Genomic DNA, 138687 nt, shown 5'->3' on the forward strand with positions numbered 1-138687 from the left:
TTCCCAAAATATTCACTGTGAGATTTGAGAGGCAACATAATATTTCTTAAAGCTTGGAAGCATTAGGCCTCTATCCAAGGGTTTTTTGGATTAAAGAAACTGTGGTGTGAGTTTCTGAAGAGTCTGAATGGTGTTGTTCAGTTTTATTGGTAGCTATTGAAATAAGACTAAAAGACATAGGGGTATTCAATTAGGTTTCCGGTCCGTGGTAACCCGCCGGAGCGGGCCGCAAAGGCAATCCACAGTACCGTAGTAACGTGGATTTTTGTGCGCACCCCATAGGGTTGCGAAGGAAAATCCACGTTATTGCTGTACCGTATTACCGTCAATACTGCGCACTTTTCACGGTAACGCACATTACCGCAGATCGGAAACCTAATTGAATTTCCCCCATAGTAAGACGTTAATTTTAACTGTGGAAATGCACAACATCAAGTAGATGATCAGTCTGTTCCATTTCTTAAGTTTTGATTGCTTCTATCAATGCTTATATAATGGAATACCTCTATAATTATAATGGAAAGTCTTATATAATGGAATATATTTAACAAGACAAAATATACAAATGTATTTGATTGTATGTTTTTGCCACTTGAAATCGAAATATCTTTCCAATTGGTTGACAGGGAAATACTAAGTTGTAGTATTTCTGATTTATACGTGTTGAATTTAAAGCACAATAAGTTCAATATGCTTGGATTTCATTGAATAAGTTAGGCAAATAGGTAAGAGGATTCATCAAGATCATTAAACCACCAACTGGCTCTATGACAAGAGTAAATATTTGCAGGAAAATTGCACACCCCTAAAGCCCATCTAGTCCAGAGTATACATCATGAAGAGCCACTGAACCCTAACAAATGCCCTTTTGGCATCTTGTGCTAAAACTAGCGCAGGTGCTTTGCCTTTATTAGTTACATGGATTAAGTTGATTGTGTAACACATATTCTCTGGTATTTGGTACCTGGGAATAAAGACCACTTGGAGTGGATGGATCAGGGCTGACAGGACTGCACTCAGTCTGACCACTAACATATTTGCAAATAAGTTTAGGTCAGAATTAAGAAGGGAATTGGGCATGTTGCTAGAGCAGAGCTTAGATCCTTATCTGGTTTAGGAATCAGTATTATTCTTGATCCAGATATGGCTGGGTGAAAAGTAACTGCTTTGAGTACCAGGTAATGCTAATTTCAGGACAAAAACTCCATTTATTTTTTATAGTACTCTATTGGGAGCACATTATGGCCTGGGGCTGCTGAGGACTGCATTGATTTGACTGCTTAAATTATCTCTTAAACAAGCAAATTTCTATGTAAGAGTGCCTCCCTGTAAGCTGAGATCCTAGGAAGTCTACTGGAGTCAAGTTAGGACTCAACGGTCTGACAAAACCCCTCTAGACCGGGCTGGACTTGGAAGATTATACGATGTGTAAAATGTGGCCACTGTTTTGTTAGGATCATACACATGCGTCCCCAAGGGTCCCTAACAGTGTTTATCCCCAATCCTGAGCTTTTGAATCTAAGCTTATTGGAAAGCAGAGTGTCCTTCCTTTTCATAAATCCTCTGTTGCTGCCATTTAAGAGTTTTGGCTGCTCTTTCCGATCGGGCTGTATTAGGCTGGCTTTGGATGATTAGAACCTGCCTGTGTAACATAGGTGATAGGTTAGTTTTATGTCTAAAGGAGAGCAAATATAATAATATAATATGATTGTTGATGAGCTCTCTTGATTTCTTTATTTTGGTTGTATCCTTATGAGCCTCATATACAGTGGAAATAGAAACTTCTCCTGGTGTATTCAATTCAAATAATTCAGAGATTTTTATACCCATGGCCTGAGGAACATTAAACAGACTCATCAAATTGTCAGTTCTAGTGTGAGGTGAGGGTAGGTTAAAAATTAATTTAACTATCATGGCTGCATGTTCAGTCAATGGGAGGGGGGAATCTCAGGATGGGGTGCATATAGATCCTTAGAACTCTATAGATTCAAAGAGAAAAGGAAATACAATAGTGAACTCTGAGTGATAAATATTGTTTATATCACCATTACTTGTAAGCAATATTGCACCAATGTCCACCAGTGATTGCGAAATGAAACAAAATCTGGATACAGTATACAGTTCGTCAGAAATCTATTTACCTTGGTTTCTCCTTTCAATCAGGTTTTCTTGTGACTTCAGACAAGTCAGCTGTTTGTTTTTTTTGTAACATATTTTATTCAGTTTTTCAATGATATTTAAAGGGGTTGTGGGTACAGAAGAGAATAGGGCTTTTGCGTGGCGGATGAAGGACTGTCCTCATAGTGCATGGTCCAGGGGAGCCAAGTATTGGAGAACTAGATGGGACGATTATTATACTGGAGATCATAGGTTAATAAAAATACTTACCAGGACAGACGCCTTAAATCTATCTTTCAACAAAAGGTCTCAATAAAAGGGGGGCAATTCTGTATTTATATAGATGTATTGTATACTTTTGGTAACATGCATTTTTTTTTAATTAACAATATGGATCAAATACAAATTGTTTTTTATCCTATCAAACAGACAGATAGGAATAGACAGTCCGAGCTAATAGGGGATTGAGGTTACACCTGGATCATCTCAGTTAGGATTGGTTAAATGTTGTTTAAATACAGTCATGGCAAAAAGTTTTGAGAATGACACACATATTATTTTTCCACAAAGTCTGCTGCCTCAGTTTTTATGATGGCAATTTGCATATACTCCAGAATGTCATGAAAAGTGATCAGATGTATTGCAATTAATTTCAAAGTCCCTCTTTGCCATGACAATAAACTTTATCCCAAAAACAACATTTCCACTGTATTTCAGCACTGCCACAAAAGGACCAGCTGGCATTAAGTCAGTGATTCTCTCGTTACCACGGGTGAGAGTTTTGACAAGGACAAAGCTGGAGATCACTCTGTCATGCTGATTGAGTTAGAATAGACTGGAAGCTTTAAAAGCAGGGTGGTGCTTCAAATCATTGTTCTTCCTCTGTTAACCATGGTTATCTGCAAGGAAACATGTGCAGTCATCATTGCTTTGCACATCCTTGCTTCACAGGCAAGGATATTGCTGCTAGTAAGATTGCACCTAAATCAACCATTTATCGGATCATCAAGAACTTCAAGGAGATTAAATAGTTGTTAAGGAGGCTTCAGGGCACACAAGAACATCCAGCAAGCGCCAGGACCGTCTCCTAAAGTTAATTCAGCTGCAGGATCTGGACACCACCAGTGCAAAGCTTGCTCAGGAATGGCAGCAGGCAGGTGTGAGTGCATCTGCACCACACATTGAGGTGAAGACTTTTGGAGGATGGCCTGGTGTCAAGAAGACCAGCAAAGAAGCCACTTCTCTCCAGGAAAAACATCAGGAACAAACTGATATTCTGCAAAAGGTACAGGGATTGGACTGCTGAGGACTGGGGTAAAGTCATTTTCTCTGATGAATCCCCTTTAAGATTGTTTGGGGCTTCTGGAAAAACGCGTGTCTGGAGAAGGAAAGGTGAGCGCTACCATCAGTCCTGTGTCATGCCATCTGTAAAGCATCTTGAGACCATTCATGTGTGGGGTTGTTTCTCAGCCAAGCGGGCTCACTCACAATGTTGCCTAAGAACACAGCCATGAATAAAGAATGGTACCAAAGCATCCTCCAAGAGCAATTTTTCCCAACCATCCAAGAACAGTTTGGTGACGAACATTGCCTTTTCCAGCATGATGGAGCACCTTACCATAAGGCAAAAGTGATAACTAATGACTCAGGGATCAAAACATCAACATTTTGGGTCCATGGCCAAGAAACTCCCCAGACCTTAATCCCATTGAGAACTTGTGGTTAATCCTCAAGAGGCAGGTGGACAAACAAAACCCCACAAATTCTGACAAACTCCAAGCATTGATTAGGCAAGAATGGGCGGCCCTCAGTCAGTATGTGGCCCAGAAGTTGATTGACAGCATGCCAGGGCGAATTGCAAAGGTCTTCAAAAAGAAGGATCAACACTGCAAATATTGACTCTTTGCATAAACTTAATGTAATGTTAATAAAAGCCTTTGACATTTATGAAATGCTTGTAATTTTACTTCAGTATACCATAGCAACATCTGACAAAAGGTCTAAAAACAACTTTGTGAAAACCAATACTTGTGTCATTCTCAAAACTTTTGGCCATGACTGTACAGGTGAACCCACATGCCTTGATAAAGATTGTTTTAATCAAAATGCATCGAATGCTGGGGTGCAGACGCAATGAAAGTGTGATCCCTACATAATCTTGCAGTGAGGATAAGTGATGGCTAACCCGATTGACATCGAAAGGGTCCATCTTCACTTGTGTCGCAGAGTTTTTATGTTGTTTTATGGGGATGATTCCCCTAATATTTCATTTGGATTTTTTTAAAATAAATGTTAACAGTTAATGAACCATGAGCATGTTTTTTGTCTATTCATACAATTGACATGTGGAAATGAGAGGATTTTCTATGGAAGTCTGATTTACAAGGAACACTCCATAAGTGCATTCACATAGAGGTGTGGAGTACTTCACGTGGTGCAGATATTCAATAACACATAATTGTCAATACCCGTTCTTAATAGGAAGAGAACATTTATATTACCTCTAGAAGTGTGTTTTTTCATATACAGAGTTGCACTATGGATTGTTTATTTTTTGTTTTTTACATATACATGATTTCTGGGAGGCGCTATTAAGGAAGTTTCATGTTTTGGATTCTAGGATTCTTTCAAGAAGTTTAATTTTTAAGTGAAGAACAATAAGAACATTTTTTTTACAAGTACTTTATGATATTTAATTCCCCCACAGAATTTCTATCGGATGTGTTGGATTTTTGAAACATTAGAATTGTATATCAATTTTATGTCTATAGCGCCATCTCTGTCCCCATATTTTATTCTTATTAGTGATTGCTGGGCTTATATACAGATGGGGCTGCTTTAGCTTGTTTTTGTAGATCTATTTGTAATCTTTTTTTTTATTATTACACTGGTGATATGCTCCAGTTTGTGGATTTGCCAGATTTCGTGGGGTTTCTCTTTTTTCCAGTTAAGAGCTATGAGACATCTAGCTGTCGTGAGGATGTGCCCTATCAGCATTTGTATGTAATGGTTATGATTAGGTCACAAAATTCTTTACAGAAGTTTTTAAGTTTGTGGTAGGTCCATCAAATATTGGACAGGGTGCCCTCCACTCCACAGCTGCAGCAACAGGAATTGGGAACCAAGGGGTTAATGGTGCTGAGTTTTTTTGGCACTAGAAACCAGCGGACTAGCAATTTGTAAGAGTTTTCCTTTATCTGCGTACAAATTGTGGTCCTAGCAATCAGGACCAGTCCTCCGGGCTCAGGGACTCACTCATGTCCAGGGGTAGGCTGGGCTGGGGGGCATTCACCCCCCTGGCTGATCCCATAATGGGCTACCTTAAGCTGGGTCACTGGGCCACCTGCATTTTTTTCCTTTAAAATAGGCTGCTGAGTGGAGTATTTTTTCCCCGGGCTGAAATTCGCCAGCCCTCCCCTGGTCATGTCTTTCTCCCAACGAAGCTTTTGGAGTTCTTTGGTCCCTCAGATGTCTGTAAAGGACTTTGAGATTGATTTTAGGCCTTCTGGAGGCCCAAACAAAATGGGTGACAATACTTTGAAGGTCTTTGAGGAAATTGAAGGGGACCCAGACTGGAAAGGGAGGTATAATTTGTCATAACACTTGGTTAGGTGAATTTCTAAGTATTTTAAAGTTTGCTGTTGCCATTTAAATTTGAAATTAGTTTTAAGTAGTTGTAACATTTGTTTGGGAACATTAAGGGGGAGGGCTTCAGTCTTATCAGTATTAATTTTAAAATTCAATATCAGCTCATATTCCTTTATTTCATCCAATATGATAGCAAAGAAATATAAGGAATGGATAGTGTAAGGAGTAAAGGGCTGGCTTATGATTCCGAGAGCCAACTTTAATTCCCGTTATATTGGGGTTATTCTGGAGAGTAGCTGCCAGGGGTTCCATGGTCAGGGCATAAAGGAGGGGAAACAAAGGGCACTGTTGTCTGGTTCTGTTTTTAATTGGGAGGGGGGCGAGGTGCAGCTACACAAGGACCAATGCTGTGGGTTGAAGTATAGCGCAGAGACGCTTCTAAGAAAGGGACTGGTGAAATCCTACCTGGTCAGGGTGTAGTAAAGATGGTATGGCCATGGACAGCCTGTTAGCTAGAAGTTTTGTGAACATCTTGAGGTCTACTTTGGGTAATGAGATGGGTCTGTAACTAAAGTAAAGGCTGAGATCACAGCCATTTTTAGGGATGACTACTATGTCTGCTTTGATGGTGGGCCTGTTAAACTTCTCACCCTGGAGAATGGAGATGAACAAGAAGGAGGGGTTTGAGGACTGGGGATTTTTTTTTTATATAGAACCTGCTCCCCGCCGATGTCCTCTTTGGCACTGAGTGCCTTGGGTCACCGCTCCCAACTGCCATCCCCAGTGGTTACTGTCTATCCGCATACTATCGCATTCCTCTATCTTGCCTAGTTAGCTATTCTCCTGGTCTGTTCTCTTGGACATTTGGGTTCTCCCTATTGGTCTCACCAAGCATTCTCTCAAAGGACAGTGACCTTTGGTGCAAAGGCCGAAAAGTCCATATCTCCTTGCAGGGGTCCCTGACAAATACCATCTGTCTCGTTAGACTCTGCATCTCTGGGAAGAGTATTACCAAGCCAGGCAGATCTGAAGGACACCTATACTAGTTACCAGGTTATTGGCTATTGTTTGGCATCATAGAGTAAATTTCCCTTAATATCTTTGTTGGTGATTATTCTGTTTCGTACTCTCTTTGATTTAAGCTTTTGAGCCAGGGTGAAACTTGCCTTGTTACCCCATACAGAGTCAAGTGGCTGAAAGAGTCCAGTGGCTGGAGGAGCTATTGAAGGATTTTGGTTGCTTTGGTTGATAAGATTTGATTGAGTTTACTACGGAGAGCTAGTAACTTAAGGATTTTCTTATGGGAGATCGATGAAGTTTTGTTGTGAGCAAAGCAATCACACCCTTAATTTTCCAAAATGGGCAACTTCAGTTGTTTCTTTCCACTACTGGCCAAGCTCATAACGGTTCCCTAATGGTGGCTTTGTGGGCTTCCCAGACTATTGGGGGGAACCTTCTGTGGACGAGTTGTGTTCACTGAACTCCACAATCGCCGGGGTGATCTGATCTTTATTTTTTTTTCTTATAAAGAAGGTATTCTTGTAATCTCCATTGAAACTACGTTTGGGTAGGAACTTGGAAGTGCACCTCCAGCAACACAGCTGAGTGATCTTACCAAGAAATTGGGATGCTATCTGCAAAACAATCTACAAGCTGCATGTCAATTCGCAAGTAAACTTGATGAGGAGCCGAAAAAATTAGTATTCTGTTTTGCACATAAGTTAAATACTGACCTTTTTTTCATGTAGCACACAAATACTTGATAGCTTATTTGTACACTGAAACTTAAAGTTGATATTTGTGTGCTACATGAAAAAACAGTCAGTATTTAACTTATGTGCAAAACAGAATACTAATTTGCACCCCTTGCATTGTAACATGGTTTTGTCCAGGAGACTGAAATAAGAAGTTTCTCAAGTTAAGATCCTTAATGAATCAGGCCCTTAATCTTTAGTAAATTTAGACACATTGGGCCTTATTAATCTTTGAACGCAATGTGAACTGAACTTGCATTAAAAAAAGATCTGCACGCACCTACGTATAAGTCCGCTCTGGCTATACCTTATTTCCATATGCAAACAGAAAGAACAAACTGCAGTATATACACTTGCATATGAGCAATTTCAAGTCCCATCAGAACACTTACAAAATTAAAATAAACAAGTCTTAATACTATAATCATTAATAAAAATATATGTTAAATTTTTTTAAAATTTTTCTTTTTTCCATGAAAAACATGAATCAAGATATCCTTAATGCATGCTGTACATAAAATGCATTTCTCTTCCTTGCAAATATACATGTCAGTCATCGCTATCAGTCAGCATTTACACCTGCCCTGTAGCTGATGCAAATCATACGGCTAAAACACATATATCTCGGAGATGTCCAGAGCTTTAATTGGGTAAATGTGTGTGTTCTCTGCTGTCTGAAGCGTCCTTTGCACTTGGACTTGGATGTAATCACATTCACTGGCGTAAGGCCCAAGTCTGAGCATGCAAAGAGCAATTTCATACAAGATAGGGCATGCAAGGGGATTACGTCCAAGGATGAATCAGGCCCTTAGTGACAGATTTAAATCAAAGAAGTTTTTCATTGACTTGTTGTTGAATACAAATGTAAACATTGTTGGGAAGTTTTAGGAAGCCAGATCTTATTAGCCTGGTGAGAAAGGTGAGGGGGTGCTATACAGGGGCGGATCTAGAAAATTATTTTACCGGGGGGAGATTTAGGGGGGTGCAATTTAGTCCCCGTCCCCTTTTTGACAGCTAAGGCTGCCTATGGCTGCACACTATGTGCAGGTCCGTTCGGCAGAGACAGGCAGGGGAGAGTGTGCTGCTGGCCGCTCTGATTGTTTTCAAAACACAATCAGAGCAGCCGGGCGATTTCCCCAATCACCCCAACCCCCCCCCCCCCCCCTTCCCCCCAGATCTATGAGCGTATTAGCTTAGGGCAGCCTGAACACTTAATCAGGCCCTGCTTATAGACCCATTTAAAATAAATCCCAAAGTCACTGATCCTACTTTTGTTCTCTTCTGAGTGTTAAACATGGTTTCCCAGCTTTTAAAAGTAAATATCTACAATAGCAAATCTAATGGAGATAAATTTACCAAGGGTTATCTCTAACCTCTGATACATAGAAAAAGTAATTTATTTAATTATTTCTTTCTCATTATTTTCCATATTGATTTCATGTACATTCATCTTTTTCCTCACTATATTTCATTTATTCATAGTGCTTCACATCGTATACAACATATTTTTTGCATTCAGTTTACTAATAATATTGATTTTACAACTGCAATATTTCAATACACGAAAGTTGCTCTCAGCTTCACTCTACACATCCAGTCCCATGTGCTGTCATGTTGCCTCCTCCTTCGAAACATTGCCAGAATACACCCCTCTCACATGCTATGCATTACAAAAACCTTTATCCATTCTCTCATTATTACCCTTCTACAACTTCTTACTATTCCCCTTGCTAGAATTAGTCATAAATACTGCACAGAGACTGATCTTCTCTCGCCACTGCACTTCCACTGCACCATTCTGCAAAACCCTACACTGGTTCTTTACTTCCAGAATCCAAAGCAAGTTACATTCAAGTTACATAGCGTCCAGGTTGCGCCCTCACTAGGCGCAACCTGGACGCTATCGACCCTACCTCTTTCTCCTCCTCCATTGAAACTCTCCTATCACCCCTTCCCTCTCTCGCCTGTCCCGACCAGGCGTCCTCTCTCTATAATCTCTCCCTCACTACTGCCCTTGACGCGGTCGCCCCGGCCTCCTCTATCCGCCGACGCCGCCTTATCCCCCAACCATGGCACTCCAAACTCACCCGCTTCCTCCAAAAGTGCTCTCGCACTGCCGAACGCCTCTGGAAAAAATCTCGTTCCCTGGCTGACTTCCTTCACTTCAAATTCATCCTCTCCTCTTTCTGCTGTGCCCTCTCCCTCGCTAAACAAACCTTCTTTAAGTCCCTCATTTCTTCTCAGTCCTCCCATCCCCGCCGCCTCTTTGCAACCTTTAACTCCCTTCTCTCTCCCCCCCCCTCTGTCCCGCCCTCCCTCTCCGCTTCTGACTTCGCCACCTTTTTCTCGTCCAAAATTGAGGCCATCAGACTGTACACCTCCTCCTCCCCTTCCCCCGCCACCCTTATTGCTTCACCTCCCCCCAACAACCAACTCTGGTGCTCCTTTTGCCCCACTACAGGTGAAGAAGTCCGCTCCCTTATTCTCTCCTCCCCACCCTCTACCTGTCCTCTCGACCCCATCCCCTCTCACCTCCTTCGCTCTCTCTCTCCCACTGCCTGTTCTTACCTCGCTCACCTCTTCAACTTATCACTCTCCTCTGGCTTTGTCCCCTCCTCTTTTAAACACGCTCTTATCTCCCCTATCTTGAAAAAACCCAATCTCGACCCCACCTCTCTTGCTAACTATCGCCCTGTCTCACTACTCCCCTTCGCCTCCAAACTTCTCGAGCGGATTGTCTGCAGCCGCCTCGCCAAACATCTCTCTGACTATTCCCTCCTTGACCCTCTACAATCCGGCTACCGTCCCCTCCACTCCACCGAAACTGCCCTGGCCAAGGTTACTAATGATCTCCTAACGGCCAAGTCCAAGGGTCACTTCTCTATACTTATTCTCCTCGACCTCTCCGCAGCCTTTGACACAGTGGACCACCCCCTCCTGCTGCAAACCCTTCTCTCTCTTGGCCTCTCTGGATCTGTCCTTGCCTGGTTCACCTCATACCTTGCTAACCGCTCCTTCTCTGTATCAACATCTGGCTCCTCCTCCTCCCCCCACCCTCTCCCTGTTGGAGTCCCGCAGGGCTCTGTTCTCGGTCCTTTACTCTTCTCGCTCTATACTTCCTCACTTGGTGCTTTCATCTCCTCCTTTGGTCTTCAGTATCACCTCTATGCTGACGACATCCAACTCTACATCTCTTCACCTGATCTTTCCCCCACCCTCCTCGCTCAGGTATCTGACTGCCTCTCCGCCATCTCCTCCTGGATGTCGGAGCGCTTTCTCAAAATCAACATTTCCAAAACTGAACTCATTGTCTTTCCTCCTCCCAACCACCCATCCCACCATGACCTCTCCATTGTCGTTAACAACACTACCATCTCCCCCGTCACACAACTCCGCTGCTTGGGTGTCACCCTTGACTCCTCTCTCTCTTTTGCCCCCCACATTCATTCCCTTGCCCAAGCCTGTCGCTTCTAACTTCGCAACATCGCCCGCATCCGTCCCTTTCTCTCTCAGGAGGCCACCAAAACCATCATACACGCACTCATCATCTCCCGCCTGGATTACTGCAACCTCCTCCTCACCGGCCTCCCCCACTCTCGTCTCTCCCCCCTCCGCTCTATTCTCAACGCGGCCGCAAGACTCATCTACCTCTCACGCCGCTCCTCCTCTGCCTCCCCTCTCTGCCTTGCCCTTCACTGGCTCCCCTTCCCCTACAGAATTCTTTTCAAACTCCTCACCACCACTTACAAGGCGCTCTCCCACTCTACTGCCCCTTATATCTCCAACCTCCTCTCCATTCACACTCCCGCCCGCTCCCTGCGCTCGGCCAATGACCGTCGCCTCTCCTCCACTCTGATCACCTCTTCCCATTCCAGAATCCAGGACTTTTCCCGTGCAGCCCCCCTTCACTGGAATGACCTCCCTCGCTCCATCCGCCTCTCTCCCACTCTGTGCTCCTTCAAACGTGCACTCAAAACTCACCTCTTTCTCAAAGCCTACCAACCATCCACTTAACCCCTATCTCCTCCGCTCATTCTCCCCTCTCTCCCATTGCCTCAACCGGCTCCTCTTGTGCCTGGTCTGTCAACCCTCCCTTAGGATGTAAGCTCGAATGAGCAGGGCCCTCTTCCCTCCTGTCTCCTCACCTGTTCTTCTGCTCCATGCTTATTGCAGCAGCCTGCCTGGAGTTTCTGAAGTATTAGTATTCTTGTTTATTGTTCTGTACTGTTTCACCCTGTATAGTCTACTGTTTGTACTGTGTACGGCGCTGCGGAAATCTTGTGGCGCCTAACAAATAAAGGATAATAATAATAATTCAAAGCCCTCATCAAGTCTGATCTCATCAAAAGATACTATCACCCTCTTATATCTGCCTATAATATGTGCATCATCTCCTCTCTGATAACCACCTCTCACTCCCAATACCAATACTTCTCCCATGCTGGGAGTGCAGACGCAATGAAAGTGTGATCCCTACATAATATTGCAGTGAGGATAAGTGATGGCTAACCCGATTGACATCGAAAGGGTCCATCTTCACTTGTGTCGCAGAGTTTTTATGTTGTTTTATGGGGATGATTCCCCTAATATTTCATTTGGATTTTTTTAAAATAAATGTTAACAGTTAATGAACCATGAGCATGTTTTTTGTCTATTCATACAATTGACATGTGGAAATGAGAGGATTTTCTATGGAAGTCTGATTTACAAGGAACACTCCATAAGTGCATTCACATAGAGGTGTGGAGTACTTCACGTGGTGCAGATATTCAATAACACATAATTGTCAATACCCGTTCTTAATAGGAAGAGAACATTTATATTACCTCTAGAAGTGTGTTTTTTCATATACAGAGTTGCACTATGGATTGTTTATTTTTTGTTTTTTACATATACATGATTTCTGGGAGGCGCTATTAAGGAAGTTTCATGTTTTGGATTCTAGGATTCTTTCAAGAAGTTTAATTTTTAAGTGAAGAACAATAAGAACATTTTTTTTACAAGTACTTTATGATATTTAATTCCCCCACAGAATTTCTATCGGATGTGTTGGATTTTTGAAACATTAGAATTGTATATCAATTTTATGTCTATAGCGCCATCTCTGTCCCCATATTTTATTCTTATTAGTGATTGCTGGGCTTATATACAGATGGGGCTGCTTTAGCTTGTTTTTGTAGATCTATTTGTAATCTTTTTTTTTATTATTACACTGGTGATATGCTCCAGTTTGTGGATTTGCCAGATTTCGTGGGGTTTCTCTTTTTTCCAGTTAAGAGCTATGAGACATCTAGCTGTCGTGAGGATGTGCCCTATCAGCATTTGTATGTAATGGTTATGATTAGGTCACAAAATTCTTTACAGAAGTTTTTAAGTTTGTGGTAGGTCCATCAAATATTGGACAGGGTGCCCTCCACTCCACAGCTGCAGCAACAGGAATTGGGAACCAAGGGGTTAATGGTGCTGAGTTTTTTTGGCACTAGAAACCAGCGGACTAGCAATTTGTAAGAGTTTTCCTTTATCTGCGTACAAATTGTGGTCCTAGCAATCAGGACCAGTCCTCCGGGCTCAGGGACTCACTCATGTCCAGGGGTAGGCTGGGCTGGGGGGCATTCACCCCCCTGGCTGATCCCATAATGGGCTACCTTAAGCTGGGTCACTGGGCCACCTGCATTTTTTTCCTTTAAAATAGGCTGCTGAGTGGAGTATTTTTTCCCCGGGCTGAAATTCGCCAGCCCTCCCCTGGTCATGTCTTTCTCCCAACGAAGCTTTTGGAGTTCTTTGGTCCCTCAGATGTCTGTAAAGGACTTTGAGATTGATTTTAGGCCTTCTGGAGGCCCAAACAAAATGGGTGACAATACTTTGAAGGTCTTTGAGGAAATTGAAGGGGACCCAGACTGGAAAGGGAGGTATAATTTGTCATAACACTTGGTTAGGTGAATTTCTAAGTATTTTAAAGTTTGCTGTTGCCATTTAAATTTGAAATTAGTTTTAAGTAGTTGTAACATTTGTTTGGGAACATTAAGGGGGAGGGCTTCAGTCTTATCAGTATTAATTTTAAAATTCAATATCAGCTCATATTCCTTTATTTCATCCAATATGATAGCAAAGAAATATAAGGAATGGATAGTGTAAGGAGTAAAGGGCTGGCTTATGATTCCGAGAGCCAACTTTAATTCCCGTTATATTGGGGTTATTCTGGAGAGTAGCTGCCAGGGGTTCCATGGTCAGGGCATAAAGGAGGGGAAACAAAGGGCACTGTTGTCTGGTTCTGTTTTTAATTGGGAGGGGGGCGAGGTGCAGCTACACAAGGACCAATGCTGTGGGTTGAAGTATAGCGCAGAGACGCTTCTAAGAAAGGGACTGGTGAAATCCTACCTGGTCAGGGTGTAGTAAAGATGGTATGGCCATGGACAGCCTGTTAGCTAGAAGTTTTGTGAACATCTTGAGGTCTACTTTGGGTAATGAGATGGGTCTGTAACTAAAGTAAAGGCTGAGATCACAGCCATTTTTAGGGATGACTACTATGTCTGCTTTGATGGTGGGCCTGTTAAACTTCTCACCCTGGAGAATGGAGATGAACAAGAAGGAGGGGTTTGAGGACTGGGGATTTTTTTTTTATATAGAACCTGCTCCCCGCCGATGTCCTCTTTGGCACTGAGTGCCTTGGGTCACCGCTCCCAACTGCCATCCCCAGTGGTTACTGTCTATCCGCATACTATCGCATTCCTCTATCTTGCCTAGTTAGCTATTCTCCTGGTCTGTTCTCTTGGACATTTGGGTTCTCCCTATTGGTCTCACCAAGCATTCTCTCAAAGGACAGTGACCTTTGGTGCAAAGGCCGAAAAGTCCATATCTCCTTGCAGGGGTCCCTGACAAATACCATCTGTCTCGTTAGACTCTGCATCTCTGGGAAGAGTATTACCAAGCCAGGCAGATCTGAAGGACACCTATACTAGTTACCAGGTTATTGGCTATTGTTTGGCATCATAGAGTAAATTTCCCTTAATATCTTTGTTGGTGATTATTCTGTTTCGTACTCTCTTTGATTTAAGCTTTTGAGCCAGGGTGAAACTTGCCTTGTTACCCCATACAGAGTCAAGTGGCTGAAGGAGTCCAGTGGCTGGAGGAGCCATTGAAGGATTTTGGTTGCTTTGGTTGATAAGATTTGATTGAGTTTACTACGGAGAGCTAGTAACTTAAGGATTTTCTTATGGGAGATCGATGAAGTTTTGTTGTGAGCAAAGCAATCACACCCTTAATTTTCCAAAATGGGCAACTTCAGTTGTTTCTTTCCACTACTGGCCAAGCTCATAACGGTTCCCTAATGGTGGCTTTGTGGGCTTCCCAGACTATTGGGGGGAACCTTCTGTGGACGAGTTGTGTTCACTGAACTCCACAATCGCCGGGGTGATCCGATCTTTATTTTTTTTTCTTATAAAGAAGGTATTCTTGTAATCTCCATTGAAACTACGTTTGGGTAGGAACTTGGAAGTGCACCTCCAGCAACACAGCTGAGTGATCTTACCAAGAAATTGGGATGCTATCTGCAAAACAATCTACAAGCTGCATGTCAATTCGCAAGTAAACTTGATGAGAAGCCGAAAAAATTAGTATTCTGTTTTGCACATAAGTTAAATACTGACCTTTTTTTCATGTAGCACACAAATACTTGATAGCTTATTTGTACACTGAAACTTAAAGTTGATATTTGTGTGCTACATGAAAAAACAGTCAGTATTTAACTTATGTGCAAAACAGAATACTAATTTGCACCCCTTGCATTGTAACATGGTTTTGTCCAGGAGACTGAAATAAGAAGTTTCTCAAGTTAAGATCCTTAATGAATCAGGCCCTTAATCTTTAGTAAATTTAGACACATTGGGCCTTATTAATCTTTGAACGCAATGTGAACTGAACTTGCATTAAAAAAAGATCTGCACGCACCTACGTATAAGTCCGCTCTGGCTATACCTTATTTCCATATGCAAACAGAAAGAACAAACTGCAGTATATACACTTGCATATGAGCAATTTCAAGTCCCATCAGAACACTTACAAAATAAAAATAAACAAGTCTTAATACTATAATCATTAATAAAAATATATGTTACATTTTTTTAAAATTTTTCTTTTTTCCATGAAAAACATGAATCAAGATATCCTTAATGCATGCTGTACATAAAATGCATTTCTCTTCCTTGCAAATATACATGTCAGTCATCGCTATCAGTCAGCATTTACACCTGCCCTGTAGCTGATGCAAATCATACGGCTAAAACACATATATCTCGGAGATGTCCAGAGCTTTAATTGGGTAAATGTGTGTGTTCTCTGCTGTCTGAAGCGTCCTTTGCACTTGGACTTGGATGTAATCACATTCACTGGCGTAAGGCCCAAGTCTGAGCATGCAAAGAGCAATTTCATACAAGATAGGGCATGCAAGGGGATTACGTCCAAGGATGAATCAGGCCCTTAGTGACAGATTTAAATCAAAGAAGTTTTTCATTGACTTGTTGTTGAATACAAATGTAAACATTGTTGGGAAGTTTTAGGAAGCCAGATCTTATTAGCCTGGTGAGAAAGGTGAGGGGGTGCTATACAGGGGCGGATCTAGAAAATTATTTTACCGGGGGGAGATTTAGGGGGGTGCAATTTAGTCCCCGTCCCCTTTTTGACAGCTAAGGCTGCCTATGGCTGCACACTATGTGCAGGTCCGTTCGGCAGAGACAGGCAGGGGAGAGTGTGCTGCCGGCCGCTCTGATTGTTTTCAAAACACAATCAGAGCAGCCGGGCGATTTCCCCAATCACCCCAACCCCCCCCCCCCCCTTCCCCCCAGATCTATGAGCGTATTAGCTTAGGGCAGCCTGAACACTTAATCAGGCCCTGCTTATAGACCCATTTAAAATAAATCCCAAAGTCACTGATCCTACTTTTGTTCTCTTCTGAGTGTTAAACATGGTTTCCCAGCTTTTAAAAGTAAATATCTACAATAGCAAATCTAATGGAGATAAATTTACCAAGGGTTATCTCTAACCTCTGATACATAGAAAAAGTAATTTATTTAATTATTTCTTTCTCATTATTTTCCATATTGATTTCATGTACATTAATCTTTTTCCTCACTATATTTCATTTATTCATAGTGCTTCACATCGTATACAACATATTTTTTGCATTCAGTTTACTAATAATATTGATTTTACAACTGCAATATTTCAATACACGAAAGTTGCTCTCAGCTTCACTCTACACATCCAGTCCCATGTGCTGTCATGTTGCCTCCTCCTTCGAAACATTGCCAGAATACACCCCTCTCACATGCTATGCATTACAAAAACCTTTATCCATTCTCTCATTATTACCCTTCTACAACTTCTTACTATTCCCCTTGCTAGAATTAGTCATAAATACTGCACAGAGACTGATCTTCTCTCGCCACTGCACTTCCACTGCACCATTCTGCAAATCCCTACACTGGTTCTTTACTTCCAGAATCCAAAGCAAGTTACATTCAAGTTACATAGCGTCCAGGTTGCGCCCTCACTAGGCGCAACCTGGACGCTATCGACCCTACCTCTTTCTCCTCCTCCATTGAAACTCTCCTATCACCCCTTCCCTCTCTCGCCTGTCCCGACCAGGCGTCCTCTCTCTATAACCTCTCCCTCACTACTGCCCTTGACGCGGTCGCCCCGGCCTCCTCTATCCGCCGACGCCGCCTTATCCCCCAACCATGGCACTCCAAACTCACCCGCTTCCTCCAAAAGTGCTCTCGCACTGCCGAACGCCTCTGGAAAAAATCTCGTTCCCTGGCTGACTTCCTTCACTTCAAATTCATCCTCTCCTCTTTCTGCTGTGCCCTCTCCCTCGCTAAACAAACCTTCTTTAAGTCCCTCATTTCTTCTCAGTCCTCCCATCCCCGCCGCCTCTTTGCAACCTTTAACTCCCTTCTCTCTCCCCCCCCCTCTGTCCCGCCCTCCCTCTCCGCTTCTGACTTCGCCACCATTTTCTCGTCCAAAATTGAGGCCATCAGACTGAACACCTCCTCCTCCCCTTCCCCCGCCACCCTTATTGCTTCACCTCCCCCCAACAACCAACTCTGGTGCTCCTTTTGCCCCACTACAGGTGAAGAAGTCCGCTCCCTTATTCTCTCCTCCCTACCCTCTACCTGTCCTCTCGACCCCATCCCCTCTCACCTCCTTCGCTCTCTCTCTCCCACTGCCTGTTCTTACCTCGCTCACCTCTTCAACTTATCACTCTCCTCTGGCTTTGTCCCCTCCTCTTTTAAACACGCTCTTATCTCCCCTATCTTGAAAAAACCCAATCTCGACCCCACCTCTCTTGCTAACTATCGCCCTGTCTCACTACTCCCCTTCGCCTCCAAACTTCTCGAGCGGATTGTCTGCAGCCGCCTCGCCAAACATCTCTCTGACTATTCCCTCCTTGACCCTCTACAATCCGGCTACCGTCCCCTCCACTCCACCGAAACTGCCCTGGCCAAGGTTACTAATGATCTCCTAACGGCCAAGTCCAAGGGTCACTTCTCTATACTTATTCTCCTCGACCTCTCCGCAGCCTTTGACACAGTGGACCACCCCCTCCTGCTGCAAACCCTTCTCTCTCTTGGCCTCTCTGGATCTGTCCTTGCCTGGTTCACCTCATACCTTGCTAACCGCTCCTTCTCTGTATCAACATCTGGCTCCTCCTCCTCCCCCCACCCTCTCCCTGTTGGAGTCCCGCAGGGCTCTGTTCTCGGTCCTTTACTCTTCTCGCTCTATACTTCCTCACTTGGTGCTCTCATCTCCTCCTTTGGTCTTCAGTATCACCTCTATGCTGACGACATCCAACTCTACATCTCTTCACCTGATCTTTCCCCCACCCTCCTCGCTCAGGTATCTGACTGCCTCTCCGCCATCTCCTCCTGGATGTCGGAGCGCTTTCTCAAAATCAACATTTCCAAAACTGAACTCATTGTCTTTCCTCCTCCCAACCACCCATCCCACCATGACCTCTCCATTGTCGTTAACAACACTACCATCTCCTCCGTCACCCAACTCCGCTGCTTGGGTGTCACCCTTGACTCCTCTCTCTCTTTTGCCCCCCACATTCATTCCCTTGCCCAAGCCTGTCGCTTCCAACTTCGCAACATCGCCCGCATCCGTCCCTTTCTCTCTCAGGAGGCCACCAAAACCATCATACACGCACTCATCATCTCCCGCCTGGATTACTGCAACCTCCTCCTCACCGGCCTCCCCCACTCTCGTCTCTCCCCCCTCCGCTCTATTCTCAACGCGGCCGCAAGACTCATCTACCTCTCACGCCGCTCCTCCTCTGCCTCCCCTCTCTGCCTTGCCCTTCACTGGCTCCCCTTCCCCTACAGAATTCTTTTCAAACTCCTCACCACCACTTACAAGGCGCTCTCCCACTCTACTGCCCCTTATATCTCCAACCTCCTCTCCATTCACACTCCCGCCCGCTCCCTGCGCTCGGCCAATGACCGTCGCCTCTCCTCCACTCTGATCACCTCTTCCCATTCCAGAATCCAGGACTTTTCCCGTGCAGCCCCCCTTCACTGGAATGACCTCCCTCACTCCATCCGCCTCTCTCCCACTCTGTGCTCCTTCAAACGTGCACTCAAAACTCACCTCTTTCTCAAAGCCTACCAACCATCCACTTAACCCCTATCTCCTCCGCTCATTCTCCCCTCTCTCCCATTGCCTCAACCGGCTCCTCTTGTGCCTGGTCTGTCAACCCTCCCTTAGGATGTAAGCTCGAATGAGCAGGGCCCTCTTCCCTCCTGTCTCCTCACCTGTTCTTCTGCTCCATGCTTATTGCAGCAGCCTGCCTGGAGTTTCTGAAGTATTAGTATTTTTGTTTATTGTTCTGTACTGTTTCACCCTGTATAGTCTACTGTTTGTACTGTGTACGGCGCTGCGGAAATCTTGTGGCGCCTAACAAATAAAGGATAATAATAATAATTCAAAGCCCTCATCAAGTCTGATCTCATCAAAAGATACTATCACCCTCTTATATCTGCCTATAATATGTGCATCATCTCCTCTCTGATAACCACCTCTCACTCCCAATACCAATACTTCTCCCATGCTGCTCCCATCTGAGTAAAGGAACTACCCCGTATGACTAGACTCTCCCCCAACATTCAATCTTTCAAGTGCTGTCTCAAAACCCACCTCTTCTCTATAGTCCAGCCTACATCCATCATATACTGTGTATTCTCTGTGTGTTCTACCAGCTACAGTCCCATCTCCATCCTCAGTCCAATTAGCTCCTATTGTCCCAGCACTGCCTTCTCCCTCTGGACTGCAAGCTCTCATGAGCAGGGTCCTGTCTCTGCTCTGTCTTATGTCTGCACCTTCCTTGTCAACTATGTATATATTGTTCTGTTTTTATGTATGAGTTGTATTTTGTATAATTTTTATTATGTCTTTCCAGTGCTGTCAGGGGAGGGCTGGCAAACTTTATTTCGGGGGCAAGACTCGACTCAGCAGTCTATTTTAATGGGAAAAAATGCAGACGGCCCAGTGACCCAGCCCAAGGTAGTCCACTATCGGACCAGCCCAGGGGGCAAATGTCCCACTGCCCCCCAGCCCAAGAGTGTGGTGTAGTTTTGTAGCATCTTACAAATAAACAATAATGAAGATTCACTAAATTTATTTTTCACCACCTGTTCCCATGTAATATTTAGGAATTTTAAAAGACAAGTAGCTTGTTATCACCATAAGCATATAGAACATCATACTTATTTAAATGTATTATGTTCATTGTCTTCATCCAGGGGCCGAACACTACATTACCAGGCCCCACAGTAAAATTTGGACAGGAATGGGGCTTGCGATTCAGTCTGTCCTCCCCCCGCTCTACACTACAGAACTTGAGTGGGGGCTGCTGTTGCACATTGAAGCACTGTTTCATCTTTACTACACTTGCCCTGTGATCTGAATGGATTAACAGCAGTTGTGGAATTATTGCAGGTTCCCCATTATCTCTGCACCGGCTGCAATAGCGGCATCTCCACCAATGTCTTCATCAGTCTTTCACACTATTATCTATTATATCTCCTATACTTTTGCAATATTTCTTTACATCATTTTTATTTCTCTCCTTCTTTCTCTCTATTTATAAACAAGTAATTTATATAGTTGTTGAACATATATATATATATATATATATATAAAAAAATGAAGAAGTTTGTTTGTTTGTTGGCGAATATCTTCCACAGCTCTCAAGTGCTCTCAAATGCTGAATTTTACATATTATACATATATATATACCGATCAGCCACAACATTAGGACCACTGACAGGTGAAGTGAATAACATTGATTATCATCATCATCATTTATTTATATAGCGCCACTGATTCCGCAGCGCTGTACAGAGAACTCACTCACATCAGTCCCTGCCCCATTGGAGCTTACAGTCTAAATTCCCTAACATACACACACAGACAGACAAACAGACAGAGAGAGACTAGGGTCAATTTTAATAGCAGCCAATTAACCTGCTAGTATGTTTTTAGAGTGTGGGAGGAAACCAAAGCACCCGGAGGAAACCTACGCAAACACGGGGAGAACATACAAACTCCACACAGATAAGGCCATGGTCGGGAATTGAGCTCATGACCCCAGCGCTGTGAAGCATCTCATTACAATGGCACCTGTCAAGGGGTGTAATGTATTAGGTAGCAACTAAACAGTCGGTCCTCAAGTTGATGTGTTAGAAACAGGAAAAATGAGCAAACGTAAGGATCTGGGTGACTTAGACAAGGGTCAAAATGTGATGGTTAGAGGACTGGGTCAGAGCATCTCCAAAATGGCAGGTCTTGTTGTGTGTTCCCATTATGTAGTGGCTAGTACCTACCAAAAGTGGTCCAATGAAAGACAACCAGTGAAGTGGAGACAGAGCCATGGGCGTTCAAGCTCACTGATGTGCGTGGGAAGCGAAGGATAGCCGCATGGTCCAATCCCACAAAACAGCTACTGTAGTACAAATTACTTAAAAAGTTAATGATAGCTATAATAGAAAGGTGTCAGAACAGACAATACATTGCAGTTTGCTGTGTACAGGACATGCACAGCCGCAGACTGGTCTATCACCAAAAGCACCTCCAATGGGCATGTGAGTGCTAGAACTGGACCATGGAGCAATGGAAAAAGGAGGCCTCGTCTGATGAATCACATTTTTTTTCACATCATGTGGACGGCCAGGTACATGTGCGTCGTTTACCTGGGGAAGAGATGGCACCATGATACACTATGGGAAGATGGAAAGCCGGTGGAGGCTCTGGTCAATGCTCTGCTGGGAAACTTGGGTCCTGGCATTCACGTGGATGTTATTTTGACATGTACCAACTACCTAAATATTGTTGTAGACCAAGTACAGCCCTTAATGACAACAGTATTCCCTGCGACAGTGGCCTCTTTCAGCAGGTCAATACATCCTGCACCCAACAAAAAATGTTCAGGAATGGTTTGAGGAACAAGACAAAGGGTTCAAAGTGTTGACTTGGCCTCTAAATTCCCCAGATCTCAATGTGATCGAGCATCTGTGGGATGTGCTGGAAAAACAAGTCAGAGCCCTGGAGGCCCCACCTCGCAACTTACAGGACTTAAAGGATCTGTTGCTTAAGTGTTGGTGCCAGATACCACAGGGCACCTTCAGAGGTCTTGCGTAGTCCATGCCATGGAAGCATGTGAGGGACCTACACAATATTAGGCAGGTGGTTTTAATGGTGTGGCTGATCGGTGTCTATATATATATATATATATATATATATATTTATATTTATATATATACAGCTACCCTGGACATTCAGATCAAGGGAGGCCGCGTAAGTCCAACCAGCACTCCATGGTGACAAACAGCTAAGCGGATTTAGCTTTCCAACTACCGTGATGCACACTGTGGGCCTGAGTCATTAAGTAGAATAAGGCAAAAAAAAAAAAAAGTTAATTTTCTCATGCGCAAGCAATGTTACAATTCGAGGGATGTAAATAGGTTTATTATTTTGCTTGTAGGGAAAAATTATGCCTGTTTTTTCATGTAGCACACAAATACTTGATGGGCAAACTACGGCCCGCGGGCCAGATCCGGCCCACTTAGAGGTTCCATCCGGCCCGCCAATATTTTAAAAAATTTCATTAAAATATGCACAAAATTATTAGGGCTGACCCTGTGTGTCAGAACCTTCATTTTTATGCCTTCCCAGGTATTTCCTCCATTACACTTCATCCTCCTTCCTAAAAGGACAGTTCGTATGTCAATCACTCAAACACCTGCCCGCCCCCTAATGGCTGAAAGTCATGTGAGAAGAGATGGGCTGGGCCATATACTAAGGCGGATTTCGATTGGCTGCTGTGTTGTCAGTTAGTGGCTCACCAGAAAGACGGATCTACAACAACCTGCTGAAATAAGTGCTGTGTCTGTACGATCGCTGCACTTATAGAGGTAACACTGCTATAGAACACCCTCCCGTCCCATTCAAAACATTTGTATTATATATTTAAATATTTGAGTTTTTTAATAAATTATATTGGCCCGCCTAAAGTTTTTCTTTTTTTATTTGGCCCGCTCCTGAAAAAGTTTGCCCATCACTGATCTAGGACATGTCCTTCCCCAACTATAAATCTGTTCCAACATTTAAATTTACCTCCCCCTCCAATGCAACATGGTTTTGCCAAGGTGTAAAGTTACTCCTTTTTTTGCTTTGTTTTCCTTATTGACTCAGGCCCTATGTGCTCAAAATCTCCTTGGACAATAATCTAATTAGATGGAGCAGACAAACCTTCAAAACTAACCCAGAGGTGAATCCTTTAGTATTAAGATCTACAAGTTTATGTATATCTTAATCAGATGTTTATGTATGTTTATTTGTGTAAGGAATAAGAGGGGTGCGGGGAGTATGACTTGACCCACCTATGAGCCCACCTCTCAGCTGGCCTAGGCAACTGGCTTGGATTTACATTTGTCCCACCCTAGGCCACTTTTCAATCCAACACACTCCCACCAATCAACCGTTGTTGCTGTCCATGTCCTTAATACCAACTACCTCCTGTCAACATAAAATAAATAAATAGGTATAAATCTTCTCCACTTCAGTCAATTTTTAAATGTTTATAATATGTAAATAATTAAAATGATCCAAATTGAAAATAATGATGAGAAAAGAGATTAGAGTGCTTTCCCTAAAATCCTTCTGTCCTCAGTGTGAGCTTATGTGGTCTTTCCACAAACCAGGGTCTGTTGTAAGTTTCAGATTTTGCTTCAGTATTGCTTATTTAGATGATCCAACTAAGTAGATAGACAAAAGTCTCAGGAATTCTGGGAGACATTTGGAAACTCAGCACCTGTTCTAAGACCAATTGGGGAAACAAATATCAAAAGTATTCAAGTATTTAGCTAGGGATGACAAGGGATAAGTAATTGTTCTTTATTTAGTACGTTCAGAAGTCTCAGGGACATTGTGTGCTGGTTACAGTTGTATATTGTTTAACATAGTCTGGCTTTATTTATGGTAAAGGTCTAAATGTTGAACATTTCACAAGTATATTTGGGTTTTAATTGCTACCATTTACTACTTGTAGTCTACAGTAAAATTAACTTGTACATAGCCATGGAAAATAAAAGCCAGAGCTGCTTCATCTGCTGGCCTAATTAAAATCTGCACGTTTGATGTCTGGTACAAAGTGAAACTTTACAGGCAAACAAATGGGAGCAGTGACCAATAAAACCACACTTCACTCTAACATCCTACCTGATGGAGCAGAGATGGAATAGTGGGAACAGAAAGATATGATGCAAGTCACTTTTGCCCTTCAGGCATCAGTTAAGGGCTTCACAATTATTGGGGTTAGTTTGGTGTTTGTAGGAGTTAAGGTTTTTCCCCAATTGCCCCATCCAAATCTATGTTTTTTATGTAGTGAGTCAAGGAACTTTGTAGCAATATGTAGGTTTATTAATTTCAGCTTATTTCTACTGCGGCCAGAAACGAGAGATGCTTCGGTCTCTATGTAGAACCAGTCTGAAGCCAGGGATAGGCCACAGGTGAGAATTCATTTAGTTTAGTTACTTTGCAGGTGTTCCTGGGAGCGCAGATGAAGACTCTGTGGGCCGTCAGTTGTCCATCACCAACCTATAGGATTTCTGCAGCTTTAGACTGCTCCCGAACATAATCCACATTGTGTCATTTCTGGACTGCGGTAGACAGAAGTTGAAAAGCTGAAAAAGGCCAATAACTAAGCTGTAGATGATTTCGGGGTATTCACATTGGATGATGTGGGATTTGTCGCAGATCAAGTTTGAGCCTTTGCATAAATCAAAGAATGCCCCTAAAAAATGAATCCTGTCCATCCCTTTATCTCATTCTAATAATCTCGCTCTTTATAAAAAAAATAACTAATTTTTGCACTGTGCTGCACATCTAAGGGCACCATTGCAAGGAACATCCTCAGTCTGCCCTACTCCTTCCATTAGCTGGTCCAAACCTCTGCTCCCCCGAAACACACATAGGTTAAACTAATTGAAAACTATATTTAGCCTTCAGGATGGCCCATTTGGGTTGTCTGATGCTCCAGGAATTTGTCAGTTTGATTATTTTGACCTGACTTGCAGTAGATATTTCTGTTTAGAAGATATTCTGGTGTTTTCACATTCTCTAGCATTCCACTATGAGCAAGTTAATTCACTTGTGATTTATCTGTGAGAAGTTATCTCTTCAAAGTTCCCACAGTGAATCTCATGGTTTTCTTATTTCTTCCACGGCACTGAAATGGACCCAACTAAGCCCCTTATTTTGAACTGGCCTCATCCAAACTCTCTTTATGGTGTTCAACACTTTCTTGGTTTGACAATGATTACAGGTAAAAGAACAGACAGGAGAATATATCAAATAAGGTTTAAGGTTACCATAAGTTAACTAGATGGGTCGAGCGATTCTTATCTGTTGTCACTTTCTATGTTAACACATTTTTTACCTCAAGTTCTTCTCTACAAGAACCTGTACTAGGGGGTGGCTTTCCTGAATTTGAAATTTAAAGTATAATTTACTACAACATGTCTAAAAGCTTTGCTCATTGAAAACCATACATGTGTGACCAAATCGTCAACTGATCTGGTCGTTTTGCAGCCATGTAACTTGTGTTGGAAAAAATCATAAGAAGTACAGAATATATTCAAACTCACAAACCACTCGGATTGTTTTCATGTACAACACACTTTAGTTTGGAGTTGAATAAGCCTCAGACTGCTTACTAGACATAAAATTATATTATGTGTATGGGCACCTACTGCGTCAGCACTAAACATGCAACAAGAATTAATTGAATCTGTATAAAATTCAGGCATGTTATCCATAAAGAAAAAGGGTCAAAAGCTATCAGCTACTAAATGCTACTAGTATCTTCTAATTTCACTACACAATGTTTGAGGTTGTGTTTGTTGTCAACTGTAACTTGGCAAAAGCTTTTAATTAGCTGTTTCACTTGAACATATCTTACATAATAAGAGCCTATTTGTATTTAGAATAGAATTCAACCCTTTGGGAAAACTGGACTCCAACAGTCTTCAATTATTTTTTTCTCCAAATGGTCACATTTTAATTGTTTTACAAATAAGAGTAAATGTGTTTCTGAGAATTGTCAACATATTATGGAAATTAGTAAATTAAAATAGTCAATGCAAGCAGTGATACCTAAACATTATAGTATACATTTCCCAAATGGTAAAGCAATGTCACCCTAAATGGCACCGCCATGCCAGCCGCTAACGGAGAAATTACACTGTATGGGGCTCACATAGAGGTGGACGCAAACTGCGTTTTTAGCATATGATGCACTTTTTCTGTGCATGCCCACAAAACACTAGTTACGTTTACAGTCTTATGTAGACTGAGACGCATCTTGCACTTATAGCCCCTTACGATTGAAGAGGCGGAACGAGGGAAGAAGGGTGCATGTAAGGGCGTGTGAAGCAAATGCGACATGTAGACTGAGATTCAGATGCATTTGTGCCTGCCAGGAGACAGGAAACTTGGGGGTGCCCGATCACTGGTGCTATCAGGAACTAATATTGAGGACGGCCAGCTTAGATGTCTGTAACTCAACATACCCGTGTAAAATGTGTCTTTTTGCCAATTTCTATCTGTGTTTTAGATGGAAATTGCTTCCAACTTTACATGAGGCCCAATGTAATATCCTGTGCCTAAACAGTAAATATTATAATCATCATTACCATTTATTTATATTGCACCACTAATTCCACAACGCTGTATAGAGAACGCACTCACATCAGTCCCTGCCCCATTGGAAATTACAGTCTAAATTCCCTAACACACACACGGGTCAATTTTTATAGTAGCCAATTAACCTACCAGTATGTTTTTGGAGTGTGGGAGGAAGTCGGAGCAACCGGAGGAAACCCACGCAAACACTGGGAGAACATACAAACTCCACACAGATAAGGCCATGGTCGGGAATCAAACTCGTGACTATTCATAGGTAGCATTTTGAAAATTGGAAGCTGTCTTGCACCACTGACTTGGGGAGGCTCTGTTGTCAGAACTAAGGCCTATTTTCTGAGGGGCTTGTTGCTGCAGTGCCCGCTGGTCTGAGGATCAGGAGGACTCACGGACAGTGACAGTGTTGTGCAGATAACATGGATAATGCTGCTGCTTCAGTCTATTTTGTCAGATAGATAGATATAGGTTGGGGGTTTAACCAGTGAAGAACATAGCTAACCTAAAGGCAGCTATTAGATGGACTGGTTTAGCAGAGTTAGGACATACTGCATATGATAGAATGACAAGAGAGTGCATCTAGAATATAAGTTGTTGCTTAATAACACTGTAGTATATATAATTAATTTGTATCAAGCCTGTTCTATGTGCAAGTCTATTAATGAGGCGACTACACAGAGTACACCACCAGTGCTATCCACACTCCTCCATGTCAGATATAAGCATCTGGGCAGTGCTAATGTGTCTTCTTGGGTCAGACCACCACATAAAGAGCCAGAAGCATAAAATAATTTATTCCAAAAGTAGATAAATGTATTTATGAGGGAGCAGTTGATCAATAAAAAAAATATAATTGGCCTTATAATATGGAAATGCTATGTAGATGTATAGGTATTTGTGTAGGAGAGGGTCCTCATTGTTTTTAAATTATTTAAATGAGGGATATTGGAAAATAATAGTTAGAATAAACCAGAAATTAACTTTGTAAACCTAACTAATGATACCAAATGTTTAACAAAACATCTTCCAAAGGAACTGCCAGGAAGTTATATCGTCCATCAGCCACGTAGAATAAATATTGTAAAGAAAGGTCAATGTAGGATTTTAGAAATAATTGTTTAAATAACCGTAAATGTTTTACAAAAGGTTGAGATTATATTGATCATAATTTTTCTCACTGAAGTGATCTTTAATTAAGTGTTAAAAGATACATAAGAAACAAATCTATCCAAGAGACTGATACACTGGCCCTCAATAGTAAAAAGAATTTCACAATCCTTCAATTGCCTTTTTCCTCATTATTATTTGTTAAAGTGGTGAATGTGTGACCTGGCATCAGGGGACGTTGTCAAATGACAAATCAGTCCCTCTAATAGCACCTACCAGGTGACCTGCACCAGTCAATAACACTTACACGCTGTGTACTGTCACTGCATACCTGTTAACTGGCCCAAATTTGCCATTACAGATATAGGATCTTGACGAACTGTTTTTAATTATTTTTATTTAACTTTTCTTCTTTTTAAAATCCATCAGAATGATTTCCAGGTATAAACAAGTAGTTGGTAGCAATTCATATCAGGTATCCCTTGATGTTCAGCCTTTTAATTTGCCACTGAGGTGACGGCTGACTGAGCAGTAGGAGAAGGAGAACACAGCGTCATGCGGGTAAGTACAAAATAGTTAATAGAAATAGGAATTAGTAGCATCTATAGTATCTGAGCTTGCAAGCGGGGCCCCTTTTATCTCTTTGTCTGTTTCTTCATACCCATACTTCCTTATGCTGAAACTATATATGTTAATAAATAATATGCAGTACTTTATAATTAGTAATAATTACTTGTACTGATATGCTTCCTGGTGGGCATTACTCCAACTAAATGACATCTTAATGGGCATTATCACAACAAATAATCATTACTGCAACTAATAGGCACCCGTTATGGGCATTGCTTCAGCAAAGGGGTGTACATTGGACATTACTACAACTAACGAGCATACTGATGGGCAATACAGCAAGTAATAGGAATCCTGGTTGTTTTTACTGCAACTAATGGAAGTGATAGGCATCATATCTACTAAGATTACCACTACTAATGGGCATTGCTACTACTGAGCAGCTTACTAAATATTATCATGGGCAATAATCACTGACATATTTGACCTCATTGGGCATTATGACTGGCATATCTTGTGGCATGATCACCCAGACATTATACCTATTAGATATAGCTGGACTGTAAGATTTGCATTAGTTATTACTGGGAATTGTTAATGACATATTAGATCTTGTTGAGGAAGCATTATTTATGGTAAATTTGTTTTTGCTTGAAATGATCAGAGGGATATTATATCTTGTTGGGCATTATTACTGGTTTATTTGATCTTTCTGACACTGGCATTGTCTCACTGACAATCCTTCCTGGGCACAGACCTGAGACCAGAGAATAGCTGGCACTGTGTCCTATATAAAATATGTAGAATTGTGGTATTCTTTGTTTTAAGCAAATTCAAACTTTTTATAAGAGGAAATGTGTAATCAAGCAAGTGCATTCTATTTTGTAAAGACACTTTACTACTGTTTTATTAGTCAGGGAAGTGCTTCATTTTCTGAGGAGCTAAAATAGGCGCAATGTGTGCGTAGAGTTAACAGAGAAGCAGCACATTTGTATTGATAAGTAAGGGGCAGGGGAGTTAGTCTATAGCCTAAGACAGCATTATCTTCAAAGCTTGGTTGTCAGAGACCTACTATTCTACCCATTGCAGCTAATAGTGAGAGCGGGACTTAGAGGACAAGAATCATGGAGGAAATTTGCATCACTTATGATTTTCCTAACTGGTCACGGTGTGCTCCAGGAAGACCAGGTATGTCTGGCCGTTGTATCTGTGTTCAATATGTATGTATATAATATGCAGTATGTATGTGTGTCGGTATTTACAATATATTTATGTGTGTACATGGTATTGGAGAGATATTCATTTATTCTAAAGAAGAAGCACATGTAAAATATTGTATTACTCTCTTCATTTGAATTAGGATGTCAATATATAGTTCAAAGACTTTTAGCAGATGTAAACTATACAAAGTGCAAGGTGCTATAAAGCCATATTTTTAATTGTAACAAAGGAAAAATGAACTATTGGTTTGGATTTGATCATCTATGTAAACCCCTGACCCAGGTCTAGGAGTGTAGAGATCCCAGCATGCCCAAGTAGCAGAAAGACCATAAGTGACATTACAGCCCACCACTTGTGAAGTTTGGCACCAGAGAAACAGGAGAAGCACAGTAATGGGGCCAGGAAAGAAGTAGGAGCAGCCATTGCCAGGACCGCTGCCTGAGAGGCACCGATGGAGAAAGAGAAAAGGTGCAGATGAAGTCAGTAAGTCTAACAGTGAGTATAGAGCCCTCTCTGTGGTTAGAGAAGTTGCAGAGAGCAGCATAGAGAGGGCAACACCAGTATAAAGAGACTGAATAAGCTGCCAGTTTACTAGACAGAGCTACAAGAATCACAGCGGGAACTTCCAGTATCAGGGTTAGAGCTGCTATTTTCAGAGTGAAGTCTGCCAGTGTCAGAAAGCGAGCTGTAAGAGGGAGTCCAGATCTGATCCAGAGGAAGTCCGAAACTGGTCAAGAGCAAGGTCACATCCAGTCCAGGTGTCCAGAGGGAATCATGAATCATTCCAGTTATCTGTAGCATAGCACAACTCATTCCAAGTGCCTGCATTTGCTACTAGTACTTTTTTGACCTAGTGTGGATAGCCACTGAGGAACCACCCAAGTCATTGATCCCTACTTCAAGAGCCCACCCCGTCTCCAGAACTGGTCAGTGTCCACGAGTGTGAGTAACCTGCTAATAGTGCACCACACCATGCAAGGGGCTGAACAGCAAGTACATTGGCCCACCTGAGCTAGAGGTCCTGGCTTGAATGGCTTAAAACTTAATCCCCACATCATCTATATATATATATTGTGGCTATTGCTGGGAATACTACTCCTATTTTCTTCTTCATATTCATAGTTGTTATTTTTATTGGGGCTACTTCTCCCATTATCTTCTTCCAGAGAGAGACATTATCTTCATTACTCCTATTATGGTATAACTCAATATCACTACAAAATTTGTGCTAACTCTTCTTTTTTGGACAGAGTACAGGTTTATACCCAAGGTTTAATCCCTATGATCACAGTGTTTTTCCATTCAATGGTGTCTTATTACATAATATTTGCTAGTTTAGGGTGCGTGCATTTAGATCTAAATGTGAATACATTAGGTCTGTCAAAAGTTTGAGTGGTTACCTGCTAACCTTTAACATGGAACAGCTACCAGTCACATGGCAAAATGCTGAATTTATATCTTCATTGCTGCATTGAATTGATACCACATATGTTCATGCTAATTCTTGCACTGTGAATGCCATAAATTTGTGCTAAGGTTGATGCTAATCTTCTGCATGGAATTTGTACTATTGTCTTTTAAAGCCAACTTGTATTTTACGATTCCAATTACTTTTCATGGGACTTTTCCTCCCCCAATGTGGGACAACTATGTTTGTATTATCAAACAGAATGCAGCTCACTAGGGACCTCCTCTCCATCCAGTATCCATCCATCCATAACTGACTCCAATGAGGACCAGACCTGAAAATGTAAAGACTTCTTCCTACTTTATAAGACTGGTTTGTTCCCATCATTGCAAATTACTATTGCTGATTCTCTGTCTACATGTCAACTTAGCTTTGCTCTGTGTAAAAGGGGGATTATATAATTGCACTATAAACATACCTCTCAAGAGACTGGATATTTGGTGGGACTATACAGATTCTCAGATTCCCAAAAAGAAACATGTCTGCCCTCATTTTATTTTTATTTTTAAATGTTGGAAGGTATGCATACATTTCCATGTATTTGTCCTCTGTCTCCAATGTCTGATTGATACTTTTATGTAACATAAGTGAATGTACATAAGCCATTGACTCCATGTTGTGTGTGTATGCGCTGGAAAACAGAAGCAGAGAAAAAAGCATGGGTTTGATACCACTTTATTTAACCTAAACATTAACTACATTTGTTAAAAATAAATGTTCTTAGCTTAAAGAGCAAGAAATAAAACGAGTATTTGACATGAATATATAGGAAACGCTGTGTATTATAACGTTGAATATTGTACATGAAAAAACTGGAGTGTCCCTTTTCTGTAACAGGTTACTATACTAGCGGGGAGGAGTTTCTCAAACTAAAGAGGCAGAGTGTGACTGACAGCTAGACAGAGTTGCTTTGTAGAAATGCACAGTGTGGATGGATGTTTCATGCACAGGGGCAGGGCCAGTGTAGTTTCTGGTGTTTCTATAAATGTGGCTGAACTGATGTTGGCATGGAAGGCTGCCGTATTTATTACAGAGTTCCCTTTATTATGGTGAAGTCCTCAAGTGTTGCTGCTGGAGAAGTTTGACGTTCTGAAGTACACAAGGGTCAGTCTCACAGAAAGCAGCGTTTGGGGGTGAAGAGAGTGATATCGGACAAAAAAAGAACCTAAACCCTCAAACTCGAACAATTAACAGACTTCAGGATAGTAACAAATACATAGCACACATTTGTTCTGAGAAGTGCACAATAATGATATCACAAGACAATTATTGGGAAAAAGGGAAAAAGGTTTGTAAGACCATGTTTTATTAAGAGTTTACACAAACGTTATTAATCTTGGTTTACAATAACTAGATATCTGTTATTGTGGCAGGACCTTGTGAAAGAAGAAAACATATACATATTATTCTATTTGTTTGTTGAAAGACTATTATTTCACAATAGCCTCCAGAAGAAAATGCCTTTGTTTTATCACTGAAACACACTTCATCTAAATACAGCATGATGCATTGACAATTATAGAAAAACAGATTGTTTTGTGATCCAAAGTCAAAGACCTTAAACCCTGAACTTGCTGAGTTACTGGTGACTAGAACCATTAGGCAGGCTTTGGAACTTTACCACACAGCAATTTAAATAATTGCCTATCCACTTTTACCATTCAAATACTATTCCAGAAATAGATAGCTGTGTTCTCCAGGAAATATAATCACTTCTGCAAAGATTTTCTGACCTATGTCCTTTCATTTTGCCGTCTACCTTTACATTTAAACAGGCATTTTTCAAAATCAGAGTTTGAAAACAATACTTTTAATGACTACGCTTACAAACTTTCTTCCTCACGTAAAAATTGGAAGACAGACGAGAAGTCTTTCTGGGCATAGCCCTTGGCACACATTAGTCTGTATATCTGATGTGAGAGTGATCCAAGCGGGGTTGGACTTTTAGTGTCCGTGGCAGAGTCCTGGGCTAAACCCAGATCCTACAAATTAAAAAGAAGAAAAAGTTAACACAAAAACACAAAGCCTGCATTGAAACATAGCAACATACACTATATGGACAAAAGTATTTGGCCACACATGTTAATTATTGAATTGAGGTGTTTCAATAAGACCCGTTGCCAGAGGTGTATAATATCAAGCACCTAGCCATGCAGACTCCAGCTGCAAACATGTCAGATACAAAATGGGTCGTTCTGAAGAGCTCAGTGACTTGAAGCGTGGTACTGTGATAGGATGCCACCTTTGCAACAAGACTGTTTGGGAAATTTCATCCTGCTGGATATTCCACGGTCAACTGTAAGTCATATTATTAGAAAGTGGTAGCGTTTAGGAACAGCAGCAATTCAGCCACGAAGCGGAAGACCACGTAAAATCAAAGAGCGGGGTCAACAACTGCTAAGACTCATGGTGCGTAGAAGTCCCCAACGCTCTGCTGATTCTATAGTTGAAGAGTTACGAACTTTCACTGGCATTAATGTAATCACAAAAAAAAAATGTGCGGCGGGAGGTTAATGAAATGGTTTTTTCATGGCTGAAGAGCTGCAAGCCCCCTATCACCAAGACCATTGGCAAGCGTCGGATGGAGTGGTGTAGAGCACAAAGACACTGCACTGTGGAGCAGTGGAAATCAGTTCTGTGGAGTGACGAATCACGCTTCTCTATTTGGCAGTCAGATGGACGAGTCTGGGTTTGGTGGATGCCGGGAGAACGTTACCTGCCTGACTGCATTATGCCAACTGTGAAGTTTGGTAGAGGAGAAAAAATGGTATGGGGCTGTTTTTCAAGGTTTGGGTTAGGCCCCTTATCTCCAGTGAAGGGCAATCTTAATGCTTAGCATACAAAGTCATTTTGGACAATGCTATGCTTCCAACTTTGTGGCAACAGTTTGGGGAAGACCCTTTTCTATTCCAACATGACTGTGCCCCAGCGCACAAAGCAAGGACTACAAAGACATGGTTTGAGGAGTTCGGTGTGGAAGAACCTGACTGGCCCGCACAGAGCCCTGACCTCAGCCCCATTGTACACCTTTGGGATGAACTGGAACGGAGATTGCGAGCCAGGGCTTCTCGTCCAACATCAGTGCCTGACCTCATAAATGCTCTACAGATGAATTGGCAAAATTCCCACAGAAACACTCCCAACATCTTGTGGAAGCCTTCCAAGAAGAGTGGAAGCTGTTATTGTTGCAGTAGGGGGGACCAACTCCATATTAAAGTATATGTATTTGAATACAATGTCATTACACTCCCTGTTGGTGTAATGGTCAAGCGTCCGAATACTTTTGTCCATATAGTGTACCATCCTGTTTATCTGTTAAAGTAGGTGGCTCTTAGGAATGCAATAAGTGCAGAATTTGGAAAATTTGGTAAAAATTATTAGCAAGATTCGGCTTTAGCTAACCAAATGCATGTCATTTTAGTGCATGATCTTTAAAGTTGTGTTGTACTATTTTTATATATTTTCTTAATTTCCCAGGTATGTCTTCGTGTACAATAAACACACAGATTGATCTCTGTTGAACATATTGACTACACCCAATTCTATTCCAGCAGTTTGGGAAGTGTACTGCTGTTGGCAACAATCAAAATACTTAATAATTGTTTTATGAAGGTTTATATATGATAAAAAGCATCCATGAACATTAAAATAAGTTAAATTGAAAACATTTAAGTGAAACATGGCTATGAAACACCACAGCCCACCGTCCCCCATTTTTTTTTTGAACTACACAACACCACTTCAATAGTATTACATCTTGAGATAAACATTTTTTGCTGTGCATCAATGGACAGCACCAGTTGTATCAATTATACAAAATATACACTAAGGGCCTGATGTAGAGTTCATTGCAATTTACACTGTAAATTGCATCCTGTAACTTACACAGGATTCCAAGTCAGAAGAATCTTTAAATCCGTTGGATTCTATGCAATATGCCTGGACACACCTCTTTATCTGCTTTATGGGTCGGTGTGCATGATACACTTAAGTGCATCAGTCACAGTGGCCCTGTAAAGCAGATAGGTAAATTAATGTAAACAAAATTGTGCTTCTGCTCCAAACAATACAAGGGTTGGTTAAGCTGTTTGGGAGGGGGTGCACACCTTTTTTTAAACACAACAAAGTCTGTTGCACCAGGAGAAAGTACCAGCAAAACATACATCTCCTAGAGACCTATTTGCGGCTGTTTTCAACTCAGCATAGCATGTAAAGAGCATTAACATGCCTTTACATTGCTAGGCTTGATCAGTACCTTCCCCGTTGCACCTCTAAGTGCAGAGAGGTGCAACGTGGAGATCCATCTCAGTCCAAGTGTAAACTGAGATGGATCCTTGGCTCCTTGCGCTGATCAGCTGGACTTGGGTCCAACTCTACATAAGACGCTAAGTACTTAACCCATTTATAGAACACTTTAGTTCTCTCAATAAAGGGGTGCCATAATAGAAAACAGTTGTATTTATTTGCTTTCCAACATTTGCATTAACACAAAAAATTATTCCCAACAAAAGTAATAATGGGAAGTATTTTTTTTCTTCAAATAAGTTATTAACTACAATTTGTTTCCCTTTAATTATACTAGCAATCTGAATTTTAACAGCAGCACAATACCTTGAGATAAGATTTTTGAAGAAGCAGTTTCATACCAATTTGCTCAGAACAATAATTTCTGTAGACCGTACATAAACAAAATCCCCTTTGGATTGTTTGATGAGGGTGACTACTGAATAATTATAATGCACTGTCCCATCACTGTAAGGATATATAGTAATAGGTGAATTTACACCCACTTGTGATGCTGCACTATGTTCACCAGAAGGTGAAGGCAGCATAAACAGTGATCAATAGAGCACTCAGTACAAATGGTCCCGATTTCAGGATTAATACAGTTTTTGATTGTGATCTATTAATTACTATTCAGAACTTTGGAATGCTGTGCTTACCTTCGATGAGTGCAGTGTAAAACTCTAGAGGATGCTGTGGAATCACCCATAAGGATATCCCCCAAACCACTCATCTTCCATATTACTAGAAAAACATTTTTTCCTAGTTTTCTTATTCCAAGGGCTGCTGACCCTTTAAATACAGGTTTTCTGCAGTATGAAATCCGAATGATAATAGAAGAATGCAAAAGCTAAATAAATTAAACTTTTGATTGATTGTACAATGCATACAATAGAAAGTGACCTTTATCTCGAGGGAGACCCTAGCTACATAGAACGATAACCCGAAAACACTGAAATTGATTAAGCACTTTAATATTTTCTTAACATAATAAAACAGATAGATTCAATGTAACGAATTTGTATTCACAGTGAAATGAATTGCAGCAATTTGCATAATAATCTACCTTTGCCATAAGAGTTGTTCCAAATCCACCCTGGTAATTATTGGCCGAGGGCACGCCTTCCATCACCCCTGGAACAGGGTTATAGGTATCACTTGACCAGCACCGTCCAGAGCTCATGTTCAGGATTTTGGCCAACAGCTTTGGGTCAAGCCCTAATCTATAAAGGGTCAAGGAAAGCGTATTAATGTCCGAATGCATCCAGACACGGATGACTTATTTTACACACAAGAAACACAATGTCATTTTTCACTCTTTATGATGTGTCCAAAAATGGTAGAGTATTGATATGGAAGATCGAGTAACCAATATAAATTAAAAGACATAAATCTATCATTGTGGTATTATGCAGCCTTGTTTACTACTCCCATTTATGGGTTTAGCTCATATATTACACAATTACCTGAACAGTTTTGGTGGGAAATATTTAGCACACTATTATTATTACATTTTATACATAGATATCTTGTTAAGCACAAGATGATCAAAAAAATCTGTAGACACATGTAGTGTGCTTTCAAAAATAACTTGGGTAAAAAAACATATATAGATAAAATAATAATAAGTTTAGTAATACGAATAACAATAACTAATAACACTAATAGAAGGTACATTGGTCAATGACATGACATGCTGGTTGGCATTAAATTATTTGGCTTTCAGCAAAGTAAATACTTTATAGAACACTGTTGTGATAGTGTGTCAGATTCTCAGACTCAGTACGTGATGCACTGCATAAAACATAATAAATAAGCCACAAGAGTATGCAAATACAGTGCAAATAAAAAGTTGTGTATAAAGTGATTCTGACATTTAGAGGTGTGTTTGCATCATTAACAGCCATGTATTGCATTATGGAGTTATGTGACAAGTGAACAAGAGCAAAATAGTGCTTCTATGTCAAGACACACGTATTAAGTATTGCACAACCAAGAATAATATGTGGATTATAAACAGCAATTTTAAAGAGTGAACTCTAAAACATAAGTATGGTCACATAATCACTACTCAACACTGCAGCTCTCCAGCACTTTCATTAAAACAGAATTACATTCTATACATGCAGAAACAGATGTGCATTAATACATGTATAGATCGCACAGGAAACAAAATCCCCTTTTGTATTGGTTTTGATGTCAGCTGCCGAGCAGGTACGCTGATATGGGTGAATCCTGACAGTGTAAAACCAAGATTCTACCCAGATAAAGCTCTCGGTTGTATAGCTCCTGCATACGCTCATTATTAAATCTTGATCAAACAATGCTGCCCAGGAAGTGGTCTACACGGAGATGTGACATATGGTCTCCTTCTATTCGCAGACATGCACTATAATTCTGGGTCAACTGCTGATAAGGTTACTGATCCTAATAAAACAAAGGTTGGCCAAGCAGAAACATCATTTGTTCTATCACTGAGTTATGGCAAAACATCATGTTCATTCTGGCCAAGAAATTATCTTGCAGAGTTTAGCCCTCTTGAAAATAAATACTAGTAACATGTACATTTTGTCTATTTCTGCACAAAACACTTAAGGGGAGATTCAATTCAGCGCAATGTGTTTCCGGAGCCACATGGAGCCAATGTTGAGGATGGGATCTCCACTCATTTATCCTCGCTCCCCATAAAATAAGCGGAGATTCCTTATGGTAAAAGCCGGCAAGGTGTGCTGCCGAACATTGCAGTGATGTTCAGCGGCACATTGCGGATAATTGAATCTCACCCTTAGTGAAGGCACTTATATTACAGCCAAAAATAATTTTGGATAGATATTTTAATCTAGGATTAAGCAACCTGTGGCTCTCCCGTTGTTTTGGGCCCACAAGATCCAGGATACCTTGGGCCAGAAACAAAATTTTATAGTTCCCATTTCTGGCCTGAACTCACCAAACTGGCTCTAGATAAATATTTAAAAAAATGTCTGACAGCAGACTTGGACTTACAGAATCCTCTATGAGAGGGTGGCTCTGAACACATTAACCTGCCATCAGGTATACCGAATATTTTGCTTGCAAGTTTGGTAGCATCTTGTCCGGATGTGTCTGTCCCTTGTGCTGATGTGATGCTCTGGCAGCCCACGTGCAGAGGCCCTCTAGTAATCCCATGCATTCCGCAGGTATTCGATTTGAGCTGAAAATCTGGTCATCTATTGGTCACTGAAGCTGTATACTGTACTGTCATAGGGGCTAGATAATATATTGTATTTTTATGCTGGGCAATGTGTCCTTCAACTGTATATTTGTGTACGATAGATACACTCTTACAATAGCGACTTTGCATAAATATAAAAAACTTTTTAAATAATTTTAAACTACATAATTTGGAGTTTTATATCTAAATCGAGGGAAAGCAAATATAGGATAATGCTTCAGAAAACTAACTAATAGTTAGATAAGTTAAAATTTAGAATAATAGTAGGACTAGCAATTTACACATCAGTCTAGATGGCTATTGCTGGTATATCTGTCCTTGCATTATAAAGCAGCATATATTATATATGTACCATTTCTCACGAAATAGCTGGGTCAACAATAACTGGCTGCGAGTGTTAGAGTGTTTATTCCAAAAATAATGTTTTGTTATGTATAAATCTAAAGTAGTTTTATTTTATTTCCACTGGAGCCTATGACTGATGTATCATTTTACGTTGGCCAAGCAAACAGGATGGCAATGATTATTCATGTTAATAAACGCAACTACAAAATGCAGGTAAAGACGTTCTATGTGCAGAATGACTAAGGATACGCACAAATAGAGTTTTCAGATCAATGCCTCTAAAATACTGCTGCAGCTATCCAAGAATACATCATAAAATGTCCCTACTAACAGAGTTTCATGACCCATAATATATCCTCAAAACCCCACCATCATTAAACACCATTAGCATGCAGTAATAAGCTGCCTTGGTTCATTTTATCTATGGAAAATCTTCCAAATGTTTAAATATACAGAACTTTCACTATTACCTGCTATCTTTATATTATATGCAGAAAATCAGTTTCTTCTTCTGTGATGTAATTGTCCTATTTTTACACTTTTGAACCATTGTTATAGCAAAACAAGATGGCATTGATTGAGGAGAGCAAAACCTTGGTGATCCCGATAGGAAGAGAAGGCTAGACGTAGACCAGGGCGCGCCATAATAAATGCCGGCTAACCAAAATTAATATGCCTGACGCTACACCAAGTGCTGCATATTACATTTCTATTTGTGGACCAAGCGAGTCTAATGACAAGGGATGGAGAGCGCACATATAGGGATGTGTCTATGGTTTAGCAAATCATGACAGAGCCATTATCCTGCAAAACAACCTGACTTCTACACTTCCTCTGTGGTGGTGGTAACGTCGGCCATTGCTTTCAATAGGTTGCCGTTTACAGCGCATGTAAACAAACATAAATAAAACACTGAAATGTACAATTGTAACAGATAAAATTAATTATACCCCTAATGTTTTTATACTCTCATGACTAATGAAGACATGAATGGGACAAAAAAAAAAACAACAAAAAAACATTTACAGAGGAAAAGAAATCTTAACACAGGCCACAATATACATGTATATACATGGCCGTGAATGTAAACCATCTGCGGAATGTGAGTGCACACTAATACATGCTCTGATAAGCGCATTGGTGCAAAATAATAATTTCTAAGCCTCTATATTTCTTTTCCAGTTCATAAAATACCTTCGCATCAGTTTTACCTTCCATCAATGGTAATAACAGTAAAGCAGAACAAATTGGTTTGTTCAATTGAAATTCACCAACATTTTATACATTTGGCTTGATTCCAGATTTACATTTGCGGACATGTTACTGAGCTAATCTAAAAAACTAACCTAAGTTTTTTGATGTTAAATTTGCACATTATGCCATTTTCCCTATTGAAACATGCTCAAAATGGCGTGCAGAGGGAAGAGCCTATCTATACTGCATCACTATGGGATGGTGAAGGAGAGGGCAGGGTACGCCCATTATGTCTAACAATCCATAGAATGTTGTGAGCAGGGCTGTTGTGGGGAAAATCTGCATCAACACTGGATAATGGAACCACAAATATCACCAAAGCACAAATACAAATTATCTGCAACGACTACAAAGCATACAAATAGTTACATGCTACTAAACATGATTCAAGTACATTTCTCCTTTTATTGTTTACAGCATGAGACATCAGGTATAACATAATGACAAACCCATTTCTGTCTTCTCTAAATTTCCTCATGCACTGACATTTCGTGAACTTTTAACTCAACGAGCATCAGGATCCGTTTATTTTAATTTTGCTATCCGTCAGCCATAGAATATGTTAGATTTGAAAGCACCGAGATACCGGTACAGCTTAATAAACATCAAATAAATATCACAAGGAAAATAAATTGTTAGCGTAGAGTGAAGAAAAAAGAAAAGAAAAAAAAAACAATCACACAAAAAAAAAAGAAAAAAAGAAAAGAAACACAAACAAATCTTGACACTATCGTTTTGCCAATTAATTATCCCACTAAAAATGTACTGGCTGTCATTGGGAAGATTGCAATAAAGCTTGTCAATTTCAAACCTCCAGTTTTCAACGTGACACATCCACACCTAAATTTTTATTTTCTTCAGAAAACCTGTAGTGTTAAGCCCTTTTTTAAAGCAAGTGTACCATTAAAAGAGCAAGCAAGAAGCATTTTGCATTTCATCTTTTTTTTGTATTCTTTCTACTGATTTCCACATAACTGACAGTGAAAATTAGACATGGTATTAAAATCAGTTACTGCACTCCTCTGTCTTCCACTAAGACCAAAGCATGTAATGGTCTAAAGCCGGCTGGAATATAATTGTCATTCAGTACGAGTCTTTCCTAGAAAGTCATGCTTCATTGGAGAAGACTGAGTTTCCATTTGAAATCAACAAATTAATCCGAGACAGGTATCTGAAAGGGCAAATTTAATAGGAAGCAGCTACTGGGCTCTCAACCATGATAAAATGTTATTGCTGTTTCCCTGTAAATTGGCTGGGAACATATGATACTTTCTGCATAAGAGCTCCATTGCTGTGCAAAAGATATACTGCTGAAGCTATCAAAATGATGACAGTCTGTCAGTCCCCATAATAGGCTGCCAATGGCTGTGCTGTGTGAGCGCTACTGTTTACAATTGGGAACACTGTCCCAGAAGTAATAAAAATAACATAAAAGAAAGCCATTATTGTTACAAAATTTGAAATAAAAAACAATGAATCAGTTGTCAAAATTTCAATGGGAAAAATGTAATAGTGAAAGTAGATTAAAGGATGAAAGCTGTTTGTATTGTTTTAAGAATATGCATGCTTATACGTTTCCTGTATCGTCATCAGAACACAATAATTACAGGACACCCCGGTTCCTAGAGTGCAGGTTTAGTCTTATCCAATATCCCATTCACAAAGCCACAAAACCTGGGTTTTTGCCGGGGCGAGCTCCGACGACCCAGGTCATGGTTCAGTGCTAAATCCCGGGTCTGATGACCTGGGATCTAGACCCGGGACTCTTGGAGTATTATTCCCGCGTCAGTCCTGGGTTGCCTGCAGTGTGAATGCTGCCCAGGTTTTTCAACCTGGGTCTCACAGAAAGAGCTGATTGGGTGTCTGGGACGCCGGAGGATAACGTCATTTCAATGCTGCAGAGAAGACAGACAGGAGAAAGCATGGCACACTGGCTAGATGAGGTGGTGAGAGAGCTGTTGGCCTTTAGAGGAGAGGAGGAGATCAAGAAACAGATGACAGGCACTGTAAAGGATGCAACAGTGTACAATAATATCGCCAAAATACTCACTCAGCGTGGGATAAAGCGCAGCTAGCAGCAGGTGGTCAATAAATTGAAATCGCTGCTTAAACAATACACCAATGTGCATGACCACAACCGGAGAGTGGAAGCCGCCCGTATGGAATGGCAATTCTATGAGCAATGTAATGTAGTGTCTGACCTGGCAAATCCGATCGCATTGTCATCATCAAGCTGCCGTCATGCTCAAAGTCCTACACCAGACAGCAGTTACTCAAATGTGCCCTCACTACTCATTAGCGACAAATCTGTTGAAGAACATGCCGAATTGCAGTGTTCAAACACAACAGAAGACATCATCTTATCAGCCGAGGAAATGCCAGCTGCACAGGCTTCAGTACATACGCAAGAGACAGAACCTTCAACATCAACGCAGAACCCAACAGTAAGTTTATTAATGTTCAAATTTGTAAAGTAATAATGCAATATATGAAAGTTTAACATTACTAAACTAAAAACTAAACAAAAATTCCATAACTATAAAATTAAACGTAAAAACATATTAAAAAATGAACACGTATATGTTTGTACCGTGAAGCTAGTGCGCAGGAGGGAGGAGGCCTCAAGCACATATCAGCTTACATTAGGGTCACTGAGGATTAGTGAATATTGCTGCAAAATGAAATCGTGTTGTATTTCCTTTTTTCCCCATTTTTAGTTTACAATGTTCAGAAAAGGAAGAAGTTGAATAAGATGGAGCAAGCAACAAAAGTCATGACCATAGTATGCATAACCGCAGTATTCAAACATCCACTCCTTGAAAAAGTCCATAGGATGAAACGCGTCGGAGACATCTATTTCATTATTCCGTCCATTGATTACTTCGTGCCTGTTACCAAGTGTTTTGATGTAAGTGCAACCATTTACATTAGAATAAATTGTGTGGCAGTACTTCACTATGTAGCCTGTTTTTCCTCACCCGAGCACCCAGCTCCGCGCAAGCGCGGTAATTAGTTGCACGCAGACACCCGGAAGTCACAGAAGCGGCCACGTCCATCTACCGGCGTTTTGAGCGTGTGTTGCCGACTACACACAGCCGTCTTTGTACACCCTTTAACGCCCACACTACGACCTGCTCCAAGCAGCCACAGTCATACAGAAGGAGACTGCAGAGAGAGACCACGGCGATCAGACTTCTGCCGACTGCACACCATCCGAGCGCACACACCTTTCTGATAAGGTAATTACATCCACACATCATATCAGAGGATAATAGCAGCATAGCTGCTACACAGCCATCCCAGGCATACACCAGCTCTTGACCGAGCATTGGCATTATATCAAAGTCTTCTGGGACAGCTTTATATTTTTATCCAATATATCACTTTGTATCATTACTTTGCATCGATCATTAACCTTCATGACTGTTTATATGTACTTTGTTATATGTACTTTGTTATTCTGTTTTAATCCATAATCTGGCACCTTATACTTGTTGGTTCAATTCAAGTCACCACATATATCCCACCGAGAGCTTACACTAATCACTGTACTCAACAGCCATCACCCATTTCATCTCACTTAATTCTATTTGAACGCCCTGTGGACCATTCCGTCAAACAACCATCCCTGATCTGTATACTGTGTTACAACCACCCTTGTTATACTGACAGCAATCATAGACTTTTTCCATCTCCGCTGCTATCACGCACTACCATGTACTGTTTTGAATTGTCTCGCTGTAGCCAGCAGCACACCACGTCTATATACCTCTATTCGTATGTGCTTTTGGGTTTTGATTATAGCTCTATCCTGCATAAGCACCCACATTTCTTTTGATACCTTGACCCAGAGTTCACCTCATCACAGCAACTCTTCTGCATTACCATCCATAACCATGACCCACCTTTTTGGCTGTCACATACCCCATTAAACACAGCAGTATTTGAGTGCATCTGGACTATCCTTTCTGCATTATTTCAGGGGATTGGTTACCCCCGTCCTCATTGCGGCTCGTACTACATTATCATTTTCTAGTGCATCCTTCCCCCCTTTTTCCCGAATGACCATAGTATTGATCAATCACCTGAAGGAAATAGATATAACTATGGCAGCCCAAGAAGACGCACGTCTCCAACGGTTCATGGACAATAAGCGTGAGTTGTAGGACTCATTCATAACTGAAATAATGGGTATGCAGGAGCAGATTCTGAAGGAAAATCGTGAATTCACAATGTCTTTCCTAGATGGCCTCATGTCAAGACTTAAAATACCTGCATAACCTCACCCACAACCTCCATACCATGTAGAGGGGCCTTACCCGGGTTACAGAGATCAACAAATGTATCCTCCAAATTCTGTTATGGTACAAAATATCCCACATCATCCTCCACAAATGGCTCCCCATAACCCTGAGTACCCGGCTACTCCCCATAATCCAGAGTACCCGTCTACTGCCCCTAGGGTATGGGTGAAGTGAATTTTTTCCCACAGAAAGTCGATGTTGCTGTGTGAAGCCCTTCATGAACCATGACGGCAAAGGGGTAAGCTGCATTCCCGATGATGTGTCCTGGGTTCTCTACCCCATTCACAGTCTTGGATTTCTGCCTCACCATTTTTCAGCCAATCAAAGCTCCTCTTGTGATGACTGAGACTTTATTTCCAGGACAGACCCGTATTCATGAACGGGGATCAACCAGGGAAATTTCCGGGTCCAAGGTGCAGTGTAAACGGGCTATCTGAGCTGGGATGCTCTGTGACTTGGCAAAAACCTGGCTTGAAAAACCTGGGTTTTTGCAGGGGCGACAATTTATGTGAGAGAAAAATATATATACACACATATTTCTCACTAAAAAGGGTGTGTGATTTATTACAAAGTACTACCAGCTCTCTTAACAATTGGCTCTAAAACTGGATAATGGATGCTCTTGAGTTTATTTTGTGAACTGGAGACAATCCTGTCAATCCTGCATTACCCACAGAAAATCAACCTCTTGAATAAATTTAGTGCTGTGCAATAAATCACAAGCCTTAACATCACTTCTTTGCCAGTTCAACTGTTGCCTATATAAGAATGGCAATGGTGGTGTTGACATAACTGATGAGCAGTTTGGAATTATGATGGTGGTTACTTGCAGACATGGCATTATTGTTGCCCAAATTCTTGTACCCAGGGGAATAAGCAGCAGTGGAGATATACGCTATGAGGTCAGGATTGTATACAAACTACCAGACTGTGTTCTGTATTACACACTAGCCACCAGACAATGGTCTCTGCATCGTATATTAATTACCAACCTGGGGTATTATACTGTGCATTAGCCATCAGAGAAAACGGCTCTGTATTGTACACTACCCACCATGGTAAGGGGCCCTGTATTGTAGACTAGTTACCAGATTGGGGTAAAGTATTGTATGCAAAGCGGCACTGCAGATCTGCATGACTGTAGAAGCAAATACGATGAACTAGGACTGCATAATGGTAAACTGGTAAAATAGAGTATTGCTGAATGACTATACTGGACAGGGGTGGATTGGGAGCTTAAAGTGGCCCTGGGAATAATTCTTGAAGTAACCAAATCAACTGTATAAAATAGTATATATTAGCTAAAGTATATATTAAAAAAAAAACTGGTTGAAAATTCCAAAACACAAGTATCAATTAATATTAAAAAATCCTACCACTGTGAAATTCAATGATCAGAGATATGTTTTCATAGGATAAATTGAAAAATGGCTACTACTCGCATGTATCCTGCCGATTCCAGGTGGACACAGTTTAACTTCCCACATGACTTATATACTGATCTTGATCCCAAAAAATATTTATAAACCTTTAGGCCTAAGGACATCCATAAAATTAACATACAACTACATCGTACATTATCATAAATATTTACTTTATGTTTGTGGGACTATGCTATGTTGGTACCACCTTAGCCCCCAGTTATGGCACCTTATAAATGTTTTGGAGGAAGTACAAGCACATACATTGCAACAATGCTTATGGTGCAAAACTGGTCTCCTTTGGACATTTCATAGAGCAGTGTTTCTTAACCCTGGTCTTCAGGACCCCTAACAGTGCATGTTTTCCATATCGCCTTGCTTTAGCACAGGTGTATTCATTACTGACTGACACATTGTAACAGATCCACAGGTGATACAATTATTTCCCTTGTCACCTAGAAAACCTGCACTGTTAGGGGTTCTGAGGCCTGAGTTTGAGAAACACTGTCATAGAGGACACATCCTGATGGTCTGAAAAGGAGTCAAACTAAGTTACAGGATTTTTCTTATTGCATTATTCTCAATCGTTTAAATCTACAATTCACCTCACAGTTAAAGCTAGAAACTGTAATCATTGGTCCATAAGACTATTATTGGAAAATGCATCACAAATGAGTGTTATTTCATACAGGATATGCTTAATATTAATAGCAATGACAAAATCATCAACAATTTGGAATGGGGCATATTCAATTAGTTTTTGGATTCTTGGTAACGCACCGGAACAGCCGCGAAATGTAATACACGGTACCGCAAATCCGCGTTAATGCGGTACCGTAATGCCCGCAAGAACGCGCACTTTTTGCGGAAACGCGCGTTACCGCGAATCCAAAAGCTAATTGAATATGCCCCAAAAGATTCTGATAAATTATCTGCAGTATTTCTTACAAAATAAATATTTTTGTTAACGAAATATAAAACACAGCATCCATAAAAATTGGTCTATTATAAAAAGTGACCCTTTACTAACAAAATATCAGATAAAACACCAGCGATATTCAAATAGGACTTGCAATTGTGTACTCTAGGGCCACACAATGTGGAAATATATTTGGCACAGTACAGTTCCTTGTGCGTTTGTATGAGCTAATGCTGCTGGGAAGTGTTCCCAGGATCTGGCTCCCAAACTCCCGTAGCCAAATTCGGTTCATAGGTAGAGCTAGGCCTAGTGACAAGGCCCTGGAAGTAAATGTGGGTATAGGATCTAGAGATCATACCCCCAACCCAAACTAGGCAATGCCAGTGTCAAGAAAGGGCTGCGCATCCTGGCTTTTGGCTACACATGGACAGGGGGACAGACACATGCCACTATATATATATTGTAAAATGTCCAAGCTAAAACTCATGGACAGATAAAGGGTTCAGCCAGGATTGGTTAAGGGGCGCTGCTCTACCCATTCTCAAGATCTGTGTAAAAAAACAGTATAAAAGGAAGGCTAGTAGCCCGTGTAAACTGTACATTCTTGTGGCATCTGTTAGTGCATTGGGAACAGCAGGTATAAAAGGCAATTGAGCCAATAAATGCAACTACAATTATATCCCGCTGGGTTCCTGTCATAAGGTCTGTCCCTGCACTCCTGTGTTCTTGTGACCAACACCGTTAAGCACACACTTTAATCCATCCCACGGCTGTCCTTCGTTGACTCCAGTGCTCCTGCGTCAGAGCTACACAAGTTACCCGTTGTACTATTCCACAGTAAGTGGTCAGGAAGGAATCAGTCAGAGCGACCAGTAAAGAGGAGCTGCAGCAGCTGCACATTGTGCAAGCAGCTCCAGGGGCCAATGGAAATGTATAGTCTCACTTGTTACAATGGTTTTTTCTTTCACATTCATTCCACTTGCATTAAAACCACATGTTAAACTACACAATTTTAACGCCATTATGTATACCCTAAGGGATTCTTTCCAATTTTTTCGGGAATGTCAGACTGTTATAGATGTAGCTCCAAATGTTGCTTAACTTGGCATTTGGTAATCAAAACAATAATCCTTCACTTTTACATAAGAATCATTACGCATTTAGTCAAATAAATTGCAATACTAGCTATTTGGTATAATAAGTTACTTGTAATTGTGTACTACAATCATTGCTGGATTATAATAGAGGTTTCGACTACCTGGGACACATCTCACATTGTGTTTTTGGGGGGAGGAGGGCAGGGTATATCTTGGGAACAGATTACTTGGGGTACTACATGTAAAGATTGAGGTACTGATAGAAGACACTAAATAACCCCCCAGGTCACAAAACTTCCACAGACCTTGTCAACACGCCGAAAGATATAAATAATCTACCTGCTGCCTCAAGTCAAGGTTATCCCCTAGTGTTGGTTATTTGGGGGTTGATGTTGTGGGACCCCATGGGGTGATTTTATGTTACCGCTTTGTGGGGTGCTGTGGTCTGTTGTAGTACTCATGTGACTTCTCTGAGGTGAGTGGGGGGTAGATTGCCTCGTCTACCATTGCTTTGGGGACCATCTACAATGTGGGCCACCTTTTAGAGTATTTTACATGGACACTTTACATTCCCAATTTGCCCTTACCTATGTAATTAATTTATTTTTGCCCCGAGTAGCCGGGCAAGGTGTCTGCACATCGGTCTCCCCTCCTCCACTGTACCCTACAGAACAACTCCTTATGGTGCCCAGTGGAGGAGGGTTCAGGTACTGCTCTTCACTGCACAACAGCTACTCAATGATTGGTCTGCGCAGTGTCTGTGTTTTAATCAGTGGGAGTCAACGGGTCTCTGCCTCTTTCCCACAAAGAGCAGCAGCAGCGGGAGGTGTCTTGAAGAAGGCCAGAGAGGGGGTGGGGGGGTGGATTGTGGGATATTTGGCAAGGGGAAAATAGTAGTGGGGAGGTTACATATCACATATACAACCCAACATTCTCCACTTGTTACATGCCCTTCCCATTCTCCCCATCCCCACTTTGCCTCGCAGTAACACACATTTTAAATGTGTTTGTAGTTGACGTGTGTATGGTCTGACACAAATACCACGCCAGATATAAAGCACTGTGTATTGTTATGACCACTACCATTGTCTCACACAAGTAATAAAGCCTTCTCCTTTTCTCATTAAAAAGGACACACTTGGGAACCCTTTGAGGTCGTGTGGGTTATCGGATATTCCAAGACCTGTGGACCAGGAGGGATGGTAACAAATTAGAAGTCGCATCACTAAATCTTCCATCAACACCTCAGTTAAGAAGGTTTTAAAGGTCTACACTTGGTGGTATATGGTGCCCACAAATATACACAGGCTACACCCTGGGACTTCCGATCTATGTTGGAGGGTGTGTGATCTTTCTTTCATATATGGTGGCAATGTCCTTTTTGTCGCCACCTTATGGATCCAGGTAGCTTATCTCCTGACCTAGATTCTGGATGTTAGCATGACTCCTGACCTCTTGGTCATGCTACTTTGCTCCCCTAAGAAGTCAACTTCTAAGCATAATGACAAGCTGGTACAACATGTGCTGCAGCCTGTATACAGATAGCCAAGGATTGTAAGAACCCCCCCCCCCCTCCATGCCTCCAAGCAATTGTCTTGTGTGTCTGTTATATAGTGACAATGGAGTATATCACATGTCTACTGCGCAACAAGGTCTCCAATTTCCATAAGGTTTGGGATCCTTGGTATAACTTCTACTGCTCTCCATTACCAGGGGCCCAGTAATTAACTACCCTCCTCCCACTCACATGCTAATTTCATTTTACCGTCTGGTAACCGAGTCGTTGGTATCCCTCCCCTTAGTTTTTCCCCCTCTGAATCCCCTTGTTCTTTACGTCTCTCTTCTCCTGCTAGGGGGTGGTCGGGCTGGCCAAGCAACATCCTGGCCTATTTTTCTCAGATGTCTTTTAATCCAGACCCCTCCCCCCCTGTATTTTGTTCTTTTCTCCTCTTCCTGACTCTCTGCTCTGATTTTACCTTTCCCTCCCAATTATACATAAAAACTGTAATACAAAACCCCATTTATATTGGGCTTTCTAACCATACATTTCTCAATTTTGTATGCTAGGCGTACCAATGTCTAGATCAGATCATTTCACCCCGATAATGTTATCTTTTTCTTTTGCTTCACTGTTCTTCTTTTGTATCACCCGTTGACAAAAAAGATTTAATAAAAATAATTACATACCTATCTCTTTGTAGAAAACATCCCTTGGACAAGGGCATGATTTCTCAAATATATAGCATTCTTCTCACTTCTGCCCTTCCCTCTCCAAACCCTCATGAAGACGAGTGGGAAAAGGACCTTGGTCCTCCCCCGGATGAAGAGGCTTGGGAGGACATGAGACTGGGGATAGCTAAATGCTCCATATCAACTAAACTCAAGGAAACCTCTTACAAAATTTATTACCGTTGGTATTACACTCCCACAAGACTCCATAGAATGTTTCCCTCTTCCTCGCCCTGCTGTTGGCGGGACTGTGGCCAAAGGGGTACGATGTTTCATATTTGGTGGTCTTGCCCGATTATCACCACCTTCTGGGACTCAGTCCATAGTTTCCTAAATACCCTTTTTGAAGCTCCTATCCCGAAAGATCCCTGGATATTTCTTTTATGTTACACTCCCCAAGACCTGGACAAATTCTCCAAGAAATTAACTGCCCACATCCTGACAGCAGCCAAATCACTCATAGCCCTTAATTGGAAAAAGACCTCACCTCCATCCCTTTTGGCTCTCAAGAAGCAGATTTGGCACGTGGCCGCTATGGAGGAGATTACGTACTACCTCCACGATAGAGGCCACGTCTTCAGTCAAGTCTGGGCTCCATGGCTAGCCGTGGAACACACCTTCCCCCCTCAACGCTCCACGTCCTCCGACCTGACCCATGTGCGATGACCCTAACTCTTCCCGACACATATCTCCCCCTCTGCTATAGGCTCAACACACGCTAGCTATCCTCTAAATACTTACAGTGCTTATCTTTGTGGTTCTACCCCCCTCACCCCTCCCCCACAATCCATTTTGTTCCTACACCCATTTTATATTACTCTTTAAAAATGTAAAAACCGGTCATTTTTGTCTAAAGGTTTCCTAATATGCGATACACCACAATAACTGTTGTGATTTTACTGTGCATGCTACACAGTGTTATCGTTTTGCTGTCTGTATTTTCTTGATTGACCACTGAAAATAGAAAATTATAAAAAAAAAAAAAAAAAAAATAATTACATACCTGATACTTGTTATATTCATAGATACAATTAAGAAAGAAACAAGTCTTATTTAACATTGTAACACTGCTTTATATGTTATTGTTGCAGCCAATTCCTCTGCATAGCCATTTTCTCTGTTTATTTTCAAATTCATCCCCAATTACATGTATTACTTGTAGAATACCTTAAATATTGTACCATGTGAAACTGTACTGACTGCCGAGAGCTGGTGAGCTAAGCATCTGCCTATCCCTGTGAAGAAAGCATGCTTTGTGGAGTAACCTGGAAACGCTTTACCTTTCCCCCTCGTCACACAGCTTTCTGAAGGAAAACATTTTGAACTCAATCCTATTATTATAGAGCACGATAATGTGGGAACTCTATTTCCTCCAGAGAAGTCTACAGCAGCCGTGCTCCATGGTGATATTACTGGAACATCTGAGGTCTCTCCTGGGCTGGATTATCATGACCCAACAGCAGACAACACTACAGTAATTCATGAGAAGTTGAACAATGGGTCGTTCGCTTACTAGCTTAATAGTTTACCATCAGAAGATGGAGAATAAAAATGGTACAATCCTAAAATGTAAACTAATAATACAACTCACAAACATGAACAACAAATAACAATATAAAGAAGACTTTTTGTGCAGAGTGACATAGCCTTTTGTTTTATAATACATTTCTAGAATTAGTAATTGGACAATAACAGCACTTCGTCAATGAATTAGACTACGAAGTCGTATTGAAATATCCTAGTATCTAGCAGCGACCAGGGATCCTAACTATTCCTAAATTTACTGATAGGAAGGAATGCCTTTTCACCCGTCAGTAAGAAAAACAGGTCAGTAAATATATGACCACTCCTGACCCACTACTAGAATACAAACACAACACACCAATAATGTTAAGATTGTGGAGGCTTGTGAATTGCTTACTTCCAATCCCTCAGGCCAAGTAGACCCGAACGTTGAAAAACAATGCCTGTTAAAAGAGAGACAAGAACATGTAATGTGTGTTTGCCTTTAACGTTTTAGCGTTCAAAGCATGTTCGCAAGCTTTCTTAACAGCATAGCGGACTAAGTGACAAGCGTTAAGGTTTGTGATCACTGCAGACAACGCAAGGGAAGCTCTTGCCAGAAATGTGTGTATAGCTACATTTGCTTGTGTGTATACAAGTCCGAAGTTTAATTTTTTATAGATGCTGCTCCTACCTAGTTCTGGACAAATATTGGAATACCATAATAATGCGTCTGGGAAAATACTAAGCACCAGAACATTTATTCAATAAATAATAAACAATAAATAAATCTGTTTTGGGGTTGCAACCGTGGCAGGGAGAACAGACTGGATTAAAACAGCTGCAGTCGGAAGGACATTTATTTTGTTTTCTTTTGAGTCCGTGGTTTGCAGATATTTTTCTACAACTTGGCCTCATTTAATTTTACAATGTAAAAGGATATTGATAAACCAATCATCGCTGATGCAAAACAAATTTCTATTTTATCTCAATTACTTTTTGACAACAGCATAGGTCAGGATAGTTTAATAACTACACACTTCAACAAAGACAAATATTTCAATAACCTAATTAACAGACAACATAAGCACTGCATTGTTTTCAAAGTAGAGAGCAAAAAAGGTGTCTACATTCAAAATAAAGAGTACTCAGAACATTTTAAATATCCGATAGAAATATATATCTCTATATCTATCTCAGATAACTGTTTAAATATGTAAAAGTCACCAAGAAATGGCCCCAATAATAAAATTCCATTGTATACACAATTGTACACAAGCTGCAGTATTCTCCACAATATGTCCTAGGTAATAAAATATGAACAACAGCCCCAAAAATTATTTTGTATCCTCTTCTAGACCAAGGATTCTTAATCTTTGGGTCTCGTCCCAACACATAGATAGCCAAGCCAATTGCACTGTTTGTCCACAGGTTATAAACCTTTTTTTATACTATAAACAAATGCACTAATTATTAAAGGTTATCCATCATACAGTTTAGAAACTTCTATCAATAATATAAACCAAGCCGAATTGTAAAGTTATTAACACACATACCATTAGTGAGAAATCCAGATATAAAACTGTGCCCCTGCCACTCTGTCTAGCACCTCTTGCTTTAATTGTTTAGGCCAGGGTTTCCCAAACCCAGTCCTCAGGGCTCCCCAACTGTGCAGGTTTTCTGGATCACATGTGACATAATTAGGACCACCTGTGGATCTGTTACAATGTGTCAGTCAGTAATGAATACACCTGTGCTCCAGCAAGGAGATATGGGAAACCTGCACTGTTGGGGAGCCCTGAGAACTGGGTTTGGGAAACCCTGGTTTAGGCATTAAATAAATTAGCTAAAAGCTGTGAGATGAAGCTAATGTGACACTCATGTGATCATTCAGAGCCAATCAGGAAGCTATAGAACTTCTACAGTTTGTTTATGCAACAGAAAGTTTCTCTGGTGTGGGGATACTCAAATATACCTGCCCAGAAGATGGCTTGCTGCCTGAGGGCATGTACCTGCCCAGAAGATGGCTTGCTGCCTGAGGGCATGTACCTGCCCAGAAGATGGCTTGCTGCCTGAGGGCATGTACCTGCCCAGAAGATGGCTTGCTGCCTGAGGGCATGTACCTGCCCAGAGGATGGCTTGCTGCCTGGGGGCATGTACCTGCCCAGAAGATGGCTTGCTGCCTGAGGGCATGTAAATGGTAGGCATGCAATATGGAATAAATTCATTGGCTTTACCATGCAATGTAATGTGTATTTGGTTATATGTATCAGATTAAATATGTAGTAGCCGTATATAGGCGACAGTAAAGAAATTTTATTATTTTGTGAATTATGTTCTACATATTTTAATTTAGCAATAATATATTTAATTTGCATGCAACAGTACAGTATTGCTACAATATTTAACTCTAGCTGATTCTTGAAGCTGATCACATACATAATAAGGCTAATGGGAGAAAGATTAGGAACCTCCATCTTTTGCCTTTATCCCAGATAAACCGGAGCAATGCTAGGTCTTTGGCTGGGTGAGAGACCTACTATTTTCTTCTTTAAATACAATATTTTCCCTGCATGATTTGCAACACTAAATTATATCTTACATTTCAGAAGAGACATGGAACAGAAAGTGGGAAGGGGGAAGAAAGATTATTGATCTAATTTATTCATAAAGAGCTAAAACATTTCACAGCACTGTACAATAATGGAAACGTTTCACGAACAATAAACATGAAAAAGACTCTTGCACATAGGAGCTTACACAGTACTTCCCAATTATCCTTCCACGTGCCCCTTGTCTAACCAACTGCAGTACACAAGGTCTTTCAAGTAGATGTTGTAGTACCAAGAAAGAGTACTTATGTTCAAGCGAGAACACTCAAGGCAAAGTCAGTATGGTGCTCGTAGACATGTTAACAAAGAAATACTACTGGGAAAACTTTACAGAGATGTAAGTATAACTCCAAAAACATCTCTCTACTTTGTACAAATCAAACATTTCCAGCAACACTACAGAACAAAAGAAAAACTAAGCCCATACATAAAGGCCCCGTGACATTTTCTGGAAAAATTAGGACTTAATGCACAGACAGAAACTTGCAGGGGGTTTATCTCTCTCCCACCGACCAGGGTAACTGCAGTAGTTACAGGACAGGAAAGAGGGGAGTAGAGTCAGCTGGGCTGAGTAGGAATAAGACCAAAACCTGGACTGGAGGAAAACAAATTAGTGGCCCTCTCCTCCTTGCAATTATTCCTAAATTCCAGGCACAGAAAGGAGGGTTTTACCAAAAGTCAAAATGTTAAGATACGCCCTCTTTTATAACCTATTTTGGGTCGAAATGTGGAAAATTGACCCAAATGGCCCATTTTGAAAATTTAACCCCTTTCATATCTTTAAGTAGAGTGCACTTTTTAGTAGAGTGCATTCAAGCCCTTACTTCTACTGCAGCCTTTTGGATCTTTGGTTGAGCCTAGGCATGGTCTGTCCCCAAAGCTGCATTATCTTGTCTTCAGCAGTGGTTTAAACAGGGTATAAAGCCCAAAGTTATTGAGATATGATATCCGTTCAAACTCAATGGTGTTGAGTTTGTATGATGTAGTAGATGCTATTATGATTATTTAGCCATACCCAATCATATAAAATAGTTATTTTAAATTATTATGTTTTATTTGCTGCAGGGGGTGAAGGAATAATCTGCTGCCATGGACAGGAACAGCATTTATACTAAAACTAGGAGTGTGCATAAACATATTTGAAAATTTTCTTCTAAAGAAGCCAAGCAGGATCGCCGTGGGGAAACGTGATTTTTTTTATCTGCTGGGCAAGGGTAAGATAAGGGTGATATAGGTAGACGTTCACTAATCTTTTTACAATTTACTGTATTCTTATCACCAGTATATAGTCAGTCCTTACAGACAGGTAAAACTGCGCACCTGTCCTAATCATATCTATCTAGGGGAGGTGGGTGGTGTCAGACTCAGGAAGGGAAGACACTGTTGTGACATTGGTCTATCAGGATATAGTTGAGGAGAAGCTTAAAGTAATAAAGGTTAGTATCTCCTGTGGGCGGGATGATCTATGCTGGAGAAGCTGGCCGATCTCATAGACAAATGGTCTGTGATACAATAGTGCTAGGGATTGCCAAGGGGATATTGGGTGTTTATGTAACTCTTGTTTGCTGCCCTGACAATATAACAAAATGCTGTTACACCCGAAAACACTTTGTGAGCGTCATCTTGGAGAAGCCGGTCACAATATATAAACATTTTTCATCAACATTGACTATGTTTAATTTAAACCCAAGTAATTATGTCTCTTAGCTTACTATTTCATTAATCCTTTTAGTCCCTAAATGGAATATGATAGCTCCTTATTGAGATGTCTGTCTCAGTTGCCCTTTCTTGCATTAGAATTATAGTGAAAGCCCCTGTTAAACGTTCCACTCTTACAGAATATATAAATCTCATAATCAAAGTGAGTCTATATTCAATAAACATCAATTGTTTTAATAAGAGTGTCTTTTGGAGTCTCAATTATTGAAAATCCTATAATTGTGCAATATGTTTGGTGATAAAATAGCCCTGTATGTTCACCTGACCAGAAACCATTCCCTGCGTTTCTCTACCTACTCTTACATCCGAACCTTCTCAGTCACAGGCCCTTCCGTTGCCTTAGCTCCCCCTACTATCCTTTCCTCCCTCACTCTTCTCTTACAATCCTACATGGTAATCAGCTGTCCCTCAATGCAGTTTTAATTTGGTGTTCTCGGTGGCTCCGGCCACAACCTTCCATCTCTTCATGCTCCTCACACAGTAGAATCAGATGACAAGTATTGCAGATGCCGATTGGTCAAGGTGGAGGAGCACCGGGAGGCGTGAGCCCAACATGATCAGGTTCTGTTCCAATACAGACACAGGCCGCCAACCGTTTTTACGCCAGTTATTTACGTTTAGTTGATATCAAGTTAAAAACTGTGATTACGTTGTTTAAGTACATAAACACATGTAGAGTTCTTTTTTTTTAACAAGGTCTTATTACACACATACTATATGTCCACTTATCCCTAACTGATAATGACATCTAGCAGATGTATCCTGCAGGGTGCTACATCTTCCCAAGTAATAAACCAATCAATGTATTTAATAATCTCATTTATGATAAACTTTTTGTACCCTTGGTGTGAATCGCTACAGACTACAAAATAACTACCGCTACACAATAACACATTAAATTTTTTTTTTTTTTTTTATAAAATACACACCTGATTCCAAGATTCATCGTCTCTGCGGTACCAATCATGCTAATAGCTAAAAGCATGTTGTTACAAATTTTTGCTGCCTAAAAATAAAATTATAACAGCTGTTAACATGGGAAACAGAAACATACTTCAACAACTAAAAGCAGGGCTTTCCTCTCCTGCTGCTCAGCTTCAATCACAGCTGCCTGGTTTGAAATAAGACAATGGCTTGGCTGGAGGAATGCAAACACTGAAGTGCAGTAAGCATGGCCACATGCTGATTGACTTCAAGCCAGAGATGTCTTTGAGGTGTCTATATTAGGATGAGTCAACCAAAAATCAACTTCTGCATGTCATATATTTACTAGAAAACTTTAATAAAATCCAATTAATTTCGAGGAAAAATACAAAAGCTAAATGGACAGAGCAAAGAGCATTTTGGATAAACAAATATACACTTGGGAACTTTATATAAAGAGTAGTTGATGCTTATTTCCAATTGAAGTGAATATCTACAGTATCTCATGTCTGGTGTAGAATGACATGTAACAAAGTGTTTCTCTAGCGATTATCAATTGTTGATTTACTGGGTAATTCCACACAAAACTGAAAATTCAGTATTGGGTTGAATTCTAGAAGTATATTATCAAGGAGTCTTACTAATTGGGGTCTAGCATTCTACGCGATTCTCCAGGTCCTGAGGTACAGCAATGCTCTCTTTGCGAGGAAGACTTATCATACAGTCAGTGTATTGTCAATCAACAACAATCTGCCTGCAGGAGTGAGGAGAGTGTCACCGGTCCGCTGCAGACCCGTCGGATCTGGTGGAACGCCAGAACCAAAGTAATATTGTGTAGCGCCACCCACAACTGACTGAACTCTTTACCATAATTTCAATCTATAAAACATACCTGTCCTGTTCCAACTTCTCCACAGTAGACCACATTGGCTCCCATACATGTCAAAAGCTCTTTAGCAGCATCAAATTCTTGCTCAACTCCACCAACCATAAACGTGAGGTTTCCAGATCTGGCAGCACCAACACCTGACAGAAGACAGAAGACAGAAAGTTTCTCAGGTTTGTTTTTATATTAAAGCCTAGACTGTTTCAATTGTTTGATTCATTTTGTTATAATGACCCTACATTGGATACCTACTTATCTGAACTATGATATGATTAAGGAAACTAGGCTGGAGATTAAAATGTCCCTCTCAGTATACTGTAAATGCTGCTTCTGATTAGCCAGGAAGTTGGGTCTACCAGCTCTCACAGTCTGTTCTTCTCCGTCTGTCAGATGCTGGTGGTCTAAGACTGCAATTACCCAGAAATAATAGGGATTCAGGGACGCTTGTGAAAGGAGGGGATTGAACCTCTTTAAATCAGGGAGTAAGAATTGAAATCAGTTGATAAAGATAGGCGCATTAGATTTGCATTTAAGTTCATGGGCCAGAGACATCTTTCTCTCATAGTATATCTTACCTGCTGTTTGTGAAAAAAATGATATACATACATATATATATATATATATATATATATATATATATATATATATATATATATATACATATATATATACATATATATATATATATATATATATATATATATATATATATATATACACATATACATATATATATACATATACATATATATATATACACACACACACACACACACACACACACACACACACACATATACATACACAACTCTGATACCTTATCCCTTACTGTTAGCTTTCACAATTGCTCAAATATATAGAGCTTGAGGATTACATTTAGCTACTATACAAAACTTCACTGCTCTCCAATACCATTATAAGGGGCGAATTCAATATGGCTGCGTTATTCTAGGAATAACACGGCCTGCACACTATTACCATTACTACGGTAAAAGTGCTCAGTCTTACAGTTAATACGGTAATTTTAACGCTGGTTTTTACTCGCAGCCCTCAGGGCCGTGAGCAAAAATTTGGGTTAACATAAGCGTATTAATAGCAATACAATTAGCGCAGTACTACTCCTACACCAACGTGGCTGAATTGATTCGGTCATTAAGTGTTGGGAGTCCTCAGCCTTTTATTATATTGAGCTGGGAATTCCTCATTCCAGGAGAAACCAGTTATTCTTTATGTATTTTTTTATTTATTTTTTACGCCAATTTTTATTGCAACTTTTTCAAAAGTATATGGGGGTACAGAAAGAAAAAAAGGGGAAGGAGGGTCAATCCAAGGGGAAATACATGGGGGACCCCCACATGGGGGGAGGAGTCACTCAAGTGAAACAACCCTATAATATCAACAGTATTTATACAGAAAAGAAGAACAATGATTGCACAGCAAGACGTACTGTCCGACATTACGGCAGTCTGAAAATATTCATGGTATAACAGGAGTGCAGGGGGGTGTAACATAGTCTTTCTTTATGTATTTTAAAACAACCATAATGTCTGACTGGTCTAGCTCTTCCCTCTCATTTATATCCTTGAACGTAGAAAAGGAGATGAAGCAGACAGATTAGCACATGTTAATTAATTTGACAGGATTAGGTTATAAAATAAAATATTTACTAAGTAGAATATTGCTAAATACTCTTATTGCTTGAGAAGGTATTTGAAGCGCCAAATGTTGTTTTACAGTCTCTCCGCTTCCTTTCAGTTCACACTACTTGACTGAGAAAAACAGCCCATTAATTACTGGCAATGATACTTTACTGATCCTTTAGCTGTGTTTACCCACAGTGAAAAATAATGAATTCAAGTAATCCTGTGATATGACCTGAAACAAATTAAGATGACAATTCAAGCCAGATCTTACAAACAAAACCAAGTATTATCCATCATAGGTCAACAGCTTTTTATCTAGATTACAGGCCGCTAAATAGTTACAGAGAGCCATTTATTAGACCTAAATTAATGCTGACAATGGCTCTCAGCTGGTTAATTTTTTGACAGCTGCACTCTCTCAGTTGTACAAACACTTAGGGTTGCAAATAGAAAAAAAAAAAAATTACTTAAGGAAAAAAAATGCAGTATAAAGAGCAATTAATCATTTTAGGAGTAGGAAGAACAAGAAAATTGATACTTTCTTTACCAGTGAATTTCATTTAGGTATTGCTACCGTTCCTTACTGGCAAGTATGAATAAAAATGTTTCCCCAAGTATACAATTAAAACATGGAAAGAAATCCAGACCTTCACAAATGAGACCTTGGGGGTTTATGGGCACTGTAAGAATAGAGAGAACCACAGCAACAAAAAAATCTCTTATATCATAGGTTGTTTACTAAACTAAACTATTGACTAAGTGGTTTAGTAAACGACCTATGATATAACTATTGCCTCCAGTGTAGTGCTTGGAACTCTACTTATCCCCCTGGGGGCGATGATGAAATGAAAAAAAACAAATGGTCCCCAGCCTAATGTTAGGAGCCGTATCTGTCCCTTCACGTGCCTTAATGGATGGTGGAGGATAGGCAGTGTTCTGGCCCCCGACATATCTTCCTTCATCCGTTGCAAAGCGGAATTATGAACCTGAGATGTGGCTTCGAATTGAGTGCCCTGCAATAAACAGCAAAGAGCAGCAATGTCTGATGCAATTGCCAGCATGATTCAGCAATGACAAAGATAAACAGCTTGCCCTTAGAGGGACAAACCCCTATTGTCTTGGGGAGGGTCTTAAAGGCCGTGTCGGACTAGGGTATGAAGAGCTCACAGGGGTAGTGCAACGGTAGAGGCCCACCAGAGGGGGTGTGGCCAGCCACCATAGAGGCAAAACAAGACACTAGAGGGGGAGTGGCCAGCCCATGAAGGGCATGGCTAGCGGCTTAGTGTAGTATATAAAGAATGCAGTGTATACAAAGAGTGCATAGTCTAGGCCTCACCCCTTAGATCGGGACAAAGTCTTGCCCCACTAGAATCAGAACAGTTGGTAGACTGTCCTGCTCTCTCCTACCTGTTCTTGCAGCGTTCACTACCTGATGCTGCTGATGTATTAAGCTCAGTTGCTGTCTGGACCTTGGAATGTTGGGGTCCTGTTTTGAAAAAGGGATATGTACATTAAATATGGAAAGCCTAGCAATGAGGGCACACTCTAGCCCCCTTCCCCAACCAGTCACAACGTTAAATCAATAGCTCTCTACCCTTAGTGAGAATATACAGTGCCACCCCCAACCTTGGCTCCAAGGCAATTACCTTTGCTGCAGATCAGGGGTCTGCTAAAATCTAGTCAAGCCCAGGTGTGCCAATTGTGCATTTAGATAGAGATTTTATATTATATTACTAATAACAATGGAACCAACAAATAAACTTTCATATTATGCCACACAGTAGTGCCCCAGTTCAATTTATGTCACATTGTTCAATTTATGCCACAAACTATACTATGCCACACAGTAATGCCCCCAAATCATATTATGCCATACAGTAGTGTCCTAGTTCAATTTATGCCACAAATCATATTATGCCACAAATTAGGCCCCCAAACAATATTATGCCACAGAGTAGTACCCCCCAATTCATATTATGCCAAGAACAGGCTACCCAGCACAGGCTGCTACTACAGTTACCTCTCCGTGCGGGTCCTGGTGATCGCATTCTGGCCCCGCCACCTAGCTAAAGATGGTGGGGCCACCGGTCAGTGGGGCCTACCGGGTATTTCCCCGGGACCCCACCAGGTCAGTCAGACACTGTCCAGGCTCACCATGGAGTAATGTGAGGTCACTTGCGGGTAGAAATGATGGACCCCAGATGTGTAATTTAATGTAATTTCCAGGATTATTCCAAACCACTTTCCACTGGGATATGGGAAGGCTTAGAAACCTGTGGCTTTCAAGCTGTTTTGGAGCTACAAGTTGCATCATGCCCACTGCTGAGCCACAGTTTGCCTAAGCTTAGATTAAGGTTAATGTCCTCATTTGATATTTTAAGGTCTGTTTGGAGGCCAGCGTGAATCTCTATTCAATGAATGAAGCTTCTGCTCTACGACGGTTGCTGTTTAATTATTCTATCTATCCCTATTGCTCAAATTCAGCCCACTGCTTCCCTACAGCTTGACTCGAAACAAAGCCTCCACCCCACCCTAACTCCAAATCCTAGGAAGACACTTTACATACAATGGGAAATTTGTCCCCAGGAAACACTTGTTCCAGGGGTCCAATTTTCTCATGAGGAGTGTATACATTGATACGGATTTGGCAACCTCGCATAAAACCAAACTGATTTCAGCATACACACACACACATAGAAATAATGAGGTATACCCCTTTAAGTTCTATCCAGTTACCGCACTGTGATAAAATAATAAATTAAATTACTGCCTAAAAGAGATACAAAGCAGAAAAAGGTAATTGAGGGTAACCATGGGTGACCAATGCAGGAGGCATAGATACCATCAGGGGTATCTGCAGAGCTGACACAGAATCATAGCAGTGGGTTTGCACAAGCCTACCATGGAATTTGAGCAGTAAAGGAGGAGAAAGGATCTGCGCACCTCTGCAGTCCTCACTACTTATAAGAGAGGCAGAGTGAACGGAGATGAGAAATAGGGACTGATATTAAATGGCCTAAACAATCTAGAAAGAATTTAAAAAAAAAAGTACAGGTGAAGCCAAAGGGATAGAGAAATGGTCAGATAGAGGGGGGAAAAGAGAAGGGCTGAGAACAGGATGAGTAGACTGGGGAAAGTGAAAGCATAACAACAATAAAAATGGAGATAAAGAGTGATAGAAAATAAGGATAAAAACGGTAAAAGAAAAAGGGACTGAGCAGAAGTGCAAGTAGAGTGAGAGGAACACCGCAAAGGAGGCAACAAAGGGTGGTGGATAGCAAAAAAAATGGAGTGAGCAGATCAATAGTCCTTAGGAGATTAGAGAAGATAATTTCTTGCAAGGAAAAGTCAAAGTTGACATAGTATCAGACGGCATAGAGAGGAGAGTGAAGGATTAGGGTAATTGAGCAGTAAAGACCTCGGTGATGTTTGAAAGAAAAGTAGTTACTATAAAGGGTAAAGTTTAACAGAAATAAGAGTAGACTGAGAAAGGGACATAGTTAGTGGAAACGAAGTTCTCATAAATACAAAGTAATATAGGGAATAGAAAGTAGTTAGAATAGATTAGTCTAGGGATATTTAGACTACAACTTTATGGAGAAAACACTGAAGAGAACACACTACTAGGGCTGCACTTCACAGTGTGCACTTCTAAGAACCACATTCACAACCCATCCACAAATCAGAGAAGTGCTGAAACTTGCAGGCTGGCATATCACTCACACCATACACAAGAGACAGTGTCCCAATTTCAACGGGGCACGGTCAGTGAACGAGTTCTGAGAAGGATTAGGGCCTATACAAAAACAGAATGCTTTGCTTATAATTAAGAACTTGAAAACTTAAGGAGATGGTAAAGGTTTAATTAATCAAACATTTATTTTATTGAAGTGAAACTTCTTTGGTGGCACCTAGTAAAAAAAAAAAAAAAAAAACCCCAAAAAAAAACGTTTGTGGAGATGAAAGTTGTGTAATGGAAGTGATGTCATACACTTGCCTGGAACACTCTGCTTGAATCAGACACTATTCTAGAGCTAAGCAACATGTTACTCCACGCATCACATAGTTGGGAAGGTTAGTGCAAACAGAGATGCACACAAAGTACAGTCTCCATGCAAACTAAGTGTTTTATCACACACTAAAAACAAAATTGTGTCATCAAGTCTGTAACAGAAATGTGAATATACAGATGGATCTCAAACTATGTGTTTAGTTGTACATGGGGTAGCCAGTGTCTCCCCACTATAGAGGGTAAATCTATCTCAGGAAACCGTGAATAAGCTTCCAGGCAGCTCAGGGAAGGAAAGTCAACTCACAGAAGTGTAATATATGTACACACAACCTCTGTGCTATTGGATAGCTCAACACAAGAACAAGTGCTGTAATTGGATTCCAAGTGGTTGCAGGGTGAGATCTGGGAAGACCATGTAGTGAAGTAGTGAGAGATAGGGGTTACACTGACCTACTGCCATGTAGGGCTATATACTAGCCAACTAGCATACAGATTTACATAGTGAATTTAGCTATAATGTGTAACGCACAGCACATTACATCGGGCTTCTTTTTCAATAACTATATTTTTTTATTTTTTTTTAAAAGTGAAACTTCTTTGCTGGCCAAATCAAAATACATTTTAAATGACAAAGGGAAAGAAGTTCCACTTAAAATGCTCCTGCTTGGTACACACAAAACTTTTTCCGTTAATTCAAGTAATATAGTTTAAGAGAAATCAGTAACAATAAACTTCAGTGAACTTGATTAGTAAAAATTAGAGGCGATTAGCAAATGTAGATGTGATTATCTAGGTGAAGAGTGAGTAATGGTTAATATGCATTTATGTTTTCCCAAGTGACATGCATTGTGATGGTAACTTTAAACATACAAATACCCCCATTAACCAAAGTTAACAGAACAATATCCACCAAAGTGAACATATTCCCTTTATAGTTTAAATTCTTGATCACAGAACTCCAGCCAGTTTAGGTTGTGGTTGGCGAAATCCTCTGTAGAAGGGGTGAAGTCACAACCAATACCCCAACTACAGAGTACCACATAAATACACGGACCATGTACATTCACACATTATCTGTATAGCAGACAACACTTCAAATGACTTCGCAGGGACACAAACCACCATTATTACTCTTTGCGATCTTCTTGCGTTTATATAATGTGCTTTAAAAACGCACATAAATCATGGATACGCACCTCCGTATTCAACTACAAGTGGATCTGAAGAAAGGTCTCTTGTTGAATACTGTTCTAGGTAAGCTCTGCACTGGCAGACAATATACTGCAGGATACGTCCAATACAAATGTGGAAAATAAAGTAATCAGGATGCTATGTCTAATGTACATAAAATTTATTCTTAGAGTTGCTCTTGATTGCAAACACATGTTCTAGCATACAGACGTGGCCATTTTCACTATCACTCAGCATTTACATCTGACCTGTAGCAAGTTATATGACAGAAAACCACATGCTTTAGAGATGCCCAAAGCTTGAATCGGACACTGCTGTGTGCACTCGAGCTTAGCATGCCAGTACTGTACACTGTCTACGTGCATACGCCCCTTCCCCTTTCACCCATGAAATTGTAGCCTCTTAATTGCCCTTTGCACTCGAAAATAATCTTGCATACACTTTCGTTCTCTGCCGTATAGTTCCTTGTCCATGCGCAGTGCGTTTTCACGCAAAATACAGCAAGTATCAGCATTTATTAAGTTCCTTAATGAATGAGGCCCAGAATGTTTCCTTCTTCACATCCCTGCCCCAGTTGAGCTTCTAAAATAATTTCCCTACTACAGGCACACAGATCAGACACAGACAATTATTAAGCTAGGAGTATGTTTTTGGACAGTGAGAGGAAACGCACCTGGATTAAACACACGCTTCCGTGGGAGTAAAATACAAAACTCCATGTGGATTGTACCCTTAGCCCAAGGCGCCACTGTTGCACAAATTTAATTTTGCTTGTTTTCATAAACACAAAACTATGGCGGACAACAGAAACAAATTTGCACATAAAAACAACACATGCTATATAAAACATAGCACTAAATGTACGGGGGAGCCTCGTGACTTTTTGCTGCCCTGGGCTTTTCAAGTGAGTCCATGGTAAGAGAGTGAGACTTCCGACATTGGTGAGTTGCAGGTGAGCAGAGAGAACTTCAAACAAGAGGAGACCTGTTTAGAAGGGTTTGCTACTGGTCTACAAGCCATTCCTTCTGTTGTGACAGATAAGTGTACATTTATGTGGTATATACTCTGGTGTCATTCATGAGAGACTGAGTTATACATCTGTTCCACCTACCTAAGTTCAACATACATAGTACCCTAGAGAGGTACCAGAGCCCCATATACCTGGGAGAGTTTGCTAAAGACTGTACTAATCCTGGCCTACACCAACCCTTTTGTCTGCTATTATTTTAGCAATCTAATCTGAATTATCTACTGGTCATATGTAACCCAGGTTATCAACATACACCTGCACGAATGGTACAGAACTGTTTTTTTATATTGTTCATGGTTCGTGTGAGAGAGTGAAGCCTGGCATGATACTTAGTGGAGTGTAGGACGGGCAGTTCATAATGACAATCCTTAAGTTATACATTACCTGTGATTTATTGGTATCCTACACTGCATCTCAGCCAAATTACAGATTGCTTGTTTCAAGCAGTAATACGCAGGTTTGGATACACGAGAAACAGTGCTATAGGAATGGCTTTGCACAGCTGCCGGGCATAGTAAGAGATGTATGTGACCAGCTACACTTGTTACTGTCTGCCATAGCCAGGTGGGACCACAGATGTTGAAGCAACAATATCTGTGGGCAAAGTGGGGCCCTACTCATCACCCAACTTTGAATTCTGTACCGCTATCTACTGCTCTGGAATGATATGTCGCCGATTAGTGATAGCATTCAATGCACAGTGCTGCTGGACCATCAGGCACATGTCATACAGACATGTGTACATTGTGAAAACCTTTGAAGGGAGTTTATTTAATGTTGACCAAACTACTACTTATTGAGACTTTTAAGGACGCATCCCCCTCACAAAGTAAATGTCCATCACCAATCTTGTACTGGTCCATTCGCTTGCATTATTGTTTTTGGAAAATCAGCATTAATGGGTGTTTTAGCAGGCACCGATAACACACACTGAACCCCTGATTTCAACACCTGTGTGTGAACCCCAAGTCCCTAAGCATGTAGATAATCTCTCGGAGTCTTGTATGGAAGAGGAACATCTCCCTCCACACATGATATTTCCTTTTTTGCATACATTTCTGTAACCACACATCATGCTACACGCAAAACAACTCAGACAATATAACTTGATAACTATTTTCCTGTGGTACAGTACTGGTGATGTAGGTGTCAATCTCTCTTGGTTTTAGTGACAACTGTTACATATAGCCATAAATAAACAAAAGTTTAGTTTTTAACTGCATTAATGCATTGATGTATATACCTTGTAGAACACAAGGATTATACAACTCTCCAGAGAACATAAAGAGCAAATAGCAATGTGCCACCACATGTTTGCACTGCCGGTAATATCACAGGAAGGGTCATTCATTAACATTTTGTCATCCTGATTAGCCCAAAATTGAGGGTGAATGGACTGTACTATACTTTCGCCATCTGGAGACACGATTGTGTGCAATTATGTAAATAAATGTAGTCTACAACACAGTATACATTCTATTCATCTGTAAAATACTCAGTATGGCTCATTTACGTGCAATAGTTGCACTGAGCCACAGCAACCAATCAGAAATTAGCTTTTATCGGCCTAGTGTAAGCAGTGCCATAAATAGAAATTTTAGCAACTGGGGCAAGAAGGAAAACTGAAGCCCCCTAACCTGAACTGTAACCCAATAAACCCCAAATATTCATGTCCCTACACACCCCTTCAGCTTTGCACCCTGAACAATTGCCCCTCTCACACAGCCCTAGTTACAGCCCTGAGTGAAAGCCATGCCAGGGACCACCTTTGCTGTGTGTGTGGTCTAAAATGGACTGTGCTCCCCAATAATAACCTGATCTAAGTAAATTGGCTCATTATTGGACATGTTGGTAAATGTGGTGAGAAGATAACAGGAGTGATCGGCCAGCGATGTGTGTGGCTAATCTAGACATCAGTCCTAATGTGGCTAGCTGAAGGTAATGAAGCAAGTGTCTAATTGGTTACTATGGTTTATTTTAGCAGGTAGGTGTCATAATGCAAAATAAAAAAATGATAAGCAATGTTTTACACCTGCAGATATGAAGCAGCATACTTCTACTGCTGCTTACAAATGTATTATAAAATATAAATTCAGTACCCTTCACTAGCTTTATATAGTTTGTTTGTGACCAGCTAGATCAAGTTACATTAATTTCAATGGACCTGGATTTCACTAGCGTTTTATTTTTATATCTCCTATATGAAAATGCTACATGTAGCATTTGTGTTAGAAACTTTGCAACAGCCAGCGTGCCAGCAAAAACCAGATCCCATAGACATTAGCAATATGAATTCCCCACAGATATCTGCTGCTTTTTACAGACCCAAAACGCTGCTTCCAAAACGCAGGTGTGACACCAGCCTTAAGCATCAAAAGGAACCGTTTATGCTTGATGTTCAGAAATATACTGAATAAAGCATCCTGGAAAATACTACTTTTAACCCTGTGCCACCATAAACATTAAATCACTAGGTCTCCTGAAAGAGCAGATCTGCATTAACCAGACTCCCACAAAAAGAGAGCGCCAATGGCACCAGCCTAGCCTTCTAAACAGTCTTTAAAATGCAATTGTTCTAATCATTTTCTACAGATGCAGCCTCACAAGGGGCTGCTGTCACAGGGACCATTTACGACGTATTATGGTGTCTCTATTGTTTACCAGCGACATTCGCTAACCAGGCGACAGCTGGGACAGAAAGCTGCTACTCAAGGAACAATATAATCCTGTGAAAGCAATCAACAAATGTAAGGGTCTTAATTAACTTTACACTTTATCATGTTCAATTAGTTGTCCTTTTTTTTTAGCAGCGATTGCCATGCACAATCGGTTTAGAGCGTACCATGTTTGATTTGTAAGTGATCACAGTTTCTGCTGCACAGTCCATGTCAGATGCTCTCTGGGGTCTCAGTGACACAGACGAACGACTTGCACACATGCTCGGCAATGGGAGGATCTGGTTTAATATAAACCACCATAACATAATGCCTTGTTAACATGTCCTGGTCAATGTCCAGTATAGGAAATCAATCTCAGCACCAGTAATCAGATTTTTAAATTTTTAGAATCTGTAGACCTAAATTCCAAAAATAATTTAAGCCTTCTAAAACTGTATCAAATAGATAAATAAATCAAACAACTAGTATAGTGGATGCAGACATTGGTACTTCATTATTTTGTATTTTGTATAATTAGGTAAATGAAGATTAATTCAATGTTATAATACTAGAAGCACTATAGAATATGCTGGATAGAAATTTATACATACACATATATATATATTTATACATACACACACACAATCATAAAGTGTCCAAACTGTGTGTAAACGTTGGTAACTAGAGAGAACATTAGGCAGACAGACATATAAAGAGAGGTATGAAACAAGATGTGTTTTGTGACAATTGCTATATCAATCGCGCCATTCAACTCCAACAGTGACGCATTTCCCAAGTTTACTTAGCATTTATTTTTAAACCACCAGCATATTACGCTGCACTGTACATCGAGGAGGACGATACAAACCAATGACAGTCAACGACATGACAGAGAAGACAAAGATGTACTGGCCCAGGCGAGCGTATTTAAGAGGTGTGGGGACCACTTGTACATAAGGTAGTTGGTGCAACCTTTGTACTACGGAATCGCGTCTTTTGCCCTCAAAAAAATAGATAGACAGTCAGTGAAAAATAAAAGTTAATGTAACTATTCCTGCAGTCAGATGTGTAAAGGACTCATCTCCAATTAGCAGGCTAAGCAATAAGATTGTAATAAAAAGATTTTTCTTTGTTTAACTTTAAATGTTACTATATTAAAAATATGCTTTTAAAAATAAAGAATTTTGGCTACTGATATAGAAAAATTCTTTTTTTTAGGCCATAAAGAACAAGCTCCAGATATTACAGCTGTTGTACTGAAAACCTAATAATGAGTTAAGTTAAATTTTAAAGGAGGAAATTATGGGCTGTATACAAAAAACAGCTGAAACCTCAATACACAGCAGCAGAAAACATTAGTTTTCTGCAGACGATCTGCAGGGAGCAGGGAAGCGGTCGATAGATCCTTAAATTGGAAGCAATAGTCGTTCTTCTGTCCCAAGTTGGCAGCTGCTGCATTTGCAGACCTGGTTCATTATTTACCCATAATGACCATCAAGCTCCAGTCAAAGTCAGATCACAACAACTGTCAGCAACCCTTTTAATTAGCCTTGTTTGAATTCAGATAAATATCACAATAGCCGAGCTTCTGCTGAAAAAGCAACAGAATTCAGCAAGGGCCGTATTTATCTGCCATTGGAGCGCAAAGCATTGTGAAAACATTCAAAGGAAAGATGGATTGCTGTGATAGAGGAACATGCCACTTAACCAGTCTCTGTAAGTGGTAATACAGACTGTGGCACTGAGATTTGCTTCAGACTGGTGGGACAACGTTACACTTGGTGAGAGAGATCCTTAGACAAACTGAATTTCAAATTTACTCTGGTTGTGTGCAGAATGCAACAAGCGCATCCTGCTAGGACCACTAGGGCTATTTAAATTATAGGATGCTGTGGGCAAAAACCCATACTAACCAATAAGATTCGTACACTAGAAAAATAGAATATATGATTGGTTGCTGTGAGTTACAGCATCTAAGTGCAGACTGCAGCATTAATATATAAGCCTCATTGTTGGTTTATCTTACCTATAAGTGTCCAGTACCAACAACATCATTTGTCTATTGCAGCTGGAAAGTTCTCATTTCATAACCAGAAAAAAAAGGGAGAACTTTGTGTCATCGAGATTACATTTTATATTTTAAGATAGTGTGCAAAATCTTAAAACATATTTAATTGTATTGTTTTAGTTATAATTGTTTTGTTGTTCTTTACTTAACTGTGTTTTTTTTGTGTATGGAAATCCCTTACAATTTTGGCAAGCAACCACAAACGTACGGCCAGCAAGCTGTAGAGACTAAATTCTATACAAAACAAAGTGACTTGCGGTGTTTTCTTGTGGTTATGGTCAAAACAGCTGTCAATATAGGTACTGTGTAAAGCTCTGTATAGAGGTCAATGATTTCTAGTATAAACTATGCTCAGATTTAAAAGGACGACAGGTATAGGGTATGGTTGACTGTTTATACTTGGAATAAGTAAATATATATGGAGAAGTTGTACTAGTTCTGCATATATGTTAAACACTAAAAATAAAAAAAATCATACCATGCCAAAACGGAAGATTTTGACGTTTATATTTTTCTAAAACCTTGTTAAACAGTCTTCTACGCTCAATCATTTTAGGCTCCATTTAGTTTCTTCAAGACCAGAGTTGGAAGAAGTGGGGGAAGGCCCGAAGTACATTCCCCCTCAGTATCCAACTCTTGAAGATAAGAAGTTCCTAGTGAGTTGGAACAGCACCCACTCTTTCTGAATAGGAGGAAGCATTAAGCAGAAATACACATTTATGAGGTTAGGCCAGTGGATCCCAAATTCTTTCAGCTCAAGGCACCCTTAGGGTCTCCATAATTTTTTCAAGGCACCTCTAAGCCAAAATAATTACCAAGTAATCACCCGCCTTGTTTACCACTGGCCCTGGCTGCTGCACCCCTGTGAGATCGCCAAGGCACCCCAGGGAGCCTAGGTGCACAGTTTGGGAACCCCTGGGTTAGTCCTTTCGTGGTGAGGATCCATTTATTTTCTGCTGTGTGATTCCATTTAGTTTCATTCCTTAGATTGGCCACACATTTCAAGACAAATAGGAAAATATACTTATTTTTGAAGAATTAAGGCACAAATTGCAACAGGTTATGACTAGTCAAAGGATTAATAACAGATTCCTTTATCTTCTAGTTCTAGAAAACCCTTGTTCTGCATGGGAACTCCTTTGGTCATCCATCAGGTGGAAGTAGTTGTATGCTTTGTATTTCTCTTTGGCATCATGCTTGTAGCTGGACACAGCGCTAGGACACCCATTCCCTGTGTTCATAGCTGCTGCCACCAAGGAGTCTGTGGAGATCATCAAACAGTAACAGTTGCGCTCTCTGGGTGCCTAGTTATACTGCAGTATGAGGACACAGCGAGAAGGCTGCCCTTCTTATCTGATAAGCCACCATAAAAACATTTGTATATTTAAAAATAATTTCCCGTATTTTGCAGCCCCATAAACCATCCTGCCCAGGACAGCTGCCTCAGTTTGTCCCTTTATAGACACTCTCATGTCTGTCTATTTTAATTGGCTGTTTGATGGGGAGGTCGTTTTATGCCGAGGCTGGAATGACCTTGTCCAACATTTCTTTACATGCATATGCAGGAAAATATACCAAACTAGAGGAGTTATTCTCTGTTAAGTGAGAACTGGTTAGCTGGTGTAAACTGGAATTACTAGATTGCATATATATATTATCAGAAGTTTATAGCATACTTCTTACCAGCAGCAGATCATGTGATTGATTGTCTGAAACAATTCTTCTTTTGCCTTTATTGAGGAGTGCAGATACCCCACAGGTCATGTAATGGTGCAACTATTTCCTGCCACCTGCACTGAAAAATGGTAGATGGCACAAACGGAAAGTGGATTTATTGAAATTTGAACCCTCTTTTTTGACTGGGCATACACAAACCAATGTGCCAGCTTTCACACACCAACATGCTTAGAAACGTGAACTTTATAACACTGTTACATGCATCTCTAGCAAATTCACACCACTTAATTTCTGCAAACTTATAGAAACTAGACACAAGTAATAAAAACATATCTATACACAAGTAGTAGAAACATACAGTAATCCGTGCAGAAACACTTCTTACTTAAGTCATCTATTCTACTGCAAAGTGCTCAATCTGGTACCTTACACAGTGGAGCATATTCATTTGCACATCAGAAATCTGGTTAACAGCTGTGCTAGTTGTTTGTTAATATGCAACACTGATAGTGAGAGATATATATATATATATACACACACACACACACACATACACACACACACATACATACACACACAAATACATATTTACACACACATATACACACACACAAACACATTTATACACAAATACATATATATTGGGCTGCACATCACATTCTGGCCACAAGAATGGGGCTGTACTTTGTACATAGTGGCCACCACTATAGGTTCGTCTTTCTACGCAGCTTAGTAAAGACAAGTCTGAGATCACGTATTCTTTGTGTACTTGCCACAAGAAAAGGTTCTGCTTTATATAATGACTAGTAGATAAGGATCTGCATTATAATTGCTGTATTTAGATTGTATTTTTCCTTAAATTTTAATAGTAATAAAAAGCCACAACCCAACAAGCAATGTCCTACAACCAGACACTCCCCACCCATATGTAAGTACATACTGTGTGCGATACACATCTCCTCCTTCAACTAGAGGATGCCATTTCTCCAAGCAGCTCATTAGTAGTTGCAGACACAAAATATAACCTGGCAGAGGATGTGAACGAGATACCAGGTATAATACATTTCTGTTATACATTATAGTTGACAGGAGTATGCTATTAGATATGTGCTAATGGATACCATGTGTGTCAAAATCACCAAATTTAATATAAATATGATCGTTACAAGAAGCAAATATGCACAATATTTACAAACCACAAATCAGAAAATCAGGCCAGTCACAGTTCTTACGCCTGCTACTAGGTTTTATTCCCAACTTTACCTCTGCATTTATAACCTACAGCAGCTAGTCTCACTAGGCACGAGGAGGGTCAGACAACAGGCTGAGGTCAGGACTGGCATGCTAAAGATCAGGGACAGGTAGCACAGGTTTGTCAATGGTAGACGAGGCCAAGTTCAGACATGGCAGACAAGTGTAGTCTGCATAAGCAGGGACCGACATGATCTACAAACAATATGAAGCACAACTATATAGCATAACCCATTGTTCAGGTAAAACAGGATTAAAGAGTCAAGAAATGTATTCCACAGACATGCACGTAAATGTCAGCTCCCGGTTCTCAAGATGCACCTAAATAGAGGCATCTATAAGAATAGTGCCTACCTAGTCACATGCACCTAAGGAGGTGCCCACAGACTGGCATGTGGGGGAAACCCAAGACACTGGGTACACTGCGTCTGTATCATCACAACTGGAGAGAGAAACTTTTTACACCCACATAAAAAAAAATAAAAAAAATCTTAATTTCTTCAGTACTGCCCACCACGTTTTACTCATGTAGACGGCAGAAGTCCACCCAAGTCATCATCTTCTGGGCTTACCATGGGTGGGGTGTGGGGCTAATAAAGGCTGAGGCTTCAGACCCCTTTTTTCTTCAAAGGCCTTTTTCAGACAAACTTTAAGGAAATAATATCCCCAAAGACCCATTATAGAGATCTACACACTATATTATATAGGGTTCCGTTCTCATCAGTCTGTGCATCCAATTCATAAGAAGTGTCTGTATTCATGACAGACAACTGAATATAAATAATAATCCATAAAAGCACAGAACCCCTATATCAACATATAATATTGCTTCTTGTTTATTATAATACTACAGTGTGTGCCTCTTTAATGGCCTGTGGTGTATTATATAGCACATTTTCAAGGTGCAATAAGTCATTTTAAACATCAAATACCTCTATCCATATAGCTATGGATATTAGAAGTTAGCACAGCCTGTGCTCTCATGCCTTTGTTCCATCATAGAACTCCGCAGTGACTTGTAATACCCATATTTACAACACGGAGAACATTATCCCATATATAAAATAAATTCAGTAAAATGTCTAAACTTAATTGTAAATGTGCCACATAAATTGCTAGATAATAGAAAAGCGCATTTGTTCTTATTTATTTAATGCCTGTGTGCTGGGTTCCAACTTTGAAACTGTATAGAGAGTTATGCTGCTCCAGCTACTAAAATATGCAAAATAATGACTTCAGAATTACAATTATAGCACAGGTCTATCAGACAAATAATGCTGCAAGAGGAACTACCAAGACGTTTGGAGAATGAGCCCTCCCAAGAGTGCAGGCGAATGGAGATCATCTGCATTTCATATTACAGCGGGAATGAGCGTGCAGTACAGATGGGTACAAAGCACAGGAGTACAGCAAAGCTTGCAAGGTTGCATAATCCTTCTTGTGCTAAAAGCATATTTTACTAAATGTAGGTGAATTCCAACTACAGATACAAATATCTGCTGTATTTTCTTCAGATTTAATTGTCATTTATTCTGTACTATGCAAACGTTGTACATCTTGTGGAGTGTTAAGAAATAAAGACAGTAGCTTAAACTATTCTTTCTGGCTTTTTCTATATAGGAACAGGATTGAGGGTAAGGAAGTTAATTATTCCTCATCATCAGTAATTATGATTAGATGAATACAGTTTCCGATAATAAATGGGTATAATGATGGAGGGCCCCATCCCAAGAAATGCAGTGTTACATTAGCATAACTTGCATGCAACCTACACAATACTGCTGCTTCTGCAAGCTTGTCATTGAAGGATTAGTTAGGAATTCATAATTACCAAAAAGCACACTGCAATTTATTAGTTGCTGTGACAGTTCTAGTTCATTAGAAGTTGATTACCAAATAGTGCCCTCTAGTGGTCCGTGTGCTTCTACAGCATCTTGGCTCTTGTTAAAGACAACAGCAAAATGTGTAATGCACACAAAACAAATCATATGCTGCCGTTCATAGCTCATGCTTCCAATAATGACTATTACATTGAGGACAATTACAGTTACACAAAAGACAAAATTCTTGTTATAATATAATAAAAAAAACTGTCCTGTATACATACCATTTTTTCCCCCATTAGATTGTAATAAAACAGGACTATTAAAACTATTACAACTTAGGGCTCGTACACAAGGGCATTGAAAAACAACACTAGATAAAGCATGGGCAAAACCTTGTAGTTTGTCTTCACTTTAACAGAGCGTTTAAAAGCGTGTTCATTAACGCTTAAAGCTTCCCTGCAGCATTCCCTTAGAACACCATGTATTTTTATCTAACCTGACACGTTAATGTTTCTAAACGCTGCAGGAAACATCAAAATTGACGCAAAAACGTGTGTATACACAGGTCCATTCACTGACATTATGTGCTATTAGCAACAAACCACATTTAATAGAGTTTGAGAATACCAGTTGAATGCTTTAAAATAACGCTTATGAGTACAAGGCTTTATAAACAGAAAAATGTAATTGCATTAGACTAGTACTGTCACATATTAGCTTATACTGAACGTGTCACTATCTTGACCTGAACATTAAACAAATGCAATTTTCTGACGTGCGGAACGATTAAGAAGCTTTTTTTTTTTTTTTAAGGATAAGATATGCAGTGCCTTATGTTAAAAAAATGTAAGTAAAATGAAAGAATAAAATACATTATGCAGAGAACCAAGTAACAAAGACACAAGAATATGCTCACAAGATGTTACAGTCTTGATGTAAAAATACAAGTGTGGGTTGGTATATATATTAATTTTCTTCTTTTCCTTAACAAATGCAGCGTATAAAGTAAAAAAAAAAACTATGGAAAATGTATGCCAAAGCTTGTTTCTTACAGAACGCAAACTATCGTTATCTTTTATCATTCACGAAAGGCAAAATGCAGTCAGAAAAATATATATTTTTCATAATAATATTTGCAGATGTAGTGGATCTTCAAGATAAACAGATGAGATAAAAAAAAACCTAAAATGACAAAACATATAATATATATCTACATCTCTATCTATATTTGCCTATGAATATATATGAATTTATATTCACCAGTGATGTATGATAAAGGCGCTCAGATCTGAGGATACAGCATAAATAAATACATTTAAAATACCCATTAAAGATTGCCTGTTAGTGTATTAATTCCCAATTCTATATAATCAGTTTCAAGCTGCACTCTGGTTTCTTCTCTACGGTATGGCTGTGCGGGATTTTGGAGTATATATCATTTAAAAAGAAGAAAATATTTATTTCAACATTCTATTTGCATTAGGCATAATCCCACACTTAACTGATAGGAACATACATCCAAGTAGCTGGGAAGTGTTAGCAGTGATGATTTAATAGTTGCTGCCTAATGAGTTGTGCTTCCTGCTGCAACTGAATCACTATTTAATGCTATTATCAACAGTTCATGACCCACCAGCATGAAATGTCAACCTGATGAATCTAAACACTGCTGACCTTCCACAAGAAACTTACCCTACTGGGGGGGGTTATTCTTATTAGTATCTAATGCCCTGCAATGGGAAACGCCAGGTACACGGACCTTGCCGAGAGCTGCCAGACAGTCGCTTTAATGCTGGAGTTTCGCACACACGTGAAACGGAAAGTTAATGTGTGGTGCTCTAAATCGTTAGTGGACAGATAACGCTAATTGCTTTGTTGCTTAAAAAGGAAATTATTCACTAGAACATTCACAATGGAGAAAAGTAAATGTGTATTGAATAATGTGTGTTACAGAAATGTTTTTCTTTGAACTATAAAAATTAAATGCTGTAACATTGAGGCAATTGGTAGAACACAGTAGACATTCTCTAGTGATAACAGTATTGTGATGACATACGGTGACATCATGCTGCGCACACTATTGGTCCTGTTTTGTTGTATTAAAGGATGTTTGAATTTGATATGTTTTTGCTGAATTTTCTATCAAAGTATAATTAGTAAAATAAATGGCCGCTTTTTTTGAAGAAAAAAAAAAAAAAAATTATAAAATTTTCTGCTTTAATAGTATTTTTTGGCTGGTCTTCTATCGTTCACCTAAATATTTCTTTTCACTTCCATAGGTTTTTTTTTGTGGAGCTTAACAAGTTGAAGCAGAGCAATACCTCGCTGCACATTTGCACTAGACAAGTCACAGACCAGACTTAAGAGTTCACATATCCGGGTTTACATATTTGAAGAAAACACAGAATCAATAAGACATTTGTTGCCATTGTCTAATTCGCAGCAGTCTGTTCAAAGCGAATTGCTTGACAAGCATATATACAGTAATACAGTCATAGCATGTATATAAAATATTTAGCACTTAAGTTTCATTACATTTTATTTTAATAGCTGCTCTGGTTTTTATTTAAGTTTAAACATATAAGTACTATGGGGACTATTTTTCAAATAAATTAAAACCCTAATTTAGGACTTCTCCCAACTCAATGATCTATCATCATCATCCTTTAATTTATATAGCGCCACTAATTCCGCAGCGCTGTACAGAGAACTCACTCACATCAGTCCCTGCCCCATTTGGGCTTACAGTCTAAATTCCCTAACACACACACCCACAGACTAGGGTCAATTTGTTAGTAGCCTATCAGTATGTTTTTGGAGTGTGGGAGAAAACCGAAGCACTCGGAGGAAGTGTGTGTGTGTGTGTGTGTAATGTATAATACATATATATATATATATATATCTATATTTCATTTGTTGGAAAGTTACTGGCAAACAGTAAGTCTCCTTTAACCACTGCCAGCCAGTATTACTGGGAAGCTGAGAATTGGACAGCTGTCCCAGCGACCTTTCCTTATTAAATTGGCCAGAAAAAAGTGTTCATTATCGCCAAATATTGATATTGGTGGCTATTTCTTTCTTTTGTTTAGCTGAAGCACAATGTTTTCATAACAGTATTAAAAATGCTGTGCTCCATAATCCGCCGTATGTAGAAGTTGAAAGCAAAGAATACAAAAAGTGTTTATATTTAATTTAAAAGGTATGAAATTTGTAATGAAAAATTACCCCATTTGGGGTCATTTCGATTGGCCACGAGGTGCCACAACACGTCTCTGGAGCGCTCTCACCTAAACACATTGCGTTTTTACTAACATCTCCACTCATTTTCCCTCGCATCTCTATTTCGGTACCGTATTGGTGTAGCCGGACATTAAGGCGATATCCAGCGCCATCTCACCGGTTATTGTACTCCCGCCTTTGACTCAAGGATTTTTATACCATTTACATTCAAATTTCTAGTGACATTTCTATCCATTAGCAAAGCAACATGAGCACGTTTTACATATCAGTAACTGGTATCCTTACAGTTTAAATTAAACTAGTTTAAATAAGAACTAAACTTTTATGATGAAAATTAAGAATTTAACATTCATTTTGATTTTAGGAATTTTTCCTCCTTACAATACAAAAATTATAGAGATTCAGTGCTTGCGTAATTGAAATATATCAGAAAGAGAGATATAATCATCTGAAGGCCCCTAGACAGCGCTTGTGTTGTTGTTATGCATAGAACTATCCAATTAAGTGACACATTGGGCGGGCGTTCCAGAGAGGAAGTAGCTGCAGCCATCGTATCGTCATACTCACACGGCTCATCTAAAAGCGATAAATACACAGCCTGTCTAATGAGATCTCACTTGCACCAATTTAAAACTATAACCCCTTCAAGAAGTCAAGTAACATCCTTAAATGATGAAGTATAGTACTGTTTTTTTTGGGGTTTTTTAAATACACAAAGTTAACATTTTTACCTTCTCACCTCTTTGGTCTGTTTTACCCAGTTTGTTTCTTACTGTATGTGTCCCCAATTGTAAAGCGCAACGGAATATGTTAGCGCTATATAAATAAACGATAAAGATTTTTACTTATGGCAAAACTTTAACCTTACAAGTACAACAATGCCTCTATACGGATTATGAAGTCCAGCAATACAAGCTACTTTGCTCTACTTTAACAAACCTCTGTTATTAGGATAATATGCTTTTTCAGTTTTCTTCTAGTCTGGAAATTTAATGAACACAGTGCACATATATATTTTGCATATTTATACACTAGTGTGTGTGTTAGTATAGGGCTAGTATTTTATATGCAGGCCTGAAGCCACATAAAAATTGCAACTTATGTAACATGCAGTATATGGGATATCCAGTTAATTATCACCTTGAATCAAGTGACAATTTCATTGCACTTTTAAAAATCTGTTTCACGGCATAAGACTTTTAATAGCTTTTCAAATTTTTGCTTGAAGCCAATCCCTTTCGTTACAAAAGCAAAAATTGTACCGGTTAACAGAGAGGACAGGAGCTGCAACACATCTCTAGCAAGAATTCTCTATATCACTTTAATATGCTGAGTGAGGAAACAATAGGTTATCTCCTCAGCATCTACAATGTTTACATCAAACATATTTGCATAGGAGGAAAAAGTGGTACATATAAAAACAGTTCCAAAATGTACAAATTGGGTGAGATGCCAGAAGCTGGTTGGGTAAGAAAGAGGACAGGGAAGTAAGAACTTGAGAGGCCAGGAGGAGTAAGAGGAACGAGATATAATAAACACATTGGGCCAGAGTCATTAAGGAAGGGCCTTTAAAAAAAAAAAAAAAAAAAAAAAAAGTAAAATATTCTCTGGGACAAACCATGTTAGAATACAAGGGGTGCATATTAGTTTACTATTTTGCACATAAGTTAAATACTGGCTGTTTTTCATTGAACACACAAATACTTAATAGCTTTATTTTTACACTGAAGTATAAAAGTTGATCTAGGACATGCCCCACCCAAACTATAAATCTGTCCCCACATTTTAAATGCATCTCCCCCTCTAATGCAACATGGTTTTGCCCAGGTGAAAAATCACTCCTTTTTTGTGCTTTGCTCTCCTCAATGACTCAGGCCCACAGAGAGGAGTAAAAGGGAAAAGGAAGGATACGGGCAAGTGAAGCCTGACTGGATAGAGGTTCAAAGCTTAAAAAGGTACTGTTAAGCAATAGACATACACTAAAATGAATCCTTACTGAGCCATAGGAAGGATTTTCGTGGGTAGGATTCCACTTTTACGTTTTGTGACATATGAAACGCACAGTATAGTCTAAATAATGCCTGATATGAACTACGGTACACTGTACAATAAATATTAAACACTTGAATATGAGTAGTTATTCATCACCACCTTCTGCTCATAAGTGGTAAATCAGCTTTGTTTGCTTTCTAAGCTGTTTTTATTTTCTCTCATCACCTAAACATTTCTTACAGGAGTAATATAGAGGCAACGCGAGGGATAGACAGGCAAGGAGCTGTAGCGAGATGGGAAAATATAAAGAGAGCAGAAGTCATGCCTAGGGCTCTAATCTTTTTGAAAGAAAGAAATGGGATACACATAAAAGTGTTGTTTTATGGACAGAGTGAAACTGCATAAGGGCTTAGTTTAGGTGATAAACCCCGAAACTCATTTTCTTATTCCCACTAATTATGGTTATCTAGGATAATAATAATAATAATAATGAGCTGGGGCTATATACCTGTACAACATATCCATTTTATAGAAAGCCCCAAAATAGTGACTGAGCAGATCTGTTTGCTGGAAAAGTGCTGGAGAGATATTGGATTTGGCCTTTTACTAGTCATTATGATTACTTCATCCAGTGGTTGATTCATCTTGCTTAAGACACTCGCACTGCAGCGAGATCTCGGAGGCTCAACGCTGCCGTTAAAGCAAAATGTAGTTTTTGTTTTAAAAGCGTCTTGTTTCACACACTGACAAGGAAGATTCTTAAAAGCACCTTTTATGTGTTAAAGAGAAAGTCCTATTGAAAAGGTCAGTCAAAGTGGGAAAAATACGCGCCACGTTTTATTCTTCATGAGAAAGGGCGGCTAGAAGGGAGAGAGAAAGAGGAGGAAAAAAAAAAAAGAAAAAAAATAGAACAAAGAACATAAACTAGGAGTTTAGAGTTTACAAGAGAAAAAGTCTGAAACAATTGGGGAGGCTACTTGCTGAGAGCCTGAGAAAGCAGACATTTTATGGGAATCCAGCGCATAATTAACAGACCAGAAACATAGAATGCGTGAGAGCAGGGAAAGTAATGCCAAGGCAATACAAGGGGGGCAGAGAGGAAAGAAAATCTTCAGACTACTGTATGGAGATGGAGCCAGACAGTGAATGCTCCTAAGCAAACATGAAGGTTAAACTTAAAGCTGGAGATTCGGGTCCTTAGCCGACAGGTCCTAATGCAAAACAACTACTATAGATTCAAGAGTTAAATTCACACATTCCTAGAACATGTAATGAAATTCAAACTACAAGTGTAAATATTACTGTACCAATGACTTTCCTCATTCCTGCCACAGCCCAAAACCATTCTGGGAAACAGATTGGCTTCTAAGTCAGTCCTTGAGGGGAACTGGATAGTAAGCTCCATTGGGAGCTGAAGTGCATGATAGAAAAGATCTGATTGCACAGAGCTGAGTAATATGTTGGTGGCACTATATTAAAGATGATAATGACAATTGCTTTCCTGTGGTCAGAAAGAATAACAGTTGCCCCTTCCCTATCAGCCCAAAACCCAATATCGCTACGTGTGTGTATATCAATAAGTAAAGAAGTTCAAGACAAGTAGAGCAAGATATGCAATTTATATATTAACATCTGATAAAATGGTGTGTAATGGATTTAATCATTAACAATGTCATCTTGTGACTATGATGCATTGTAGTATTAGGGTATGTACTCACAGTTATGGGGCCATCCATGCTCAATTGCAAAGCATTGCTTTCAGAAGTTGAGTACATATATAGGAGGACTTAAATATAGTGATCTACTAATCTATTTTTCCTAGTTTCCCATCAGTGATCACTGTACTGAATCCAAATGCTTTAGGACCTTTGCCACAGTTTGCTGCATTTCTGATTAGTAAAGCGTTTGATGTAACTATAGTAAGTACTGGTCCTGATGGTACCACCTCCTGACCATCTTGTCCGTCAACTCCTCTTCCTTCGCCTGCCATCTCCATTTTCTCCCACTTGGTCCTACTCTCTCTCACCACCCCTCCCTCAAGAATGTAAGTTCTCGCAGGCAGAGTCCTCTCTACCTATTGTTCCATGTCTGTCTACTGTCCGACTCCCTCGTACCTCCTGTCATGTATTTTGCTGCACTCTGTGTGAGTCCCCATAGCATTACTCACCCTCATCTATGCTACTTATGTGTATTACTTCTGTTACTTCTGTATCCAGCGCTACAGAATATGTGACGCAATAATAATAATAATAATAATAATAATAATAATAATAATAATAATAATAATAAATCAGTAGATTTTGAGGTCCATTAATATCGTGTTTGTATTCCAGCAACACCGGTGCTGCATGGGCAGTTCCACAACTATTTTTTTGAAAACACAGTTGTCCACAGATAAAACTTTAAACATAATATTACAGACAAAATCTTCCATGGGCTATACAGAGCATTCCATACATGTCTGGTTGATTTCATCCAGCAAACTCCACCATACCACTGACCATATGCTAAAAAGTAAATGGGAACACTGGGGGCAATGGCTGGGCCTGGGGACAGGCACTACTAGTATGTGATCCACGGTACAGCAACATTCCTCCCATGTTTACATTTACAGGAAAATCTGTATTATAGCTGCAGCAACTAAACAGAATATATATCTATCACACACACACACACACACACTAATATATATATATATATAGATAGAGAGAGACACACACACAGACGCGCATGCATTATATATAGTCTGCATAGCTGATTGTACTGTGTGTAGCGAATATGGACAGTCACCTTTTCCTTTGTGCCACCCCTCAGTAAACACAACTGCCCTCATACCCTGTATACCAGCCCTCACCTTATTAAGGAGCCTTAAGCCTGAGGGCGCCTGCCGAAAGGGACTCTATGTACATGGGATATGCTGTAATGCTGAAAGTTTACACATCCTGGGGGTACACATGCCACACGGCAAAACTGCACTTTACTGAACCGGCCACTCTCTGTAAAACGGATTAGTACAGACTGCAGCTGGTTTACCTATCTATACGGACGCTCCCCCTGTGGCAGATCTAAGCTTGAAAGAGGAAGAAGTAGAATACCTTAGTGCAAGTACTTTTCCTTTAATAAAGGAACAATGTAAGTTCTACAATTAATGTATTTGACAACACACATTCCAAGGAGAAACCTGGATCTTAACAGATGCAAATTTATCATATCAATTGTGATGCAAATCCACGGGTATTACTTTGACCTCTCATGCATCTCTTCCAATGAGAGGATAAATGTGAAAAGTTGAACTTACAAGATATGCAGGATATGCATAATATAACCAGCCAACCATACAGCACAATTTGTGCTACAGATTTTTAGAATACTTGATGCTTCTCTTAGGATTGGGAAACGACAAACCGTATATTTCTCACTACACCATTGGTTGCTGAACCTCAAGTCTGGCACCTATTGTTTGAATGTAGTTTGACATCCGCTATTTATTTTTTGACCTATACGCATATAAGCTTCTGGAAATGGCACTAAAAATAATGAGTGTAGTTACATAGTGTAACAAACAAGAATACTGCGCAAGGTGTATAAAACAAAATTAAATAAATGTCAACTATTCTTTATGTTATAGTTTCACGACATAGTTTAGACAAATAAGGTGTACAAAACGAATGTTTAATCTCTTCTTAAAATCTCACAGCGACATATAGCGCACAGGCTCCTCAGAACTTACGGAAATTAATATATTCTGCTATTATATGAACTTACCCAATAAATAAAACTTAAAGGTGACAATGTTCTATTAGTTTTACAAATGCACTATTACTATCAAATATAAATGCAAATGAACAATATTTTCCAGGAATCCCATGTGATTATCACAATCTTGTCCACATTCTACCATGCATTCCTAAGCTTTTGAAATGTGACTACCATAGCTAATGCACAATTTTCTCCTAAATTTACCATAACAAAATGACAACCCTCTCAGTGTGCACTGAATAAATACATCCTCATCGGCTTCATTCTCCATCTAAAGACTTATTTTAGCATCCTAACTCCCTTATTGTTAAATTTGGTTGTGAGTAATTCAAGTTAACAACTTACTGGAAAACAAAGCAATTCAAAATGCTAGAATTTACTAAGAGATAACCGTGGCAGCTAAATTAACATATTTACACACAACTGCCTTATATTATGCAAAAAGCCCGTTGTAAACATACATACCGTAGGGTACACTGCACTAACAAGGACCAGACAACTGACAAATGCTGGCAGTGTGTAGGGATACATTTAATCAACTTGATACATGAATTTCATTATCAATCCCAAACACATGGGGGGAATTCAATTGTCAGCAAGATGTTTTTTTTTGACCGCGTTAAGTCAATTTAACGCGTTTTTTCTAATAATTTTCGAGCGGGTTAACTTTACCCGCGATTCAATTCCATTTTTAACGCTCAGTTTTATTTCATGAAACGGTCCTCTCACGGTCCAGTAGCAGGTCTATTGAAAGTATAGGGTGTGCGAGAGGCAGCCGCGTTAAAGGCCATTCAATTGTTTTTTAACGTGGCGCGTTAAACAGGCAAATATACTTGTTTTATCTCGCACCTCTTTGGGGTGTGTTAAAAATAAAAAACCTCTGAAAAATATTTGAAATCATGTAATAATGTGGGAAAAAAGTAAAACTTATGTTTATCACTAATGCCCAACATGTGTAAGTTGATTTTCTTTTGAAAAAATAATGAAATAAAATAAACATAAAAAAATAATCACAAATTAATTATATTTATATATGTTTTTGGTACAAATATGAATGTAGTAATGTGTTTTGACATGGTATAGAGGATTCTATGGTAAAAAAAAAACTGTTAAATTAAAAAATATGCTAAAGAAAGTACTGTAATGTAGATATTATCAATGTGTAATGCAATCTAATGTATGCAAAACCTTTATTTTGTGTTATACATGACCTCGTTAAAACTCCCCTTCACGCCCCTAAAAACTTGCAAACACAATGTTTAATGCGCGGGGGCAGCATTCCCTCATTTTCAATTGAATTGCACGAGTTTTCACTCTGCGCTAACTAAAAAACGGTCGGTATTGCAGTTAAAAACCTGCGAGAGATTTTTATTTTTTTTACGCTGCAGGGGGAAGGGAAAAAAAAACCTCGCTGACAATTGCATACCGCCCATAATCTTTAGAAGTCACAATGACTTTCTCCATGCATAGTTTGTGTACACAGCACCCTAGTAGAGGTCTTCTAGTAATGAGTCCAAGACGCGTTCTGGACAGAGCAGGAGCACGCCCTACTGGTGACCAATGCTGACTCCTTAGTTTTAGGAGTGATTTCTATTGGTGTCAATGGTTTAATTTATTTTCCATTTCCTTTTTACCGGTCTCCATGATATTTTGGCCATTGGTGGACACTATTCTTTAACAGGCTGCATATCAGTAGATAGGCATGAGTGGCCCTCAAATCTTCAAATGGAACGCACGTCACCCTTGAACTCAGTAATAAGGTAAAACAATGTATTAAACAATGAAAGGGGCAACTGTCTGTAATAACATATCAGCAGTCATTTAAAACAAGTGTTACAAGTTATAACAAACAAATCGGGACAAATCAGGAAGGAGCTGGGGGCTGCAGGTGATGGCTCGGAGGGTAGACTGTTGAGCATCATTGCTGTAGATATTTGATTTTACCTTGTAAACATGCAGATTGTTAGTTGGCAAATATCACTCATTCAAAAATGGAATCTAAATATCAGTGTAAAAAATACATATACCCATTTGCACAAGATCTATTGAATAACAAAGCTATAGCTTGTCTCTTGACCTTGTGTTCACATAGTAGGTCTAAAAGCCATTTCTAAGTGTCTGTAATTAGTTAAGTAATTTTAAACAGCTCCTCTCTGGGTACACCAACATAGCCGGGGAAAATAAAAGTACAGAAGTACAGATACCCTCAAGGTCGCAGACATAGGAACGTATATCCGCTTTTCTCATCCAAAGACGTAACGGGAGTGGGATGTGGTGCAGGCCGGGAATGGAAGGAAACCTCCGACCTCTGTCCAATGTTAGTCAAGCACAGTATTATGTCCTTGTGGAAAAGTAGGAAAGACGATGCTCATTCATTCTTTATTTCAACATAAGGTTGTCAAATTAACATGTACTTATTATCATATTAAAAACACATTTAATTTATTAACACAGTAACACTAGGGGTAATGGGCTGCATCAATGTTACAATAAACTGAATAACTAGGAAGTCTCGGCTGCCTACCAAGGCTGCTGCAGTGAATAGGGGGAAACTTAATTGGTAGATGTTTGGTTAAGATTGCAGGTGACAAGTACAGAGGTTACAGTTTTGATACAAAGTATAAATTGCTATAGTGGGCTCATTTAGTGTAGGACACAAGGCTTGTTATACTTACGTCTGTAGAGGGGCAGATTAACTATATATAAAGTACAGCAAAGAAGTGTTCACGTTGCACTGCACTTAGGGAGGTAGAGAGAGCCGCAGATGGGCCTATCAGAAGGCATATCTGTTGCGGGTGCTGTACCCCAAGAGCAAAAGTCTGTGCCAATGAAGATAATCCTCAGCTCCAAGGGGGGCCGTATCCCTTACATTTAAGGGATACGGCCCCCCTTCAGTAAAACCTGTCCCGTGCTGAAGCACTGGAGCCAATACCAATACTTGTGCCCAGTGAGTGTCGGGGTAATAATTAGTTCAAAGATATGTGTAAGCATTTATCCTGGTACACTAATGCTCCCAGCAAGCCCTGGCAATCCTAAAATGCTTGGAAATGCTTGCGCTTGCAGAACTACAAGTGGAAACATGCCCCAGTATCCAGGGCCCACTGGAAGCTATAGGACACCAGCAATAAAAATACTGTTAAATAAAAATACTCCCGCACACACACTATATTACAAATTAGTGACCTAAATCTAGGGGGATCCTCTTCTTTTTTCGTGCAGTGTAAGTGTTTTTATTTAACAGTACTTTTTTGCTGGTGCACTAGCGATCGGCATCCAATGCACACTTTTGTAGTTCTACAAGCGCCAACAAGCTCTGGCAGCCATTGGTATGCTGGCACTTGTAGGGGCTAATTTTCCTTGTGCTGGACGAGCTAGGTTGACATTATGATCGGGGGACCCACACAGCAGGTTTCCTGGTTACAGTGTGACTAGCGCAGTCTGTCACGGCCTCTAGCTAGTAGTGGCTTTTGCAGGGAGGACTCCATGCTGTTGGCCTCCCCACTATTCCCGCTACCAGTCTAGGCTATATGTACGGATGCGTTTACGTGTTTATTTTGAATTGCACTTACGATAAGATACTCAAAATAGAACACACACATATGACATCAGGTTTCACTGATAAAATGAAATATTTATTTAATTTACAGGATTTTATACATACAGTGACTACAAACAGTATTTACCCCTTTGATATATTTCATATTTAATTTTTTTCTATTGTGGAATCAAAATGAACTTAATCAGGAATGCTAACCACTGATAACAAAATAGTCTGTCATATAAAATGTAAACAAACCTTAAAAGTTGCTTAATTACAAATAATAAAAAAGACAATATTTAATTAGGTAATTATTCCCCCTTTTTTGCTACGATACACCGAAATAACCTTAGTTTGATCAGTTACCTTCAAAGGTTGCACCATAGTACAGTGTACATCCACAGTTGGATAGTGCATATCCAAACAAAGGTTTCATCATGAAGACCAAAGAACATTCAAGGCAAATTCCAATATCCCTTGGAGCGCTGTCAGTTTGTCATAAAGAAATGGAGAGTGAGTTTGTCTGGTACACACAATCCTCCAAAGTTGAGCATGCAAGTGAGAAGTGAACTTGTTAACATGGCCAAAACATGGCACAACATCCTTAATGCCAGAGCAGAGGATATTCTGGATTTGAGTTTTACAGAACAACAACATTTATTGATCAATGGATAAACAACTTTTTCTTGTTTAGTAGTAGTTTTTAATGAGAGCTTTCGACATCCAAACCGTATGTAATTTGATAAAAAATCTTGTCGGATTTGCGTGTTTAATGGCTACGGAGTACTGGATTAAATTGATTCAACCTGGACATGCTGATAAAATAAACAGCATGTATTGAATGATAACCACTTTTATGGACATCACTTAATTTAGATGGGCCCACTACCTATTTTATATTGCAAACTTATACAGTGGTTGACCAGCATTTTGTATATAAGAAAAAGATGAGACAGATAAAGTCATATAAACTGATGACTTGGTGTATAAAACTTGTATAGGTTATTAAAAAAAAAAAAAAAAAAAAAATCAATGCACACAGCTGTAATATTGAAAAAGAGAAAAATAAATAAATTTATGGAGAAATTATTAATCCTTAAGCATCTCAATGGTATTTCTACAGCTCATTACTTCTCTTTTCTGGTTATGCAAACATAATGATGATGTTCAGTACAATGCGTATGTTTCTTTGAATCAAACATTGCAAGTATCTCCAGTCAACAATGTTCTATCTATGAAGGATGTTTTCCAAAGGTCATTTAATATTAAACAAATCCCAAAAATTTAAACTGGTACACTTATGCCATTAAAAATATTATTTAGCTTTGAACACTGGAAACGAAAAGACATACGCTATCTCAACGATATCACCAAAGACACTTCGTTTCCTTCATTTGATGATTTAAAAACAAAACTTAATACTCCAAACACATATTTCTTCCAATACCTACAAGTAAGAAATTTTCATTCTACCAACAAATTAACTCTAGGTCGTAGACCGTTGACCTTTTTCGAAGCGCTTTCGCTCCGGCGATCTTCTACCAAAAGGTCTCATTTCTTTACTATACTGGGAACTTAAAGTCCCTGATTCGAACAACCGAGATTCTCATGAGAGGGGTTGGGAGAGAGACTTGGGGGAAACGCTAGACAATGAAGACTGGGAGGAAATTAGAACTAACACAGCCTCCAGTTCAATTTGTGTTAAATTAAAAGAAAATGCTTATAAACTTCTTTATCGCTGGTATTTGGTTCCAACCAAACTACAAAAAATCTTCCCAGATTCATCTAGCACATGTTGGAGAGGTTGTGGCGCAGAGGGGTCCTTCCTCCATATCTGGTGGCAGTGTCCCAGACTTGCCCCATTTTGGACGGAACTTCGGGACTTCGCCTCACAGCTACTGCAGATTGACATCCCATTTTCTCCCAGGTTTTTCCTTCTCCCTCTCGGGATTCCATCGGCCACTAAACATCAAATGAAAATGTTTCGCCACATAATCTCTGCTGCCCTATGCCAGATTGCTACGAACTGGAAGCAGCCCAATGCTCCAACTTTACAGACGATTATCAGTAGGATTTGGTACATTTATCAGATGGAATACATGACATGCATAATCTGTAATACCTCTAAGTCATTCACTAAGGTTTGGGCGCCGTGGACCTCATACTTCCAAATCCAAACCCCTTTTGTCATGTGATTCTACAGCATCACTCCATCTGGATCCTTTCTTCCCTTCCCTGTTCCATCTCTCCCATCTCTTCTCTTTCTTTTTCCTCTCCCATACTCCACCACACTCTTTCCTCCATCTTACTCTTAGGCGGCTCGCCACGCCGCCACTCCCCCCCACCCCTTTTACTCTTCTCAGTCTTATTTCTCTTTCTAAAATAGTTGCTTTCTTGGAAAAATTGGGTCAACATCCTTATTAATACTCTTTTCTAACAAGACGCTGTATGTTTTAATGCATATGTATTTTTCAGATGTGTTTTTTTTTTAACACAGTGCTGTATAGAATGTTACTTTTGGTTGACCCTTGCAAAAATAAAATCTTTAAAAAAAAATATATATTATTTAGCTAGTGTACTGTAGAGTTTGCTTTCACTATATCTATAAGCTTCCAGTAAACATACATATTATTTCTTCACATAAATGCATGCCATACTCCTAAAATATCAGCCATAGACTCTGATGGAGCAGCGCCCCCTGTGACCAAATAATCATTCAAAATATATATATATATTACAAAAAGACAGGGGGCGCCAAACATAGTGTATTAAAAGTGATAACAGGTTTGTGACAATCTCCACAGATATGTAGTGCTCGTACCAAATAGTCAGTAAATCTAGGCCAAGATTAGCAGTCACTCTGATGGTACCAGATGGATTGGGATCCTCTCAACGAGCCTATTGTTCAAATGGCACATCCAATCATGATGACTACCGCTGATCTGCAGACTCAAAAATAGCCACAATAGTGTAATAACATAAAACCATATCAGAATATCAGAGCAAACATGTATTTAATGGCAGCAAATCGGCTCTGCAACACAGTAAAACAAATGCCCGTACATAGAAATGATAAAAACACGCTTTTCTGTCCTCTAGCACATGCGCAGATGAAAGGAGTACCAGCCGGCAACGTCCCATACACATCCTACAACGGTCACAGGATACAGACAAGGAACAACTCCCCGACGCGTTTCGTCTTATATAAAGACTTTTTCAAGGAGTAATGAATATAAGCCACTGTGGACTCTTATATACTTAGTTGTCTTCACATACAACCAATCAAAGTGTAGTTCCGGAAGTGTGGGCGGAAGCCATCTCTATCCCGATACCTTACATCCGGTTTGGTCATTTCCGGTATATCGATCCACATAAAAAACATTCCCAATCAAATAGTATTGTATACAGAACTATTTACAAATGTATAAACTGGAATTCCTATATACATAAAGTGTATTTGGATCCTCTTAATATATAACATTAAAAATATGGGCAAAGATATCTCAAGCCTGATATGTCATATCCGATTAGGTCACTTCCGGTATAGCAAAAAAAATATAATACCATACCAATAGTCCAAGACAGGACCTGTACACATAAAGACACACAGTGTCACACGGTAGTCATCATGATTGGATGTGCCATTTGAACAATAGGCTCGTTGAGAGGATCCCAATCCATCTGGTACCATCAGAGTGACTGCTAATCTTGGCCTAGATTTACTGACTATTTGGTACGAGCACTACATATCTGTGGAGAGTATCACATACCTGTTATCACTTTTAATACACTATGTTTGGCGCCCCCTGTCTTTTTGTATCTCATTTATTAGGAATGACACTTGCAGACAGGTGTTGAACGACTGGGGAGCTGCCTATTGCAAAATTTAAGTATATTCCTGTTTGTTATTTGCACTTGGTTTTTAATAAGCGCTTTATAGCTTAAAGATTTTTTGGGTGTCATTATATATATATATATATATATATATATATATATATATATATATATATATATATATATATATATATATATATATATATATATATATATATATATACATACATACATACATACATACATACATACACACACACACACGTTAACCCGTGCATGATACTCATGCATTCTAGTCAAATCAAGCTACTTAAGGTTCTTGTCATGCATTTGGGCCATAGCCCAGGCCTCCTCAGGGGAAGAGCGTTACTTCCCGACATAAGCGCCCTTTTTTAACGTGGTTTTGTCCACATGTCCCCACCTCATCCTTCATTTTCATCGCCACATCTATCCAGATGTCTATCCAGACACAGGGATCTCTCTCAGCGGTCTTAAGTATCACACTCCTCTCACTCTGTCACCCCCGGCAACCACCAACCACTCCCCACTGTCACCCCCGGCAACCACCAACCACTCCCCACTGTCACCCCCGGCAACCACCAACCACTCCCAACTGTCACTTCTCCTTCAAGAAATATATATATTTTTTTCAAATCTTTATAAACACTTTTAACAATTAACAAATTAAATTTACAAATTAAAAACATCTTAGTATACCAAATTTCAGCCCTTTCTGAATATTTTTTCCCACACACACTAAGAATTTAGTAGGTCAGTGTATAACTCCGCCCAGCAGGTGGCGCTGCAGCTTGGTTTTATTTTTTACACACACACACACACACACACACACACATACACAGACAGACAGACTAACACACGCCACTAGACATTTATATATTAGATTAATATATATTAGATTAATATATATATATATATATATATATATATATATATATATATATATATATACACACACACACACATTTATTTTTTATTCTGGTTTTATTTCTTTTTACAAAAAAATGACATTTCAGGATAATGGCCTCTTGCGAGCTTGAAAAAGTGGAGATGTTGCTTATAGCAACCAATCTACCGATTCTAGCTGTCATTTTGTAGAGTGCACTAAATAAGTGAAAACTAGAATCTGATTGGTTGCTATAGGCAACATCTCCACTTTTCAAACCAGCAGTTTAGTAAATATACCCCTCAGTCTTCAACCCATAGTGGCTAAGCTTCAAAAAGATTTCATTACCTGGGATTTAAGCATGAGAGGTCAGGCATTTAAGGTGCACTTGCAAAAGAGATATGCTAGCATGCATGTACACCTATATGTACACTCTGGTAACAGTTATCTTTGCCATTATATATCTACACATGCACATCTTACTAGATTTCTGTGAATAGTCCTGTTCCTTGTCACTAAGCATCTGAATCCATTTAATATGCCATGCATTAATGTAAGTGAAAGTAACTTTAATGGTGAATCAAAGCCAGGCTCTGCTCAGTGTACGTCTCCACTTACTAGATGTCCTTTGATCAGTTTGTTCATTAATAGCCATGCAATCTTTAATACATCCCCAGCGAGAATTCCATTACAGGTATTTTTTTAAACACATTCTCTCAAGGAAACCCTTGTTGTACAAGACAAAGTCACCAAATAATCCTAACAATCAATATTAATGCAGACCTTGAAACCAAGCTCATGTTCAAATTGAAAGAAAAATGTGTGAAAAGGAGACAGCAAAATAACTGACCTGACTTGCAGGACTGAAAAACGTAACATTAAAAAACAGAACACAAGTAAAAGCTCATAAGCAACGCAGAGTTACTATAACATATGTACCATTCATGTAGAAATTACTTCTAAAAACTGTAACACTATATCTCTCGTACTTCTCCCAGCTTGATATGTAACTTGGCTGTTGGTGTGGGCTGTCCTGTGGGTGAATTATACGTGACAGTAAACATATAATCAGGGCGTATGCATTGAAAACTTGCAGAACGATGATGTCACATTGCAAAAATATTTGTTTTTTCACAATAAATTATTTTTATGAAATTATTCCTGTAAGTGCAGCATAGTCTTTTTTCAAAATGCACACAAACATTAACTCACATGTTACTAAACAGAATACTAAAACAGAATAGTAAAGTAGCAAAGATAGACTAATAGGCAGAGAGATATATGAATTTTAGGATAGATCAATGCAGAATTCCACATCCTGATAACTGCAACAGTTAGCAACTGTGTCACACAGTGAGGGATAACCACCACAAGGATGCCCCTTTATTTTCTCTGTGAGGCAGATGCCTGGGTAAAGAATTCTAGGATCATTAACCTCTACTCTCCCTCTATTTTTTGGTGACTGTGTCCCAGCCACCAAGTACATTGGCTGGAGAGCAGGAGGTGTACAATAGCAAGTACTGCTTATGGGATGTGCAAGTTTCAAAAATTCAGACTAGTCACTTGTCCTGACAGACTGTATGTGGAACCGAACAACACATGTCAAACTACAGTCTGCTTGGTACGCCAATCCTCGCTGGCAAAGGGACTCATTTGAAAATATCTAAGAAAACTATATCAAAGTCCTATTATTCTAGAGATAATAAGATTGTCAGCAGGGCCCTCTTACTTCTTTTTCTATCTATTAAAATCTAGGGGGGGGGGGGGGGGGGGTATGGGCTAGGGTGGCAGCTGCCCCCGAGGCCGGTACAGTTTAAGCCTTGTGGGGCCGACAGCGATCTGTGGCTATACACAAGCGCCTGAAAAGATTTATTAGTGTTTTTTTTGTTATTGGTGTAGTGAGGATGCAGAGAGAGTGTGAGAGTGTGAGTGTGTGAGTGTGTGTGTGTGTCGAGTCTGTACATGCAGAGCTGTCTCCTCTATGGGAGATGTACACGCATCTCTTCTCTTTCAGCCAGAGATCTAACAGAGCAGAATCCGGCACATACGAGTGCTGATGTGGGTGCCATCTTCAATAAGGGACATGTGTGCAAAACTCTAATGTCTGTGAGCCAAGAATGTCGATGTTCGGCTACAAGTCATGTGCCTCTTGACTTTCACCACAGCAGAGGTGGGACACTACTGTGTCAGGAATGTATGGTATTCTAGATATAGTATGTGCCCAACTATGCCAAGAGCGCGGAAGGGGGAAATTCACCTTTATCCATATGCATCATACAATTTCTTTCAGTCAATTTCTTCTTAATTTATTATTACACCACCGCTCATAAGTGTAGTAATTTCTATGACAGTTTGCCCCACAGCAAGCCCGGTCCCATATCACTACAGGTAGTAGGGTGGGAAGGTGTAATATTGCCACCAGAGATCTGGGGCTGATTTGTTATTACTACAGAGATTGGCGAGTAGGGATGGGTGGCATGTATAATTAATAAAGGCACCAATCTCTGCAATAATAAAAAATCAGATCCCAGATCAGTGGGTCAGACTTTTTACATTACAACAAAGATTAAGATGGGAGGGGGGCAGGTGTAGAGTATTGCCACCAGAGATGTGAAGTGACATTTGTTTTTTACACTTTTTATTTATTAAAATGATTTGGGTAGGAGGGGTGTTCAATATAAAACTACCCGAGAGCTGGGGTCACTAGAATGCTTTGTAAATTGTATAGAATACCTCCCAACATTTTGGTAAGAGGCACTTGGACAGTGGATGTGGCCACGCCAAGATGGGGGCATGCATAGGCTTTAAAAGCGCTAGGTTGCCTCATTCTCTCCTCCCCTCCAAACACCTTCATTGCCGTGCACATGTCACCCGGTCACCGCTGCTCTGCCACGCTGGTAGGTAGTGCATTTAATTATAGCTCTTTGACACAACAAATGTTAATATATTTCATTGAATATATAAGCCGCACCCACATTTCCCATTGCGACGCTCAGGTAGGAAAGTTTGGGCCACTTGCTTGGAGCCTCTGTCTCCAACTTATATGCCTTTTTAATGACGGTCAATAATCTTACTGACAGTTGACATGGAGCTGCATAAAGGACATAGGGAATATATGTATTGGTCCTGATTATGTGTGTGCAGGGTAACTGACTATATAGGATAGACATGGGCCTATAATATGCTTGACAGTTATGTCTGATGTAAAGAGTACAGTAAATAGTGTTCACGTCATTGTACTTGTTCACTAGAACACGTCTCATGCAGGCAACACTGTCTCCCAAACAGAGCCTGAAAAGTGACTTTGCTGCATCCATAAATTCAAAAACCTTTCCCACCATCAACTATCATTAATGACCACACCCTGGGGTCCCCGACACTGGAGGCTGATCAGGTCGAATAAATTTACTTAACTCTTATTTTCATACTTCTTTTAATACAGGAGTGTGGGCAGGAGAGAGACAGGAAATAACATGTTGGATAATAATAAAATGTAGGCCCATCAGGAAATACCATAATCAAAGTCACAAAAGACAATTCTTATATTACATTTTTAATGTTCACAAATGAAAACAAAAACAACAATATGCAACATATGACACCAGTGACAAATTCTGCCTCTACCATCTCTGCAGAGGGCTAGTCAGGGTGTAATTAGCTGAAAAGCAGCAACAAATACACAAACACAGAGATTTTATTCCATTTTCTCAGTATATCATCAGTTAATGCAGCTTGTGTTGTTTAGAACATGTGTCATTTTGTTATGCACTGCTACAGTGGATACCAACTGTAAAATAAGCAAAGTGAGAATATATACCTTTTAATTTAAAAAAAAAAAAACAAAAAACCATAAACTAAACTAAATAGAAATCCATTCCTATCCCAACAAAAACTCCAGCTTTACCCTTGTAGAAGATCAGAACACGCTAAAGGTCCCAGTGGCCCCCAAGCATATACCTCACAGAAGAAGATTTCTCAGTATTGCTAACAATTCTCACTGGTACCGTGCTCCATCCCACCACCGGTCCCTGTAGATGGCACATCCTGACAACCAGCATGAAAAGATGCTCTGATGGGGGACCCTGGCTGTCAGAAACCACCAGCTGGCCTGCCAGGGCTCTGCAGTCACAAGGGCCAGCTGACAGCCTGGGCGTTGCTGACCATGCTGAGCCCTGTGCCGCCCAGCTGCTGTGTGGTCATGTCCATCTGGAGATCTCCAGCAAGACAAATACCTCTGCCTGTCAGATCTCTTCAGCGCCCTTGTTATGCAAATTCAATTACTCAAGTGTGCCTTATTAATGCTGGCTAACTGCTCCGAGAGCCATCTCATACTGACAGTCAGTTCACATTTTAACTCGCCAGAAGAACCTCATTTATTCCTGCTTAACAATTCACGTGTAAGACTAAACCAGAGCAGATAAAGTACATCGTGCTGTAACCTCTGAGCACATAGATATCGCTACTAACAAGGAAAAATAATCAGGGGAAAAAAGCTGATAATTAGCTGGAATATGGCTGTGGGTTTCTTCCACATATAATAACAAAAGTATGCGAAGCACATCAATATATATATATTTTTATTAAAGTTAAAAAAAAAAAAAAAACCCAAGTACACATACACACACACACACACACTAATATACCATACCTAATAGGCACAAATATATATCTTTATATATTGTAGTAGAGTGTGCGTGTGTCTGTAATAGAAATTATATATATATATATATATATATATATATATATATATATATTTTACACACACACCTATCTATCTCACACATGAACTGCAACTAGAAAATGGAACGCATATGTACAATATCAAGGATATTTAAGACATAATTGAGCTTACTTAGTGAACCAGAGCAAGTACAAAACATGTGCTCTGGCATACAAATGAATATGTACTTTTGTGTATTATATACACAAATTTGTAAGGCTAAGACGCAGCATCTGGTCATAAACCCATTTAAAAGGCAGTACTCCCATCTTCTGTTTAGGAAACGGGTAGAGTTGTCAGGCATTTATTTTGGTGATTATCATAATCATATGATTGTCATAAGACTGACTCTATGCGCTGCTGATCTGATGCACATACAAATGGGGAATACTGATCAAATAGTTGGCTCCAGTCCTGGTGTGTATTAGATGTGTCCATAACACAATGTCATCATAATCACAGCTAAACACAACATGATGAGCTCTCCCCATCTGTAGATGCTTTGCACCTCGTCTCCCAGGATTCACTGTGTTATACACACCCTGTGTCATAGACATTAAGCCAGAATGCACTGCTATACTTGCAGTTTATGTTTCTAAGGAGTTTTACATGACATCAGTACAGGGAGAGTTAAAATAAGGTATTCACCAGTTACAGAAGGCATACAATCTACAGTCTTGGGTGCAGCCAAATCTTTGTTTACAGCTGGACAGCCCCTAAAATAGTTATTGGGCAACAGGCAGCCGGTTCTAAAGCCATATTACTTTAATTGATTTAGAATGCATTTGAAACATACCACTATATAGAAATATGTAGGTGTGTAAGCATCCAACTAATAGTACAAGACGTATAAACATTAAACAAAGATATGGAATATATAAATAGAACAAGCATAAAAGAACCAGAGAATCTTAATCCAATACCAAAACCAATAAACTGATTATCCAGTAAGTTCTAAAAAAAACATAGAAAGAAAAGTGGGGTAAATGCTGCTGCCTTTCAGTATTTCTGTTGTACACACAGATATGATCAGTATTTGTTTCTTCCTGCAGTTCCTATGATGAGCTCTGATAAACCATTTAATGAGGAATGGGATGTAAGGGGCTGCACAGAGAATGATGGGGAATGTTTAAGCAGATTTTAGCATGGTGAGCCAACTTACGTACAAAGCCATTATCCAGAAAACCAAGTCCAAAGCATTCCAGATAACAAATGCCATATGGTTATAAATTTGGCACAAAATTGAGAAAGCTGGATTTGTTTTAGTATAATGTACTGTTTACGTTATGCGATGATTATGTGCTACACCCCTCATGCTGCCACTGGTATAATAGGCTGCCTATATAGGTGGCACAGTTATGTTTTACACATTTGTACAGAGTTACCCAGGTGCACTAATTTTCAGATCAATGCACACAATTATTTAATTGGATTAAAATCCTGCAAACATAGGGAGAACATATGTATTATGTATACGTCAATTGTATGTGTGTGTATAGAATACATACATATTTGTCATTTACTTATAAAGCAACAACATTTTACACATTACTCTACACGGAGGGGATCACGATACAACTACATTACATGCAGCAGTATATATATATATATATATATATATATATATATATATATATATATATATATATATATAAAAAAAGAAGGTCTTCATTACACAATTATGTAGCTACATACAATATGTGCTCACAATCACAAAGTTGTTACTCCAGATACCTTATAAACACTAAGAGTGTGTGTGTGTGTGTAATATTTTTTTACAGACAAACACTTACATGTTTAATGTAAATGTGTATGTATGTATGTATGTATGTATGTATGTATGTATGTATGTATGTTTACATGCCAAATGCAGGTTTTAAACTTTAAAGAGAATTGATGCGAAATTCATCAGCCCACATACCGCTCACACTTGATGAGTCAGATCACCGCTTCAAAACCTTTAATGAGTTAAAAAATGTCCACCAACTTGTGAGACGGATAAAACCCCACATCTGTACTGCGGTGGGAGTGATCCCTTCTCAGTGTGAGCAAGTCAGGGTTAGGCCACTGATTTCCAACATCAAATCTAATTGACACTCCTGGGAGCTTGTCATCCATGAACATCACATTTTCCAGATAAATGGGGGACATTGTGAAACTTTATTCAGCCCTGCTATATTTAACTAAGGCTGAAATGCAGCTTGGATCAAACTCATAGCCAGTCATGGACAAATCAGTACACAGGCCAATTACTGTCAATTGAAAAAAACAAAAAACAATAGTCCATAAAATGATATTTGGAACAGACCTCTATCTGAATACTGTCACACTTGCTTACCACCAGATATAAACATTTAATAGAAATGAATGCCATCCTATGTACAGAACACGCTCACCATAATCAAAATGATCACATATGTTTCAAACAGACGGCACAAAGAGGGTGTTTTGGTTATAACAATACATCACATACCAGCACAATGAAAAATTCAATGCGTACACATACTACACATCCCTTTTGCTTTAGCAGCTTTAAAATGAAAAGACCAGAAACAGTTCATCTAATTACCCTCTACAGCTTGTAGGAGGTCTGTTTTATGCTACAGAATTCTTTGTAAGTCACGTGACAAATCAGACCCCAAGACACATATAGAGCTAGGAACATGTGACATTTGAAATATATAGGAGTCAATTTTATGTCTAATGAATCAACAGGTCAAACACTGCTGAACAAACATATTTTTTATGTGGTGTTTATCATTTTATACATGTAACTAGGTAAATTGTCCAAGACCAGTGATGTGCAGCCCTTCAGAAGGTGAGAAGGCCGCACATCATCCAACATTAGAATTCAAACCACTAATGTTGTTTTAAATGATCCCTGTACTAAAGATGAACAATCACTTCTAGTAAAGTAATATGTTGTTCCATGTTTAAAAAAAAAAATAGTCTTTGTTAGTTTAATAACTTCTTCTAAACTGCGAGTTTCTGTACTGGTATCACTGCGATAGGAAATTGACTCACCAGCAGCCAGCACAAATATAGTATAGATGGGATACCCAAGTCACAGACAGCTGGTCACTAAGTTACTGAACTCAGAGAGCAAGTTAAGCCAATCTGTGACATTAGTATACATCACAGGCTGTGTATTACTGAGCCTATTCACATGAAATAACTGAAAGGCTTATACTTCGTTCTATACGTTCACCATGCGGTCTGTCTCCTCTGCAGCAGAGTGCCATGTTTGTAGACATAAGTATTTCTAACAGTGTAGGCTCAGCTTTATCACCTTTATGAGATGCAATCAGGACATGGTCCTAAAGATGTTGCTTCAGTTGCCTGGAGAGGTCATACAACCGTCATTGCTGATGCCATTTCTGGTCATCTGATAATCTTTGCTGCCTCTTTAGTGACAACAGCTGTGGGGAACAAGTGCCCTGGCTTGTCTCCAGCAACGAGCATGATTAATATAACACCAGGCACACAGCTACTCTGAGCCTGCTGATAACCAAAAGGGCACAGGAGCCCTTCACCAGAAGCAGAACAGGAAGTAGATCTGGTTAATGTAAATGGTGAAGGACAATCATGGTTGTCATCAGCTGACTGTCTTAAGATTTATACAATGACCAAATCATCTTTCAGGTTTCCATTGTTTCCCATCTTCCAACCATAGTACGCTGTCAGTAGCTACACAGAAATGCTAGTTGCCAATGGCTCCTTTAATATTTGTGTTTGGTAATGCTTCTGCCTTGTCATATGCACTTCACCCAAGTGCGGCTACAACTGTTACACCGCTACCTTATGAATCTATTGTTCCCAACACCTCTTAGAAGGTAAAGATGACCCTGCCCAGATGAGCTTACAATCTCTTTCATGTTACTGTATGTAAATGTGTTTGTATTATGATCCACCTCAATGTACAGCACTGTGTTATGAGTTAGTGCTTTATAAATAAATAAAAATAAAGTAGTATTTTTGTCAACAGAACAGCAGTCCGGTTAAATAAACTAATAAAATAGTATTTTGTGTTCGTGGTCCATAACATCAATTCCTTGGTTAGTGGCCTTTATAAAAAATATTGTGGAGATTGTGATTGAGATTAGTAGAACTATTAACTATGAACCGTGATTCGGAGACCCATCACAAGTCTGAAACTCTGCGATTAAATTTATACTTCAATATTTCGTCCCCACACAATCTTGTGATCTAGGAGATTGGTTGAACTGACTTTATTTATGCTTGCTCCTACATTATACTTGGTAAATATAAAGCTTTGCCTGTATCAAGTAATATTTCGGCCCATCCAAAAATTCATGTGGAGCTATGGACTCATTCTAGTTGGTGTGTGTATGTATATATTATACACACACACACACACACACACACACACACATATATGAGTTTAATTTACTTTCATAATGTTTCCTTTATATCCTTGCACAATTTAAAATATTTCATTAATTAGATGAGAAGTAGTTCTACAAAGATGTTAAAACGTGGCAGCTATATATAAACTCTTGCTATTTAGCTAAAATTTTAAAACTGCCCAGAAAGTTACTGGAAATGTGTACACTTAATAAAGAAAGAAATGCAGTTAACAAGTATAGACATACAACAATTCAGGGTTCAAATACTCAATTAGACAAGGAATGTTTAGCAGAAGAAAAAGCTCTGCAGAATGCTGGGTTTTCTATTCATAGGTTACTCATTTGGTCATGCTGCCAGTGTTTCTCTGTACTTGAAAAGCTATACACCGCACGGCCTTATATAACAGCAGTTGCAGGCCACTGGCAGTCCACAAACAGGTCACGTGAAGAGCTCCAGAAATGTCCCCTGTGTTGCCCTTTCCCTGCTAACGTCTCAAAATGAGGGCATTGCATGTAACACTTGAGAGCAGAAAGTTTTTACTAGCTTGTATAGCAAGCCATTCATTATCCTATAGCTTGGACTGTATGAAGAGTATGCTCTCAATGTTACCTGATGCTTCATCACAGGATAACGTGCACACCCACCCCACGCCGGGCCACTTGTGAGGCCACAGAAACATATGATGCTCAGCACTGGGTTAGAAAGAAATTCTGCCAGCATTTTAAAAAATGGTTAAAAAAAATAAATAAAGTGTAAAATAAACAGGTAAAAGCTTAGGTTTTCACTAAGGATGACGTAGGAAATGTAAATACTGTGGATAAAGAATCAAATGAGATGCACACACCATTGTTATGTTTAAATCAATTATATTTAAAGAGTAAAAAGAACACTACAATGTTTGATCTTTATGAAAGGGAGAGAAAAATTAAATGTTAATATTAATTGCAATTCCCTTAACCAGTTTATTTTGTTACATGGAAAAGGAAAATAACTAAAAGTTTCCCTGATTATGTGTTTATATTTGTATATTGGAAACAAAGAACCTATTGCTGCAATAAGGAGAGGGGGCGGTAGGTAAAAGTAACAATGTTATGAAAAAAGTCTACAGATTTATATTGATATATATATATATATATATTTACACATGCAACATGCAATTGGTTAGATTAAGACTACACTTTACAGAAAGCCTATGATTTTATTCTAGAAAACATGGCTACCGCACAGATTACTCTTCCTACATGTAAACATGTTAGAATGACAATTTTCATGCGAGGAGAAACCCTACAGTGTAAAAACACAGAGAAGAAAGGCAAAACACGTACCAGGCTCCTCGTCAGCTGAATGTTTACAAAATTAGTTTCAGTGATAGACTTATGACAAATAGCAACATCACTCGTACAAGTCCATAAAAAAGTACTGCAATACTAAAGGTTGCCGTTACTTGTAAGGATCTCAAAACTGAGATCTACAATGCATTAGTCATCTCATCTGCGTGCCCGAGGACATGGTTTTTTGTAAAGATGTGGAAGAATGCGAAGCCGCAAGTATTATTAGATACACACTAGTATGTGCGTGCATAACATACATACATACATACATACATACATACATACTCTGATCGATCACTAATGTTATCACGACTCTTGTAATGATTTTACCATTTCATGTGCATATGTATCAACATGCAAATAAGACAAGTAAAACTCTAGCAAATTGCCTGTATGTGTCTTTCTCTTAGCGTTACTATTATGTAGCAGGAGTATTGTATAGATCTGTTATGATAACAGGGTAACTAAATGAGACACAAACAAAGATTAAGAAATTTTAATCTGCCGGAATAAAAAAAAAAAAAAAAATTCTACATATTTTGTGTTAATTTTCCTGAAAAAATTAAAATGTGAAAATCACTATATTTTACATTTATTCTCCCACCACTCCAAAGATTTACATCTATTTATCAACTGATAAACCACACTGGTTCGGTTGTGGACTTATGTTTGTGCCATTATATTACAAAACATGACTTAAAATTAAAAAAAATAAAAAAATGCATTAATATGTAAGAATTCAACAAGGGCCCCTTCAGTGACATCTACATTGCTGGCACTATGCATGTGCAGTTATTTATACTTTAATAGTTTTGATGGTCACATTGTTGCTTCAGAAAAATAATATTGCAACAACACAACACTTATACATTATAACAAATGACTTCCCAGTATATATGCTGTAAGCAGTCAGCAGTGTGGAATGCTTACACAGATCACGTATGGCTATATTTAATATAGAAAACACACACACACAAAAAAACATGTAGCAAGATATCTTAACACCACATTCACAGCAATTATTTTATTCTGCAAGACACATCAATCTGTGAACAAATTTAAAATCATTACTACACCGCAATTTATTATAACAAAATTTAACATATTGTGTATATTGCACGGAATGTATTTTTCCAAAAGATTAACATTGAACATTTATAGGAATTAATATGTAATGGATTGAAAAACAACAAGTCGGGCTTGCAGGTGTTAAAAAAAACAAAAAAAAACAAAAAAAAAAACACTAGTTAAAAATGTAGACAAAATCTTGTACTTTGCCCTTGCTTTTAAACAGAGCATAAGAAACGCACTCACAAAGCCTTCCTGCAGTATCGTGTACTATGTACTTAATGATCAATCCCCACTGTACATTACCCATAATTAATGCTTCTGAATGCTGCAGGAAACGTCAAGATTGCCACAGAGGGAAGCAAAAGCTAGACAGAAAGTGTCTGTGTGTACTGGTATATATGAACTTTATTATTTGTGCATCTAATGGTCTTGAAGAATTTATAGATCAATATTCAGAGTTTAAAAAACAGTTATATTTGCATTAAAAAAAAAAAAGTCTACAAAAGAAAAACAGCATATAACAAAAAATTAAATAATTAATAAGTTAATTGCTTAATTACTGGCCGAAAAGATATGCCTAATTAACTTTTAAAAAACTGTTAAACATTGTATTGTACCATGCATTTATATGCAAGCATTATCACTCAATTTTTTTTTTTACAGTAATCAGATGGGTATTTGAAGGATAGATAGAGATTATATATATATAGATATATATAGATATATATATATATATATATAGATATATATATATATATATATATATATATATATATATATATATATATATACACACACACACTTTAATAAATAATCATTGCTAAAGTGTGAAATATTTTACATGAATAACCTCAAAATTTTAAAATTCGAGTTAGCAAGTGCAGTACAGATAACTAGTTCTAAAAAAAAATAAAAATAAAATAAAAGAGCCAACTGCTCAGATCTAATATGTACTTTCATCCATCCATCTACTGCCATAAGGATGTTTGAATGTATTGCCATCTTGTGGTGCAACTCATAAAGCATGGGCATCAAATGTTCTGTATTCACATAATCATAAAAAACAACCCAATGACAGAGGTTCCATTTGTATTCTGCTGGAAACTATAATCCATGCCACACTATATATAATACTATCCATCCCTGATAATGAGGGGGGGTTCTGCCGAGTTTCCAAGGCTGCTTATGCAAGCATTCCTCTGAAAATATAGGAGCTATAGCACAGAAAGGTCTCTTAGCCCTGGTAATTAAATACGTCTTGAGGGAGGGAGGTGGGGGGGGGGGTGGTAAGTCTGTTTTCAAAATGGATTTACGTTTTTTTTTTTTTAATCCTTAAGAGATATATATATAAAGATATATCTTTTGAACCCAAATGTTTATGGAATTCTGCAGAGCGAAATGTCATTTACATAGTTAAATATCTAAGGAAGAGGTGACGCCAGCATCTGAAATGAATTAGAATACCCAGAAAACACTAAACATGACAATTATTTAAAATTTTAAATATAGTGTATGTATATATATATATATATATATATATATATATATATATATATATATATATATATATATATATATATATATCTATCTATCTATCTACACACACAATGTATGAGGAGCCTGAGATGCTACAGCCCTGACTGACAGGACAGGCTGGGACCTGTAGTTCACCACATATAGAACAACACAGGTTGCATACCATTTATGGTTTATAACAAAATTCAGGTCAATGAAAGCAAATATCAACCCATCTTCTGTAAGGAACACTGGAGTCCTAAATAGCACAAGCCATACACCTAACTCATAGCATGAAATCTACTAGATGCTACATATTTATTAAAAAATAATGACAGCTAAACACAAAACAAAACTTCTGATACTCAATCTATGAATAAAAATGGTTCTTAGCAGCTCAACGCTGTATAATTAATGCCATGGTAAGAATGTTTTTATGGTGTGTTTTGGTGAGTTTTTATAGCCATCAAGTTCACGATGTAGGTGGGCCGCCTTTTAATCCCTCCGCAGACAAAAGCCCTAAATAAACACAGATCCTTTCCTGGGAAAAAAAAAGTCCACTTCGGTTAAATGGCAAGGAAATGAGTAAATCATTAGTAATCTTTAAAGCCAAAGCTATAAACTCAAGTTACCTTAAAGTTAAAATGAAAGTGCCTTGCGAAATTCTCCAAAGTTCTGAAGCAGATAGAAATCTCCAGCTCTCAGCTCCAGACTAGGCGCCAGCTGATAAACAAACAGCTTCAAGTCAAGACCGGGAGAAGTCCCAGCTTTTCAATTTAATGGTTCTGGTCAGGAGTATTTATTGCCTTTTGTGTTTTCCCTCACTTAGTGGCATAAGATGAAATGTAAACTCATCATTATCTCTTTGGGTCACTTATGGGCAAAGATTACCTCCATTTGATTAGAGGGGTCGTCACAAAAAAAAAAAAAATTATATATATATATATATATATATATATATATATATATATATATATATATATTAACATAAACGCCATACATATCACCATAATTAGCTCGATTAGAAGAGATGAACAATTCTTACTACCTCTTAGAAATGGCCACTTGATTCAGAAATATCTGCTTCCCTATAAATTAATTGCTACTCTATACAAGTGTACTTTCCTTCTACCGAGTTGAAAAGATCAACAAATAATCCCAAAAAAGCAACAAAGTGCAAGAAGCCTAATAAAAAAATTTTTTTTTTAGAAATCCAATAATAAACAGCATTTGACAACACACAGATGAAATGTGTAATGTTTGAAATGGAGTATATTTTTCAGTGTTACCCTGACATTCCACTGCACCTATTACCTCCCCACTCCAGTACTGACAGCTGAAGCTCCGCCCTCATCCTCACAACAGTGTCTGATGGGAGCTGGTACATCTGGGAAGCAGTCATTTGACTGCTGTGATAACTGTGTATGACTCAACCAAACTATACACAGCATCCTGCCAAACGGTCAGTCATTCTTTGTCTGCTGTTAGAGAAGCACTTTCCTCCAAACATGGCAACCTGCAGCAGATGAGTTAGAGAGCGTGGTGGACTTATTTCAAGTATAAATTTTGCAATTTTTTTGTATTTTTGTCTTTTTTTTTATATCTCTTTTATACATCTTCTGGTGGGTGTGTAGAAGCAATTGCAGTAGGGGGAACACATGCCCGCTAGCTTCCAAGAGAACAGTTATTTACAATATGCAGATGAGTTATAGTGCTCTATGGGAATGCTGGGGGGAGCGAATGTGGCCAGCCATTGTGCTATGGAATTTAAAAAACCGTCTTAAACGGACGTACAGAACTAGCTTAAAAGCTCACAGAACATTTGGTAAGCAGAATACAAATGATCACAATCAGATAGGTATGAACTACTGTGCAAATATACTAATTTATTGTTGTTTTTAAAATAGCAGTTCTTAAGTGCTCACTCATTAATAATCTATTACACCATTTTATCTCTAAATAATATAATCCACAAACATGTACTCCTGCGCTTCTGAAAAGTAGCCATATTAATAGGACTAAAAAAAAAAAAAAAAAAAAAGGATAAAGGAAAGGACATAGAACTATATAGTAATTGCAGCCATATTCCTCCAATTTTATAGAATACCATTTCTGAGCTCCATACACAGAAAATTTCCAGAGCGCCATAAGTACATCTTGCAGCAATATCAGGGCTCAATGCTAATCACACCATGATTATCAGTTAGTCAGGAGGAACTCAGCTGACATAATCTGTTAGAGCATCCAAACCTATGTTATAGCATGTTAATACATGTTGTAGCTAACACAGCAATCTACATTTTTAGTTTTGTGGGAATCCTTTAATCACATATTGCTTCTTGGAAAACAAATAATTTATTATACATAACCAAAGTATGTACACTAGTATGCAAAAGTTTGGATTCACCAAGAAATGTAATGTTTTTTTGAAAGAACGGGTACTGTATATACTCGTGTATAAGCCGAGTTTTTCAGCACATTTTTTACACTGAAAAAGCCCCCCCCCCCCTCGGCTTATACTCGAGTCAATAAGTTTCCCCAGTTTTCTGTGGTCCTCGGCTTATATTCGGTTCGGCTTATACTCGAGTATATACGGTATGGTTTTTCTACCATGGTTTCATTAAACTGACCTGAAATTACACTGACAGTGGCATAACATATCATTCTGATTTCATATAACAGTTTTATTCATCAAACTTCACATTCAGCAAAGAATACTGCATTTGCAGCAATTACAGCTTTGCAGATGTTTGGCATTCTAGCTGACAGTTTTTAAAGTTATTCCGGGAAAATTTGTACCCACAGCTTCGGGCGCTTTTTCCACAATAGGGTTGAGATCTGGTTATTGTGCCGGCCCATCCATCAAAGAGAGCAATCCAGCTCCCTGTTTCTTCACCTTAGAAGTATGTTTAGGATCGTTGTCCTGCTGCATGCTGACATTTGCACCAATGAAGCACTGACAACAGGAGATGGCATGACATTGTAAAATATAGTGGTACCCTTTCTGATTCATTATTCCTTGCACTCTGTGTACATCTCCCACCTTACCAGCAGCAAAACAGCCCCATACCTTTACATTCCCTCCCCCATGCTTCACAGAAGACATCAAGTACTCCTTCAGCATCCTTTAATTTGCTCTATGTTTCACATATGTTCTCCTCTTCAAGCCAAACACCTCAAACTTAGGGTTAGATTTACTAAAGCTTCCGAAAAGGAAAATTGGGAGTTGTTGCCCATAGCAACCAATCAGATTCTAGCTATCATTTACGTAGTAGTCTAGAAAATGATAGCTAGAACCTGATTGGTTGCTATGGGCAATACATCCCCATTTCCTTTTGAAAGTTTCCCTCAGACTCCTCCATCCATAATACTCTTTTCCAGTCATCCACCATCCAATGTCTGTTTTTTTGACCATTTTAACCTTTTCTTGCAAATTTCAAAATGTGTTTTTTTATAAATTTATTTGCATCCCGTAATCGTCTTTTTACTGTTGCACATGACACAGGTATTTGGTGTGTATTATTTGAGGAAGCCGCCAACTCAGGACCTGCAAGACTTCTGTTTCTCAAACTGCAGATTTTTTCTCTTGAGCAGTTGGGCATCCCGGCCTTCCACTTGTTTTTCTACCTTGGTTAGATCCAGTTTGTCCTCCACTCTCAAAGCAGTAGTGGACACCTTTGCAGGAAATTTTCAGTCTCTTGGCAAACTGAAGCATGGAATAGCCCTTCATTTCTCAAAACAACAATGACCGACGCGTTACTTAGAAAGCAGTTTTGCTTTCGCCATTTTTAACGCCAGAATTGAACGTTAGAAATGCCAGTATGCAATACTATAGCTTGCAACAGAAGAGAAGACAATTTCCTTGCTTTTTAGCAGTAATAGGCATTTGCAACATTAGTAATGACAACTATAATATAGCTATATTTTGAAATAAATTTGATGGTACACCGATTAAAAAAAAATCAATTCTTTAAAAAAACAAAAACAAACAAGAAATATCTTAATGTAATACAAACACTAGCGTGCAAAAGTTTGGAATCACTAAGAGGAAGATTCAATTCAGCATGATGTGTCTCCAGAAAAGTTAGTGGAGATACATCGACGCAACGCCCAGACTGAAATCTCTGCTCATTTTTCCTCCCGCCCCATAGAGGTGCACAAAAAAAGATAGCACAGAGTAATGTATCATGCTTATGCTTATGTCAAACTGATGCAGGAAGAATGTGGTGTGAAACACACAGGGCTGGCGCCAACATTAGGCAGAAGCCTAGGGTGCCAGCTCTGGGGGGGGCGCCACTGTGGTCGCCTAAAAACACTAATAATGTCTCATAATGAGACATTATTCGTTCAACTTAACTCGGGTGGTGCAAACGCCCGCCCGCTACTTGTCAAAACTGCAGACCTGCTACAGTGCAGCATCGCATTTCACTGTGTCCCCCCAGCCGGATCCTGGCTCCTCTCACTGACAGTGTTGTGACGTCATTGAGGGGAGCAGAGAAAAGCGAAAGCATCTACAAGAAGCAGGAAGCAGAGAAGCAAGAAAAGGCAAGTACAGTACGGGGAGGGGGGGGGGGGGGGAGGGAGACGCTGTAAAAAACAGAGCGGGGGGAATGAAGAGAGAGGTGGGTGGGGAACTGCAAAAAACAAGGGGGGGCCTGGAAGTATTGGGGAGGTGTGGCGGGATAAAATAGGAGAGGTACGCTCAAACATCTCCATGTCTTACAGACTATGGGGACCTATTTATTAAGCCATAAACCATATGAAAATGGCTATTTTCACACTGTTTATGCATTTTTAAGTAACCTGGCTACCTAACAAAAGCCTAACGCAGGAGGTATCATAGATATCTGCAGCATTAGGCTAAGTTTCTATTTAAACAGCAGTCCCCATATTTTTCAATGGGGTCTGCGGTGTGAGGCAATTTCACAAGCACCAAAAAGCCTAGCTTTTCGCAGCTTGACCCTGATGCTGCTAGCCGTTATACCATATGGGGAAAACATTGTGGTAGAGGGATCTTCGGTGGGCAAGGGGGCATGTGAGTGAAGCTGGTGTTATGTGGGTAGTGACAAAAGCTGATGGGCAAGGGGTGACATATGTGAGAATAGCTAGTGGGCAGATGGGCATGTGTGAGAACAGATGGTGGGCAGCGGGGGACATGTCAGTATGTAATAGGTGTGTGATGGCAAGTTTTTTCTTTTGGCTTTGTTCCGAAATCCAACATCTGGAGCCTCCCCTCTAGGTATCCTGCATTTGTTCCTGGGCAGCAGTGAAGTTTGGACAGCATTCTGCATTGGACATCAGTGCATCTGAACTGCAGCCTTACCAGCCAGCAAGGAGGAAGTAAGAGTTATTAAGCTTTATTTTACAAATGTCTGAGGGGCTAGGAAGTGGGAATTGGGGGTGGGGGGGGGCGGTAGGCTGAAGTTTTGCCTATGGTGCTGAGAAACCTTGCACCGGCCCTGGAAACACATTTCTATAAGAAAGCAACTTTCATACATTCACCTTTACCTGTACATAGAGAAGAGACATGGGGAAAATTCTGCCACTCTAGGGATTCATTAATTCATATGAGAACATCACAGTATATATCCATTTATCAGTATAAGAAACAAAATAGTACTGATTTGTTTCCCTAAACTCAGCCTAATACTGCCTTATTATGTTATAGCCATAAATGGCCAACTGTTTAATTTCTTTTCAACTAATTAATGCCTTGATTCATAATAGCATCTATGCAAACATTAAAAAAAACAGGTATTCGAAATAACTATGTGCTCACCCCCAGAGACGGGTGCGTCCATGAACACAGCTCCCATTTTTTCAACCGCTTTTGCTAGTTCTTTAGACACAGCTGGGTCGATGGTGCTTGAATCGATTAGTAAAGAGCCCTTCTTTACTTTTCTGTAAAAGAGAAAATATTAAAGGGGCAGATCTAAATGTGATCCTTCAGACGCAAACTTACATAAAGTGCCAGCTACACTGGCTGAGGACTGGCACATTACCAAATAACTGACTTGTTATTCTTCTCAACAGGTAATTCTTACAGGTATGTTAGTTAGACATGACATATGTCAAACTTTTATACATGGACAGCACATCTGGTGCTCCTTACGTGAGCAAACAGCTGTGCCCTGTGGTCTAGTGTTGTGGGCTATAATCTTGCCCAAATATAATACTGGGGACGCTAACCTACTTCACGTGGTGCCCCTAAGCTTGTGCTTAAGGATACAATAACAACAACCCTGGAAGCCATAACAAATTCCTACATAGACACTGGTCACCACAACCCATAACTAGTGGACCAGGAAAGGTCTCCATTACTGTTACGGCTCCCTGCACCAGTCATGCCTTTATTTTGCGCCATCCTTCCCCCTTGCACTCCAGCCCCATGCTGCATCATGTGGAGCTAGTAGGTTCTCCTCTGGAAAACAGGGGGAAGACATCATCAGACTCAAAGCTCAATGTTTATAGCAGTTTCTGCCACCATCACTACAGCATGGAACGATTGCAAGTCAAGTACACGCCCACTAACTACTAAGACAGCACATGGGTTGTCCATCAGGACATAGGCCCAAATTCAGCAACCCCATATAAAATATAAACTAAAAGATGGTGTGTTCACGTCCAAAAGATTAACAGTTGTCAGTAATGTTTTTGGAAACCTTAACTGTATTCTCTCATGCCTATCCCTCTTGCTCTGCGTTTTCTTTATGGTGGGATCATGGACATGAAGAAGGCAAGATAGACCATCTGGTGCTTAACAGGTATGCTGGGGTTTCATTGTAATCTCCAGAGTGTTTTATACCTTGATCTTGGAGCTACTGAGAAGAGCAACAGAAAAGAGAGCTGAATAGTCTCCTTCTGCCCAGCTCTGCATTGATGGACGCAGCACCAAAGTTGTCTTATTGCTCATCAAACTCACGCTTGATTCACATCTCACTGGTCAGAATATGTCAAACCCAACCCAAATTATTAATAAGGCAGATTATTCTAAAAGTTCCAAAACACTATTTCAAAAAAAGACAATGAATGTTGGTTCAAGGTATTAAAGACATAGAAACATTTGCAAGTATAATCCTAAACAGTTTGGCAAATTATACAACAGAAACCATATGCACATGACACCAAAGACTCACACCTTAATGCAGAGTAGAAAAATATTAGTACATATATTGGTCTTTGAGAAGTCTAATGGAGTGTAAACAATGACATATCATGGAAACAAACATTGAAACCTAACAACAAGCAGCTTTCATTTGCATCATCATTTGTTGATGTGCACTTATTTGAATGGTTCAGATAATTGACATAATGACAGCCTCACTATTACGCACATGTAAAAAGGGTTAGTCAAATCAGCTATATGAACACATACTTTAAAATTCCATTTGCTCCTGTGTAGACATCAATCGCATTCAAGCTTGATGGCAACATGGTAATAATTCGGTCAGCCTTGTCTGCAACATCAGAGGGTGAATCCACAATCTAGCAAAATAAGAACAATAAATTTAAAATAAATAAATAAAAAACAAACATTTAGTTTGTTACAACCAGAAAGTACCTCTCTGTCTGCAGGATTCACAATTAAGACTCATTTTACAACAGCAAAAAGAAAAGTTTTTTGTTTGCTTTTTTTAAACGATTGGCCTATTGACAAAACTCCAAAATAACAACTTTGGTAATAGCTTACTGGACTACTAATCATAAATTGCAAGTGTCTTCACATGGAGAAAGGCTAATAGTCATCACAAACATACACGTAAAGATTTCAGGAACTAGATCAGTACTAAAAATATTTGTGATAGGACTGACAACTGATCACTCTATGGTAGTGTCCACTGACATTTCTAGACACAGGTCTGGAGATTTACCATCCATTATCTAGTCAACTATTTCCCTTTAACCCTGGAGTGGGCTAGAGTTGGAATTTTACCTAGTGGTATCAAACCATCAAAAGAGAGTAAAAAAACAAAACAAACAATAAACCCTCTTGTTGGCAGTTTCGGCAGCAGCAAGAACATGTATGCTCCATTTCTGGGCCCAGAATACACCCCCTTCCCTCTTATTGATTAGAGAGGAACTCATGTATTCTCTGTGGATTGGATAGAGGCTTCAGTGCAAAAAGTAAAATTATATGCAGAAGCTTTTTGACACCTGGGAAAGTCTTACTGGAATCCTCTTGGATTCAGCAGACACAGATTTGGAAATGTTCTCAACATACTATTTGGTATGAAACTCGTTTGTGCGCACAAGATCCACCAATACATCTGTGAAAACTCAACGGTGACTCCCACGTTTCTTGCTGTATGGGAGCAAAGGCTCATTTACTTTTCCATTCTTCTAGTAGAGTTCATATGATGATTTCTGGTCATCTTTAAAAGCCATTTTACTGACTTCTTAATTACATCTGAGAAGTTCGCTAAGCACTGGTTTCTCCAGCTGATTGGCTTGTACTATGTATCACACATTGTATCTTTGTATTCATAATTGGATTATATATTAAAAAGTGCCTTTCTGGATCACCATATACTTTATATTTGACTCTTAAAACAGCATCTGTACAATTAGTAAATCTGTGTTATATACTACTGAAATGTCAAAGGAGAGGGAGATGGCATTATCAGTTACAAACACAACATGAATTAAATAATTCCTTTAAAAGGGTACACACAAAACTGGAAACACTTCCTACAATATACTTAAATGTAAACGTCTGAGTGAAACAAAATGAACTTTCATACTGCAATAATTTGTACGTCAGCTTTATCTTTAATCATTGTATATTCACCAACATCTTTAATGCTATTTACAGACACTGTAAAATAGATGCCGTCATCAGATTTATTACAATTTCAATAGAGAAGCTGTTTTCAACAAATAACATTTGTTATATAAAAATAGGCCTTTATAAATAAATATTATGCATTTACTGACGCATTACTAGCATAAGGGAAAATTCACAAGGGACAAGTCTGAAAGGTATCTCAAAGTAAGATACTGGGTAAAACACAGAGAAAATAATATGATTATATTATTAATATACACTGTGTACCCATGCATTCTTCTCTCACTTCTCTACATCTATCTGTGCTGCTGCCATCATCGTCACCAAACTCTCCACCTCCTTGCTTATGTATTTCCTATGAGGGGCCTCCTTTTTCCCCAGCCCTCCCATCCTCTCTCCTGCCGTCCTCTAATCAGACCACCCCGACGTGCCCTGTTGTCTCCTGGTTCTCCCCAGCACATCTAGAAGTACACCAGAAAGGTTTCACATAAAAGTTGGGTATTACACCTGCCGAAATCCCTAAAGCAAAACAAAACCTCTTTGTTTTCTGCAGAAAACATCAAATTAACAATAAACAGTTAAAAAAAAAAAAAAAAAATCAAAAAAAAAAAATCTTTTTTTTTCCATTTCACCATTATTTTTTTTCACAATGAAATCATTTTATAATATAATTATATGTCATTAAATTACAAAGTATTCAGAGCATATGTCTAGGACATTGGTTTATTGTTCTAATTAAGTATGCACACATACAATATAACCACTGGGCAACTCCTACAAGTATGGTTTATACTTGTAGACTCAAATTATACCTGGTCTCACACAAAAGTGCAATTCTTTTATATAGTCCATTACTGCTCAGAGCCAGGTCAACAAACACAGACAACTGTACAAAACAATGAAGATAAACTAAATATCAGAAAAACAAATAAAAACAGCGTTGTACATTTTGTTCTAAACTGCATGTAATAAATTTGTTTTATCCACATTTACCCCCGTATAGAAAAGTATTTACTATTTATAATGCAAATTAATTTGACTCTGTAAATAACAGGAAATTAGATTGTTTTGCATTTTTGAAGAATACAAAGAAAAAAAAATAGTGCACTTTGCTTTTGTCAACGCTTGGGCACTCCATCATAAAATAGGTATGCACTTGTAAAAAGAGAGTCCTGGAAAACATTTTATTGTGAGGAAAGGATGGCAATGCCTTCACACTTTTATGCCAAGTAAGAAACTGTGTGGAAGTCACGGCCCAAAGTAACAAGAATGCCTAGTGCCCTTCAAAAGCTCAGCAGGGAGTTCCTTTCTGCCTTGACTGAAAAGGAATACTGCTGTCTACCACCAAAGCTCTCAATGAAAGAGAGATCTTTACTTACTAATTAGGTCTGTTGGAATACATCCAGACTTATGGGGCAGATGGAGACCTGCAATAAAATTTCTAGGACCTATTTTGGAGATGGGTTACATCATCAACCTAGAAAACATTTTAAAACAAAGACAGGTGTCAGTTTAACACAATAATAAGGTGGTCAGGTGTGCACTATACAAGAACGTATCCAATAATGTTTAGGGACTTGTCTGTCCCCTACATGTTATTCTACCCTAGAGAAAAAGTAAGCGCTTTGCTCCTATGGAATAAATAGATTTTTCTGCAGCTAGTGGAATGTAGATAGGAGAGACACATTGAAGCTCACTACAAGTATGTCAGCAGCAGCAAAACAGAAGTCGTGGATCACTTTAAAGTCAAGAAACTGGGAGTGGGAAGATCAGGGAGTGGTGTGCTTTAATCAGTAATACGAAGAGCAAATAGAAAGGACTTAAGAGAAAGCCCTTTATTTCATAACAACATACAGCACACCGTAATCTTTCAGGGCTCTGCAGATCACTACGACACTCACTCTTCTCAGTACTAGTTCTGGACCCATTGTACCAACCTGTAGGGGTACACACAGTTAGGTAAATGGCGAGATCTCTCTGGGAGGAATGAAGTGCCCTGGCTATGTTGTAGAACTGATTTCTCGGACACTGGCAGAGTTCATATAGATTTATTAGAATTACCTCTGGAGAGCATCTATGTGAAAACATCCTTAGCCAGCTAGTAACAGATGGGGTCAGTAAGACAGTGACACCATCCCTTTCCAGACCTTCAAAAATTATGCAATAATCCCCTTAGTTTGATTGTTCCTTATTCCACCATCATGGAATGGACTGTGCAGATTAGGCAAGGGTAATATTACTCAAGAGGCCGATCCCTACTGATCACTTTGCAACGCCAAGACATCCTCAGAGGACATGCCACTAGTTTCCTAAGGTAGGGCTCATATAGAATAGAACCATAACTTTTTCAGCAGGGATTGAACTTGGACTGCACAAGGCCAACAGAACCTGCACCAAAGTACAAAACACCCTTCTGTAAATAGGTTTGAACCGAGGAAGCTACACATAACTAGATAAGTTCTTACCCTTTACCCCTACTATTTAGTAAAAGCTTAAAGATGAGGTAGTGCAGGAGTGAAGTCTCTATTTTCCCCAAATAGAACAAAATGGACTGGGGACTTCCAGGTGAATAATAGGGCTTCTGCACTTTTGATGAGGAGCGAGGAAATCTTCTCTTACAGAATCCTGTATCACACCTTTGACCTTTCTACATTTGGCTCTAGATTCACGTTCCATGCTTTTCCCTGGACAGTGTTCAATATCGCTTCCTGCTTTTGACTTATTGTAGACAATGCCTGTTTTACGGCCAGCTTCATTATATTAAACTTCTCGAAAAGTTTCTCCACAAGCTACTGTAACTTTAATTGCCATTGTGACACACAAAAGCAAAAATTGTCATGCGTCTTTTGAAAAGTTGAACAATAAAATGACTAAGGGAAAAAAAAAGTAAAAAAAAAAAAAAAAAAAAAGTACTGTACTGCATATAAGGATATAATATAAATAGGGCCCACCCTTAATAAAATAAATCATTAGGATATTTGAATAATGCGTAATCAGCTTTTTCTATTGAATCTCACACATCTGTCTTTCAGAGTACAGAACTTATAGGCTGCGCAGAGTCTACCATTTCCAAGTGAGTGTCACTCTATCCTTCACAGGTAGATAAAAACTATCCCGACTATGGCAATACCCCATCATTTTAAAGCACATATCGTACTTACACACTTATACTCCACCATGGTGCACATAGCCACTGTCTGATGTATACAGAAAGGGGACTTTTCTGCTACATACCTCTGCTTACATCGCAGTACTATAGGAAGCCACACAGACCAACTCAGTCACACAACCGATTACATGTTCTTGCTTCTCAGCAGATTTCATCTCTTGCAGCAACATTTTAGTTCATAGCTGTGCGAGGTAAAGTATTTATTGGATGTTGGTTGCTGACATTGTGCAATGATAGTATCTCAGATATTTTGAATTTTTATTTTTTTTATTATTAGTATATGTTTAATAGTGCATACAGGATGTGCAAGCCAGATATTCTGAAGTGGACCTGTCACCTACATATAGCGCAGGCAGCCATTTTGTGAACTGAACCAATATTTATGATAATGCAACCAATTTATTCAGAACCAGAGACAGAAAAAGAGAGAGTTGGTGTACTGTGACATGCATTTGGATGAGCTTTTAAAACTTTTGGACTGTACTACAATAACAGCTCAAAGGACAATGACCAATGCTACATAAACAGAAGGAAAATAATGCCTATGACAATACAGATCATGAACACTTCTGTAAGGAAGGCAATGTAGTGGGGAGAGGGAGATGGTTTGTGTGTGTGTGTGTATATATATATATATATATATATATATATATATATATACACACACATACACACACACACACACACACATATACAGACTGATAGACAAAGAAGGCCACACAGTTACATAGTAAAACAGGGTAAGATTAAATAACTGGATTTTGTTTTTCCCCTAATTTCATTTCTAAGAGTAAAAACAATGGTGTGATGGATATACCTGTGCGCCAGAATCTTTAAATTCCTTGCAGGCCTCTGGAAATACATCATAGGCAACAACAGGGTAACCATGCTTCAAAAGATTTTTTGCCATTGGACTCCCCATGTTTCCAAGTCCTACGAACCCAATAGGTGTTTTAGAGGCCATTGACCTGCAGACTGACAAAAGCATGTTATGTAGTAAAGCTCTGATATTATGGAACAGAAAGATGAAAATATCATAGACATTTAAAAAATTATATTTTTTTAGGACGTGTAACTGTGCACAAAAGAGGCAAAAGTGTTATTTTTTTGGGAGTCCTAACACATTGCTATTGTTCCTCAAGTTGGTTGCAACATGAAGTCTCCATTGCAATAGTAACCCTGTGACTGTGTGATCTATCCCTTACATTACAGTATCAGTGAACCCATTTTCCAGCAGCAAAGCTTCCCATGAATGAATGGGCATGCAAGGTCATTAAGTAACAAGGCGTTCCAAAAATGTTCAATAAACTTGTATTTGCTCTAAAAGCCTAAATTGCAAGATTCAATGACGCTTATTTTTATGTTGGTTTGTTTTTTTTTAATCAAATTTGGATTATATTCCCGCTTTAATCCGGTCACTCTCCAAATCAAGGCCCTGATTTGACCGAATGGGCATGAGAAAGTCTACTAGACTATTGGGATGTCTACCTAAACTGCTTGCACACTGGTAGTTTCATGCTGCAGATAGTAATTTACTGTCAGCTGCCTTTTACTGTGAGGACATATTGACTACAGATAAGCAATTCAGCCACCAGTAATACTGTATGAATATAGAATATGGTTGAATCTATGACAGCTAGTTTAACGGAAGTTTGGCGTCACATGAGCATTTTGAAAAGCCACATTTTTCGAGCCAGAAACATTTATCACCAATAGTGACATCACTTTCACTAAGAACTGCTTCTCACATAACAGGTATACATTATCTCCTACTGGAAGCTATGTGTGGTTAAGAATTATTTGTTCTAAATTGCCTGTGTGATACAAGTGTAAATGTATTGGTTCACAGTGGGCAATAAAGTCTTGGAGTATTACACTACTGAAAATACCTTAAAATGCAGATAGACTATGGGAGAAATTCAGTACAGCGCAAGGTGTCTCCCGAACGTCCGTAGAGACACCTTGAACCGATGTTACGGCTGGAAACTGCTTATTTTTAGGGGAAAAATCAAAACCCTATTGTCAGCAATAGTGTTTTTTGTTTTTTTTGCTTCGCCCATTACATGTAAGCGGTAACTATCCGCATGTGGAAGCTTATATATCAAGTAACCATCAGTAGTTTTCAGGCTGGAATATTTTAAAATGAATAAAGTATTGTCCCACTCCCAGAAGTGTCAACAGTAGATACAGTACAGTATAACATATTTAGTCTATTGTATATATTATCGCTCTGTGATCCTCACTCTGTTCTACTGAGCATGTGTATAGGCCAGTGTTGGCTAATCTGTGAAACTCCAGGTGTTGTGAAACTACAAATCCCAGCATACCCTTCCAGCAATAAGCTGCTATATATTGGCAAAGCATGCTGGGACTTGTAGTTTCACAACACCTGGAGTGTCACAGGTTAACCAACACTGGTATAGGCCCACCTTCTGCTTGGAAACAGAAGCTCGGTATTCACGCTACTGCCATTTATTTGCATTATTTGAATACAACTAATGTTTCTGCACCTGCACAGTGTCCTTGACATGGCCACATCTAGAAGTAGCATAGAGGGTGCGGTGTTAGCTCATTAGATGGCCTGGAAAAGTGAAGAGGGTAATGCTGGGTACACACTACAGGCTATAAAGTTTACAGAGTCATGATCTTTTCAGCAGATTGTTATGACAGATAAAGAGCACAGATTTGAGGGTACATTTTTCAAAACATATAGTGTGTACGTAGGAATCTGCATTTTTCTCTCAGTCGTTGGTGAAATCGTCACCGATATGGCATCGGGAGAAAATTTCTGTAGCGTGTACCCAACCTAACTTTCAACAAGACATCAGGGTATTTTTGAAAGCACACTAAAGGCATTGTCTAAAGCTTTCACATCGGATTTGTCCAACGCAGTTAAGAATATATAAATATTTGCACAGAAAAGATTTCAGCACATTCTGTGACAGAGCCTGCTACAACTATTAAACTAAATATTTGAAACACCTCCATTGTTTTTGTTGTTTGTTTTTTTCAGACCTTTAACTATATTCCTGTTCTCTATCTGCAGCACTCATTGTCTTACACAGAAATGTATTGATCCAAAGACAAAACAATAGAACAAACTGTATGCTCACATGTATTTTCTCTACATATCACAAATAATAAAATATTTTGAAGTTATGTGCCTCTTAAGTGTCTGTAACTTAGAAAAGAAATGGGTAGCACTAATACAGAGCCTGCTGGTGGCGATGGAGAGAGCAGACCCCTGCATGTGACCACTCAAAAGTGCAGAGGAGATTATATATATATATATATATATATATATATATATATATATATATATATCCGCTCTGGAGAACTTTAAATGAATCCACCACTCATAGCAACTATTTCAATAAAGCAGATCAGATGGCAGCTGTCTAATCAACTTTATCAATATAACAGAACCTAGAGGTGGATTCATTGCAAGTGTATGGTATCTTTACCTTTAACTGTTTTATAATAGAGCTGTATCAGACCTTAATCCAATTATTTTGTCTTGACATACATTCAATTCACACTATAGTCTTCATAGAGCCATCCATGACCAAGATAGAAGACTATATAGAAATTTTATTGTTTAATAGGTGCAATATGGCAAAATAAAATGTAAACCAAACAAAAGAAAAATTAGGGACTGATATGAATGATTCAAATATTCTATGTAAAGTATTGTGTAATAAGTAGGTGCTATATAAATGTTACTAGATAAAGAGGACACTGGAAGTAATGTTTTTGAACTATAGAACTTTCCAACTGAGCACATATTTTGATGTTGCCATCTATTTAAAAATTAATGTCTCATTATGCTAGGTATAAAATAATAATAAAAGACAGATGATTGGGTAAAGGGTGAATTGGTAATGAGGATTTAAGGGATTTATGGATAACCTTTTTCTATACACTTACACAGAGGACATATAGAAGTCGCCTATGACTGATCTCTTCAAGTGTGCAGGCATTGGAAATGTAAGGATGAGCACAATGACAGTGACATCTCACAACCTTAATAAATGACAAGGAGGGAGTGACAGGTATGCTGTACATTGGCACAGTAGCTCATAAACGACCATATGTTTTAAAGATTTACAGTGGCTATGTAACCATATTCAAAGGTCTAACACAAGGGATTATAACCATAATAACCCCTGTATAGGCTAAGGCTTACCCACTGACAAGCGTGCATGCCTGCTGACAGAGCTGTGCAGGGCACTGCAAGACTTCCTTAACAGAGCTGCCATGCTTCTTCCTCCTCCCTGCTGACCTCCAATTCTAGGCTCTTGTTTAGACGCCCTCAGTGACGTCCCGCTGCCGTATGACTGACAGCTCCTGCAGCCAATCACCGGCAAAGCTCTGCAAGCGCGTCCAATGCGGGGAATAGAGATGTCCGAGCTACCACACGCCTCCGCCTGCACAGTGACTGAGGGATCTGCCCACCTGTGTGCTGAGCTGGATTGGATGATACTAGGAGCTGATCTGATTGGGTGGAAGAGAGCTTATGGTATGTACGTCCACTGATGAGTCTTGTACGGATCCATTATTGTACCTATAGGAAATGATTTACATTCGGTTACAAGGTACAGCGGCATATAGTGCCTCAGCTGCTAAGTGGTACTACAAGGCGCAGCATGTCCGCCTCTGGCTATTGTGATCAGCCTGACTAATTCTGGATATTATATAAGTGGTGTTCTTGACTAGCTTTTTTCCTTTCCAAAGCCATTCATTTTAATGCATGATATAGTATACTTAAGGCTGAAGTATACATTTATGTGGGAATTGGTGATTGCAGGTGCTGCCATAGTCATCTACAGTAGGGCAGATAGAAGGGGCCTTTTATAGTTGAATAAGTACATTCGCACTTTTCTGTTCTTCTGAATGAAAGTCTCATGATCTACTTCATTTTGTATAATTCATCTGATTTATTGAAAGTGTATTTTCAAACAGCAATTAAACTTTAATACAAGTTAGTCCAATATGTAAATACTATATTATTAGTATGCCTTATTAATAAAGTGCCAATATTTATACTGTATATCACAACACAGTGATGTGTTTATAAGGCTGCAAACGCACTTGATAAACATACAGTAACATGCAGTGTATACAAGATTAGAGGACCCTAGAATAAGTTTGACCTTATCTATGACTGAAAACTTATACAATTCACAAGAAGTTTTGAGATTCCCAAACTTATGACAAGGTTCAAGATATTTGATTAGATAGGTACAATTGATGGTGTAGGTATAACAATGGGTGCAGCTGAAATTATCCATAGGCTGTCAGGAGTCTTCTTGTCCCAACCAAGTGAATGTTGCTTTTAGTGAGTATTTCAGCAGTTCACTTTGTTCTAATTATCTGCTAGGTACCACTGGACATCACCATGATGTTTAGCAGCTCACATGGCCAGCTAATACGATAGAGAAATCTCCACTCATTTTCCCTTGCATCTCTATAGGACACGAGAGAAATTGAGATTTTATTAAAAACTCCAACACAATGTGTCTCCGTGGACTGGTCTGGAGACACATCGCCGGTACCTTGTAGAAAATTGAATTCCCCCTTATAGGTAAAAAAAGTTTGTCGGTAATATATGTATGAAAATAAATGTGTACTGTGTAAAGCTACTAAAGTGCATGTATTGTTGTCATTCTAAAAATATTAGGCAGCACTTTACAGATAATGTTTTAATAATTAACATCATGCTAAGTTCCAGTGGACCGTGCAGTCTGAATTATTGATAGACACACAGTATCATTAACATACCAGTATGCTGGGCACTAAACAGAAAATGGAGCACCAGGAGGAAACCCGCACAAACCTGGGTATAATATACAAACTAAACATAGATAGTCAAATGGCCTTGGCGTGATAATCTAAAATCTCTTAGAAAGCACACTTTTTAATTTTTACTGGTAAATGGTGTGCTATTGTTCTCTGGTAGCACCACTGAAGGTCTGATATTGAGGCACATATTTTAATGGCCATTTAAAAACCTATTAATTGGAAAGGAAGTTTCCGGTTTAACACAAGAAATACAATACAATACAAATACAATCCCTTTTTGTGCTCTAAATCTGCAATAATAATATTTATATCAGAAGCTTATTATCAAGAAAAACAGCACACAAGATATGATTAGAAAACAGAATATTTTAAATGAAGCTATAACAATCCTACAAATAATGCAAAATAGTGTAGTAAGAATGGTATACAACATCAATATGGTTCATTTACTCTCTTAGCATAGATGTTATACATATTAGCATTTATGTTAATGCAATACATTATATTCATTGTCTGTTTTATAAATATGTAGTATGTGTAACCCATTACAAGGCTCCATAAAATCCAACAAGATCACAACATATATATTATTATTTTTATTTTAGTTTTATAAGGCGCCACAAGGCTCCCGCAGTGCCATACATTGGGGAAAAGAACATACAACCAAATTACAGAATTATACATGTGCATACAGATGAGAACAATGGGTACAGATAATTCCATCTATGTATTAAGTATTAACAGAACAAATCACATGGCATGCAAAAACAATGCAGCAGAAGACAAAATGGGGACAAAGGGCAGTGGACAGACATGAGATATAGGTCATACTTGCCAACTTTCCCGGAATGTCAGGGAGACTCAAGATATTCGGGTCGGTCTCACGGGACTCCCAGGAGAGCTGGCAAGTATCCCGCATCCCGCAATTGCGGGGCTAAAATTATGCAATTCTCTGTGAATCTCGTCATTTTGCCCCCCGTGCGACAAAACGGCATATTTGTTGCGGGGGCGGGGCCAAAATTATGCGATTGGCTGCGTCCCGCCCCCTCCCGCCCTCCAGACACGCCCCCTCCCGGATACAACTTGCCAAAAGAAGGCAAGTATGATATAGGGTATAGGACCCTGCCTGTGAGAACTTACATTTTAAAGGGATAATGAGAGACAAAAGGTGCAAATGGAAACAAAAGGTATAGGGGAGTTAAATATGGTGCAGGGTTCTGCAAGATACTGAGGCCATGTTGCAGACAAGACTAGATGGGGCCATGATGGTGCAGAGGACCAGGTGGTACAGAATCCTGTAGGGTCCAGATGTTGCAGAGGCCTAGAAGGTGGATGGGCCATAAGGGTGGCTGGGTCTAGGTAGTGTAGAGGCCCAGATGGTGACAAGGGAGGTATGACAGTGGAAATGTAATCAGCAATGCAATAAGCGGTAAAACAACAGTATGGCAAAGCAATGTTGTGTTACAGCAGTACAATGACAAAGGCAATGTGGTACAATAATTGTAGAGTTAAAAGCAGTAAATACAAAGTCAATAGGAAAATAGTGTGAGGGGAAATTAGTGGCAAGAGAGCAGTGCAGAGTCAGGAGCAGGCATGAGGTGGTGAGAAAGTAGAGGGATGAGAGTTTGTGGAAAGCAGAAGTAATAAGTAAATAGGTAGTGGTCATAGAGAGAGAGAGAGAGCAGGAATTGAGCAGCTGGATGGTGAGCGTGAAGCAGGGAGATAAAGAGAGAAAACAAAGATATAATTACCAAGTTACAATGTCCAGGACAGTGAAATAAGAGTGGAGTAACAGGCAGAGTGTAGGAGATGAAGTTATTGTTACTGTCAGGTGTTAGAATTTGTTACCTGTTTGTTCAACTGTGTTGTTTAGCTGTGCATTCCTTGACACTTTGTGAGAACACCCACTTAGGAGTAGTGTGAGGAAACAGGGTGTTACTGGACTGAGAACTTTGTATTCATCACCTGTTTCTCACGGTTTAATGTACTTTTTAATCCATGACCCAGTCCAAGTATATACACCAGAGCATCGGTGTATTATGTGTATTATTATTTCATGTTATTAGTATTAGGTACATTTTGCCCTTGCTAATACCTGCAATATTGTTTGTAGTATGCAGCAGTCATTTTGCTTGTGTTAGCTAATGTAATTACCATTTGTCACAAATGTCTATTGTTATGAGGTGCAGCTTGGATTTGGTTTGTAATCAGAACAATGTCTGAGTTAACTAGCTGGCAGCCCATATTAATTAGCTAGGTCAACAGGTAATCTGAGAGGTACTGAGGTTAGAACGTCTAAATGATATGCAATGTGCCTCCACAGTAATATATTGGCTGAAATAGCATTGGGAAATATATCAATATATACTAGTATAAATGTTATTGTATCAAAATGTATCACAGATTCAGATGGCGCAACACTGCTGATACAATGTGTCAAACGTCTTATTGTTTCATGTAAGTGTGCAGTGTCATTCAGTGCTGTAATATTGTAACCCCATCTTTAGTGTATCCAGCCAAAATAGCTAATTGAGTCAAGCCATTCTATTGTATAATCAAAGTAGCAGAGACTGTATGTCTGGAAGACAGAGTGGTCCTGATGGGGGTAAATCCTTATGACAGCATGATGATAAGTGGGTACTAACAGCCTGCTATGGCTGGTATCAAATGCATCCCTCCTAAGTGCCCTCCACTGGTTAGGGCATTTTGGGTGCTAGAGAGGGATGTACCTTCAGGCTTCTAGAAGAGAAACAGTTGGAGGAGGCATGTATATTTAATATATGCAAAGAGTCTGGAGTGTTGTAATGTGTGGCCCAGCACTGTTTAAATTCACTGGGCTAATTGATTGTTGAACTTGATGTGCTAATATCATTATAGTAAATTGTTCACAATATTGCCTTACTGTTTGTTTTATATTTATTGGACAATTTCAACATGCATATTATGTATTTGTAAATGTATTTGAAGAGTTACGTTGAGACAAATGCCTTCACATATAACCACCATTTACACAAAATAATAAAAAATAATATATATTTACAAAAATAGCAGTTATGGCACTTATTGAAAATGTTGCTGAATTGCAGAACAGATGAAGAAAACTTTGTTCTTTTTATTTTTACTTTTACAATTGTTTGCCAACTAACTTGGATTGAAAACTTTGAAAATAATTAACATGTATTTTACTTCTTTCATAATGTTGACTGAGAAAAAGTAAAATTTATCTAATCCTCTCTTATACTGTGATGTACCGAGATGGCTGCTTGTACAACCCACAGCCTACATGGTGTCTCCAGAGTACTGATTATTATTAGACTTTATGGAATTTACACACATTATACTTGTCCTGGACTTCGCTCCTAGAATAGTAAAACCCAAACATTCTCAATAGTCTGATGAAGACAATGACATTTGACAGACGTATGAGCAGCTTAGTGTTCCAGTTTAACTAGACAGAAAGCAGCTCAGAAAACATTTATTTTCCTGGCGTGGAACAGGTGTCATTGTTGTACTGTGAGCGAATTCTATCATTTCATTTGCAATCCTGTTTAGAGGTTCTGCATAAAATCATAGTAAATAACAGAAACCGATCCGTGTACAAGATATTCCCTTCCCTTAAAAGGACTTGAATTCTGCACTAGCTCCGAGCTCAAAGGGCAAAAAATAATGATAAACATGCTCCCTTCACCCCCCATATCTTCAACCAACCCTTAGTGCTAATCAGCCTCGTCTGGTTTTCACTATAACAGGGGAACTAAGAGTGGGGTTCCACAGCCATAGTGAAAACAAGCCCTAAGCTGCGAAGTGCAGAGCTGGTGCCTCTATCTGGAGGCAAAAATAGCATGTCCACCTTCTCCCCTAAAGACTAAAAACACCACACTGAAAGTAATGGGCTCTCCCTGACACCCTGGCAGGGGCGCACGGAGGATTGTCGGGGGGGGGGGGGGGGGGTTTCTCCCCGCCGACCAAAAAAAAAAAAAAACACGAGAGAGAGCTGCTGTATAGGACAGTGGCCACTTAGTTAGCGTGGGGGGGGGGGGGGTTTCTAGAGACTCAGAAACCCCCCCTGCGTGCGCCACTGCCTGGGCTGTTTAGATCAGGGTAATTAACACAATTCGGACCCCTGATTTGGCAACTGTACTCCTTCACATTATACCAAAAGAGTAAAAAAAAGAGAAGGTACACACAAATATATAAAATAAAATTACTACAAATAATTAAAATGACATAAACATTAATTGATTGAATGACTCCCCAATTTATACAAATATATACATTAGAATAAAAATAATGTAAAACGGAAGTATGGCGCTAGTGACTGATCTACTACAATCTGAAATAGTCCAAACAAAGTCTCAATAGTTCTAGACCGTAAGGCATCCCAATGAAGAATGAAATAACTGTTCACACATGAATCCAACTGTCCTTAATGCGTCTTCAAAGATAGTAAGGCAATAACTTGATTCCGATGGGCAGTACTTCTCATATTATCTTTTCACAAGATATAAAAGGAAAGAGAAAACCATCATGGTGCAGGTTTACGGGATATAATAAAACACACAAATGTGTACTTTGAAATAAAAACAAACACACTTCTCCCAAGAGACACGATCACTCCATCTGTACTCCGCCCCTAAGGAAATGCACTTACAAGAGATTCTTTGATGGTAGACATGTAATCTCATACAATCTCCTCTTTTCCTTAGTAGCTTCCGAAGGATCGACTCCAGAAAGTGTCCGAGAGAGAGAAAAAATAGGCCGATAGTGAATAGCCTCTTATTTAAAAAAGAATATTTACTTCAGCACATACAATATACAATATAAAAAAGAAAAAATCAAAAACATTCCTCATTGCATCTCGTTCCAAATGGACTCTTACCACCAGGATGTTAGTTGTCATTCACATACAAATGCACTTGAATCGCCAGCAATGCAAGATACATCTAACTGGGAACAGAGTAATCGGACAGTGATGTTACCCCCAGCCAACGCATTTCGATTGTAACAATCTTTGTCAAGGCATACGGGGTCCCACTAACTACCTCATTTTTATGCTCAGCTTATTCAATCATTACTAAAGTATACAGCAACTCCTATACATTAGTTTGTATAGGCAGCCCTCCGTCCGGGTGGTGGAGGGCTGCCTAGACTTAAAGGGGACGACCCTTGTTTAAAGGAGGCTGCCTGTCAGACCGTAGCCATTTGAGGAAAACAAGAGCAGGACACTAACCGGTATTAGCGCTACTGAACTAACAGGTGCGGAGTCTAACGTACCCATGGTGTTCGCCAGGGACCCCCGCAAGGAGGTTTGAACTGTGCTGCACAGGGTACGCAGGTCGCGGTCCTGCTAGCCAGTTGCCGGTATAATGTAGAAGGGTCAGACGGTCCGGGTCAAGCCAAATCGGGAATGCAAGGTACCAGGGAGAATCCAGAGGAATGGTCAACAAGCCGAGGTCGCAGAGCAATATGGGTCACACAGAATGAGGGATGGTCGACAAGCCGGGTCACAACGAGGAAGCAGGAACACTGGGAGCACACTCAGTTAAACTGGAGTAAGGAGAACCAGGAACTCAGGGTATGAAACCTGTTACTCTGGCACCCTAATGGCGCCAGAGACAGGCTTAAATAGAGGCAGAGGCTGCAGCTGATAGGAGGACTCAGGGGGCGGCATGTCCCGTTGCTAGGCCACGGGACGGGAGCAGGGCGCATGCGCCCGACAGGCAGGGACAGGAAGCTGCAGCACGTCTGTTGCTAAGCAACAGATCGCTCGGCGGAATTCGGGCGTCCGTCCCCGTCAGCGGGGACGGCGCCTGACACTGCCCCAGTAGTCACCATTACATGACATGCAGCCTGGCAGCAAATTCGATTGCTGTTAGCTGCCTTTCAGTGTGGGCCCCGGTTCTTAGTCTGGTTTAACAAGATTATGATGATCACATCTCGCAAGACCAGACTAAGAGCTGAGTGGGGTATTGAAATGGCTGAGGAAGTGCTAAAGTAGCTGAGGGGGTGATTAAGTTGCTGATGGGTTATCGATGAAATGGCTCAAGAGGGTGATGAAATGGCTGAAGGGGGTGATGAAATGGCTGAATGAGGAGTGATGAAATGGCTGAGTGGGGTGATGAAATGGCTGGAGGGGGTGATAAATTGGCTGGATGGGGTGATGAAATGGCTGAAAGAGGGTGATGAAATGCCTAAAAGGGGTGATAAAATGGCTGATAGTTGGTGAGGACATGGCTGAAAGGGGGTGATGAAATGGCTGACAGGGGGTCAGGAAATGGCTGAAGGGGGTGATGAAATGTCTGAGAGGGGGTGATTAAATGGCTGAAGGGGGTATGACGAAATGGCTGAGGGGTTGATGAAATGGCTGAGGAGGTGAAGGAATGGCTGAGGGGGGGGCAATGAAGTGGCTGAGGAGGGGGCATTTAAAACAAGTGTATTACCCTAGAGAACTCACAATCAGCCCTGCCAGGGGCCCGATGATAGGCTACTACAAATATGTAATAAACCAAGGTAACTGACTAGATTTGATCATTCTAATGTAGGTTAGTCAAATATCTGGTTACTTCACATTTGCACTCTTTTAGTAAATAACACCCATTGTCCCTTTACTGCCATAATCTATAAACTTCAGCATTTTTAGTGACAGTCTGCTTTTAAAAGAAGAAATAATAACTACAAAAAAAAAAAACATTCTGGAAAGTGTAATTTGTACAAACAACTATTTCAAATGCAAATGTAACTTAATAGGACAGAAATATGTTCCTGGTAGACTGTTTAGCCTTCAGTGTGTGTTTCCAGACATTTCACCTACTTCTCACCAGGAAGAGAGAGGTCATGGTTCTCCAGATTAACTGGCAGTGAACGTGTGACAGCCATTACTTAAAGTGGCAAAAAATAATGTGTGGATTATGACAGATAATCAAGTAAGTCATTCTCTGTTCTGTTCAGTGCATTCTCCAAAGTAACTCCAGATTTTTCCACCAAAGATGTTATTCATACTTAGTTATGATTCAAATACATAAAAACAGATGCTGAGCAATATACTCACACATGGACTGGAAGCATAACCAGCATTTTTAAATAGACAATTTAATTTATTAAAGCTAGTGTGATACTAACTGTCTAGATAGAGATATATGGGGGTAAATGTATGAACCTCCGGATTCTTCAACTCCGGCGAGTTCAGCGTCTTCAGCGCTTAAATTTAAAGCGGCGCTGCCTTGTAAAGGGAAGTTCCCCTTTACAAGGCAGCGCCGCTTTAAATTTAAGCGCTGAAGACGCTGAACTCGCCGGAGTTGAAGGATCCGAAGGTTCATACATTTACCCCATGGTCTGAGTCATTAAGGAGAGCAAAGCATAAAAAAGGAGTAACTTTGCACCTGGGCAAAACCATATTGCATTGGATAGGGAGATAAATTTAAAATATGGGGACATAGGTTTTTATAGTTGGGGTAGGACATGTCCTAGATTAACTTTAAATTTTAGTGTAAAAATAAAGCTGTCAAGTATTTGGGCCTCAGTCATTAAGGAAAGTGAGGCAAAAAAAAGGATTAAATGTTCTCAGGGACAAACCATGTTACAATGCAAGGGGTGTAAATTAGTTTATTATTTTGCACATAAGTTAAATACTGGCTGTTTTTTCAACTAACACACAAATACTTGCTAGCTTTAGTTTTACACTGAAATTTAAAGTTGTTCTAGGACATGCCCTACCCCAACTATAAATCTGTACACACATTTTACATTTACCCCCCTCCACCACCAATGCAAAATGGTTTTGCCCAGGTGCACAGTTACTTATTTTTGTATGCTTTGTTCTCCCTAATAACTCAGGCTCTTTGTGTGCTGCATGAAAAAACAGCCAGTATTTAACTTATGTGCAAAATAATAAACTAATTTGCACCCCTTGCATTGTAACACGGTTTGTCCTGGAGAACATTTACTCCTTTTTTTTTGCCTTACTTTCCTTAATAACTCAGGCCCAACAAGCCAATCAAAAAGTTATTAGTCATTGTATAAGAAATAATGCCATTTTTTAAATGGAACCTTTTACAGGCAAATTAGCAGGTTATTTTATAGAAGTTTTTTTTTACATTGTTTTTCTATTTTATTTTACATTTAAATATGGCTAGAGTTCAAGAGGATAGCTCTTCCCAAAATAAAAAGATTATTGATTGAAGGGTAATGTCACAAGCACTTTATAAAGAGAGGCGGAAGAACCATTGTATGGTTTACAGGCTAGAATAAGAAATCAGTGATAGCAGTCTATCATATCAGTCCATAGCGATGAGTGCTCACAGTGACATCTTGGTGGAAGAAGATGCTACAAAAAGCCTCATTGGTGGATTCAAGATATACTTCCCATGTTGTTGAATGCATCACAGGCACCACATGAAAATCTCCCCTATATACAAGCAGGGACATTAATATTGCTTGATCCATAAAAATTACCCCTTGCTTTCTTTAGAAATAAATTCTGTATAAACAATATCATTTTCTATGTTTATTTCCACTAATGCTGTTGGAATTGTAGGAAAATAAACACAAAGCTAAAGATTAGAGAGCTATAACAAGACAATATTTTGTCTAATGAGGTGTAATTACACAGCACATATAAATATTTCATGCTACACTGCATATATATTTCATTTTACACAGCTTTTATAAATATTTATTCCAATAAATCTGGACAGGTGACCGCTAATGATCAGTGCTTTCAGTCATAGTCCAACCGCACTGACAGGCCCCCAAGTGATCTGAAACTGTTTTTGCTGCTCAGCCATTGGTCGAATTCCCTCCCACTTGGCCACCCATAGGTGTAGCAGCTTTGTTCTCAGGGGGATTCAATGAGCCACAAGGTCCTGTAGGAATCTCACACAATATGTCTCTATGGGATGTTTCTGGTAATAATTTATGAGGTGTGAGCAAAAATGAGTGATGCACCGTAATTGTGGAGAAGCACATAGTTTCTTACAGACCCTCGCGGCTCATTCAATCTCCCCCTCAATGTTAGTGATTGTATTAAAAAAATTATTGACTCTTAAAATACTTTATATGTCCTATGTATCTATATGCATTGGAGATCCAAGCTGGAGTCTGAATATGCTGCATGTCTATAAATTCTTTGGGGAGGGGAGGGTAAAATGGTGACACAATAAAAAAGTATCTGAATCCTGACAATTAATTTACATTATTATACTAATTCTAGGTTTCTACTTAGTATTCTGATAGTTCAGTCCCTTGTTTGCTCTCAAATCTCTACGTACTTCTTTACTTCCCTTCTGTCCCTTCTTTATGCCAAAAGATATATATTTAGAATTTTAATATTCAGAAAAGTGTTGAGAGTATGAATGTTTTCACTATTGTCTCTGGGAGTTATGGGCATTTTAATGTTATAAAAGAGGGTGTTAACCAATATTCATGCTTGCATTTGACAACTGTTTTCTGTCTATTTAGATACTTACATCAGTCAGTTTCTGTTTTTATTAGAAAAACAAGCTCCTCTAATGTTGCCTTTTGTAGAAGAGCATCTGTGAACGAGCGCCAGTGACATACATGTGTGCTCGGGTACTTTTTCTCTGTCGTTGACTATATAATATATGAGCTTAAATACCTCATACTCTGAATTATAGATATTCCAAGTCACAGAGGAGATCTGGGACCATATAAAGATATTGTCACGACTTAGTATAGCGTACCTGCTATCGTTGGCACTACTCGAAGGAAGGTGCGGAATCTAACGTGCCCCTGGTATTCACCGCAAGGAGGTATGGACTCAGCTGCAGGAGACACGCAGGTCGCGGTCCTTCCACGAGTCAGATAGTGAAGCACGAGGAAAGAATTGTCAGACAAGCCGGTTCGGTAACAGTGCGGACAATGAAGATACAGAAGGAGAATCCAAAGGGAAGGTGAGTCAAGCCGGGTCAGTAGCATTCTGGAAGCGCGGTACAAAGGGAGATCCAAAAGGGGTAGTCAAAGGCAGTCCGGGTCACGAGGGTCACAGGCAGGCAGGCAAATATCAGGAGACAAGCAATGAACTGGAACACTGAGGGAAACGCTAGAGGCAGGTAGGGACCTGAAACTCTGGCACTGGTAGGAGGGCCAGGAGGGGTTTATATATTTCTGTGGGCCAATGGAAGGTCAGCGCCGCAGCGCTGTCATAATTAGCGCCATCGCGCTCAGAGTATAGCGTCCCGTTGCCTAGCAACGGGAACGCTCTAATGTAGCTGTAGCAGGAAGTGCCATGTCTGGTTGCTAGGCAACCAGACGAGCTGGAGAAGAGGTACAGGTATAAGGCATGCTAACTCCCTTCACTTGCTCTGTTAGATGGCTGGCTATTGCTATGGACAAAAGGATTGAAAAAGTTCTATTGATACCTTTTATTAGCTAACTGAATACATTTAAACTTCAAGTTTTTGATAGAATCTTAAATGCTCTATTTATACACAACTACAAAGTATTTACATTTTCTTTATGACACGAGACTTGAAAACTTTTATTTTATGGGGCACAATCAGCAGATCTATCAAGGCACGTGAGCTGAAGATGCAAACTCCTGGTTCAGTTCATACATGGATGTGAGGGGAGGACCATTTGACGATAGCAGAGTCTTTTTGGTGAAAGTTTTAGAGAGGAGCAGATCTCCATGTTAGGCCACAAGCATTAAGAGGTTATAGAACTGACACCCTTCATGTTGCATCTATACAAGTGAGAAAAACAAGGTTCTGGCAATCAGGTGCATGGTCTGCTAACAAATATGCTGGTAAAGATAACTGGAGTCAGCATATCAACTGTAGTGATGTAAATAAAGACACACACTTTGTCACCCAAAGAGCTGAAGATATCAGAAACATAAAGGGAATGATTCATTAAGGAATGGAAAGGCAGATACGTTCCATATTTTGCGTAAAAAATCACTGTGCGCGTGCCCAGGACTAGACCATACGCCAGTGAACGCAGCAACATCCAATTCATCTTCAAACGCAAAGGATCCTTTCTACAATTTATGATTTCAGGAGTGGAATGAGGAGGGGACTGGGCATATGCCAGTAGTCAATGTACAGTAAGGGCCAAGCTTGAGCGGACGCAGCAGCGCCTGATTCATCTCAAAGACGTGTTTTTCTGTCGTTGTCATTTCAAAATGTCGAATGCTTGGAATTATTTGTATGTTCTAAACTTACATAGTAGAGAAACAGAGAGAGAAATGACCGATTACACCTATGCACTGCTATGCTTTTCATCCACTATTGCCTGAAACAACTTTAAAAGTAAGGAGAATTGTTTCTTATGGGCTTGTTCCCATTTATATATTTAAAACTTAAAATTAAATTAACGTACATTTTAAAAACTCAGCAAGACCATTTTCAGTGCATTACTGCACAATTCATTTTTAATATAAAGCATAGATTAGTATCTGTATATATATATATATATATATATATATATATATATATATATATATACATATACAAGTTAACCCGTGCATGATACTCATGCATTCTAGTCAAATCAAGCTACTTAAGGTGTTAAAAAGGTTCTTGTCATGCATTTGGGCCATAGCCCAGGCCTCAACCACCAACCACTCCCCACTGTCACCCCCGGCAACCACCAACCACTCCCAACTGTCACTTCTCCTTCAATAAATATATATATATTTTTTTTTTTAATCTTCATAAACACTTTTAACAATTAACAAATTAAATTAACAAATTAAAAACATCTTAGTATACCAAATTTCAGCCCTTTCTGAATTTTTTTTTCCACACACACTAAGAATTTAGTAGGTCAGTGTATAACTCCGCCCAGCAGGTGGCGCTGCAGCTTGGTTTTATTTTTTCCACACACAGACAGACTAACACACGCCACTAGACATTTATATTATAGATATATATATATATATATATATATATATATATATATATATATATATATATATATATATATATATGTAGTATATGCACTATACAGAATGGTATATAATATTTATTTCAACCATCGTTTTATGTCCGTATTTTTAAACTTTTTCATGAATTTAGATATTTTATTCATAGTTCTCTCATTTTGTAAAGAATTTTAAAGGAATAATTTCCAAAATATTCACTATTTTATTTATTTATTTTATTTGCATTAGCTGCAAACTACTTTCATGCAGTTTCCAGCACTGGCTATATTTGCTCTAATAAGGATTGGAGGTTTTCAAACCATATAACATGTAATTCCACAGGACAACCAGTACAGTATTTTTAACAAAATATATTTTAGTAAATATATATTTTTCAGTGTACAAACTAAAAGTGAGATGCTGAACAATGCAAGATATTTTCAAGAGCTCTGAACCTACTCAAGCTGTGAAAGTGGATTAGTGCCAAGAATGAGCACTGGCATCTATAAGTAAAATAACCGCTAAAAGTGTTTAAAGAAAATACAAAAAGAAAAAATTGAAGAAGACATTTGGGGCCTTTTATCTAATTTAAACCAAAAAAGGTTTCTGCAGATTCCAGGACCAAAGCATACAACTCCAGTACCTGAACCTTTTCCATTGTATAATTCTATCATATAACGTTCAATATCTCCAATAGCTATTGAATTACGAAAACCTTCACCTGCCCCATCATTACTTTCCTAAGCTACACATTCATTCCAACCCAAACTTATCCAACATATGCACATAATTGACACGTGTGCCTATCACGGTATGCTTTGGAGTTCTCTTCTCAAATAAGTGCACCTCCTGTTCTTAACTATTTTCACAAACTGGTATTTGATTTGAAATTTTCTAACGCATACCTCCCAACTGGCCTGATTTTGGTGATACAGATCCGATTTGCAGAACATCAAAGGGGCATGACTCACATGAAAGTGGGTGGAGTTTCATCCAAAAGTGGTCATTTCTGGCTGGATTGTGTGGTGTTTTGTGCCACTGTTACACATCTAAATGTTTGGAGGTATGCTAAAGCCATAGAAAGTTTTAGATGTGTTTATTTTTTTGCAACCAAATAACCCATGTATTCCAGTTAACATAAATAAAATAGTTATTTTAGTTTTACATGCTCAACAATTTATTCTTGTTTAAGTTAGCTTCTTCCCACAGGAATTTCATTTGTGTCTCAAAATTATAGACAAATGTAGAAAAAATCTGACATAGTAGTTAGTAAACAGAGCATAAGTGTACATGGTGTCTTATGGAAAACATAGATTTCCAGAAAGCTGACAAGCCACATAAAAGCACACCACTCTGAGGTAAAATAACAGACGCTCCTTAATGTGCAGTTCCACCCCAGGCCTAAGGGTGAAAAATAGTTTATATACGAAGTATGTCTATTAAATAACGAGACTGTGATTCCACCTAGTACACAAAGCAGTCAGAACCAGTTATAACTGCATATGTAATAACCATGAACCTGTCTGAACCTGCATGACAAGCTGCAACACTCTATGATGTTCAGTTGATTGTGAGTCGCCATTTAGTTTGGTTGTGTTTTCTGTAGAGTGCCGAAAAAATGCTAAGTTTAAAAGTTGAACGTGTCAATTTTAAATTTTTAGTAAAATTGCACAAAACAAAAACAGAATGTTTTCAAATGCTTACTACAGCCTATGGGAATGACTTCCTGTCTCATGTGCGTGTGTTTGAGTGGCACAAAAGATTTAGCGAGGGACGTGAGAATGTCGAAGATGATGAACGCCCTGGACGACCTTGCACTTCAAGAACCGAAGAAATAGTAGAAAAAATCAGTAAGATTGTTCGAAAAGACCGCCGAATCAGTGTTCGAATGATAGCTGAATCCATGAACATTGACAAAGACACCGTATGGAAAATTTTGTGTGAGGATCTTAACATGACAAAAGTTTGTGCAAGCATGGTCCCAAGGGTTCTCACACCAGAGCAAAAAGAACGTTGCAAGGAATGTTGTGTTGAAATTCTGCAGCACAGACACAGATCCAAACTTGTTTCATAAAGTAATCACTTGTGATGAGACCTGGATCTTCCAGTCCAATCCTGAAACCAAAAGACAGTCAATGCACTGGAAAACACAGTCATCACCAAGAATGAAAAAAGCTTGTCAAAGCAAGTCAAAATTCAAAACAATGCTCATTGCTTTTTTCAATATCAAGGGTGTAATTTTGGAAGAATGGGTTCCAGAAGGCACAACAGTTAATCAGCATTATTATAAAGGAAGTTTTGAAAAAGCTGAGAGAAGGAATCAGAAAGAAACGGCCGCAACTGTGGAAAAATGTTTTCTTTCTTCACCAGGACAATGCGCCTGCTCACACAGCACTTTCTGTGAAGCAGTTTTTGACCGACAAATACATTACTACACTTGAACATCCTCCATATTCGCCCGATTTAGCACCTTGTGATTTTTATCTTTTCCCAAATGTTAAATCACTGCTTAAAGGAACACATTTTGAGTCAGTTGATGCTGTAAAGAAGAAAACGGCAAATATGTTGAACAGGGCCGGACTGGGACTAAAAATCAGCCCTGGCATTTGAAGCATACAGGCCCACCTCAGTTGGTGCCACTGCGCAGCGGTCACATTATGTTGGAGGTGTGGTCAACATGGGGCATTGATACATACATAATAAAACATTACATTTATCAGGCCTTCCCCATCCACATCACGCCAGCCCCCCACCCCAGAAACACATTACAACACCCTAGTCCACTGTACTTATCTATGCTTCTGACATCCATCCTGTAGAGTGAGCAGGGAAGCTCTGAGTCTCACAAAATTAATAAATCTCATGAGACTTAGAGCTCCTCGGCTTGCTCTGCAGGCGGTGTCCTGTCCGGGGACTGGGAGCAACTATCAGATACCTCCTGCTAAAAAGAGATGGATTAAGGCTCGGGGGGGGGGGGGGCCTGGGCACTAAAGACAGGGGGGCTCCTATATGTAATATGGTTACTAGACACATTTTCAACAAATACACAGGCAATACTGTGAGCACAACTGTTAGGTGCACACAGTTCTGCCTTCACAAGCAGTACAATGTGAAACAGGACATACCTCCCAACTGTCCTTGCAGTCAGACCAAATCCTGATTAAGCGGGACAGTCACCCACCAAATTCAGGACAGTTGGCAGACTGTCCTGCTCTCTACTACCTGACTTGTGGCTGCTGGTGTCTTTAGATCAGTTGCTGCTTGTCTGGATCCTGGAACATTGGGGTCCCTATTTGGAAAAAAAATAAGTACATGAAATTTAGAAAACTCCAACCAGCACCGCTGTTAAATCAATATAGCACCCATGTTTTAAAATTAGGCCTCACTACAGCCCCAACATCAAAATAATAGTATTCCCATTTAATAAATAAACCTATTTCCCTCCCTACATACAGCCCCAGCAATAAATTAATAGTATTTACATTTCATAAATATACCAACTTCCTGCAACCATCACTGTCATTAAATTCATAGTCACATTTAATAAACTCCTCTTCAAACCACCCCATCTTAAATCAATAGTACCCACTATTACATTGCCCCACCATTACCCTAAAAACATAACAGCACCCATTAAT

General features: G+C 39.4%; 1 protein-coding gene and 1 long non-coding RNA gene across 2 annotated transcripts; one reads left to right on the forward strand and one right to left on the reverse strand.

The window, feature by feature from the left end:
* The first annotated feature begins 27874 nt into the window (after nt 1-27874).
* Nucleotides 27875-30577, forward strand: LOC142158375 (uncharacterized). Its single transcript, XR_012692760.1, has 3 exons — nt 27875-28379; nt 29478-29576; nt 29892-30577. It is a non-coding gene; the product is annotated as an uncharacterized LOC142158375 (long non-coding RNA).
* Nucleotides 30578-31736: 1159 nt separating this feature from the next.
* On the reverse strand, nt 31737-121694 carry HIBADH (3-hydroxyisobutyrate dehydrogenase). The gene is made up of 8 exons (XM_075212275.1): nt 121553-121694; nt 118184-118341; nt 112788-112897; nt 111192-111313; nt 57792-57925; nt 56905-56981; nt 36428-36584; nt 31737-33059 (listed from the first exon to the last, which is right to left on the reverse strand). The coding sequence occupies exons 1-8, from the start codon at nt 121623-121625 to the stop codon at nt 32901-32903; spliced, it is 990 nt and encodes a 329-aa protein (XP_075068376.1). The 5' UTR covers nt 121626-121694; the 3' UTR covers nt 31737-32900.
* Between the last annotated feature and the right edge of the window lie 16993 nt (nt 121695-138687).

The sequence above is a fragment of the Mixophyes fleayi genome, chromosome 5 (assembly GCF_038048845.1).
Source record: "Mixophyes fleayi isolate aMixFle1 chromosome 5, aMixFle1.hap1, whole genome shotgun sequence".
NCBI classification, from domain to species: domain Eukaryota; kingdom Metazoa; phylum Chordata; class Amphibia; order Anura; family Limnodynastidae; genus Mixophyes; species Mixophyes fleayi.

Bases quoted from the DNA above. Each gene is read 5' to 3' on its own strand.
- HIBADH (XM_075212275.1), bottom strand. From the start codon at position 121,625: ATGGCAGCTCTGTTAAGGAAGTCTTGCAGTGCCCTGCACAGCTCTGTC. The intron at 56,982-57,791 runs GTATGTTTTATA...TTTTATTTTTAG, and splicing joins GAGAAGTTGGAACAGGACAG to GCAGCAAAAATTTGTAACAA. The intron at 33,060-36,427 runs GTAGATTATTAT...TTTAATTTGTAG, and splicing joins GAACAACTCTTATGGCAAAG to GATCTGGGTTTAGCCCAGGA.